The sequence below is a fragment of the Misgurnus anguillicaudatus genome, chromosome 11 (genome assembly GCF_027580225.2).
Source record: "Misgurnus anguillicaudatus chromosome 11, ASM2758022v2, whole genome shotgun sequence".
Classification (NCBI taxonomy): domain Eukaryota; kingdom Metazoa; phylum Chordata; class Actinopteri; order Cypriniformes; family Cobitidae; genus Misgurnus; species Misgurnus anguillicaudatus.
In genome coordinates, this window is record NC_073347.2 from 30,164,741 (window position 1) to 30,308,919 (window position 144,179).

Below are 144,179 nucleotides of genomic sequence, written 5' to 3' on the forward strand. Positions count from 1 at the left end.
CCAGAAATAAAAACAATCAACATGAATGTTATGGCTCCGGTGAATGGCTCATTTCTGGGTGAACTGTTCCTTTAAGACAATGGTTCTCAAACTTTTAAGCATGCCCCTTGTGTAGGGTTCATCCCACTTTTTTTGAAAAAAAAAAGCTAATTTTCTAGCTCCCCTTGAGTTAAACATTTGATTTTTACCGTTTTGGAATCCATTCAGCCGATCCCCGGGTCCGGCGCCAGCACCTTCAGCACAGCCCAGCACAATCCACTAAATCTGACCAGACCATTAGCATCATGCTCAAAAACAACCAAAGCGTGTCAATATTTTTCCAATTTACTTGACTCTTCTGTAGTTACATTGTGCACCGAGACCGAAGGAAAACTAAAAGTTGCGATTTACTAGACAGACATGACCAGGAACTACACTCTCATTCTGGCGCAATAATCAAGGACTCCGCTGCCGCAACATGGCTGCAGGAGGCGCAATGATATTACACAGAGCCCGAAACAGTCCCCTGCTATTGAAAGTTACCAAGGGGTCTACTTTCAGGCTCTGCGCAATATCCTTGCACCTGCTGCAGCCACGCCACGGCAGCAAAGTCCTTGATTATTACGCCATATCTGTCTAGAAAATCGCAACTTTTAATTTTCCGTCAGTCATAGTACACGATGTAAATACAGAGGAGTCAACTTTTAAATAGGAAAAATATCAAAACTTTTGGCATTTTTTTGCGCGATGCTAATTGTCTAATCAGATTCAATGGATTATGCTAAGCTATGCTAAAAGTGCCAGCGCCAGACCCGGCGATCAGCCGAATGGATTCCAAACTGGTAAAAATCAAATATTCAACTCTATGGGAGCTGGAAAATTAGCATCAAAAAAGTGGAGTGTCCCTTTAATTTAAACAAAACCTATTAAAAGATACAATGTAGTGATATTGATTAGTAGCCTTATTTTTCTGAGGTTTAATTACACAGATTAATCCCCCCGGCACCATCACGTGCCCCCCAAGTTTGAGAACGACTGCTTTAAGACCTCTGTGTATAACAGATCAACACAACTCAAACCAGTCAATATTGGGAAACATGACAGTCCAACAAATATTATGTGCCATAACCTCAAGAAACTTTAAACAATAACTGAACATAAGATTCTCATCCAGATAAACTGCAATCCACACAAACACAAAGACATAAATTGAAAACAGAACATCCACCTCAACTGGAATGCGGTGGACACATTGAACATATAAAAGTTTGATATCAGTAGATGAATGAGCGCAGTACATTAGCACTGTAACTGTGTCTACAGCAAACTTCACTCATTTATAAACATTTCTGCCAAATGCAGCCTGGGAAAATGTGAAGATAAAAGAAACACTTCACTCGAAAATAAACTTTGTCATCATTTACGCGCCCTCATGTTGTTCCAAAGCCGACTTCTTATACACCACATGAGATTTCTCACACTCTTCATTTCATATAATGAGAGCAAATGAAGACAAACTCATCCAAACTCCAATCAAAAGTAGGTCATTGAGATCAGTGGTAGATAGATACAGTACATCAGTGAGGTGTAAGGTTAGTAAATCACTTAAATCTGGGTTTATTTTTCATAACACACCAAACATGAGCTACTTCTGTGACATTTTATGGGTAAACCATGACAGAAATTATATTGTTACTTTATTACTTTACAGGCGCATGGACTGGGAAAAATGTAACACGAAAGCAACACACGAAAATACAAAATCTCATTAAAAAACAAAACAAATAATGGTTCTCGCCATTTGATCCATAAATATATGTAAGAAAAAGCCTTTTCAAGAAGCTTTATCTTGTGTGTCCTGCACATGACAGTCAAGAGTTTGTTTCGGCCTACAGCGAGCCGAATAAAGCTTTAGTCACTCCTTTATCCCAAAGAACTTCCTGAAGACGGATTTGTTACGTGGTCGCGGAAGGCTCATGTAACTCCGCAGAGGAAGTTCAGAGGAGGAATCTTGTCCGGTGCCAATTGGCTCAGCTATCGCAAGGCTTTTATGCGCTGACGCCGTCTCTCGATCTCCGATGAACAGAGTCACAGAATAGCTGGAGTTGTTGTCCTGGTCTCGTCCTGTAGGTGGCGCCAACACGGGCTTTATTCTCTGGTATGTGGCTGAAGAAAAAGAAATAGGTGTTTATTACTTTGCTCGTTGGAATGTTTGATTCTGATTGGGCAGTCGTGACATTTGCAGCTTTGTTATTCCAAGATAACAACCGCTCAAAACGAATAAAACACACACTGCAAAAAATGATTTTCAAGAAAAAAAATCTAGTATTTTTGTCTTGTTTTCAGTAAAAAAATATCTAGAAAATTCTTAAATTAAGATGCTTTTCTTGATGAGCAAAACGACCCAAGAAAATAAGTCTAAAATATCAAATTTAAGTGATTTTGTGCATAAAACAAGCACAACAAAAAATCTGCCAATGGGGTAAGCTAATTTTTATTGAATTTAATGTTTAAGAAAAATGTTCCTGATTTTTAATCACTTAAATTTGATATTTTTGGTCTATAAACTAGACGTATTTTCTGGGGTCGTTTTGCTCAATAAGAAAAAGCATCTTAATTTAAGAATATTTAGATATTTTTACTGAAAACAAGACAAAAATACTAAGAAAATGTTTTCTTGAAAATAATTTTTGGCAGTGCAGTAACACGGATGCTGCAAATCATTTTGCAGAAAAATGACTTAGTATTTTTGTCTCGTTTTCAGTAAAAATATAAAAAAATTCTTAAATTAAGATGGTTTTACTTGATGAGCAACACAACCCAACAAAATAAGTCTAGTTTTTAGACCAAAAATATAAAATTTAAGTGATTTTTTGGATAAAACAAGCAAAAAAAAATCTGCCAAATTTTCTTGAATTTAGTGTTTAAGAAAAAAATTCAAGATTTTTTGTTTTGCTAATTCAGAAAAAACACCTTAATTTAAGAGTTTTTAGATATTTTTACTGAAAACAAGACAAAAATACTAAGACATTTTTTTCTTGAAAATCATTTTTTTGCAGTGCAGTTTAATATTACATAAAAATTAAATATAAATATGTCTTTACATAACATATATGACATTATATTTATAAATGATTAAACCAAAAAGTGTTTCCGTGACATTTGAACGTCTTGTCATATCTTAAAACTGAAAGTAAATGGGTTTTCCTCGCGGAAGGTCTGCACTCGTTACAAAAGAGGGAATAAAATATTTCAAATCAATATTTGATGTTTCATACCTTACTCATAGGTAGCTGTGCAATAAGCAAAAATAATATACAGGCAGCCGGTTGTTATTGTGAAATAAGCACCCATCGGGGTTTAAATCTGCAATAACAACCAGCTGCCTATATATTATCCCTTAATTACAGCTCATATACCAGTGGCAGCCGGTGACTTCTTTTTTCGAGGGCGCTTGATGCGAAGTTCATCACAACATGTATGTAGCCCGTCATGTGTGTGGTTCGTAATTTCAAAATATGTCTTTGCGCGTCGAGAGTGTGCATCACGTGTCTTGTCAAAATAAGTGCCTGCTGCAGACGCGTCTAAAGGGTTTATAATAAAAGAGACAGATACTCCCATAATCTCATGCGTAATCAGAGTTTACTGTTAATGGAGTGTCTTGCGTGTATTTTGTAAACGTGAGCGTCTCTTTTATCATAGACGGTTTTGATGCGTGTGCAGCAGGCACTTATTTTGACAAAAGACATGATGCACATGGTTTACATGACGCAACAAACACATATTTTGAAACACAAGCAACACACATGACACTCCGAACACTTATTTTGAATAAGCGCCCCTTGGATGAGCAGTCACGAGCCGCCACTGTCATATACACTGAATGCATTAGTTTGTATCATTTTTTTAAACATCATACCGGAGGTAAATGAGTGAGAGCGTCTCTTTTCACCGGTCCAGCCCTGAATGATGGATGATGAAGGAACATCACTGAGATTCTGCTGGTGAAGATTTTGTCCAAACTTATCCTCTACAGAAAGAAAACCAAAACATGTTCAGCCTTTACAGCACAGGACAGATTAGTATTAGATGTTACAAATACACCATGGTATGAAAAAAAAGTAGATATGTAAATGTTTCTCCAGAAACAGAAGCCAGATGACAACAAACAGATGTGCTTCATGATGTTTTTGTAAAGCTCAGCTTAAGTCAAATGTAAACCCTTCTTACACGAGAGTCCTCTACTGCCCTCTTGTGGCTCATCAGTATATTACTACGCTGCTATGGCAAGCATCTCACTTTTCACACAGAGAAAAATACACTGATAAAATATCCTGAGATTTTGATTTTGGGATTTCATATCAATGTGCCGTTTTTGGGTGTGTCCTTAAAAATGCAAATTAGTTGATCTCTGCACTAAACGGCAATGCCTTGGTTGGATAGTGCAGATTAAGAGGTGCCATTATCCCCTTCTGACATCACAGGGGGAGCCAATGACCTATTTTTTCACATGCTTGCAGAGAATGGTTTACCAAAACTAAGTTACTGGGTGGTTCTTATTCACATTTTCTAGCACTGAGGACCCAATTACAGCACTTAAAAAAGTCAGATGTTTATGATTTGTCCACTTTAAGGTACTCACTTAAATTTCAGTATTAGACTTACAATGTTCTTGGTGGAATGATGTCATAAATGTTGGAATTCATGACATAAACCATACATCTTGAACTTTTTGGAGGAACCTGCTTAAATCTAGATAGCAGAATATCAGACCAGTAAGCTACCATGCGGGACACCCTAGAAAAGCCTCTGCAACCACCCAGTACATCTCGCCAACCACACAACAATACACACACAACAACCCCTAAAACTCATCAAATCATCTTTCTTCTCTATAAAATACCAGGAAATCAATGTGTCTAGTTTGGATGGACAATCTCTTACCACAATGACCTGCATGTGAAGTTGATCTACTCAACAGGTCCTGATGTTTCTGATGGACCTGCAGATCTTCACCGGTGTGGATGATGATTTCTTTGCTTCTGTCTGAGGTTGGATGACTTTGTGTTAGTACAGCAGATGTGATATAATTCCTCATAGAGCAGTGACATTCATCTGTACATTGACAGCTGATTGAACATCTGCGCAGTCCAGCGTCTGCTGAAGGTCTGTGACACGCTGATATATTCACTTCAGATTCATTAGATGCTGTGGAGAAAATGCGGCGGTCACAAACATTGAAGTACAGACGCATACAACACATTAATAGTTCAAATAACAAATACACAGGAATAAATATGACTGTATAATACCAGTGTGCTCTTGGATTGCAAGGATCCATTTTCTCATCATGAATCTTGATGAAGCACTAAGGAGATACTCGGATCCATCACGCAATCTGTGACAGTCAGTAAAACATTAAACTTATGAACAATTCTGTCAAAGAAAGCTTCCGATTGATTTTTATATAACAGATGAACATGCATGAAGGTTATTTACCTCAAACAGAAACAGTTGGGTTTTTTGGTGTACTCTGGTGAGGGCTCACATACAGCTCCAATCAGATTTAAAGGGAGACTGGTCAGACAACTCTGAAAAAATACAGTCATATACATTACAGCTAGCGACAAAATGTAATTCAATCATACTTTAATCACAATTCACTTTGTAATATAATAAATTGATGATGAGAAAGATTGCGTCCGAAAGCTCCAAGGCATGAAGGCATCGAGGCACGTACGCCTGCTGAGATGTTAGCAGAAGTATGTCATCGCCTAAGTGTCCGAACGCCTATGAAGGCTGTCCGAATGCATTTCTCGGAGCTGCCTTCATGCATAAAGGCTCATAAGCCAACCACCTAAGCTTTCGGACGCAGACAAAATCTCCCAGCAAAGCCTGAACAATTTGAAGTCATTTGTAGTAATGTTCTCAAGCTTACCTTGAGTGTATCTTTTCTGTCCTGATAGAAACACATTGTTTGTTTGTAAAGTACAGTATGATAAGAGCTCCATCCTCTGCATGATGCCTGCAATAACAAATCTCATTTGATAAGTTATAGGATGGAGAGGACAATATCACACACTGTAAAAAAAATCCGTAGAAATTTCAATGTTATTGCAGCTGGGTTGCCGGTAATTTACCATGGATTTAAATTTATGTTATTTACTAGCAAGAGTTTGTTCAAAGTTAAATCTTTACAGAATAAAACTATACAATAACAGCCTCATGCAAAGCATTCTGGGAACCAAAAATCATCATCAACCTTTTTCTGTTTTTTGCTTCAGATTTTGTCTCCCAGAATGTTTTGCTTAATGCTGTTTTTTTAGTTTTACTCTGTAAAGACAAAGACTTGTAAATGTTTAATGTTCATATAACTTTGAACAAAATGTTGCCAGCAAATAACATAAATTCAAATCCACTGCAAATTACCGGCAACCCAGCTGCAATTTCTACTGATTTTTTTTACAGTGCAGGTAGTGCCAGCAATCGAAAATCAATTTCAATTCTGGAATCTGATCCTCAAAAGCCAAGAATCAGACCTTTACTATTTAAAACTTCATTTTCTTTCATTATTTTCCTGCACTGCAGAAATTATTTTCAAGAAAAATTTTATTAAAAAGTATTTTTGTCTTGTTTTCAGTAAAAATATCTAAAAATGTTTAAATTAAGATGCTTTTTCTTTATGAGCAAAACGATCCAAGAAAATAAGTCTATTTTTTAGACCAAAAATATCAAATTTAAGTGATTTGGTGCATAAAACAAGCAAAAAAATCTGCCATTGGGGTAAGCACATTTTTTTATTTTAGTGTTTAAGAAAAATTTTCACGATTTTTTTGCTTACCCCATTGGCAGATTCTTTTGCTTGTTTTATGCACAAAATCACTTAAATTTGATATTTTTGGTCTAAAAACTAGAGGGTCGTCTTGCTCATCAAGAAAAAGCATCTTAATTTAAATTTTTTTTAGATATTTCTACTGAAAACAAGACAAAAATACTAAGTTAGAAAGTCATTTTTTGCAGTGTAGATGACATCTTATTTGATAAAATAACGATTGTTTATACTACAGGTACACTGCAAAAAATGACCTTCTTACGTCTTGTTTTTAATAGCAATATCTAAAAATTCTTAAATTAAGATGCCTTTCTTGATAAGCAAAATTATCTAAGAAAATAAGTCTAGTTTATAGACAAGAAATATACAATTTAACTAAATTTTAAACTTAAAACAAGCAAAAATATCTGCCAATGGGGTGAGAAAAAAAATCTAAAAATATTATTTTTTCTTATTAACACTTAATTTAAGCAAACTTTTCTCACCCCATTGGCAGATAATTTTGCTTGTTTTAAGCACAAATTCCATAAATTGCATAGTTTTGTCCAGCCATTTTGCTAATCAAGAAAATTCATCTTGATTTAAGAACATCCGGATATTTCTACCAAAAACAAGAAAAAAATCCTAATTAAGAAAGTCATTTTTTGCAGTGTATGACTGCTAAATATAATCGTTTTTATAATGCATCGCAATGCTAATGTGAACTGCATAGATGCATAATTGATCATTAAAAAAGCCTCCATTTCTCTCTGTCCCAAACGAGAGAGTGTGAGTGCGACAGACTTACCCATGCAGTAATATGAAAAATTGAAGATAGTATTGATATCGTAATCAAATCGAATAGTGAGACCAGTGATGATTTCCACCCCTAGTTTATACTACAGTAAACATCGTTTTACTATGGTACTTGTAGTAAAACAAAAATTCACAAATTTACAATTGTCTCACTATAGTAACCGCAGTTTAACCATGATATTTGTAATAAAACTATGGCAATACAAATGGTAACAAATCTGACTGGCTACCACAGTTTTAATATCACGTATTTACCTATTATTTTGCATACATTTTGGCAATGAGTAGACTAAATAACCATATGGTTAAAAATCTAAATACTGACTTCCTTTTTACCACATTGGAATTGAAACTGGGAATCAAAATGCAGAATTGCTACTACTGGAACGCGAAGATAAAGCAAACTGTTGTATGTAAATACAGTAGCTGTAAGTGTGATATTTACTCTTTTTCCTCCCAGCTGCAGTTTCTGTTTTCTCTCTAGTGTTCCCTCCATAGATGGCAGTTCCTGCCTCCCGTTCTATTAAAAGGAAAGCAAAAGGAAAAATATATTCAGAAAGAATAAATGAGATTGAATTGACCACTTTTCTAAAAAAAAATGCATCAATAATATCTTGAAAAACAATGTACCTGAATATCGGAGTCATTTGCAGGTCTCTCTAATCCCATATCAACAGACAGACGATTTATTAGCTGCTCCTGTTCAGGACAAATATCAAGACATGAATAAATAATAGTGGATGTATGTGATACGTAACAACAGTGTTCAAATTATGTCAAAGATTACAGGGTCCCTTAGCTAAGCTCCCCCCGGCCAAGCCCCCCGTCATTATAGGGGCACCGTGATTTCACAAAGTAAGATGTTTTAATCAAAGAAACCCCAAATTACTCTTAACTCAATCCCTCAAACCATTTTTACCCCTCAAATAAGTGTAAAATAATAGTTTTTTTAAAAGCCCCTAACCCAATTCTAAATCTAACAATCTGTCAATTTCTTCCAGAAAACAGCGTGAGGTGCACTTGAGAGTTTACATTTATTTCATACCGAAAACTTTTAGATTTGTTTATTGTGAAATTGGGACAAATAATGGACTGTATCGCTTTGTGGCAGTGCAGCACAAGAAGAACTTTAAATTCATGTAGTATTTTAATTTGAATAAAAACCAGGGGACCCCTCAATGCTTATAGGAGCTACGGGACCACCCCAATCCCCCACCCCTCAATTCAAAAACTGGTAATATATGAAAAGCTCAGATGCAAAACCATCTAACTGTGTCTGACATTTTCTTGTGTTTGAGCATTTTTTTTTTCAAACTCTTAACGTAATCTGCCAACAAAGCGGTATTTCTGAATGACCTGAGGCCAGGAATAAGAGGATTTGAAGCTAAAGTATTCGAAGTACGTATAGTACGTGTCGGTTTATATCATTAACTCATTTTTGAAACCGATGGCATTTGCATCTGAGCTCCTTGTATACCTTGAAGAATGCTAGAAAATGTAGTTTTATAACCATCTTGCCCGAATACGAGTCGTACTTTCTGGAAAAATCTGTTGCTATACTTCACCAACAATGCACTAAATTGTAGACTAAACATTTACAATTAAGACTTAATTATTACCAATACCCATTTGCTTTTGCCTTAAGTCCAGTAAACAGTCTAAACCAGTGTTTCCCAATCCAGTTCCTGGAGGCACTACACGTTTTTCTGTTCATACACACCTGAATCCACTTATCAGCTCATTATTAGAGACTCCAACATGGGAAACAAGGGGGTCAGATCATCCAAAATGTGCATTGTTGGTGTGCCTCCAGGAACAGGGTTTGGAAACACTACTCAAAACAACACCACTAACACCTGCTAACATGTAGACCTCACCTTTGGAAACCCTGTCTCCTCCTCCTCTTCCTCCTCCTCTTTATAATGATAAATATACTTTTGCTGGTCCTCCATTTCGGGTAGTTTCACATGATCTGAGGCTGTTTCATTGATGGCCACCTGTCTGTAAACCTGTTCTTGTTGGGTAAATGCAGCCCATGACCTCCTCTCCCGTTTACCCAGAATGCAAATAGCTTCCTTTGAGACTTGCTGCATCCCACAACCCACCGCGTCTGGGTTAGAGGATGGCAATCTGAACTCCGCCACAAGAAGATTGGGCGCAGAGGCAGTGACCAGTTTTCTAAATAGTACTGCTTGCTCTTTGGATGAAGGTTCCTTTTGTTGGTCTGGAGAGGAGATGGCAGGTAAAGCCTGGTAGCCGTTGTACATGATATCAGAACAAACGCTTTGACGGTAGCTGTTAGTGTTATTCCAGATGTCCTCAAGCTCCTCTTCTTCTTGCTCAAACTGTTGGTGGTCAGGATGGACCGGATCACATCTCTTGTCCTTGTTGGAGACACCTGCCTCTATGGATGGCACCTTCACCATCGTCCTCTTAGACACCTGACAGTCCGAGGTATCTGTGTATGAACCCTCAGCGCAAAACTTGAAGCTTCCAGAGCTGGAGTGCCCAGAGTCCACCGAATCTTCCCTTCCATTAGTCTTGAAGGTCAGCACTACGTGAGATGTATGGGCTTGAGGTGGGATGGGACTCTCTCTTGACGGTTGAGAACCGTCGGTCTTGGTCGGTATGTGAAACACACGTCCATTAAGACTGTGAACTGAAGTGTTGCCACTGGGAGACACGTGAATCTCTGCCGTAGTTAATCTTTCTTGTCCTGCCTCTCTTGAAGGACTAACATTGTGGTCTTCTTTATCGTTAAGATGAGTTGCATTTGGATCCCAATTAAAATGCTCATTTATACTGATCCTAGAAAGGCATTTTGGCTGGATATCGGTCAGATCAGTGGACAGTGAGGTTTGATTCCCCTCAAAAGAAATGTCTTCAATGACCGGAGAAGGTGGAGGAGGAAATTCATCTTCAGAAAGCACAATGTCCATGGTGTTTTTAGCATCTTTCGAGTCAATTATGAGAGTTATTTCACCTGTAGTAGTGCGGTTGGGTTCATCTTTAGGTGTTGGGGGTGAACGGACTGTTTTAAAGGTGCTCAGAGCTGTGTGCCGGTCTGACAGAGACTCATCTGTCTTTTTGGGTTCAGCAGGACCAATTGTGATGACATCTTGAATGCTAGGGATGAGGCTCATATCCTTGGGAAGGTCAAAGCTTAAAACCGAGCCTAAGGAGAGGAATCTGCAATGGTTCTTCACATGTCCTTGAGTACTAACTTTGAGATCTTCATCTATTGTGGAGTGAAGTGGTGATCCAGGCTCTCTAGAAGATTCTGCATCAATGTCTTTCACCAAAGGATTCTTCATGTAGTCAAAGACTTGGACCACGTCACTGTTTGGTTTCCTTGCGTTTTTCCGCTTCTTTCTTTCCTTCAGAGGCCAAGTGTGTGTGTCGTACACCATTGGTTCATAAACAGGCATGATACCGGCCTCCTCCGATGGTTCCTCTCCCATGATCTTTTGAATGGTGTGCCGGCGATCGTCTTTCTTCTTCCTCTTCTTGCTCTTTCTTTTTAAGCTACTGAAGATTGAGATGTTGCCGTTCTTCGGCAGCAGGTGAATAGAGGAGTTGTTTGCACACTTAAGGGTGTCTTCATTGGAGGACAAGGAGTATGGGGTGGTACAAGGGGAAGAGGAGGAGGAAGGCTTCGGGGCTTTGTCTCTGGGCAGCGTCATAATCTCATATACTGGAGCTACTGCCTTGTTGTTGTCTGTAACATGCAAGTAGGTACTTACCTAAAACATAAAGAGAAAATGGAAGAGATTTAATCACTTTTCTATTTAATATATTAAGCTGTGGTGATGCATGCATAAACAAGTAAAAGGGATGGCATCCTTTGAAGTCTGTTCTTAAAGGAATAGTCTACTCATTTTCAATATTAAAATATGTTATTACCTTAACTAAGAATTGTTGATACATCCCTCTATCATCTGTGTGGGTGCACGTAAGCGCTGGAGCACGCTGCGACGCTTCGATAGCATTTAGCTTAGCCCCATTCATTCAATGGTACCATTTAGAGATAAAGTTAGAAGTGACCAAACACATCAACATTTTTCCTATTTAAGACGAGTAGTTATACGAGCAAGTTTGGTGGTACAAAATAAAACGTAGCGCTTTTCTAAGCGGATTTAAAAGAGGAACTATATTTTATGGCGTAATAGCACTTTTGGGAGTACTTCGACTCGCCTGAAAAGTCCGCTCCCCTTCTCACTCTCATAATGGGAGAGGGAGGGTGTTACTGCGCCAAGTCAAAGTACTCCCAAAAGTGCTATTACGCCATAAAATATAGTTCCTCTTTTAAATCCGCTTAGAAAAGCGCTACGTTTTATTTTGTACCACCAAACTTGCTCGTATAACTACTCGTCTTAAATAGGAAAAACGTTGATGTGTTTGGTCACTTCTAACTTTATCTCTAAATGGTACCATTGAATGAATGGGGCTAAGCTAAATGCTATTGAAGCGTCGCAGCACGCTCCAGCGCTTACGTGCACGCACACAGATGATAGAGGGATGTATCAACAATTCTTAGTTAAGGTAATAACATATTTTAATATTGAAAATGAGTAGACTATTCCTTTAAGAAAAACAGCAAGAGTTTTACTCTTTCAGAGCAATTGACGAGTTATCTCGTCAATTAAGAGAAAATGCTTCCTTGCCAATGACGACTTTTTACGGCAATCCATATTTCCGCTAATATTCACTAGGTGGTGGTTATAAAACACTGAAGCATCCACTAATCCAAAAACATTAAACTCTGTGTATGTTTTGATCATCCCTTGAATCTGATCTCTAACAAAAGTACTTTATAAAAAATGCAATTATCTCAGCCTGTTGCTCAAAATTTGGTATTTTTGAAGAAACCTATCCATATATTTTTAAGAGAGCATGATAAAAAGAGAACAAATGAAGGAAGGATGAAACACTTTTTTTGTTTAAAAGCAGAGGGTCTGTTCTTTCATTTGATTTATTGTATGTTTATATATTTAAAGAAGAAAATTTCCTGGAAGGCATTACACTTTTGTGAAATCATAAAAAATGCTGGCGCTGGCTGGCAACTTTTTTTAAAATGCTAACGGGGAAAGGGTTAAAGTCACTAAAAATGTCATTGCATTGGTAATAAATTATCAAATGAAGTCACATTACCAAACAAATGATGCTGAATTTACTACACGTTTTTAAAAATGTTGACCGTGCCAACTTTTTATACGATTTTTAGTAGAAATATGAGGTAAAATCCACTCAAGTTCACATATAGTAGTTACCCTGGATTTGGTTTACCACATTAATACAGTACCACAAACACTACAATGTTAAAGTCATAATGCGTTTGTCTTAACCCTGCATCCACTGGAATGGACATCACATGGGGTTCAAACCAATAAAACCCTGCTAAAAAAACAATAGACACATCACATAAATTCTAATGGTTTTATTGGGAATTGTATTGGTTCTAATGGAATATGGCCCAAAACACACTACAGTGTATTGATCCTTGTTGGTCTCTAATGGTATGTATTGGTTCTATGTATTGGTTCTAATGGAATATGGCCCAAAACACACTACAGTGCAGTGCAGTGATTTTAATGGTAAAAGCTAATTGTTCTTATTGGTATTTTAATGGAAACCATTAGAATTTTCTGTAATGGTTTTATTGTTTTTTTCAGCAGGGAAATGCTGATCAACCAATCAAAACAAGGCACACTGATTAAACACCTGAAAAATCAGGTCTGAATGGGTTAATTTTTTAATTTTCAAACATTTAAAAGTCTTTCAGTGAAATGCTTTCCATCATTTTTTTCTACCCAATTCTTGTACAAGGTTTGATATTTTGATATCTACTAGCTTAAGTGTCCAAATACGTTTAGGAGCCACTGTAACTCATAGCTTAAAAACACAATATTTAAACAAAATGAATATTTGTTATCATTGTCTTTGTTTTGAAACATCTGAACACAGCACTTTTGTGTGTTGGCTGGAAATACAGTCTCAGGCATTCTTAAGCAAAAGCAGACATATGTTGCTTCACATTTGTTACTGATAAATGTTGACATCAGATTGCAATGATACAAACCATCAAGCGTAAAATGCTCGATCGTTCCCTCACTGCTTACATCAGGCAGTTGGAATCCACGTTTGTGCAATTTAATATAAAAATGAAAAGCTTATAAATAAACATATCTGGACCCAACATTTTATCTTACCACTAAATAGCAGTAAAGTCTCATAACTACATACATTTTTTTGCTGCCTCAAATTTTTTTGTTTAATCAACTTACTATTATTTATCTTGACAGGAGATTGACATATTTCAACTATATTTTATAAGTTATAACAACTCATCTCTAGTCATACAAACATAAACCACATTCACATAGCACTTTGTGTTCACACAGAATTTTCCAAACACGTCCTGTAAATGTTCTGGGATCGCTCCCGTAAAAAGGACCTGTCGTAACATTCACGGAAAGCATTCTGTGTGAATATACGCAGAAACAATGCCGTAAGGGGTGTGCCGTAGTGCGTGTCAAAATTATGGTTCAGCTTTTTAACACAGGGACTTAAACACAGATCAACATTCACAACAAGAAACGGCGCTTGTACGAGCTTGCACTATTTACTAAGACCATTTACCAGCATGACAGAACAGTGCATCAAGCGCTCCTTCCTTATGATCTTGTCATAAACAAAAATGCAGTGGCGGCTCGGGACTGCTCATCCAAGGGGCGCAAATTCAAAATATGTGTTCGGAGTGTCATGTGTGTTGCTTGAGTTTTCAAAATTTTTGTGTTTGTTGCATCATGTGACCCATGTGCATCACGTGTTTTGTCAAAATAAGTGTCTGCTGCACACAGTGTTGGGGGTAACGCATTACAAGTATTGCGCATTGCGTAATAATATTACTTTTATTACTAGCATTACTTTATAAATGTACACTTTAATATTTGAGTTACTTTTTAAAAAAAACACTTTTACTTTTCAGTTTAATTAATTCCATTTAAAAATTAAATAATGTACTGAATTAAACTGAACACATTAACATAGAATTACGCACTCTGTGCGCCTGAGAGGGAACCGTTTGAGTCAGAAACGGAGATGGCAGGCCAGAGCTTGACATTTTTGCGATCATAAAAAACACCTGCAAGGCCTGAAATCAGCCAAGTAAAAAAGTAATGCAAAAGTAACATAATCATTACTTTCCATGAAAAGTAACTATGTAACACAATAAGTTACTTTTTTGGAGAGTAACTTAATTTTGTAAAGCATTACTTTTTAAAGTAACTTTCCCCAACACTGGCTGCACACGCGTCAAAATCATTTATGATAAAAGAGATGCTGACGTTCACACGTTTTCATATTTTGAAATTACGAACCCCACACATGACGGGCTACATACATGTTGTGACGAACTTCGCATCGAGCGTCATTAAAAAAAGAAGTCACCGGCTGTCGATGCAAAAATGTTTCTCTTTCTAGAAACCACGGATAATTAGCAAACTTCAGACGCTGTAGAAGTCAACATTTAGTTCAGGACTTTGGCACGTACAGGATCTTTACGGTATGTGTGTGAAAGTAGGCACAGATTCCGGAACATCACTGGCAGTGTGAATGAACCAAAAATCAAACGATCCCGGACAAATCCCGGTTGCATTTTCCGTAATGTCTGTGTAAAAAGGGCTATAAAAGAAAACCAAAATGGATATAAGAACGGCTGTTACTTCTTGCCCAACTTATACATGAAAAGGCGGCAACAGCCATTTTAGTATCGTTTGTGATATGGTCTTAGTGACTTGGGAGGCCTCTTTCTTGACTACCCCTAACTTTCACAGATTAAGAAGCTTGTTTTAGCACTAAAACACTTTTAGAGCAAAAATGTAGGAGTCCCAAAATTAGGACTGGCACGGCCATTATTTTTAAGGGTTTCTCCTAAATCAGCAAGTTGCGTTTTACTGTGTTGATGTTCTGAATGGTTACTAGGGCGCTGCTACAGTATGTGGTTGTTTTCTATTCTAAGAGCCCATCCTTAAGTCTCTCTGATATTTTGGTTCTCATGGTGTGGGGTACATGCCAAACTTTAAAGCTTAGGGTTATGGGTTTGTTCAAATAATTACGATCTGCCTTAAGCAAACACCTCTAATAAAATCAAAAGCATTGGAGTTACATGTGAACAACACTAGGATATTTTCTTTGTGTTTAATAAGAATCATATGCTCTTAAACATCTCGTCACACACAGCTGTAATGGTTTGACCTTTCACCCTATGACTAATCTTGTGTTGCCCCAGATCATAAATCACACAGTTCAGTCATGAACAACAAACTTCTTCAGTCCTCCGCTCCTGCTGGGAGTCATTTCAAAACTTAGCTGTCATGGGAAGTGAAAGGGGCGAGGCCGAATCTCAAAGCTGAACCCATGTAATTATGTTAACCAGTGGCCGCTTGTGACTGCTCATCCGAGGGGCGCAAATTTAAAATAAGTGTTCGGAGTGTCATGTGTGTTGCTTGCCTTTCAAAATATGTGTTTGTTGCGTCATGTGAACCATGTGCATCACGTGTTTGGTCAAAATAAGTGCCTGCTGCACACGCGTCAAAACCGTTTATGATAAAAGAAACGCTCACGTTCACAAAATACACGCAAGACACTCCCTTAACATTAAACTCGAGTTTATGCGAGTATCTGGCTCTTTTATCATAAACCCTTTAGACGCGTCTGCAGCAGGCACTTATTTTAACATGACAAATTATACAAGCTTATCTCTCTGTGATGCTTTTGAAAGTTTGCAAGGGCACAAAATAACTAATCTTGGTGACAGATATAAAAATGTGAAGCCTTAATCCTCCTGCCATTATCCAGAAAATCATTCAAAGCTCCTTTGAGAATTTCCAAAATGAATGACATGAGCGCGCCAACCTACAGAATTGGATCAATTTCCAAAATAATTTTTACTACAGACCAAAGTTTACATTTCACAGGTCCTTACAGCATAATAAAAGACCCGAGCGTACTGAAAATCCATTTAAGGCCTCTATACTTTAAAACTTCCTTTAACTGTTCCAAGAAACACACCGATTTTATTATTGTTGCAATTACTTTAAAAATCCTCCCGAATATAGTTTTGTAAACAATCTGAATGTTTGAAATAAGCCTTTTATACGTGTCTTGGACGAATGTCTCGTCTTGGTTTCTAATATTTCTCATATAGTGGCTGTTCAGAATGAGATCATCTGAAGTGGTCATTTCCTTAGACATCCATTGCTGCTGTTACCTGTTTGCAATCTCTCATAAACCGTAGCGAGTCCTCCTCCATCAAAGTCAACTCATACACTTTGTTGTGTTTCCAAACCCTGAACAAGCCAAAGGGAATGTTGGGAACAGTGTACTATAACACGACTCTGACTATTTGGGCCGTACCCTATACCTAAAGGAATGACTAGAGTTACACACTATTTGATCAAGCTGCCAAATTTTTTTTTTTATAGTAAATTGGATAGAAATACTAAAACTGCATTCATTCAGTCTATTTTGTGGAGCATTATGATTTTGCATTGTACACTGCAAAAAATGATTTTCAAGAAAAAAAGCTTAGTATTTGTCTTGTTTTCAGTAAAAATATCAAAAAATTCTTAAATTAAAATGCTTTTTCTTGATGAGCAAAACGACCCAAGAAAATAAGTCTAGTTTTCAGATCAAAAATATCAAATTGAAGTGATTTTGTGCATAAATCAAGCAAAAAAAATCTGCCAGTGGGGTAAGAAAAAAAATCTTAAATATTGTCTTAAGTCTGGAATACACTGCAGGATTTTTGCACTCCTATAAGATCATTACCTTATCACACTGTGCAACATGAATCGTTTAAACTCTGGTACGACAGGCGCGTAGACTGTGCGATAATGACACGGAAGCTTCGACGGTTGCGTCATAAGTTAGCGTAACGTCAACAGCATGCGCTTGTGGTAAACAAATACCAGTACGCAGGTCATAGCAGCAAACACACTGTGTGGTGATCATGCTGAATTTCTGACACTGTCAGAAAACTAGCGTAGGCTATCTTTGGATGCAAGACCAGGAAAACGGCCGTCTTTGAATCTCTCTCACTGTACGACATAGGGCCACCGATGAAGAGCCACGATCACAGAAATCGCGACGATTGTTTCAAGATGTCAATCTTTCGTCTGGGACAGACAAAAAAAATTGCTTACCCCATTGGCAGATTTTTTTGCTTGTTTTATGCACAAAAACTAGACTTATTTTCTTGGGTCGTTTTGCTCATCAAGAAAAAGCATCTTGATTTAAGAATTTTTTTTATATTTTTCCTGAAAGCAGGACAAAATACTAAGAGTTTTTTTTTCTTGAAAATCATTTTTTGCAGTGTACATTTACGCATTTAAATCTTTATTCAGAAAGATTTAAATCAGGCGCTTTAATCCAAGGTTTTCTTGTCTAAAAACGCAACATGCTGCTTTCGACGCGACATTCTGAAAAGTTAAAGCATCCAACTTGCTGCAGCGCCAACACGCCTGGAAAAAAAAGAGTGCGTCACACCGAATTTCAGCTCTCTATTTGAGCATCTACATTCAAAATAATAAATTTAATGTGAACCGCCCATTACAGTGCATTACAAGGTAGCAGGCATGGGCCTGTTACCAGTTTTAAGGTATACCGAAGTTTTAAAAAGTCAAGGTTTCAAAGCCACTAATGTCATTTTATGTAAAAAAAAACTTTTCAAGCACAAAATTAATTAAATCAATAAGTAATGTAATTAATATATATTACATTTTGAAAAGAATATTATAATTCAAAGGCTTTATTTTTTACCTTGCACACATGCTGTGTGTTGTTTAAAAATAAAATGTATTGTGTCCGGTTGAAAAATTGTTGTTTGTATACGCAGCCATTTGAAAATAACACATTTTAGTGTTGCAATGGCAGTAACGCAACACGGTGAAACTGTGGTATTTTTGCTCAAGGTTACCATGCCGCCAAAATCTCATACCGGCCCATGGCTACAAGGTAGACATATATAATCAGTATGTGTGTTCTCTGGGTTTGAACCCATGACCATTTTGCGCAGCGATTGCAATGCTCCACCGCTGAGCTATACAGGAGCACAATGTGACATAATTTAAAAAAAGTTAAAAATAAAATATTTTCAGGCCAAAGTCTTATTACTTTAATGTCTACAGTTAGGAATAAAGATATTGTAATGATGTGAATAAAGACAAACAATGTTTTTGTTTTGTATTTTGGTGCAGGAGGGTTTAACTTATAAAATAATATAAAAAGCTTAGAAACACTTAAAGGGGACATATGATAAAAAACAGACTTTTTCCATGTTTAACGCTACGTTCACACGAGGCATAAGCGTTAACGCTTTCCATTCACTTTTAATGGGTGACGTCGTCATGCGTTGCTGAACTGAATTGTGGATCTGTCGGCAACGCATCACTGCCGTTGAAATTGAACAATTCTCAACTTTTCAGATCGCCTTATGCAAATAACGTAGGCAGAGCCAGCCAATCACGTTTATGAAAACCAGAGCATGTGTTGGGGCCACTGTGATTGGCTGTTGGCTACGCTTCAGACAAGACTTCCATCAAGCGTTAATGCTTCTGTCCCCTGTGAATGTACCGTAAGTGCTATAATTGGGTCCCCAGTGCTTCTATCAACCTAGAAAATGTGAAAGAGATCAACCCAGTAACTTAGTTTTGGTAATCCATTCTTTGCAAGCATGGGAAAAATAGCTAATTGAAATCCGTCTCCCCTTGTGATGTCAGAAGGGGATAATACCGCCCCTTAATCTGCAATATACAACCACGACACTGCCATTTAGTGCAGAGATTAACTCATTTGCATTTTAAAGGACACACCCAAAAACTACACATTTTTGCTCACACCTACAAAGTGGCAATTTTAACATGCTATAATAAATTATCTATATATTTTGAGCTAAAACTACTCTGGGGACACCAAATATTTATTTAACATCTTAAAAAGTCTTGTGAAATGTCCCCTTTAAAGGGATAATTCACAAAAAAAAAATTAAAATTCTGTCATCATTTACAGCTTTGTAACAACTGAAAAGTTGGTGAATAATGACAGAATTTTCATTTTTGGCTGAACCATCACTTTAATCTATTTTTTCAAAATAAGATAAAAATGGTAATAAAATGAGACGCAGATGTTGTAATGTATGATAATTCAGTCTTAAACATCACACTGTTAGTCCATCACACTGCAATAATCATGCAAAAACAGATCACAGGTTTCTGTCGACTCATGCAGGACCACCGATCATCACTGTTATTTACCTCTTCTGCATTGTGTCCATAAATCTTTTTCTTTCGCTTTAAACTACCAAAAAGCCCCTGGCAGCGTTTCCAAAAGCTTTTACAGGGAGAAGAGTGAGACTCAGCAGGCTGAAGGAGAGGGTGAGAGAAATAAATCTGATACATATAGTCAAGAAAAGAGAAGGGGAAAAAATCAAGAGAAATCTGAAGATTTGGTCATGGTTTACTCAACCTCATGTCTGTCAAACCCAAACTCATTGTATGGTTTTAATTTGCTTTAAGTAGCATCTTTGTGTCTTCATACTGGTTTAGAATGACATGAATGTGAGTAACTGATACCAGAACTGTTTCTTTAACAAGGACACCAAGTAGGATATAAGCAGGTCAAAATTGAACTCCTGTTCAATGTTGACTTCTGTATATTTCACAAAATCACACGTCAATGCTTCACATGTATGTGTGTGTTTGATCATTCTTACCCTGTGCACAGGTTCGGGCTCCATCGCGGCCCCCTCACTGCCAGGTGTCTGTACCTGTAGATGGGGGTCTCCAGAGTTAGTGAAGCTGAGGATCAGGTTAACAGTGCCCCCTAAAGCCGGAGGACTAGATCCCTTCAGCAGCAGATAGGGTGAATCGGGCCTCTCTGAGTTACTGATGACATCACTTCCTCTGACACTTTTCATTACTTCATATCCATCACTGGGCTGTGATTTGTCCTCCAGTTCAGCAGGGGGCGCACATGTCATGTGCTCGAGTCTGTTCTGAGAGTGCTCAGGTGATGTTTCAAGCTGAAATGACAGATTTAATACATCTTATTAGGAGATTACTGTATCTGTGAAATCCAGACTAACGTCTCATAATCCAAAAATGAGATTTGGAGCTTGAAGTTTGATTTCAAGCATTGATTTCAATCTATCATTTTTTGCTGTTTTAAGGTATAGACTGTTACCTCTGAATATATGGCATCTGTCTGGGCTTCTTCGGCTTTCTTTCTGGTTAACAGCTGATCCTTCTGAGCCCTCCAGTGGACCAAAATCCATCCCAGCATGCTCCTCAGCTCCTCCATCCTCTCACCGATCTGCAAAAAAGTGCAAGTAAGAAACTCCTGACCTACAATAAGAATATAAACCTGGTCTTGAAGAAAGTAAGCCAATATAAAAATGCATATTTTATAACAACATATGAAACACTGCTGAGATTGAATTGAGCAACTGATCTGAGGAATACGCTATGTTCTAGTTTAAATTCTCATATACTGCTAAAAATGAATTTCAAGGGAAATATTTCTTGTATTTTTGTCTTGTTTACAGTAAAAATATCAGAATTTCTTAAATTAAAATGCTTTTTCTTGATGAGAAAAATGAATTTTTTTGAAATTTCAAATTTAGATGATTTTGTGCATAAAACAAGCCAAAAAAAATCTGCCAAATGGGGTAAGCAAATTTTACTTGAATTTTTCTTGAATTTAGTGTTTAAGAAAAATATTCAAGATTGTTTGGCTAACCCCATTGGCAGATTTTTTTTTTTTGCTTGTTTTATGCACAAAATCACTTAAATTTGATATTTTATTTTCTTGGGTCGTTTTGCTCATCAAAAAAGCATCATAATTTAAGAATTTTTAGATATTTTTTATTTTTTCTTGAAAATAATTTTTTGCAGTGTAGGTCCGTAGGATGTGTTCTGTAAGACGAACCATTTTGTTAAGATGATGCTCTTCATCAAACAGCTTCTTTCCAGCCACGACGAGCTGATCAAACTCTTCAAACTTCTGTTCGATCTGCCGATCCAAAACCTCCACCAGAGGCTCCCGGTTCTCTCGGCTCTGCCGCCGAGCGCTCTCTGAGAAAATACAGGAGCGAGTGTCTTCTGTCCAAGAGCTGTGAGAGAGAAGATGAAGAACAGAAGGCTGAAGAGCAGCGCTGCAGGCCAACACATGATACCAGACAGACGTTTGATCCAAACACAGAGAGAACACAATGTGAACAGAGTTTACAGAGCTAACAAACACAGACATCCTCCATCAATAAACAAACGTTAGATGTGCAAATGGTAGCCATACTTTCTGTGTGAATTTTGTAAAAGCACTTCCAGGTCACAATTTACCCCAAAAATAGACCAAAAAGATTCTGTATTAGGAAAAAGAAGATTTTTGTCAAATTATTTTATGATACACTGCAAAAAAAAATTATTTTCTTACTTAGTATTTTTGTCTTGTTTTTAGTAAAAATATCTAAAAATTCTTAAATTAAGATGCATTTTCTTGATGCGCAAAATGACCTAGGAAAATAAGTCTAGTTTTTAAACAAAAAAAATATACACTTTAAGTAAATTAGTGCTTAAAACAAGCAAAAAAAAAAATTGCCAATGGAATAAGACAATTTTTCTTGAAATAAATTAACTTTTTTTGTTGCTTTAATACTTAGTAAGAAAGTCATTTTTGGGATTGTAGTTTAGCACCCTTCCATATTTTCTTTACCATAAAGTATCCATGTATTTTACTTTTGCATGCTCTTTACTTTCAATGTTTTGCCTGTGTATGAAGTTTTAGCTCAAAATACCATATAGATAATTTATTATCATTATTAACATGTTAAAATTGCCACTTTTTTAAAGGTGTCTTTGCACTCTGCCGTGGTTGGATAGTGCAGATTAAGGGGCTGTATTATCCCCTTCTGACATCACAAGGGGAGCCAAATTTCAATGAGTTATTTTTTCACATGCTTGCAGAGAATGGTTTACCAAAACTGTCCCCTGCAATGTGGGACTTTTAGAAAGATTTCTTGACAGAAATGCAATATATACATAACTATATTATCATGGTATATATAAACCTTACGTTATGAACTGTATTGTTTTTTTTTTACCTTAGCTTGAGGCGTTTTTATCTACATATACCGCGGTCTCCTTACATGGAAGTCACCTTCATGTTTCTATAGTAGCCCTAAATGGACAAACTGCTCTATAGAGCATTTTTCATCCCTCAAACGACGACATGTTTGTCCTGTGGCAGTTACGTGTTTCGAAATTGAGGGGTGGGTCAATGGTGTGACGTTAATTATTTTGTGTCCGTATGGATAACTGAAATGTTAAATTTCAAAATAAATTTGCAAATTACTTTCAAACATTCTCTTTTTTGAAGACCAAGTCTAAAATTTCTGATTTTATATCATTTTGAAAGAATATTTGGGGGATAATTGCAAAAATGTCAATGTGGTGTAACCGGTCTGTGTCAATTGGTGTAACTAGTTTTTTTAATGAAATATAAATATATTCATAAAAAATGTGGAATAAAATATAATCATCTAGTTTAATGTAATATGATTTTTTTTACATACATTTTTACATAATTTGTCAAATATTATTTAGAAAACAGAGCTGTTTTCAGCATATGTCAAGACAAATATTACAAAAACGCATTAAAATTTATATTTAGAAATAACTAACTATCAAAATGATATTTTAAAATGATTTTTTTGGATGATTACACTTACATGCCATCAAGGTGGATAAAATATTTAATATTTCTCATTCTTTGGCTCAATTGGCGGTTACACCATTTGACATTTTCAGGTCCATTCAGTCTTAACTTTCATAAAAATGGTTCAAATGTAATTTTTTATAGCATAAAATTAACATAAAATAGTGTGCATTGAAATAAACCTGATGCATGCTTTTAAATCAAGTAAAAAAAAAATATGAAGCCATTTTTGTTACTGACCAGGATAAGCTGTGAACTGAGCTGTTGTTTGCAATTCGCAATCTCGCTGCTCCTGTAGATGCCGGTAAAAACCCCACACTGGACTTTAAATTAAATATTTTTGAATTTGTGTTCTTGTAACTCCTTTGGAAGACCATTGCATTAAATTTGGGTTTGACTCCCAGGGAATAATCATACTGATAAAATGAACACCCTTGCAGTCATTCGCCTGCCAAATGTAAATGGAAGTGATTTCGAGGGAATCTGACCTGGACGTACTTGTTTATCACCATAACATAACACACGTTAAAGATTGACATACATCATGGCCAGGTAGTTCCTGAAGAACTTGCGCAGATGTTCAAACTGCAGAAGTCTCTTTCTGTTTTCTGCCACGCTCTTGCCGAGTTCATCCCAGACCTGCAAACTGGACTGGATCTCAGTTCCCGCAGCGTTCATTCTCTCCGGGCAAACATCTGTCAGATGAGTAGCCTGGCTCTCCAAATCCTCAACCTGCTCCCTCAAGATCTCATATTCAGCCTAGAGAAATAAAAAGCCAATGGTTAACACAGCTCAGCATTTATAAGACACGACCGAATGCATACTGTTGAAAAAAAATAAGTACTTTTTTGCTGTATTTTCAGCACTGCATGCAAATATTGTGCATGCACAAAATAAACAGAGGACCTACAATGGCCAAAAACCATAACCATAACATTTAATAACCCTAGGCAATATGCATTACATATTGCAAACACAGCATGCAGTACTTCTGTCTCCTTCAAACAGCTTCACACACGCCATTTACACTTTCAATGCTTCGACTCTGTAAAAGAAACCATATGTGTTTCTGAGTATAATTAATACAGTTAGAGGCTTAAACGAATCAAGACGCTCAAAGTTTTTATGCTCTTGTGAGACTGTCAGATGCCTTGTGCATGAGACCCAAACTATTTTAGTATAAGCGATTAGGTCATTTCTTGGGCTTTGGGCTTTTAGATTCAGACAGCTGTGTGCGTTCACGCTACGCACGCCATTGAATCATGCATCATATCTTAACACACTTCACCGTGCTCGATCCTGCGGCCGCAAATGAATCAATCGGCACATGTGCACGCCGAAACACGCGTTAGAAATGCACATTCTCGCAAACAATGGTGTCCGGTGTGGGTGATAAAGTCTTGTGTGGGCTCACACATTGAGGCTGACTTCATTAACATTTACAGAACAAAACATGGGCCCGGCGGAGCCCTCGGTGGACGTGAGACTTCAACTGCAAAACGAAACAATGTGCTAAAACTAATTCACTATGAGCAATGGGAGAGAGCCATTTCCATTCGATCAACAATGAGAGAGAGGTCAAAGTCTCACGACAAACAAGATGCTGTGTGTGTGTGTGTGTTAACTTGAAAAAAAAAACATGGACCCCGTACCACAAAACTTTAAAAGGACAGTTCACCCAAAATTGAAAATAATGTCATTAATGACTCACCCTCATGTCGTTCTAAATTTGTAAGACCTCCGTTCATCTTAAGAACACAGTTTAGGATGTTTTATATTTAGTCCGAAAGCTTTCTGAACCTCCATTAAAAATCTAGTAACGGTATACTGTAAATGACCAGAAAGGTAATAAAAACATCATCAAAGTAGTCCATGTGACACCAGTGGGTCAGCCAGAATGTGCCGAAACATCGAAAATACATTTTGGTCCAAAAATAACAAAAATTACTTTATTCAGCATTGTCTTCTCTTCCGCGTGAAGCGCATGTGCGAGACTAAAGTCACGTGACTGCAGCGACGCGACTGACGTGTTATTTGGTGCGCCCCAGCATCGTTTTTTTTTTTTTTTGTGCGCCCGGGCTTTGTTTACAGTCTGAGGGAGACGCACGCTGTAAGTTTGAAAAAAAAACTTTGCAAATATGTCTGAGGACAACATGTCATCTGCGTCACTGCAGTCACGTGACTTTAGTAGACAATGCTGAATAAAGTCTTAATTTTTGTTATTTTTGGACCAAAATGTATTTTCGATGCTTCAACACATTCTAACTGACCCACTGATATCACATTGACTACTTTGATGATGTTTTTATTACCTTTCTGGACATGGACAGTAAACCATACATAGATTTTCAATGAACGGTCAACAAGCTCTCGGAGTAAATATAAAACATCTTAAACTGTGTTACGAAGATGAACGGAGGTCTTACGAGTTTGGAACGACATGAGGGTGAGTCATTAATGACATTATTTTCATTTTTGGGTAGACTGTCCCTTTAAGTAGCACGGGTATATTTGTAGCAATAACCAAAATATATTGTATGGGTTAAAATTGTCAATTTTTCTTTTATGCCAAAGATCATTAGGATATTATGTAAAGGTTATTTCAATTAAGATATTTTGAAAATTTCCTAAATAATTTTTTTTATGAGTTGAAGCCCTTGTTAAGGACTTCATGTGGGCAACTTCAATTGCGATTTTTTCAAAATTTTGATTTTTTTTGCACCTTTAAATTCCAGATTTACAAATAGTTCAATATTTGCCAAATATTGTCCTATTCTAACAAACTATACATCAAAAGCTTATTTATTTAGCTTTCAGATGAATCATCGATTTAAAAAAAATTACCCTTAAGACTGGTCCAGAGTCACATTTTTATTGGGATAAGCACTATTTAGTGTTTCTTATTTAAACAACACTAACCTCATTCAAACGTTCTGGCCAATGCATAAATCCTTTTTATATTTTTATTTAAAGTATTATATAATTTCTTTCTGAAGGACAACATAGGGTGGTATTTCAGCCCAATAGATGATAAAGTTTTTGGTGGGATTTACGTGAAAATCCTCTCTACATGTTGCAGTGACGATCAGTGTACCCGTACCTCCAGCTGGTCCTGGTACTCCTGCAGACTATCGAGACCACAGCGATCCGGCTCACATCTGACAGCCATCTCACTCTCCATTTCTAGTACATCGACAGACAGTTCTGCACAGCGCTGAAGACATTGCTCAGCACGAGCTGAAAACGTGGAATACTAGGAAAGAGTAACAAATAAATCACTAATTTTTATTAAAAGTTAAATAACAACTTTCACACTTCTTCTGTACTGCCTGAAATTTTTCTTGAGCTTTATATTTTAAAGGAACATTTTATTGCTCTATCATAGTTCAGAAGATTCAATTAGAGTTCCCAGTTATGCTTTATATAATGGAAAACTGCACACATTTGTTTATCCCAAAACTGCCTCATCTTATTCTGCGTACACATCAAACGCAAAGCATCGCGTTCCTCGCTCTAGTTTACTCACGGTATTTAATTTATTATATTCAACATGCGCAAAGACGCGTTTGAGCGCGTGTTTTCGCAGTCCAATTTGTGTCATTAGCATTGCCCATTCGCATCTATTTGTGTCTTTGCTTTGACTTTGTAAGTAATCTACTCATGCAAATCGTTGATTTCGCAATTGGTGAACATTTGCTCTCCCTGTAATAATTTTTCTGTATAGATGAAATACTTGCTCTTGTTTATTCTCAAATTCAATTTACGTTTCATTCAAATATGGCACTTGCATTATTTCCAAGCAAATCAAAGTAAATCTGATGTATTTACCCTACAGAGGAGTTCATGGATACTCTGGTCATGTGACTGCGAGCGACCTCTCTCCCGTGCCGTGTCGTTGAGCATCTCCACAGCTTCTCTGAGTTCCTCCACAGGGTTTCCGATGGTTTCGATCAAGGGTCGCTCATGCGCATTCACCGGCAAACCCAGAGGAGAGGATCCAGGATCAAGATCACTACACAGGGGCTGGTGGACCGTGATAAAGACTTGTCATTTAAAGGATTGGTCAATTTTCTTAAGAAAAAAAAATCATGTCATCCGGGGTGTTGATGTCTGTCTTTGTTCAGTCGAGAAGAAATTGTGTTTTTTTAGGAAGACATTCCAGGATTTTTCTCATTTTAATGGACTTTAATGGACCCCAACGCTTAACAGTTTTAATGTAGTTTAAAATCGCGATTTCAAAGGACTCTAAACGATCCCAAACGAGGCATAAGGGTCTTATCTCGCGAAACGATTGTCATTTTTGGCAAGAAAATAAAAAATATGCACTTTTAAACCACAACTTCTTTTCTTCCTCCGGCTGTATGACGAGCCAGCGCGACCTCACATAATTGCGCAATGACGTGGAAAGGTCACGTGTTACATATATGAAATGCACATTTGCGGACCGTTTTAAACAATAAACTGACACAAAGATATTAATTAGTATCATTCCACATACAAGAACGTCGGAAGGGTCCTCTTTCTCCACACTTGTAAACACTGGGGCGTAGTTTCGATACTATGACGTATTACGTGAGGTTGCGATGCCGCGTCACATGACCGAGAAGACAAGAAGTTGTGGTTTAAAAGTGCATATTTTTATTTTTCTTGCCAAAAATGACAATTGTTTCGCTAGATAAGACCCTTATGCCTCGTATGAGATCGTTTAGAGTCCTTTGAAACTGCAATTTTATACTACATTAAAACTGTTAAGTTTTGGGGTCCATTAAAGTCCATTAAAATGCGAAAAATCCTGGAATGTTTTCCTCAGGAAGCGTGGTTTCTTCTCGACTGAGCAGGGAGGGACATCAGCGTTTTGGATGAGATGGTGGTGAGTAAATATCTGGATTTTTTTAAGAAAATGGACTAATCCTTTAAATCGAAGACCACTCCAACGTCAATTTAATTTTCTGACATAATCTGACATGTGATAGAAAGAGCACTAAATATAGTAAAGTTTCATTGAGTCTGACCTGTCCAAGTGTGCTGTATTGGCTTTCTTCCAGTTCCACTTTCTCTAGAAACTCTGTGAGCATGCGTGTGTCCTTCAGTTTTGAGCTCTGTTGGGTTAGTGCAGTCTGCACACTGCTGAATCTGAGAGAGAATAACAAATACTAATCTTCATACAAACATTCATCGCACATAACAACTTATCAAATGTGTAATTTTTCTTGAAACTTTTAAGCTGAACGGGCGGCACGTACTTTCTCTCCACCTCTTTTAGCCGTGCGGGGAGTAGTTGTGTGTGAAGATGTTTTTGACTGCTCAGATGATCAACCTCCTGTCTGAGGTTGTGCAGCTCCAAACCTCTGACCTCCAGCTCCTCCTCCAGCTGAAAGCTCTCTTGCTCAGCCACGCTCACAGATTCGGGGTCTCCTGCCAATGACGCCTGCCTGATGGACAACTCCACAGCCTCCAACCACGCCTCCAGACTACACAAAGACTGAAGAACACGTACCACCTGGAGAACAAAATCCTTTAAGTCTTTCATTCTAATCTCTTTTCCAGCACCTCTATAGTACATCTCTAAGTTAACCAGGTGTTAAAGGAATATTCCATTTTCTTAAAAGAAAAATCCAGATAATTTACTCACCACCATGTCATCCAAAATGTTGATGTCTTTCTTTGTTCAGTCGAGAAGAAATTATGTTTTTTGAGGAAAACATTGCACGATTTTTCTCATTTTAATGGACTTTATTAGAGCCCAACATTTAATACTTAACTCAACACTTAACAGTTTTTTTCAGCGGAGTTTTAAATGACTATAAACGATCCCAAACGAGGCATAAGGGTCTTATCTAGCGAAACGATTGTCATTTTTGACAATAAAAATAAAAATATCCACTTTTAAAGCACAACTTCTCGTCTAGATCCAGTCGTGATGCGCTAGCGTGAACCCACGCAATACGTCATGACGTCAAGAGGTCACAGAGGACAAACGCGAAACTCCGCCCCAGTGTTTACAAGTGTGTTGAAAGAGGACCGTTCCTACGTTGTTGTATGTCAACTGATACTAATTAATGTTTTTGTCAGTTTATTGTTTACAATGGTCCGCAAATGTGCGTTTTATATATGTAACACGTGACCTCCCTACGTCACTACGCATTTACGTTAGGTTGTGCTGGACCGGACCTAGACGAAAAGTTGTGGTTTAAAAGAGCATATTTTAAATTTTTCTTGTAAGAGTTACAGTCGTTTCGCTAGATGAGACCCTTATGCCTCGTTTGGGATCGTTTGGAGTCCTTTGAAGCTCCGTTGAAGAGAACTGTTATGTGTTGAGTTAAGTATTAAGTGTTGGGCTTTATTAAAGTCCATTAAAATGAGAAAAATCCTGCAATGTTTTCCTCAAAAAACATAATATCTTCTCGACTGAACAAAGAAAGACATCAACATTTTGGATGACATGGTGGTGAGTAAATTATCTGGATTTTTCTTTTAAGAAAATTGAATATTCCTTTAATGTACCTTGCAGTTGAGCTCCTCCGAGACCTGCAGAACCAGTCCGTTTCTCTCATGTCTTCTCTTTAGCTCGTCCCACAGTACCTCCAGTTCACTCAGAAACTCCTGGATCTTTGTACTGCCTAGATGTTGAGCTTTCACCAGACTGTGACCCTCCTGGAGTAAAACATGCATGCATTTTAACTCTTTCCCTGCCAGCGTTTTTTTTTCAGCATTTTTATGATTTTCACAAAAGTTTAATGACTTCCAGAAAATGTAAATATAAACATACACTATATATATCAAGTGAAAAAAGGTCATGCTTCCAAACAAAACAAAAAAACATTTCACCCTATCTTTATTTGTTCTCTTTTGATCACATCTCACATATGTGCAGGTTTCTTCAAAAATACCAAATTTTGAGCAAAAAGCTGAGACAATTGCATTTTCTGTAAAGGACTTTTGTTAGAGATCAGATTCAGAGCGATGATCAAAACATAAACAGAGTTTTTACTGTTTTTGGATCAGTGGATGCTTCAGTGTTTCATATGTTGGGTAAGAGCACCACCTAGTGGATAATAGCGGAAATATGGATTGCCGGGAAAACTCGTCATTGGCAGGGAAGCGTTTTCTCTTAAATGACGAATTAAATGCTGTAGGTTATTGTTAAATTCATTCTTAGTAGCTACAAGCTACTAATAATGTCAATCAGTTCAAGCAAAACAAAGTTCATTTAGGGATTTTCCAATCCCTGGTGGTTTGTGGGGGAATAGCAGGGGGTTTGAGTTGATGGAAAATTAATCACATTAATTACAATTTAAGAAATGCAATATAATAGACATAACTATATTATCAGTGGTGTATAGACCCCTTCAAGGTTTGTAAACATTGAATGACTATCGGGTGCGCGCGCAGCATGGGGTCAAACTGTTCATACCATTTAGGCTTTATAATTTAATCTAACAGGGCTGAAAAATGATGACTTACCTCAAATGAAGTGAGCACAACAAACACAAGCCTCTTTGATATTTGCATTGTTCCAGTCTGCACGTTAATTGCTTGCAGCCGCAGATGTTGTATTTTTTTTGTTTTTGAGATTCTGCATGAATCGCGAAAACTTAACGGAAGACCTGGTGCGATTTTCACAGCCCACGATGCAAGTAGGCCTTTTTGACGATACCAAATAATATGCAACTCAATCTGCTGTAGGCCTAATGGCTTTTCTGACCCCGACATGCGCAGTGGGAACCGCCTGTGACGTGAACCGTAAAGGGGTCTATAAAGACCTTACATATTGAACTGTATTGTTTTTATTTAATTAGAGTAGGGCGCATTTATCTACATAGACCGCGGGTGTCCTTACATGAAGGTTACCATTTCGTGCCGCCATGTTTCTACAGTAGCCCTAAACGGACAAACTGCTCTACAGTGTTTCCTCACTTCATTGTCTCAGACGATGAGAAGTTTGTCCTGTGGCGGCTACTATGCGCTTCGAAAGGGGGGGCTGAGCAGTGGACTGAGCTGTTGGTTGCAATTCACAATCTCACCACTAGATGCCGCTAAAATCTACACACTTGACCTTTAAACCTTAAAATGTAAATCATTTAAAAATAAAACAAACACTGCACTGGGGACTTCTGGCAACGCGGTTGATCACAGAGCCAGACCAATTTTTGGTCAGTTTCTGTTGTCTGACTCATTACACAATACAATGTAATAATAAACTACATTTAGTTAAAATGAGCTAAATATGAAAACCTATCAAGGGTTTGTGGCCAGTGTTGGGGGTAACGCATTACAAGTAATGTGCTTTACGTAATATTATTACTTTTCTGAAGTAACGAGTAAAGTAATGCATTACTTTTTAAATGTACACATTAATATTTGAGTTACTTTTAAAAAAAAGTAATGCAAGTTACTTTTTTAGTTTAATTAATTAGATTTTTTTTAAATGATGTACTGAATTAAACGGAACGTAGTTATATAACATTATGCACTTTATGCTTACATGCCTGTGTGGAAACAGTTTGAGTCAGAAACTGAGATGGCAGGCCAGAGCTCAACATTTTTGTAATGAAATATGCAATTTCTGAAAACAGAACTTTTCAATCATAAAAAACACCTGCAAGGCCTGAAAGCGATCAAGTCTCACCCAAGAAAAAGTAAAGTAAAAGTAACTAAAAAGTAACGCAAGCATTTATTCCATGAAAAGTAACTAAGTAATGAAATAAGTTACTTTTTTGGGAGTAAAGGGGTGCCGTGTAGCGCCGTGCCGTTCTAAAAAAAAAACGAACACATTGTTTTCTATGAATATATGCACACCGGCGCCGACAGGTGGCGCCTGTCCGTGGCGCCCAGCTTTGACTCAGAAAGTTGCTCCAATCGCTGTCGAGCCACTCACATAGTTTACCATTAAATAACATCATATTTGTCCCAAATCATTAACGATTAACATTGGCTACTAACATATATTTTGCATTTTGAAGTAGACGCTATCTGACTAAGCTCGCGCTATTTAATGTGCATTTCCGGTTTACGATACCTACGAGTTGTCCTAGACGCGACTCGGCGCTGCGCTGAGCTGCACGTCTAGTGTGCGACCCCCTTAACTTAATATTGTAATGCATTACTTTTAAGAGTAACTTTCCCCAACACTGATTGTGGGTAATTCGGATGTTTCTAATAGAACAACAAGCGAACGCATCGCATGTGCCTCATACGTCTTGAAAAGCCTCTGGCTCTTTGATCGCCATCTGGTGGCTTGCTGCAGTACAACCCTGCCGTCTCCATGCAAACGAATGGAACTCTGCTCTGAATAAAAAAATTATTCGCACTTCCAATAAAATTTGCTGAAAAATGGTTTTGGTCCTTTAAGGTAGCTGTTATCAAGCTAATATATGCTCAATTGTTCATTTTTATGATAAGTTTCATTTTAGCTAGTAATTTGATGCTATAGGAACGGGGCGTGTTTTTATGATTGGCGTGGTTGAACTGGGCGTGCGAGAATTTGAGCAGAAGTTTGATACCGCGGCTCTGCCTCTGGCTCCACAGATGATTTCTTCTGTGCATGCCTTGGCGTTTTTACGTAACATTGCGTTGGACATTTTTGGCTTCTATTCATTACAATTAAAGGAGGCGACATTGCATCGTCCATCTTTTTTTACAGTCTATGGAACGCATGTGTTCAAAACAATGAAAGGGATCATACAGTCATCAGAGGATGTAACCATGCACACGTGTAAATCCAGTTAGCATTAAAGCACTAACACAATCTATCAGTTTTCGTTCTTTACCCTTTTGACCAGTTCTATTCTGGCTCTGTTGGACTGGATGTCCTGGTCGAGTGACGCCTGACGCCTCTTGGCTGCTTCGAAACCACTTGGACCAGACAAGTTGCAGATTTGAGTGGCCATAGCTATGCTGTCTTTAAGCCAGGAGAGAGTCTGTTGAATACAGAAGAGTCACATGAGATGAGGAATCACAGAATAGGTGCACATTGGCTCCGGTTCAAAACCGCCTTGCTCTTCACTTAACAGCGACTGAATCTCAAACGCGACTGATTTAATGCACTACGTAGACAGGCACCTCGTACGTCTCATAAACAGCACACCTCATTTAAAGCACACAAGAGACGCCACTCACAATTTATTTTCGTAAGCGTGTCTATGATGATTTGCAAAGTTGTCTAGGGTTTGAAACCGAGCCGGGGCATCACATTCCATTAAAAAAAGGAAGAGAGTATTTCCCAAGAGAAAGAGAGAAGACATTCCTATTTAGACTTGGCTGGCCTTCTGCTAAGCGGGCCAGACCGAGTTCAGAACCCGTCGGCTGGGTTTTCAATCCTGAACAATTCCTGGAAGTCACATACTGTACATAGGCTGAGGCTGACACTGGTGTCAAACAAACATGTAATCCTCAAGCACTTAGCACAGAGTTATCTATCAACCTTTCATGAGTTTATTTTGGAGGAATCCAAACTGTTGGCTAAGCTGAGAGTAAGTCAGCTGAAGCACAGGAAGACGAGGTCGCTGATGTTCGCTGGAAGATCTTCTTAATTTTCCCTGTAACGGTTGGCTTTTAAAGCATAAATGATTGTGTAAGAGTTGTGTAATGGTGAAGTAATAAATGGGCACCTTGTCTGCAGACACTGTGAACTTCTGGAGCTGTGTTTGGAGAAGTGGGTGGCCTCGGGATTCAGACCTCACCGCGTTTCTGCTGTAAAGCATAACGAGGACTTTATTTAACATGCTTGGTTTCATTCATTTACATGTGTGAAAGAAGTATCCAGAATAGAAAAACACAAATTTAATGATTCTGGGTCCAATTCCATTCCTAATGAATCCGTTAAGGATTCTTTCAGTATTTCAAGAATAATTGGTCCCAACTGATATAGTAAAACAAAAACACTACTAATATATTTTTTTAAAGGGTACCTCGATTATGAAGTCTTGTATTATTTAATTCTTTATATTTGCCCTCTACTATTAAAATCTATTGATAGAAACACTTTAACCCTCCTGTTATGTTCATGTTTAGCAATACATTTAATGTATTTAATAATAGTTTAATATATCCTAAATAACTTCTCCTAAATTACTTTTTATATACATAAATTGTTTATTATTTTATAGCACATAAACTTAGTGTATATTTAGTTAGTTTGCATAGTAATAGTAAAAACTCTCATTAGATCAGTTTTACAGGAACACTGTGTGAACTTTATGTACATTTATATACTTGGCGGACATTTTTATTTGGAAACACTTTACAATAAGGTTCATTAGTTAACATTAGTTAACTACATTAGTTAACATGAACTAATAATGCAATTATACAGCATTTATTAACCTTTGTTTATGTTAATTTCAACAATTAGTAATACTTTATTAAACTCTTGTTAATGTTAGTTAATGCACTGTGAACTAACACGAACAAACAATTAAAAGCTTTATTTCTATTAACTAACATTAACACAGATGAATAAATACTGTAACAAATGTATTGATCATGATTTGTTCATGTTAGGTAATACATTAACTAATGTTAACTAATGAACCTTATTGTAAAGTGTTACCTTTTATTTTAAATGACTACACTGCAAAAAAATTATTTTCAAGAAAAAAAATTCTTAGTATTTTTGTCTTGTTTTTTAGTAAAAATATCTTAAAAATTCTTAAATTAAAAAGCTTTTTCTTGATGAGCAAAACGACCCAAGAAAATAAGTCTAGTTTTTAGACCAAAAATATCAAATTTAAGTGATTTTGTGCTTAAAACAAGTAAAAAAAATCTGCCAATGGGGTAAGTAAAAAAAATCTTGAACATTTTTCTTAAACACTTAATTCAAGACAAATTCAAGAAAAATTTGCTTAACCCATTGGCAGATTTCTTTGCTTGTTTTATGCACAAAATCACTTAAATTTAAAACTAGACTTATTATCTTGGGTTGTTTTGCCCATCAAGAAAAAGCATCTTAATTTAAGAAATTTTAAGAATTTTTTTCTTGAAAGTCATTTTTTGCAGTGTAAAAGCAACTTCAAGTCAAAACGTATCAAGGAAAAGTCAAAAAGTAGGTTTGAAGGTTTAAAAATAAAATTAGCATATTTTTCAGAGATGTCAAAGTAGCTTTGGGGTCAATTTGACCCCAAACAAAATAGGAGGGTTAAATGTTTTCATAAAATCCCCCTCATTTTAGGTTGTGGAGGCCGCCGTTATGTTTAACGCATAGTGGGTCGATGACGTGAAATGGTTGTCTTAAAATATTACTACTAACTATAGCTTTCATGTGAAACGTTTTACTCCCACCTTCTTACCTCTGAAATCATCTTTATTACTTTATTATGTGTTGTTCATCATTTATGTTACTCTCCAGTTCATATTATAAGGGCTGAAGACGTTGATCAGGGTTGCCAGGTTTTCACAGCAAAATTGCTATACTCAAAACTAGCCCAATCTTGTTTCGAGGGGGGCTCTTCTGGTAAAAATCATTAAAATCATACAAATGACTGTTGCAGGGGTAAACTTTGCATTTTTGGCAGGGTTTATCTGCTAAAATTCGCATTCCAAGAGCTAAATATCAAATTATTGATGTTGCTTCAATAATCCTGCGGCAACAGTGTGAAAGTAGCCCGATTCCATGTCAAAAATGCAGACTTGGCAACCCTGATGTTTATGTTCTTGTGTTTTTAAAGGGATAGTTCACTTTAAAATGAAAAAGCTGTCATGATTTACTCATCTTCATTTTGTTCTAAACCTGTATGAATTTCTTCTTTCTGATGAACACAAAATAAGATATTTTGAGAAATTATGGTAAACACACACAGCAGATAGTGACCATTGACTTTCATAGTAGGAATAAAAAATATGATGGAACTTAATAGGTACCGTCAACTGTGTGCTAACCATCATTTATCAAAATATTTTCTTTATCATTTATCACAATAATTCCAAAATATTATTTTCCTACTATGGAAGTCAATGGTCACTGTCTGCTGTGTTTACCATCATTTCTCAAAATATCTTCTTTTGTGTTCATCAGATAAAAGAAAATCATACAGGTTTAAAACAACATAAGGATGAGTAAATTATGACAGAATTTTCATTTTAAAGTGAACTATCCCTTTAATGACTTGCAGATGTCAAGACCATATAGCGCCACCTACTGTCTGTGTGCATTTATAACTCTCATCTTCTGTTCCACATCATTTTACAATTTACTCATTGAAGACTTGTCTACTATGTTTACGTTGTAGCGTTAACAGAGCAGGTTTGGATTGTGACCTTTTGACGTCATGTATTTATCTAAACAAAATGGCGGCCTAAGATTTAATAAACTTTTTTAATAAACTAATCTTTTGACTCTATGACATTTGGACTGTTTTTAATTTCACATTTCTATAGCCAATCCCAGTGTTTATCTATAACGTCACACATATGTTTATAGTCAGGGTACCCTTTAAAGAATATTTCTTGAGCTCCATCACCTCTCAGTGGATGTCTGAAATCTGACGATAATATCGCTGGCACATGTACGAGGCGAGTGCTCATCTGCAGTCTGTTGTTGGTCATCTTGGCTATCCGAAGGCTTTCTGCAGCGCTCCACGTCTTTCCTACCCTGTGGAGGAAAATATAAATTGCAGATTTACAAGCCCATGAACTTTTTTACTGGAAAGTTACAGTAAGATGCTCTCCTAAACTTGGTTCAGTGCCACAAAAGAAAGCCAGCACAGGAAAATAATTATCTTGTTCACCATCGTGTCTTAAACAAAAGGTCACTAACTCTGGCTGCAATGCATTTAATGGACATGACATCAACAATGTAGAAATAAATGAAGCTTTTCTGAGTCAGGACACGGCATATTCAAATATCCTTTACACAGCGAGGAGAGACTGCTGTGTTAATGACCCGGGTAAGTGGACAATTATGGTTTACAGAATCTAAATGTTTTATTCATCCAAAACAGAACCTTCTGTCATCATTTACCTTCCTTAATGTCAATTCAAACCTGGATTGTAAGAGGAGAGTTTTAATGCTGTACTGTCTGTTTGATGGATGGAATAGTGAAAACACAATAAATCTTATACTCATTTAACTCTTTCCCCGCCATTGACGAGTTAGTCAATTAAGAGAAAATGCTTTCCTGCGTTTGACGAGTTTTTCCAGCAATCTGTATTTTCGCTATTATCCACCAAGTGGCGCTAATATATCCAACTTATATTATAAAACCTGGAATCAACCCCTTAGGGCAAACAGTAAGAACTCGGAGTGTGTTTTGATGATGGCTCTGAATTTGATCTCCATCAAAAGTCCTTAACTTTTGCTCAAAAATGTGTCTTTTTAAAGAAACCTACCCATATTTGAGAGGTGATAAAAAGTGAAAAAAAATGAAGGTAGGATGAATTTTTTTTTAAAGCAGAGGGTCTGCTTGGGGGGCATCTATTGGCAAACAAGGGTACTGCAATACTTTGAGATTAGCGAGGGAGTGCAGCTTCATGTTTTTTAAATATGGTTTAAATGAATGAAAACAAAAAAGGAAAAAGTTAGTCAGTCTACATATTAAAATATTAAGATTAGAAAAATAAAATATAAATTCGTATATTTCTATTTCATCAAAAGCTCAGACAAAATCCTAATTGGCTCTGGTCTTGGAAGGCAATGCCAACTGAGGTAATATGAGGTGATTTTTTTAAATAGAAAAAGCCTATTCACCTTTTCACTGCTGTAAAACAATGGATCAGGGCCAGGTTTCCCAAAAGCATCGTAAGGCTAAGTTGATCGTAAAAAACGATCGTACGAATCATCTTAAAATTACGGGCCATTTCCCAAAAGCTTCGTAGCTTAAGTAGCACTTGAAAATCATCGTAGATCTACGAGTGCTCGAATAATCGTTCATTCATAAGTGCATCGTAAGACAACAGAGATACAAGGTCACCTGCAGGACAACCAGCAAATTACACTTCTGCAATGATGATAATGTAATGTTTTTAATGTATATTTATTTATTGGGTTCTTCTTTGTTTATTTGTTTAAATTACTTTAATATAATATATTTAAAATTAAAATGAGAAATTTAAATTACTAAACATAAATTAATAAAGAAGGAAAACATATTTGGTAAATTTTGGTAAAAGTTGGTACTAGCAAATTGATAAATGGTTCATACAAATTGCTTCAATAATTAATCTACAGTAAAAATAATTGTTTTGAAGTGAAATGGCATCTGATTAAGGAAACCAAATAAATATGTACGGTACAATGCAATAATCCCTAATAATAAATAAACATAGATAATAAAAACAAATAATAATAATAATAATCTAAAAAACTATTACATAAAATGCAGAAGGCATTTCGGATAGCGACTCGTAAGTAGCACTTAAAACCCAGCTGCGAGCGATCGTTTAACGTGCATCTTTAGGAAACGCACGTAAATGAACAACGAATGTTCGTTAAGTGGCTCGTAGAAAGCGCTCTTAAGAGCTAAGTTCAATCATTATCGGGAAACCCGGCCCTGTTTAGTGAAAACCCAGCCGATTCGGTAACACTTTACTTGAAGTGGTGTTCATAGGACTGACATGACACCTTCAAAATCATGACATGACATGTGTCGTAAACATGAAGGAGATGCACATTTATGACAACTGTTATTAAGTGTCATTTGTTCAATTATGTCACTTTTAATGCAAAGATGACATTGTTTGAAATGTCTTTGTTTTGACAACATGACATAAACCAAAACATCATAACTTGTCCTAAATCTGTCATAAACATGACATAGCAGAATAATTATAAAACTTAACAACTGGATTACAATTTTATGACTCCTATAAATCATATGATGCTTTGTGTGTGCGCTTAATGGAATCCCGAAAGTCTAAGCTTTCAAACGATGTGCCGCATGACCGTATATTTTGAAGATTTAATGCTTCAAAGTTACAATGACGTTGATGCAGCCTCACGTGCCCCTGCCATGTACGGCACAGTGTTCCTTAGCAGGTTAACAAAAAGCAACAGAGACGTGAAAAGATTGTACTTAACTTTATGTATGTGCACAATACAAAAAAAAAACTGACAACTAACACGACATATTCTTCCTCACACAGAAGGTTCTGAAATTTTCTGACAGAAGAAAAAACTAACAAAATATTTAATCAATTTAATTGAATGTAATTAACTTTGCAGCGATATGGACTCAACGCTGCATGGCTTAACTGTTTTCATTTAATTTTAGGTGAATTGGTCTCTAAATGCAATAAAATACAACTTTATAAATTTTAATTATTATTATTGATTGAATTATTTTATTTGTTAAACACATGGAGGAAACTTATAAATAATATTAATTGTTATAAAACTATATTACAGAGTATTAACACTTAATGACATTTTAATGACAGATTATATGTGTACCACTGTAGTTGAGGTCAAGAAAAATATTTATGACGCTGTTACAAAACTATATGACAGAGTATTAACACTTAATTACAAATTCAATTTGTATCACTGGTAAGAAGTGGTCAGTTATGTTGTCTTGGTAATGTCAAGTTACAAGTTATTGGTTAATGTCAAGTTGTCATTACAAAGACATCTCAAATAATGTCATCTTAGCATTAAAAATGACATAATTGAACAAATTACACTTAATGATAGTTGTCATAAACTACCCAGTCTCACAAGGTTTTGTGAGGTAGTCACATAATTTTTTAATTCTTTTTTTGTGATATTGTCACAAATTTTCGTGTTTTTTCGTGATCGTATAACGAATTCCTGTTTTCGTGTGATTATCACGTATTGGTTACTCAACTGCTTTTTCCTATTTTCAAACATTTGTCGCTTCAGTTTAGGGTTAGATTTGGTGCTTGCATTAGAATGTCACTTTATGTATTGGTTTATACAATTTTTTTCTGATTTATTTGTTATATGTCGACTGGCGTTAGGATTAGAGTTGGGTTTGGGTAGGGATGTCATTTTATGTAAATCTAACCCTAAACCGAAGCGACAATGGTAAGAAAATAGAAAAAACAGTTGAGTAACCAATACGTGATAATCACACGAAAACAGGAATTCATTATAAGTTCACGAAAAAACGCGACAATTTGTGATAATATCACGAAAAAAGAATAAAAAAATTTCGTGAGACTGGACTGTCATAAACGTGCATAAGATCTCCTTCATGTTCATAGTACGTGTCATGTCTTGATTATGAAGGTGTCATGTCAGTCTTATGAACACCCCTTCAAGTAAAGTGTTTCCAAATCTTCATAGTCTACAATATATATCAATCCATTGATGTATTGCATATTAAAGAATCAACCAACAATTTAAGCAGACACATGAATAAAGTCTTTTGATAAAGTTAAAACTTACAACTCTGGCTGAGAAACGAAGTAAAACTGGCTGACTGCAGGCGTTTATACCACTGCTTTATGACAGCATATGAATCTAAGGATGGCATTCTCTAAATATGAGCTCAGGAGAAATGAGTCAGATTTTAGAAGAAAGAGACGTCTGACGCCTGGGAGCAAGAAAGAAAGGGTTGCCTGAGAAAGTCCCATTTGGAGAGAGCGGCACATTTATGGGGCTTAATAACATTTATAAACATGCCACTCAAAAAATGAGTTTAATCACTTAGCGGCACGTTATCAGACTGTTAGTGAGTGTGAACGGTTAGATAAGAACAAATGATGTGATGAGATGTGTCGATTAAAACACCCATCACTGACAATCATTTAGAATCAGTACAAAAAAAACTCACTGTTTTTTGAGGGAGCTACTGTAATACTGAAGATTGACAAATAGTTCAGCAGTCATGTTACACTAAAAGCTGTGTTGTCTTTAACCAGTGGTTGGGTAAAATATGGACAAACACAAACAGCTGCAAAGATATTGGATATAGCAAGAGTGTGTAGTAAGAGAGTCCTCTTACTAGGGGTGCTTCTCAATTCTTATTTGTGCATCCTTGTTTCCTTTCCTTGCAAGGATGGATGAGAATTATCAAGTGCAAAAAAAAAAAACTAAACAGTTAACAAGAAAAATAACATTAAATACATACTCGAATTAGAGTTCATACATTAAAATAAACACATTCATAAAAGTGCTGTTAAATTAATATGAAGAGTTTAGTTCCAAAACGCAATAAATGCCTTTTGTATCAGTTTCCGCTAAAATCTGTATTGTATCAGGTCAGTGTTAAAAAGTCAATTTTTCATTTTACACAAAATCTGATTATTCTGTCATATTTCTCCCTTTTTTCCAAACCCCAATAAATACATTTAACCAATCACAGCGCACCATTCCACGCATTGTAAACAATAATGGCGGCGCTCTGAATACACAAGGAATCCTAGTTTTTCTCATCTACTTTGTACTTTGTTATCAACAAACAAACAAAATAGTAATTTTGATTGCTTTGATAAACCTGTTGTGGTTTTCTGTGGCGGGGAAGAAACGTAAGCCATAAAATCGAATAATTTACATGGGAGGCATTCGGCCGAAGGAAAAATGCTGGCTGTTGCTTGTTCTCACACGACAGCATCAAGCTTCTGTCATGCTAACACATCGACCCCAGGGGATCTTATAAAAAACGTTTCATTATTTTATTCAAAGTCAACGAAAATCGAGCTGGACCAAAACATTTTAAAGCAGATAGCAGTCAAAAAAGTTCAGCGACGACTTCCGAAGGATGACAGCAGCAATGACAGTGTTATTAATATGGCAAAGTAAGTGTTTTGATTAATGCCATTAATGTTGTTTTATCAGTGTATACAAGTAGTCAACTAAATAAATATAACATGGCAAAGATGAACGCACATTTATATATTGATTCAATAGATTTATAGCATTTTGAAAAAAAAAAACTTGTAATGGATTTATTGCATTTTGCGGGAAAAAATATTCCGTTTTATAATAAATTTTGGAAATTAACCTGATAAGGAGCACTGTGCCGTACACGGTTCACCCCCTCCCTTGCACGTGAGGCTGCATTACCTCATTGTAACTTTGAAGCATTAAATCTTCAAAATATGCGGCACATCGTTGTAAAGCTTAGATTTTCGGTATTCTATTGAGCGCACACACAAAGCATAATATGATTTTTAGCAGTCATAAAAATGTAATCTAGTTGTTAGTTACCAGAACCGGGCGGCGCCGATTTAGGATATTTACTTACGTTCAAAATCTTCCCTTTATCCGCTTCGGTGAAATTGTCCAAAACAAATTGTTCATAAATCCCCAAAAGTCCAAGGAAATGGAATAGACAAGCCATTTAATCCAAAACGATTTGTTCATCTCACAATCTTGACGTTTCTGACCGAATTACGATATAAATAGTGTATACAATTAGTTCACTAACAGAAATTCGTTCTAATCTCACTTTTCATTCACGATTTATAATAAACATATTCGGATGCCACGTTTATTGTGCAACGTCTGAGAAACAATACGCCCACTTGTGGAATTTCAGCCGTTCCGTAAGGGGCTACATAATGGATTTACATTTTTTACGTTACTATAACCTAACAATGCTATATAAAAGTTTGTAACAAAAAATAGTGGTTTTTATCTTGCCACTTTCTTGGTATAGAAAAAACATTTTTACCGAAATTCTCTTCATGTGTGACAAGATAAAACTTCAACTCTTCATATGTGTTTATACCACTGATCATTTATATAGATTGGTGGTTTATACATAAATATTAAATATTCTGTCTGAAACGAGTCTACATTTACAATAATTTAATGATTAATACCAACATTTATTGGTGTTTAAAGACGTGAGGATTTATACGTGCGTCAGGTTTAAACAATCCATAACACTTCCGCATAGGATACATTTGTGTATCATCGCTCATGACTCCTCAGAAAGCCTCCTAACTCCTCGTTCCTCGCCTCCACGCGGTGAAATTAAAGAATTGAGATGTCCTACAAGATGGCAGAGTGCGATCGGTTTCCGGGTCATAGGATGTAGGACGTAGAAGCGAGAAGACAAGGAAGCATATTGTGAAGCACCATAGGAATAGGGGACAATGCAACGCTCAAAATGGTCGCTCTCGTGACAGAAGTCCAGCCTTTAAGTTAAAACAACAATCCTTTTGTCACGTCAAAAGTAGTTGCAGCTTTCCAGCTCTACTAGGGCTGAAAAAAGACGCTTGTTACTTGGAAAGTGATTACTTTTTAAAATCGAGTATTCTTAAGAGCCATTAAATAATTTTAGTTAGTCATTCCAGACCGCTGTTTCCTGTGCCCTTTCTGTTCCCAGCGCTGATATCAATTAACACTTGAGATTTGTTCTGTATTCCATCACCTCTCTTTCTCTCTCTCGTTCAAGACTTTTGTTTTAGTGTAAAGTTGTGGAGTGATGTCAGCCAAGAGCTCCATATGGAGTGTGTGTCTGACACATCTGGGATCCATTAGCAGGAGAAACGGCCCTCACGTCACTGGACAAGAGGCCTGGCTACACACCCTCATCCAAACACACATCATAAGCAACATGCTGGCCCTCACTATGTGTATAAATATCAGGGCAAGTACACGATTGGGCACCCGTTAAGAAAGAAACTGATGAATCTGGTGGTTAAAAGGTTTGACTATGCAAGCTTTATATACATATAATATACAGATATTGCTATAGCAGATATTAACTCTCTTCTTCTAGGTTTTGAGGGGAATCTGGCTAAGCAACTTAGCTACTTGCACAACAACACGTTTTACTGACACAGACATTTGAAGGTAACTCTATCGCCCCCTTGACACATTAAGTCAAGATTTGCACGCTGGTCATCCAATGGCATCTGTGTAATTGTGTATAGCATGTTTCTGGCCTAAGCTGAGTCAGGCTATTGTGTGAACGAGGACACATCCATCATCATGTTCGTCTGAGTGTCATTTCCAGGGATGTCCATCTCCGACAGCTGCTGCCTGTACATCTCGACCTTAAAATACCATTATTATGTCAACACCCCTGTGGGTGGAGTCTGGGCTGATGGCAGAATCTGGCATTCTTCTAGTCTTGGAGATTTGTGGGTTCACTGTATCCCAGTAAAAGTCTGTATAAAGTGTAATGAGCACAGCTCACATAGACGCTGCACCTAGGTGACCCAGGCTACCGCTGCAGATATAAGCAGCCTTTGTTTAAATCTGATATGACGCTCACAGATGTACCAACAATACAAAGCCTGGGAAACACTTGATATAAAGACTACATTTGAAGTTAAGCTACAGTTAGCTTCTGTTTTCCAACCAAGAAGTAAACTAGAAATGATATGACACACATGGCTGAAACAGTAAGGCGTAATGCTGCGTTCACACCAGTTATGGTAGAGGCATCAAACTCGAGTGATTTCAATGTTAAGTCAATGTAAAGATGCGCTGACGCACGCCTGGAGGTCTCGCGGTGCGAATGAGGCGTTTAGCGCAACGCGGTAGATGGGATTCCGCCTCATTCGTACGTCTAGTTCGCGCGAATTGAGCGTTGTCGCGGAAAACATGCGAGTTGAAAAATGTGAACTTTGGTGGAAAAACACGCCGCGTTAACCAATCAGGAGCTTGCTCTAATAATGACGTGATTACAGGATGCGGGTGGAGTCGCAGTAGCCCCTCCCATGACGCAATTTTCCGCATTAATGTCTCGATGACTAGAATTTCACCCGCGGCTTTAACGCGCGAATGAAGTAAGTAAACTCAAAATGTTCAAGCGGCAAACTAGACAAGGTAGACGTGAATTTGATGCCTCAAACACGGCTGGTGTGAACCCACGGCAAGTCAAGTTCACTTTTTAGGCGTAATGCAAATTTCATTATCAGAATAAGTCACACATGCGCATTTTTTTTTATCCAAAATTCGATTCACAAGCTAGTCGATGAAAAACTGCATAAACAAAACGAACCGGAAAAAATATTTGAGAGATTGTGCGAAGAGGTCAGGAAGTACCCTCATTTATACAACTGTACCATGAAAGAGTACAAAGATATTTACATGAGTTTTAACTTGTGGCATCACTCCTTTTGACCCACTTAACTCATTCCCCGCCAGCCTTTTTTTTAAAGTTACCCGCCAGCATTTTTTGTTATTTTCAAAAAAGTTTCACAAAATGCCTAAAAATATATAACCATACAAATATATCAAATGAAAAAACCACCCTCTGCTTTCAAACAAACAATAAACAAACAAAAAGTGGAAAAAAACTGTTTCATCATATCTTTATTTTTTTTCTTTGTTTATAAACACTTAAATATGGGTATTTTTCTTTAAAAATAAAATTTTTTGAACAAAAAGCTAAAATAATTACATTTTTGTGAAGGAATTTTTTTAGAAATCAGATTCAGAACGATTATCAAACTAACTATTGTAAAACTAACAAATAATTTTTGCTTCAGTTTTATTTTTAATAAATTGGGTAGGTGCGCAATCTAGTGGATAACCGCCATATTACAGATTACCATAAAAAGTCATCAGGAATACGTTTTTTCAGGCAAATGAGATAACTCGTCAATGGTGGGGAAAGAGTTAACTGCTTCTTAGGGAATCCTGTAGGCCATGAGAGGTACTGCATGCGTTCAACGTCTACATACTGTATGAGTTTGAGTCAAATAAAGTATGCTTTGCGAAGCAGTGCATTCGACTGTGTGCGTATGCTGGCTTCCCCCCAAACAGTTTGGCAATTACAATATTTGAAATACTGAACAAATACTGTAATTTTTTTCCTTATTTTAGAATAATAAACTAATCAAACCTATGGCATAACAGAAATATAACTATATGAATTATGCTGGTTTCAGCAGCATTAATTTCTGAAAGTCCATGTAATGTAAAGTAACTGAGAACATGTATGTTTAATAATGTCCAGAAATAAATCCAGGATAAACACGCGGACGGCACACACTGAAACTTCTCTTCAATGTTAATTGACCATAATATGGTTTACGTTACTGCTTTATTAATCCAATGAGCGCTTTCTGCCGCTATGGTAAGTCCAAAAGATGTTATTTCAGCCATAATGCCAGCGGATATGAAAACTTTTGAGATTTGGGAGTATTAAGAGAGAATAATGTTTGTTCTGGCTCCTCATTCTGCGCTCACCACACAATCCCAGCACGCCGCGCCCCGTGAAAACGTCTGGATCTGTCCTGCCAGGGTCAATAAAACCGTAAGAGTGCCATATCAGAGACAACAGGGCTTTGTTGGATAGAAAGGATGTCATAAAATAAAGTAAATAAAAGAAATCAACTCGTCTGCATCGTATCCAGACCAACCAGCAGAAACAGAGGAGCCATGTTTTGCTGTCGAGATCGTAGTGAGAAAATCAATCAAAATTAATGAAGAAAATTACACCATCAGCTTTGGACTGCAGCGAGTGTTTATGTGTGGCCATATTCTTATAAGCCGCTTTGGCTTTTTAATTGTATGAATGTTTACTTGAATCGTATATGGACAGGGTCTTTATGTCAGTTTGACTTGACAAGAAAAACCAGGTAGAAGAAAGACTTTGTGCAAGGTAACATTTGACCATAAAGCAAAGCTACATACCGTAAACCCCTTCAGGCGATTGTGTTCTTCTTTCACTTCTTTTCCCATAATTCGGCCTGGGTCTGTTCCCACGCTGCCGGGCGACTCTTGGCTTGGGGTTTGGGGGTCACTGCCTTCCCTGGTTAATGAGGAGTTTGAGGCCAACTGAGTCGCCTTTTCATTCCTACAAACACAAACACCATCAAAACCCCGCCAGCTGTTTTAAAGACTGAAGCCACGAACACAGAAGCTTGATCACTGATTCTGAATACGTGGATGATACGCATTCGTTGTTTGTTATATATAACAGTATAATTGATGATTGCACATCTGCTGTTGCACATCTGCTGCTCGCAACTTCTGGAATTAGCCAACTTTTCAGTTCAAAGCTACGAAGATCAATGGCGAAATGCATAACGTCATGTTTTAAAATAAATATACACGTGGGAATAACCAGATTCCAGGGAGGACTGACTGTACTGGACTGCATGATCTGATGTATTTACATCCATAGAACAAACTAGCACTTAAAACATGTGTTTAAACTTCTTTCCCAAAGTGAGAACAATAGGGATGCACCGATACAAAATTTCGATTGCAGATGCCAATATATGATTACTTAGAATGACATCTACTGATACCGATAGTTATTATTTCTTGTTTTAAAGTATTATGTCATAAAATTCTAGAAGAGCAAAGCGTACAAACTGCAATTTTGTTGTCGTCACCAATACAAAAATGTTATGCCGATACCGATATTTGATTAAATAGAATAACATCTACTGATACCGATAGATACCAATAGTTTTGCTTTTTACTTCTTGTTTTAAAATATTATGCCATAAAATCCTAGAAGGGCAAAGCGTACAAACTGCAATTTTGTTGTCGTCACCAATACAAAAAATTTATGCCGATACGATATTTGATTAAATAGAATAACATCTACTGATACTGATAGATACCGATAGTTTTGATTTTTACTTCTTGTTTTAAAGTATTATGCCATAAAATTCTAGAAGAGCAAAGCGTACAAACTGCAATTTTGTTGTCGTCACCAATACAAAATTTTTATGCCGATACCGATATTTGATTAAATAGAATAACATCTACTGATACCGATAGATACCGATAGGTTTGCTTTTTACTTCTTGTTTTAAAATATTATGCCATAAAATCCTAGAAGAGCAAAGCGTACAAACTGCAATTTTGTTGTCGTCACCAATACAAAAATTTTATGCCGATACGATATTTGATTAAATAGAATAACATCTACTGATACCGATAGATACCGATAGTTTTGCTTTTTACTTCTTGTTTTAAAATATTATGCCATAAAATCCTAGAAGGGCAAAGCGTACAAACTGCAATTTTGTTGTCGTCACCAATAAAAAAAATTATGCCGATACCGATATTTGATTAAATAGAATAACATCTACTGATACCGATAGATACCGATAGTTTTGCTTTTTACTTATTGTTTCAAAGTATTATGTTGTGAAATCCTAAAAGTACAAATTGTTGTCATTGAAATCCAATTCAAAATAAGTTCTGATGCATTTTTTCCATCCCTTTTGACTGACAGGATATAATCTGTCCATATCATTGGCTGTTTTATGTCCAAAAAATGCTTTTATCTGCCAATACCGATTATAGGATATCGGTGCATCCATACGAATTAGTAATGCCCTACTGTAGCAAAACTATGAAATTAAAGCTTAACTTCAGTAATGTTCTGTAGGAATTTCCTTTATTGACTTTATTAAAAACCTGTGCCGTGTCATTCGAGTTTATACCAAGTGATATTGTGTCAATAATTAATAGTGCTCTGAAAAATGGAAATTACACTAGGCATGTTTACATCCAAAAAATGTTATGCACATTTCGGGGTATGCATAAAAAAGCTGGATGGAAACGCTAAGATGTGCATTAATTTTAGCAATGCACATAAAAAACTGATTCGGATAAATAGGCATAAGTTGCGATGTAAACACATTTACCGAATAAACGTATTAATGCGCATCAAAAGTCGATTTGGTAATTCTGAAATGTCTTATCCAAAGAGTGTCATCAAAGTTGCAACTATGTTCCCAAACAGCAGGCTTCCATCTTTGAATGCAAGATTACATAATCGCGTTTATTGCGTTTCGTCTGCGCGTCTGGTACGCAAGCTAGCAATTTATTATAGACGAATAATAACATTTTTCTTTTTGACATTTGGCGCAAGTTTATGAGGAAGTTACATATTTGTGCTTTTTGATGCAGTTGACGGTGCTTTATTCGCAAATGTTTTATGCGATATTCCAGTTTTGCGCATAAGTTTAATCCGCAACTTTGGATGGCGACTGTATAAAAGAGTTGACAACCTGACTTTAGTCATAAATATTCTATAAACCTAAAACCCACCTATGACCTTTGACCATGTCTGCTTGAAATACAACACATCTTAAAAGTGCTCTCAAATACAGAAGTTTTTAAATTATGATGAACTTGTTATGAGTGAACATACCATGATGTCATTAAATTACCCCTGATTCAGCTTGGCTGTGATCTTTTATTAGATTTTCATCAAACAAAGCACGCTGCTTGTGTTCAACACATGTTCTGCATTGTTTAAATAAACGCTTATACATTTAAGAAAAGAAATAAATTCCTGTGATTGCAGCAGTAAACATATGCAGTAGCTTTAGATGGTGCTAAACTAGCCTAAAGTCATATTTAGTGACTTCAATGAATTAGAGCAAACATAACAAAAGCGTCTATTACCAACAAAATCAAAAAGCACATTTGGAGTCTTGTATTTCAAAGCATTACAATCATCGGAAAATATTTCGATTAGTAATTGCTGACATTATGAAACTAAACACAAATCTTTTATATGCATCTAATTGTCATTTGGAAGCGGTTTCCCTGGCTGTGCCTCGTGCGGTTGGTGGTGAGAAACACAAATACAACAAAAACAAAGCAGTGGAAAGAGCCTCGAGTCCTGTAGAAAACCCGCTGTTTGCCCATTAAGGAGGTAAATGGCTTGTGACCCCACAAGGACACCGTAGGGGTTTATGCGGTATATAATTCTAGAAACTTGAAGTACCTGACAGTCTTCTGGAGGACGGCCCAGCACTCTTTCATCTCGCTCTGCTTCTGTGTGACCCTGGCCGCCAGCGCCGGGTGTAAGTTTGAGAGCTGAGACACGGTTACATCCAGCATCTGAGACAAAAACAGGACGGACAGGAAAACAAACAGTGGTCAGGAGGGTGTTTGACGGAGATTTGGACTGCGAGAGGTCAGAGGCTGTGTTCAAAACTGTAATGGGATATGAATCACACACCATGATTTGGCTGGCAATGTCCCGAATCTCGCCGGCTCGGCTGTTTTCCGGACCATTGCTTCGGGAGAGGCTTTTACTCTGAATGAAAAGGACAGCACCCAATAAATAATATTTTTAGATTACAACAGCATATAAGCATACATGGATGTGGTATAAACTCATGCACAATGGTGTAGTTTCTGAACATAAATAGCAATGTTTATGTAACTATGGAAGAAAAATAAATAAGTACCATGGTGTTGATGGAACAGATAACGTTATCGGCCTGCTGGTAGAAGGAGGAAACTTCAAGAGCCAGCTGAAGATTCGCATGATAGTCCTTCAAGTGGGACTGAGCTTTCAGCCACCTGGGAAGTTGACAAAGACAAGTGTCATGAATGAATAGCATGTGTATATATAGGGTGTGTTCATGTTTAGGTTGTTTTATTAAATGTACTTACATTTTATTGATGTGTTTTCTTCGCGTGGAGATGGTCTTTGCGTCCGTCTTCCCCTGTTTTTCAAGCCTGAGGGCCATATGATTGATCTCCTCATGTAGATTACGATACAGCTGTTCATCCTGAGAGACAGTCAAAGCAAACATTTTTTTTTTTTTTGAGCTGCAGTGATCTTAACTTTAACTCAACCGTAGTTTATCTGCTTATAGAATCACATTTTTTGGCATCAGTCTATTATTCATTATACTAAAAGTACAACTGGTTTCCATAGCAAGAGAAAACCTGAAGATCTTTATACAAATTCAGTACATAATGTCCACTTAGCGATACCTGTAAATAAGTCTTGATGTTCAATTTGTTGACTATATCTGTTTTTTATGACCCGCTTATCTTTTAAAAAGCAACTCGTATCCGATATCTGCATTTGAATAGTTGAGAAATAAACCATATCTGTCATATGGTGTGACATGGCAAAAATTGAGAAAAGAAAAAAAACGTAGTACGGAGTATCAAGCGAGAGTGATTTACATGTTAAGTTAATGCAAAGACTCAATAGACCTCCTGTGACGCGATTCGTGAATGAGGCGGCGCGAATGGTGCATTTCATGCAAATGACGCAGTGCAAATTTAGCGTTTTGGCCATTTGACGGGCATTGCGCGTGATACGTGCAAATTGAAATATCTATACTTTGGCAGATATTTGCGCCACATCAACCAATCACAAGCTTGCTCTAGTAGTGAAGTGATTATGACATAGCAAGCTGAGGCAAAAATATGAAACAACAATGGAGGACAAAATCATTGTGGATGTATGTGGACACCAGGAGCGGTACAAACAGAAATAATAAGAATCTTCCTTGAAATAAAGTGAGCAAAGAGGTCGGACAATCTGGTAAGTTTTAAAAAAGCTCTTTACTCAATTTTAGCTATATAAACCAGAAAAAACGAGATTATGCAACGCATGATTTAACGCATAATCAGCCAAAGTCCGGATATTTTCAAATTTGTCGCACATTAGCAGCATAAATTGCAGATTTCTGTGCGCAAAATATGCGGGGCTTGCATGATTTCATAATCCCCAAATTTTCGTAGCAAAAATCACATATATCTTAGCAGAAAGTTGAAAAATGTTGCATTTACTTCACACAAGCGCAGCCATGTCCCCTGTTTCCATGGAAATGTTAAGTGACGTGTACATCAATCAAAAGCTGCAAAAGCTGCAAACAGTTTTTGCAAGTTCCTGCAATTTCATTGCATAAACAATCACAAAAAAACTCAGTGTTTTTCTGGAAGGACATGCAAATGATTCGAATATCATGTGCAAATGACGTGAATTTCACAATCAAATTACGGGAATTTTAAGTGCAAATTTCCTACTGTAAATATATAAAATATATATTTATATATGATGATAATATAAGTTTGTGTGAATATAATGTGTTTTGCTAAGGACTATATCTGGACAACTTTAAAGGTGATTTTCTCAATTTTTCAGATTCCAAATTTTCAAATAGTTGTATCCCGGCCAAATATTGTCCTAATCTAACAAACCATACATTAATGGTAAGCTTTTTTTAATTGACCATTATAACTGGTTTTGTGCTCCAGGGTCACATAAAACGATAGACTGTAAGTCAAGAACTGATTTTGTTCAATCAATGGAAACATCTATTTTCTATTATCAGAAAGGTAGTGAGAATTAAGACCTGCTGAGAAGTGTTGTTTAAAAGCACGCACCTGTTTCAAATCTAAGATCTTCCTGGTAAGCTGCATCTTGTCAATGTTTTCCCCAAGGATGTTAGCCAACGATTGTTCCTCTTCCTGTTGACACGTATAAAAGCTTTACGGCTACGAATTGTTGTAGATTGTTTTCTTTGAATATTGCTACTGTTGTTGTAAATGAGTCTGGCTACCATGGTGAGATTTAAAACAGAACAGACTTCTTACATAACACAGAGTCAATACAGTCTGAGATTAATGAGAGAATGAAAACAAGCAATATTATTCAGGTTAGCATTTTAAAATGTGTCACTGTGTGTCCAAAACACACATTTAAAAATATTATTTGATAAACAAAATTAAAATATAAAGTTGATGGTAAGGTATTTTATAACCTATTTTCTGACATCTATCTGAGAATAAATCAAGAATAAATATAACCACTTCATTAAAAACATACTGTATGTCTGGAGGATTTACATTAAAGGTGCCAAAGAATGCATTAAAATAATATGTAAATTGTTCTCTGATATCTACATAGAAGGTATGAGGCTTTATCAAGTGCAAAAAATGATCTAGAGACAGTTTTACATGTCCATTTATAACCCTAAGATTTGCCTTTAAAAAGAAATGGTTTATTATTATGGACTTGCAAAATGTTAAAGGACAAATTCGGTATTTTACACTTAAAGCCCTGTTTTCAGATTGTTTATTATGAAAGAGAACGGTTTTGACTGAAATTTCGACATATGCGGCTGCCCCGAGAATTTGTGGGATGGGTTGAGATCTGGTGACTGTGGGGGCCATTTTAGTACAGTGAACTCATTGTCATGTGCAAGAAACCAATTTGAAATGATTCGAGCTTTGTGACATGGTGCATTATACTGCTGGAAGTAGCCATCAGAGAATGCGTACATGGTGGTCATAAAGGGATGGACATGGTCAGAAACAATGCTCAGTTAGGCCATGGCATTTATGTTCTCATTTTGTTTACACCAAATTCCGACTCTACCATCTGAATGTCTCAACAGAAATCGAGACCCATCAGACCAGGCAACATTTTTCTTCAACTGTCCAATTTTGGTGAGCTTGTGCAAATTGTAGCCTCTTTTTCCTATTTGTAGTGGAGATGAGTGGTACCAGGTGGGGTCTTCTGCTGTTGTAGCCCATTCGCCTCAAGGTTGTGCGTGTTGTGGCTTCACAAATGCTTTGCTGCATACCTCGGTTGTAACGAGTGGTTATTTCAGTCAAAGTTGCTCTTCTATCAGCTTGAATCAGTCGGGCCATTCTCCTCTAACCTCTAGCATCAACAAGGCATTATTGCACACAGGACTGCCACATACTGGATGTTTTTTTCTTTTCACACCATTCTTTGTAAACCCTAGAAATGGTTGTGCCTGAAAATCCCAGTAACTGAGCAGATCCATGAACCATACCACACTCGAAATTGCTTAAATCACCTTTCTTTACCATTCTGACATTCAGTTTGGAGTTCAGGAGATTGTCTTAACCAAGACCACACCCCTAAATGCATTGAAGCAACTGCCATGTGATTGGTTGATTAGATAATTGCATTAATGAGAAATTGAACAGGTGTTCCTAATAATCCTTTAAGTGAGTGTATATCTATGCCTAGGTAAATATGGTTTTACATTCTACGGCACCTTTAATTTAAACCTTAAAATAACAGTGACCCATCATCACTTGATTTTTAACCTTCTCTTTGATCCAAGCCTCCAGACGGTCCACCTTCATATTAAACTCCTGCAGACTCTTAGCTCCGCCCATCGCCTTGATTTGATTGGCAGTTGTCTGCTTGAGCGCGCTCCACTGGTCGTGGAGATGAGCCAGTCTCTTCTTAACCAAGTCGGAGGTCGGGTTAACCTTGCACATCAATGGCTCGCCCATCTGCGTAAACATTCAGAAGCAGATGAGCGTGTGGAGCTACCAAAAACAGCCTGGCCATTTACGTTCCACTATAACAACATCTTAATCGTATTATCGGAGACTTGAAACGCACCCAGCGCCTCATTCTCACTGTCAGAAAATGACTGGAATTCCGGTTCGGCAAACCACCAGAGAGAGAGAGTCATGTCAGGAGAGGCTAATTATCTGCTATTTTCAAATGACCCCATTCAAGAAGGCCAAAAGACAAATTTAGCATTTGTGCTGGGAAAAACATGGCATGGGAAAGGATTTGTGACTCGCTAAAAGCTTTCTTGTCTTGTTGAAACGTTGATTTTGATAACTGTTTTGATTATTCAGCATTAAAAAGACGTTACCATAACAATTTGTAAATGTTTTGCCATTTATTTGCAATAGGAATGAAGTCCTTAATTTTTGCCAGACGAACTCTGCATGTTCAAACCTGTTAAAGTTCAAATATGATTCATGAATCTTTTAATATCCTAATGAAGATGATTCCTCTCTTGTGTCAGTCTCACCTGGTTAAGCCGTATGAGTGTGTTCTCAAAGTCTTTTAAATCTCTCTGGAGGGTTTGATGTGCTTCGTCCCAGTCCTTCAGAAGACATCTCTGGACATTACCGCTGTCTCTCAGGTCTCGTAATCGTCCTCTGATCCATGTTTCAGCCTGTAGGACACAACAGATGATGATTCCTTTAATATCTTTCAAATCATAAAACATCACAACCTTCACAACTGAACGTGGCCTTAGGAGATTGTAGTACAGATTTATTTGTCACTTAGCAGCGGGACTGTTAAAGTAATACTAAAAACATACTTACTTGTGTACCTGAAAAAATCATTATGGGAGAAATGATCCAAAACCAATGGCAGAAAATTACAAATCAGGATGTTAGTAAATGAGTTTCATCCTTTTACTGTTTGCTTTGGATTTTATTGTTCATTCAGAAGCATGAACGCACATTGAGACACTTAAGGACCATTTTACGCTCACTTAGGTACTCTCTGGAAACACAATATTGAGCAAACAGATTGTAAAGGCACTTTATGGTGTAAAGCGAACGTCCTTCTCTACATCAAGTGAATCTCGGCTGTTATTACGTGAATTTCAAAGAATACAGCAATTACGTGCTCGCTTGACTTACAGCAATACTTCAGAAATATCATAAGGAGACTGCTCACTGTTTCTCGAATATCAATGTTATGCACAAAAGTTTATTTTGGCCGGAGCACGAAAAAAGCATTTCTGGCTACGCTCACATTGTGTGAATAGGAAACAGGTGGCCAAGTCGAAATAGATCTAGGACATGTTTATTTGGTATGAACACAATGTATAACCACTGGCAATCTTCAAAAAGCCCACCCACATCACAACGTTTGCAAAGACCGCTAAGTGAAGTTGTCATTTCTTCTAGAATAAAGACTAATCACATGGTTCGGATACAATCTCCAAACCCAATAAAACTAACATACGTCTTAGAATACTGGGCGAAATGTAAGGAGACAGCCTAGGAAAATTAGACATGCTTTTTATGGCAGGCATCATTAGTACTGTAACCTGTACTCGCGGTTAGGAAAGTGAACAAATATTTTACTCCGTCCCATAATGTTTGTGATCAAAAACAAATTATTCTGAAATATTGTGACTTGTTGAGATGCACCAATATAAAATTTTTCCACCGATACAAATAGCCGATTATTTGAAGAGTTTGGTTCCAAAACGCGATAAACGTCTTTTTTTATAGTTTCCGCCAAAATCAGTATTGTATCAGGTCAGTATTAAAAAGTCAATTCTTAAATTTACGCAAAATCAAATATCCGCCGTGTTATTCTGTCATCTTTTCTCCCTTTTTTCCCAAAACGCGATAAACGACACTACTTCTTTTCTGCAGAATGCAATAAATCCGCTCAAAAAATCAAGGCGCACCATTCCAAGCATTGTAAACAATAATGGCGGCACTCTGAATACAAACAAAATCCTAGTTTTCCTCATCTACTTTGTACTTCATGATCAACAAACAAACAAAAACAAAATAATACTTTTGATGGCATTCCCTACTGAAAAATCCAGCTAAGACCAGCATAAGCTGGTTGGCTGGTTTTAGCTGGTCCCCAGCTTGGTTTTAACTGGTTTTGCTGGTGTAGGAAGCTGGTTTTGCTGGTGTAGTAAGCTGGTCTAGGTGTGTTTTGGTCACATTTTAAGCTGGTCTAGCTGGAGTTAGCTGGTCATGCTGGAATACCAGCTGGCTCACCAGCATGACCAGCTTTGTCAGGCTGGGAGGACCAGCATAAACCACCTTAAACCATCTAAAACCAACTAAAACCAGCTACCAGCTTATGCTGGTTTTAGCTGGATTTTTCAGTAGGGTTGATAAACCTGTGGTGGTTTTCTGTGGCGGTGAAGAAACTTAAGCCATTAAAATCGAATAATTTACATGAGAGGCACTCGGACGAAGGAAAATGTCGGCTGTTGCTTGTTCTCCCCACAGCATTAAGCTTCTGTCATGCTAACACATTGACCCCAGGGGATCTTATGAAAAACTTTCCATTATTTTAATCGAAGCCAACGAAAATCGAGCAGGAACAAAACATTTTACAGCTGATCGCTGTAAAAAAAAAATCAGCAACAACGTCCCAAGTATAACAGCAGCAATGACAGTGTTCTTAATATGACAAGAAAGTGTTTTGGTTAATGCCATTAATGTTTATTTTTTATCAGTGTATACCACTAGTTAACTAAATGAATAAAAGGTTATATCAGCCATGACTATCGGCTGAAAATTGCTTTTATCGTCCAATTCGATTATTGACTGATATATCGATGCATTTCTAATTCAGACCTTTTCGATTTTCTGGGGCTTTAAGGAAGTTAAGGAAGGACAAGAATATCATGAAATTTTGGGATTTGACACTTTTGACAGTGGTGGTCTATGACTGCTCATCCGAGGGGCGCAAATTCAAAATAAGTGTTCGGAGTGTCATGTGTGTTGCTTGTGTTTTCAAAATATGTGTTTTGCGCGTCGAGTGATCCTATGTGCATAACGTGTTGTGTCCAAATAAGTGCCTGCTGCACATGCGTCAAAACCGTTTATGATAAAAGAGACGCTCACGTTCACAAAATACACGCAAGACACTCCCTTAAAAGTAAACTATAATTACGCATTAGATTATCTCTTTTATCATAAACCTTTTAGACGTGTCTGGAGCATGTACTTATTTTTACAAAAAAACGTTATGCACATAGGATCGCTCGACGCGCAGAACACGTATTTTGAAATGACTAACCACACACATGACGGCTACATACATGTTGTGACGAACTTCGCATCGAGCGCCCTCAAAAAAAGAAGTCACTGGCCGCTAGGGCTGAACAATAATTCAATATCAATATATGTCACGGTATATATTTTTTCAATAACGGTGATATGGCTTCTAAACACATTTCTGATATTTCGATATACATTACAGCGTCCCGTGGCCATTCACATGTCATGTCTAAAAACAAGTGTTAAGCGCCAGTCAACGCGCTTCTTCCTTCAGTGCGCGTGGCGTCTTTCGCAGCTAAGCAACCATGAGCCGCGCATTCCAAAAAACATAATGCCTGATCGGATTTAAATCGCTCATCTGTGCCTCGCGTCAAATCATATCATTATTATAATGCGATCGGATCAATGAATCTGGTGTTCGCCCAGAGAAGAGCTGACACTCAGAATACGAGAAGGAGGTGCGGGGGTTAGTTCGCGTCAAGTCACAGCTTTCAATGGTGACACCATAGAGGGAGAACAGGAGATGTAATGCAACGCAAACTGAACTATACGGATGAGAAAAATCAGGTTCACGTGTTAAAAAGTCGGAAAGAAACGTGCAAGAGATGAAAGTATGTAGTCAGATATTGGTCTCGTTATTAGTATATATGATGTAGTTTGCTAGTATATTCAACACAGTATGATTATGTAGCTTGCTATTCAATTACAAATAAAGCTTTTAAAATAAATGTTTCTGTCCAACTATCTTATTTATCATTAAATAGGCTACTACCATTCAAAAGTTTAAGGGTCACTTTCATTTAGACTATTTATTAATATTTTTCCACATATTACTATAATAGCAAATTGTTCAAAATGATGGTACTATGAAAGTTAATACTGTGACTGAAGAATTTGTTATTAAAATGATCCATTAGTTTGAGACCCCTGCATTACAACATTAATCACTTAATGTCATTCAGATGAACCTTATTAATATTAAAGGTGAGCCCTAAAGTCTGATTATTTTGACAGTGAGTTTACATTTAATTTTGTATGAAGGCTAAATACAAATAAAAAATGAACATCAATTTATTTATACAATTTTTATTTTTGTAAATATTATAGTATAGTTTTATAAGAGAAGGCTTCGTAGACTTGATAAATTCATTTGTATAGCAGTTTTTTATGTACGGACATTCATTTTGGGCATTCTTTGCAGTTTATCCCAAGGCTTTTTTTAACATTCCGTTATCGGATTTCTACCGCATCGACCGAAATTTATAAGTATTCCGGCGATAAAAAATTTGGCCATATCGTTCAGCCCTACTGGCCGCCACTGCTTTATGAATCTTTTGACTTAAGCAAATCAATTTTATTTTATATAGCGCATTGTTAGAAAACAGAAAAATCATAGATCACGTAAGTGAGGCAAAAATCTAGATAACAAGATATCATGAATCCTCATACCCAAGTACCTCTCGCTTCAAAGCGCACTTGTATTTGCTGGACCAGACTAGAGAGACACACATCACATAAAATAACAAACCGCCACACTGTTGGCAAGATTTTAGAGTGGCGATAAAAATAATATGATGTCATTTCTAATAAAAGATCTGTCATTATTTTCAATGGTTTTCCCACAGCCTCAAAGGTATTTCTATTTTCAAGGACTGTGTAAACAGCTCTATCGCCTCCCTCCTACCCCACAGTGATGATTTCGGAGAAAACGATGACTTCATATGGGAAGTCGAATGCCTCTGTGTCTTCCGTTTCCTTTTAAAACAATAGTCTTTGAATTATACCGAATGCATTGATGAAATAATACACCTATAAATGCTTTGAGTGCAACTGAGGTCTGTAGGTTTTCCATTGGGAATTCTGACTTCCTGATTTGAACACAACTCAAGAGCAGGCTTATGAATTCACCTGGCGAACAATAAATCAAGCAAAACTTTCCAAAAGACCTTCTTTCAAAGAGCCATATCTGGAATGTCTCAGAGAATTTGGTTGGCATCTGTTATTGGACCTGTAAATAACCATTTAAAAACCACCCAAAATGTCCTAACTGCTGTCTCATAGGAAACCACTTATAAAAATGTAAGAAAGTTGGAGTGTACAATAACTTTCACCTCTTCAATTTAACTTTGTACTTCAAATGATTTAAACCAATGCCAATTTCCACTTTCCTGAACTCTGTAATGCTGAACAAACTCGATTCAGGAGTGCTTTTAGTCGGTGCTTTTATCACCATAAACACACAGAAGCTTTTCCCAACACGTCACTAGACATTTAAAGGACATGTAAAATAAAGGTCATTTCTGTAAAAACACTCATATGGCATTATAAACCTCAGCAGTTTTTCAACCTATTAACATTAACAATGCATCCTGCTGGCCACTTTACTTTGCAAAGTAAATCTCACTAGTAGATAAACTGTTGACGGTCAGAGCCGAATACAGCAGCTGTGTCCAGTGGTCATGAAGCAAATACCCCCCAAAAATGCCCCTGTCAGAGCAAGCGTGGCGATGAGATAACGCGAGCGCTTGTGCGGCTCGGTTTAGTCTCAGAAGGCCTAAGGCGTGAACAGGCAGGGCCAAACAATGATCTCATCTGAAAATAATTGCTCCTCTTGTGGCCCTCCCCTCCTCTCCCGCTCCCCTGTGCTGCCCGCCCTCCAACTTCAGACAGAAAGATTGAGCTAAACGCTCAGGACCGGGTCATAGGGCCAGAACGCTCTGTTTCCACTGTTATCTCTATTGCTTTCATTTCTGTCAACCGCGGGTGTGATTTTCCACATTAGCGATATAAGCGCTGAATCAATTCTCTACTTTTGACATCAGAGGTCGATCTGGAAAAGATCAAAGTCGTCTAAAGCAGGTCCACCACTCCGGAGAGAGACAGAAATGTTATTGTTTATAGCAATGACGAAACTAAATCCTAAAGATAGATATTAAGGACGAGTAGTAATTTGTATTTTCGATTGAATTACAAGAACACGTTTAGAAAATATAAATAAAAAGAATGCATTTTTAGGACCTGATTTTTGGCATTGTAGGATTATTTACATGATAATGAAGCACATTTCCCCAAAATGTAATGCAATATTTGCATTACATTACAATACATTGCATTACAAAATTTGCTCTAATCTGACGTTAGCACAATTTTCTTATTTTCTGGCTTGAAAAGTAATCAAATTGCACTTTACATTTTATGCAATACAACTTTGTTAGGTATGAATGTTAAAAATTATTATTTTGCACAAAATAGAGGAGACAATAACGTGTCTTTTGATACTTTACAACCCTGTATCACTAAATTATGTACCTATTGTCACGTAAATTTGTGAGTCTTTTCCGTGACACTGGCACGTTTTTCCGCCTTTTTACGTGAACATATCACGTATTTCTGTTTATGTGTCATTATCACATATTTGTTACTCAACTGTTTTGTCCTATTTTCAAAAAATTGTCACTTTGGTTTAGGGTTAGATTTGGTGTTTGCATAAGGATGACTTTAAATATTGGTTTATACCTTTTATTCATGACTTATTTTTTTTATATTTTTTGATTTTTAATCCACTGTCACTTGGCATTACAGTTGGGTTTGGGTAAGGATGTCATTTTATGTCAATCTAACCCTAAAACAAAGCAACAATGGTAAGAAAATAGGAAAAGAAAGTATTTGTTACTGTTGAGTAACAAATACTTGACAATGACACGTAAACAGAAATATGTGATACGTTCACGTAAAAAGGCGGAAAAATGTGTCAGTGTCACGGAAAAGACTTACAAATTTATGTGACTATAGGTACGTAATTTCGTGATACTGGGTTGCACTTTAGCTAACTTGCTATGTTGAGCTAACCCTGAGATTTAGCATTAGCAGACATGTCAGTTTGGGGCAAGTTGTCTTAATGACTTTGGGGCAAGTCGTCACATGCTTTTCACACCGGAAATAGTTATCCCCGGGTTATTCTAAACCCAGGGTTAACGGAATCCTGCATTATCTGTTTCACACTGTTTGTACTTAACCAGGGGTTAAGAGATAACCCTGGCTATTAATAATCTGACGTTTCACACTGTGCTTTCCTAAACCCTAGGTTAGGTGTCTGAAACCCTGCTTCAGCTGTGTTTAATCGTGGTCATAACATTCTAACCCTGCTTTGTTTCAAGGATAACCCCGCTTCTAAATTACAAGCAGGGTTTTATATCCCTGGGTTAATTTCAGGGATAACCCCGCTTCTAAATAACAAGCAGGGTTTTATAACCCTGGGTTAATTTCAAGGATAACCCCGCTTCTAAATTACAAGCAGGGTTTTATATCCCTGGGTTAATTTCAGGGATAACCCCGCTTCTAAATAACAAGCAGGGTTTTATAACCCTGGGTTAATTTCAAGGATAACCCCGCTTCTAAATTACAAGCAGGGTTTTATAACCTTGGGTTAATTTCAGGGATAACCCCGCTTCTAAATTACAAGCAGGGTTTTATAACCCTGGGTTAATTTCAGGGATAACCCCGCTTCTAAATCACAAGCAGGGTTTTATAACCCTGGGTTAATTTCAGGGATAAATCCGCTTCTAAATTACAAGCAGGGTTTTATAACCCTGGGTTAATTTCAAGGATAACCCCGTTCTAAATTACAAGCATGGTTTCATAACCCTGGGCTAATTTCAGGGAAAACCCCGCTTATAAATTACAAGCAGGGTTTTATAACCCTGGGTTAATTTCAGGGATAAACCCACTTCTAAATTACAAGCAGGGTTTTATAACCCTGGGTTAATTTCAGGAATAACCCCACTTCTAAATTACAAGCAGGGTTTTATAACCCTGGGTTAATTTCAGGGATAAACCCGCTTCTAAATTACAAGCAGGGTTTTATAACCCTGGGTTAATTTCAAGGATAACCCCGTTCTAAATTACAAGCAGGGTTTCATAACCCTGGGCTAATTTCAGGAAAAACCCCGCTTATAAATTACAAGCAGGGTTTTATAACCCTGGGTTAATTTCGGGGATAACCCAGCTTCTAAATCACACGCAGGGTTTTATAACCCTGGGTTAGTTTCAGGGATAACCCCGCTTCTAAATCACAACCAGGGTTTTATAACCCTGGGTTAGTTTCAGGGATAACCCCGCTTCTAAATTACAAGCAGAGTTTTATAACCCTGGGTTAATTTCAGGGATAACCCTGCTTATAAATTACAAGCAGGGTTTTATAACCCTGGGTTAATTTCGGGGATAACCCAGCTTCTAAATCACACGCAGGGTTTTATAACCCTGGGTTAGTTTCAGGGATAACCCCGCTTCTAAATCACAAGCAGGGTTTTATAACCCTGGGTTAGTTTCAGGGATAACCCCGCTTCTAAATTACAAGCAGGGTTTTATAACCCTGGGTTAATTTCAGGGATAACCCCGCTTCTAAATTACAAGCAGAGTTTTATAACCCTGTGTTAATTTCAGGGATAACCCCGCTTCTAAATAACAAGTGTAAAACGATCTTTAACTTAGGTTTAAAAGCAGGGTTTAGAACAAAGATAACCCAGGGTTAAGTGCAGCATGAAAATCCCTAGAGTTAATTTTTCCAGTTCTGGTTTGAATTTAAAAATTTAAATCAATAATTACAATTAAGTTGTGTTCTTCTTTTTAGATAATACAGTGTGACTTACTGGATAAGGCAAATTGTCACAAGTCTACAACTCCGTAATGAGATAAAATATGAAAATGTAATGAATACAACATATGTGCCCAAGAATTTCTTCTTTCATTTGGTATGAGATTTATACCATTGTCATGTATGGTGCTCAGTAAATGTTAGACAGTGTGAAAACTGTAACAACTTACCCCGCTCTCCCCTAATGCATGCTGATTTGAATAAAGAAAAGTCTAAGTAAAAACAATGTAATAATTTAATAAGAATACAAAATGAAGAAAAACAAATGCAAAATGATAATAGGAATGATCTTGTCAGTTAACAATGTCACAATGCTAATATGCAAAATATCTTTGCGATTTATGGGGTCAAATGTGCCTGGCAGGCACAGGTATGACAAGGTGGTGAAAGATTGCAAACACATTTGTGACCCTGCACCACAAAACCAGTCACAAGGGTAATCTTTTTAATTAAGATTTATACTGTACATCATATGAAAGTTTTCCTTGATGTATGGTTTGTTAGCATAGGGCAATATTTGGCCGATGTACAACTATTTGAAAATCTGGAGGGTGCTAAAAATCAAAATATTGAGAAAATCACATTTAAAGTTGTCCAATCAAAATCCTTGCAACACATAGGCCTATATTACTAATAATAATTACATTTTTAATATATTTACGGTAGGACATTTACAAAATATCATTATGGAAGATGATTTTTGGCATATAAAATCACAAATTTTGACCCATACAAAATTGCTACAAATACACCCGTGCGACTTATGACTGGTTTTGGGGTCCAGGGTCACAGTTTTCTTCTAAATAATGGCAAGCAATGAAATATTTTAAGACATCTATTCACTACGAAGTGTATTTAAAAGCAAAGTACACATTTGATTTCACTACTTGACAACTATAAACTGTCTGTTGTTTATAAAATCATCGGATCATTGATGAAGTCCAGGCATCATACCTGAGTGATCTCTCTGTCAAAGAGGACGCTCGGTTGAGTTAAGCTGTGATCAATCTCCTCTGCTGAGACCTTTGAAACCAAACACACGTCTTCGTGCTCATATGATGGACTGCCTGTCTTCAGCGCGTCCTGTCGTGTTTGGGTTTTGAGTAACTGGGTCTGTGTGTGAGCAAATATCATCTTATTACAGCACTATACAGTAACGTGTAACACTTCAGACAAAGTAAAAACGCAATGATTGCTTTTAAAGTTTGCACCACTTTGCTTCATGACATCATGTGTTGAGCGTTAATGACTATTTGTAGACTTTTGTATAGTGCAGTGAAATCAAAATATAAAAAAGTTATTTGTTTGCCTGTTACAAAAATTAACCATGGTATTACTACATTTAAAACCAACTATCCATGGTTACTATAGTTAAGTGGATGTGCACACGTGCTGAAGAAGGTATCTGCTGGTGGTCCTGAGACGAATGTGATGTCATGAGTTTATATATGAGAATAAAAAGCTTACAGAACAGAAGATCTGCTAAACAAGTCCAGGCAAGAAACAGGGTCATTTAAGACCAGTGGGACATGAGACCACAAAACCACAGTAAATTCCCACAGTGATTATGTCATCGATGACTATGTGTTAGAAAATACAGCTGGTACTAAATCATCCACAGAATTAATATTAAGAAATGACAAAACACAAGCCGTACTAATGCTTCTAGATTAAAAATCTCTGAACACAGCCCTGGCCCACTTTGAACATTTAAAGGGTTTATCTTTCCTGAAACTCTTCTTTATTCAAAGGCGGGGTGCATGATCTCTGAAAGCCAATGTTGACATTTGAAATCACTGGTTTGTAGACACGCCCCTTACTGCTGATTGACTACAAGTGTGTTTTGGTAGTCGGTCTGACTCCCTTTTCCAAAGTGTTTTTCAAAAATCATGCACCCTGCGTTTAAGCCCATCCAAAAATGGGAACCAAGCACAGACAGTCTTCCTACAAATCAGCACTTTTGTGATGAAACGAGGCATTGATTACTTGTAAAGTGTGCATCAAGGGCGCATATCCAAGAAAAAGGGGGCCGCCGAGCACCTTTCTGACACCTAAAATGACAAAGGGACGCCCTACGGCCTTGTGTCCGAATTTGCAAGGTTACATGAAGTGCGCCATTTGGGACTGGGCCTAAATCTATAGAATTTCATCAAACAAATTATTGTTTTTAACTGGGGTAATGGTTAATCTCCCAGTTATTGCATTAACTGGTAGGATGTATACAGCCCAGTCTCACGAAATTACGTACCGTAGTCACAAACATTTTTTATTCTTTTTGGTGATACTGTGTCACAACTTTCCGCGTTTTTTCGTGATCGTATCACAAATATCTGTTTACGTGTTATTGTCATGTATTGCTTACTTAACTGTTTTGTCCTATTTTCCTGCTATTGTCGCTTCGGTTTAGGGTTAGATTTACAGAAAATGACATTTTTACCCAAACCCAATCCCTAAAGCCAGGCGACAATGGTTTAAAAAATATCAGAAAAAATAGTATAAACCAATACGTAAAGTGACATCCTAACGCAAACACCAAATCTAACCCTAAACCGAAGCGACAATGGTTTGAATATAGAAAAAAGCAGTTGAGTAACCAATACGTGACAATGACATGTAAACAGAAATCCGTGATACAGTCACGAATAAAACACAGAAATCGAAAAAGAATAAAAAAATGTATGGTACGTAATTTCGTGAGACTGTGTTAATTACTAGTTGCATTCCAATGTATAGGGGTTTGTTTAAATCAGTAACACCAAGTTTGTGCAATGGTAATTAGTGATGTGTGCTTTGTGATTGGGGTGTGGTCTATGACTCCGCCCACCCCAAAAGTCCCTGAACTGACTGAAGCTACAAACATTTGCTGTACAAAATATTAATATACAGATAATCACCTCAGTAAGAAGAGAACATGACACTAGCTGCGTTTGCGATTTGTGCAAAAACTGTCTAAATGTTGATAAAAAACGACTGCGAAAATGTCTGCGTTTCAATTAACCAGTGTTATGCGACTAAAACATTATTTTTTGTCTCGTGATTATCCAAGTCATCCAAAAAAGTAGTCGACTCACAAATCGTTTTCACGGTATTTTGATGTCATGCGCTTGTCAGATCTTGAAACGCCACATGAAGTCAAACACACCTCGGCTGCGTCCGAAATCTCATACTGTGACAGTAGGCACTGAATTCGATGACCATTAAAACAGCATGATCTATATAGTACGAATATGGATAGTATGAATGAATTCGGACGTACTACATTCGCCATGTTGAAACATCACGTGACATACATTATCATAACAACAAGTTAGTCGTTAACTGGAATGACATTAAACTACTGCAATTTAACCACAAGGGACAGCTGTTTGATATATGTTTTTGCATTTGAATAGAGCTGCGTTTCCGCTTTTAGGCACTTTTGAATAAAACAACGCCCCTCTTTCGTCTACTTCGTTGAATAACTCCTCTCTCGGTGATCACGGGATAGGAAGCGTCCATTGAATGAACACTTCGGGATATTGCCGGAAGTAGTAGGTCATCCGGGTACTTTTCGTCTACTGTTTTTCGAATACTATGAATTTGGACATACTACTCGCCTCGCCTACTGCTTTTCACCTACTATATAATATGAAAGTAGACGGTTTCGGCCCTTCAGCCCTTTTCTTTCTTGTCCTCCAAGCAAACACGCAGCGGCATTCAAAATAATGATCATATGACTTTTACGCACGTCAAGTGACCTGTATATGCCATATTGCCGTGTTTCCATTGGGTGCATATTCAATTGGCCATTTCAATTTGAAGGGTAATGGAAATGCTGCTACTGGCAATTTTAAGAGTTCATTATACAACTTGCAAAACAGTAACCAATCAAACATGTGTGAGACGGATGGCAGATTGTCTGACAATGGTGGCGAGAAGAAATTAAACTTGCTGAAAAAGTCAGGAAACATCTGTGGGAAAGGGTGGACCATTACATCACACGTCATCATAATTACTCTATCACAAATAAACATATCATCGTGTGTGTGTTACAAAAACAATACACTGCAAAAATATATCAGCATGTTCGCCTTGTTTTCACCTATAAATATGAAACCATCCTCTGAACAACTGCTACATTTTGCATTAAAGGTTATCTTGCCATATTTGTGAAAGAAAATCTTTGTTTTGAGAAGAAATCAAATCAAACTTTGTAAGGTTTTAAACGACGACAAAATAATTAATGTACAAATGTTGCAAGAAAGATTTTAAACTTCATTTAAGATAAAGTTTATAATCGCACATAACTTTGTTTCTTGCTTTAAAGATACTTTTACTCCAAGTCAAGAATACTTATAAAGTAATCTGTAAACATCCACAGGTCTCAGTAACTCATCTCATGCCGTGTTCATGTCCACTTCTTCCGAGTGTCTTCCCATCCTGTAATGACCTCATGTTTTCCACATGGCTGCAGTGAGGAAAGATTCCCGACCCGCTCGGTTTTGGTGGTGATCGTGGGATGACTCAAGTCTTGGCCTATGGGCGTGTGACTCAGGGTTGTTTGTTTTGAGTGGAGTATTCCCTTAATGTTGCGAGTAAACATTTGTTTTAAGTGCATTACGGCATGCAGACAACAGCGTCGTTCGCAGGTGGCCCAAGACCACAGCCGCAAGCCTATCAATGACCGGCCGGCGTTTTAAAGGCCTCTGTTCGCGTTAACCCCAAACGTCTGTAAAAGTTTCTTTTTCCTCTTCTAAACCCAACTGAACACTTAAAATAAGAAGCCATTTAGGCTTGGCCACTGCACCACTTACATCACTTCCTAAATTCCAAGAGCCTATTATCTTATATACATCTGGTTATGGTTGAACACACACCGCTGAAGAGGTAAATCCTGGACAAAATAAAATTCTGCTGCATACTGAGGTCTGCAGTTGTGTGATTTCCACATTTTTACAACAAAATGGAAATTATATTTGAAGAGTTTGGTTCCAAAACGCGATAAACACCATTTAAAAAAAAGAGTTACCGCCAAAATCTGTATTGTATCAGGTCAGTATTAAAAAGTAAATTCTTAATTTTATGCAATATCCAATATCCGCCGTGTTATTCTGTCATCTTCTTTCCCAAAACTCGATAAGCGCCAGTCCTCCTTCTCTGCAGAATGCAATAAATCCGCTCAACCAATCACAGCGCACCATTCCACGCATTGTATACTACAATGGTAGCACGTTAAATACACACATAATCCTAGTTTTCCTCATCTACTTTGTAGTAATTTTGATGGCATTGATAAACCTGTGGTGGTTTTCGTGACGGGGAAGAAACATAAGCCATCAAAATCGAATAATTTAAGTGAAAGGCACTCAGGCGAAGGAAAAATGCCGGCCGTTGCTTGTTCTCACATAACCGCATCAAGCTTCTGTCCTGCTAACACATTGACCTCAGGGGATCTCATGAAAAACGTTCCATTATTTTACTCGAAGTCAACGAAAATCAAGCAGGACCAAAATATTTTATAGCTGATCGCTGTCAAAAAAGTTCAGCGACGACTTCTCAATGATGACAGCAGCAATGACAGTGTTCTTAATATGACAAAGTAAGTGTTTTGATTAATGCCATTAATGTTTATTTTTTATCAGTGTATACCACTAGTCAACTTAATGAAATACAATACAATGGCAAAGATGAATGCACATTTATATATTGATTCAATAGATTTATTGCATTTTGAAAAAAAACTTGTAATGGATTTATTGCATTTTGTGGGAAAAATCATCAGTTTTTATAATAAATCTTTGAAAATCAAATTATGGATTTGAATTTTTATTGTTATAATAACCTAAAGATGCTATGTTAAAATTTGTAACAGAAAATAGTGGTTTTCATCTTGTCACTTTCTTGGTATAGAAAACACGTTTTTACCTAAATTAGTCAAAATGGATTTATTGCGTTTTGTAACCAAACTCTTCATTTATACATTTATTAATTTGACAGATACTTTCATCCAAAGCAAGCAACTTACAAATGAGGAAACATCACAGGCTATTCTCATAAAAAGAGTAAAAAGCTTCAAGACCTTCATGATAAATTGCTCGTGTTTGCCGCATAGCATTTTTATTTTGATTAATTAAAATTTTAATTCTGTCATTATTTACTCATCCTCATGTTGTTCCAAACCTGTATGAATTTCTTTGTTCTGCTGAAAACAAATTGAGATATCTGAAGCAATGTTTATATCCAAACTGTTTTTAAACACAATTCACTTCCATAGTAGTATTTATTCCTATTATGGAAGTTAATGGTGCTTCTGTTTCCAGCTTCATACACATCTTCCTTTGCATTCAGCAAAACAAAGAAACCAATACAGGTTTTGAACAACATAAGGAAGAGTAAATTGTTTTCTGGTGAACTATCCCAAACTAAGCAGAATAACATGTAATGCATTCAGCTGTCAAGAAATATTGTCAATAAAGTCATATTCACCTGTGGAAAGCTGGAGAACTTCTCACGGTCACGAATGCGCTGCTTTTCTGCATCTTTACAAAGCAACACCTGTCACACGAACAATGAGCCGTCATTCAAATTCATGATCAGAGATTAAAAGTCTAAATTGCAAAAACAACAAATCAAATATAAGACTTTATCTGTGAACACCATTATGTATATAATATTATGCAGAGGATCAGGGGTCTTCAACCTTTTTGTGAGCAAGGGCTACCACAATGGATAAAACAGCCTGAATGGCTACTTTTTTTTAATATAGTCTACTCAAAACTTTTTTGTTTTACTTGATTTTATTTGTTGATATGTTTTATCATTGTTTAAAATGTTATCATACTTAAAGGGGCCATGGCATGAAAATCTGACTTTTTCCATGTTTAAGTGCTATGATTGGGTCTCCAGTGCTTCTATCAACCCAGAAAATGTGAAAAAGATCAACCCAGTAACTTAGTTTTGGCTAACCATTCTCTACAAGCACATGAAAAAATAGGTCGTTGAAATTTGCTATAATAAAATTATTTATACGGTATTTTGAGCTAAAACTTTATGTGCTCTAGGGACACCAAAGATTTATTTGACATCTTAAAAAAGTATTGTGCCATGGCCCCTTTAAAAAAGCCAAGCTAATATAACATATGTAATAAATAAACATGCACCATGTTGGAGACCACTGCTTTAGATGAATCCAGTGCCTGATATATACTAAGATATTTTTTAGTGCAAAATGTTTTTAAATTAAGGCAGCTCAAACATGCATTTCGTCTGGGACTAAGCCCTGTCTGGGAAACCACCCATATAATTTAAACTTGTATATTGAAGTACTGAGTTATTAAACTGCTGTCATTAAAACAAAATTGTTACATAACTTAATGCTAATATAATTAGCATTATATTAGCATTAATAACTTGAACTGAAGATAATAAATTACACTCAAAATGCATTAAAATTGCTGCTGTTGAACAGCATCGTCACAAGTGATCTCAGACCTTTAAACCCCACAGTAGTATATTTATATAGATCATACAAATATACAGTATATATTTTTAAATGCCTCTCCTGTTAAGCCATTGACATTTACTCAAAATGTTACTAAACAAACCGAATCCTGTAGGTGGTTTTTAACAGAAAGGCCTCTTTCAGCCGAAGCCCTGACATCATCGAGACTCGAACAGTGATTCCAGGAAGAGCAGAGTTACATAATAAATACATCATCTAAATGCTGAACCACACACTCATCATCACACTCGCATGACATTTATTATCAGATCTGTCAGATCGGTTCATGTGACGCCGCATAAACTAATATTAAATTAAAACTGAAAAGACCAATTCCCACATCAAGCATCGCTGGATGAGATCAGCATACGGTTTTGATGACATCTCAGTATGTTTTGATGATCACAACTTACTGGCTAAACAACAGCAACGCTCCAAAACAAGATTCCACGCTATGGTTTATCCTAATATTATACTGGATTATAAAATGATATCAGCTGTGATTGTTCATGATTGATCCTTCCGATTGATGTATTTACAAAATCTATAAGAATACAAAATGAGCAAGATATTAGTGTATTTTTTAAATTCAGTTTGATAAATTAATCTCTAGTTTCCACTTTGAATTTCAATTAAACAAATACAGTTCAAACTACTGTTTTTTATCTAAAAGGCTTATGTGGTGTAAACACATTTTAAAGGGATATTTCACCAAAAAATAAAAATTCTGTCAACATTTTATCATCCTCATGTGGTTTTAAATCTGTATGAATTTCGTTCTTCTGATGAACACAAAAGAAGATATTTTGATAAATGATGGTAAGCACACATCTGATTAACCATTTACTTCCATAGTAGGAAAACAAATATTATGGAGGTAATGTGATAAATGATGAAGATGATATTTTGAAAAATTATGGTTAGCACACAGCTGATTGAATTCCATCGTATGGGTGATTCTCACGAAATCCAGATTTTTAAAGTGTCCAGCATCAGAAGCCCTGGAAGCCAATTTATTTATTTTTTTTGCAGATATAAGATTAAGGTCTGAACTTCCTATAACCAATATTTTTAGAGGATTTAAAAAAAAATTCTTATAGAATTATTTACATTATCATTATCAAAAATTATAATTACCGCAACATGATATTACATTAAATATATGCATTTACAAACTCATGTTTGGTAATGAGATCTAAAAAGTTGTCTAGGTACTACGACAAACAAAATTTCAACTCCCCCCTCCCCTTTTTTTTAGTTGAAAATGTTAGTTCCTTGAGGGCTTAAACAATGATTGAAAATTGGTGCGGAGGATGAGAAAATTGGTCTTGGACACATTTATTTTCCTTATTATTGTCTCTACATTTACCAATGATCACCAAATACCACATGTTTCTTTACTGTAAATGTTTATAGTATAACATGCACTGAACCTTTTTATTTTTTAGATTTTTTGTTATCCATGTCAAAGAACCCAAATCCAGTCATGGACACGTTGCGGTAATGAAAAAATTCCCATTAAACGTGTAAAAAACAACAAAATTGGTTTGTATGATGTCATTTGAAATCATGTGCAAAATAGTACATGAAGAGATGTTTGTAACTGTATGCTTCTTATTTTGATAGCATTTACTTTTATTATCAAAATGTTTCATTACACTACATAAATCTAATTTCACGAGAATCACTCATATTTGTTTTTTCTACTATGGAAGTCAATGGTTACAATCAGATGTGTGCTTAAATAATGTGAGAAAATAATAACAGATTTTTCATTTTTGTGTGAACTATCCCTTTAAACTTACCCTCCTATCCTAATGAATATTGTATAAAATATCTAAAAATATTATTTTGATTGTGAAAGTCATTACATTAAAACACTGACTTTGGAAAATATTTGTTTTTAGATGCATAAAGCCTGAACAATCTCCTTTGCCTTAAATAAATATAATAACCCACAATAAAAGCAACCATTGCATTAGAAAAGAAACCCTTTTAACTTTTATCACTATAAGTCATATATACAATTTTATGCATAACTTAAATTTGTATTCATTCTTTTTATTATTGCATTGTGATTGTGAATTATCAGTGCTTAGATCGAACAAAATAAATGCACAAAAATCAATGACTTACCTTCAAATGTGAGTTAGGTTTATTCTCATAGCTGACTCCGACTATTTTAGGCAGTGCTGTTTTGGAGGTTGCGATGTTATTGTTGTTGTTATTATTCTCTATGTTCGGGTTAATCTTCAGTTGCATCTCTGGTTTCGATCTGGCCTCCATGCTGCTAGAGATGGTGATCTTACGGATAGATCTGGACACGGTGTTCGGAGAGACTCTGTGGTCTTCATCAGACATCTCCTCCTGGTGATGCTCGGCAGGTCCACAGCGTCGATCAAACACCTGAGAGCGTCCGAGATAAAGAGACACCTGCTCGTTCAGTCGGCGCTGAAGTTTGCAGTCATCCGAGAAAGAAGTCCGACCGGACAAATAAGCATCTGTGAAGCCTGAGCACTTTGGCACAGCTGGCGCGGAGAGTTTAGTCCCGATTGTGAAAGGTTGAATTTTCCTCACGATGCTCTCTGACATGATTCCAAGTAAGAGACAAAAAACTGAATTTGAGTCCAAAAGAAAAAAATTCCCCCCCCTCCCACTTCACCCGAATGCTTTGGAATTTAGTTGTCCACCCTCTTGTGCATGTTGAGAATGCACAGCACGCAGCCCAGGATGGCTTCCTTGGACTCCTGGGAACGCAGCCTGTCCCAGACGTTGCGCAGCACGGTGCCGATTTGGGTAACGGCAGCCGTGAGGATTCTGCGAAGGAGCTGCGCGGCCGACGCTGCGAGTCTGCTACTGAGGAGACTAACAACCAGAGAGCGCAGCAAGATGAAAACGGCTGGCATGCTGCCTGAGAGAGAGAGAGAAAGAGAGAGCTTGGAAAGGGAGGGGAAAAGGATTCGTGAATGAGGGATGAGGTCACTAGACTTGATTTCTGTCAGAGCATGTGCACACCGCAGGCAGGGTGAGAGGAGGTTGTAAAGTCTGGCTGTCAAAACTTCCTCTCTGACTGAGAGCAGAAAAGCTCGGGTGATAAGAGCAGGGCGGTGGAGACGGCTGGAGACCCCTACGTGACCCGCTCGATCCAAGATGCTTAGGTGTGAGGTAATGCTACAAAGCAAACAGCACACACATACCAGTCCGACAGCTTACCGCGGATGCTTCTGAATGTAAATATTTAAATATAGTACATCAGCATTTTTCGAAATCTTTCCTCCTCCTGTAAAGAGAACAGATCCACATTCCAGAAATCAAAGCGGTGCTTCCAAAAATGTTTCCTCCTCTAAATGAAAAAGCAAAAGTATGTTGTATTTATGCTGCTAAAAAATGAAATCTTCTGTTTCTTAGTAAAGAAAAAAATTGGAGAAACTTACAAACAGATGCCGAGTCTACCAGCGTTGTGTTCGCTTCGCTGTCCCCTCTCAAATAAAAGTTCTTCAGACCTTCTCAAGCCTTTGTGTGCCACATGTGCTGGACTGAAAACAGTTGTTTCGACAGGTTTGCCGCCTAATGAAAGTTCTCACTTGTGTCTCGAGCTAATTTAAGAAGAGGAATGCGATGAGGACATGTGTTTTGAACAAATGATGCCTGCAGGACTCACCCATGACCCCTTGACAGCAGTGATATAAGGGCACGTGTGGAGCTGACAGGTCGAATTTACACAGCAAAAGGCTGTAGCGCAAAGACAGCAGCGGGAGAGAGTGAAAAAACAGAGAGAAAGCTAGCTAGTGATGCTCAGGGTTAGAGAATAAAAGTTTAGCATTTCACACATATTTCAGGCTTATCGTTTAGCAGATTTGTCACTCGGCAGCGAGCCATACGGTTGGGTTAGTACTGGTTATGACATAGTTAATAGCTGCTGTAAAAAGCTCGGGTTTCACTATGAAGTCATCCACATAGTGCTCTCTTAATATGTTACAGCTTGAAGATCAGACATAAATTCTATAGAAGAAAGAGAAATGGGTGGAGTCTTGAAAATGCTGGATCTTCATTTCACGTGATATCTAACCCATGATGTAACAGAGATTAGTTCTTGTATAAGTTTGCTGAGAACTTCATTATAAGTACCATAAAGTTAGCAATTCACTCAAAGATCCTTTAAAGTCTGCAAGTTTTGACAGATAACAGATTAGAGATTCATGACGTTTAATAACCTGCAGAGGCAAAAATAAAACCCAAAGACATGGACATCGTTTGAACACATTACTCATGCTTAGCGTTATGGGTTTGTTCACCACCTTAAAGAGATCCTCCAGCCAAACATCAAAATTACCCCATGATTTAGCAATCAGAGATACATATGTCCATTATCTTTTAAACAAACACATTTGGAGTTATTTTAGTAAATGTCCTTGCTCTTCCAAGCTTTATAATGGTATCAGGGATCAGGGAACAACTTCTAACTTTGAAGCCCAAAAAGTGCATCCATTCTTCACAGAAATAATCAACACAGCTCCAAAGGGTTAATAAAGGTCTTCTGCAGATAATCGATGCGATATTGCAGAAAAATAGCTTCCGGTAATGACGGCATCTTGGACTCACTGCGCAACGTACCCAACCGATGTTTGCTACATACACATCAAACGCGAGGCATCGCGTTATGCTGCGTTCACACCAGCCGCGGTAGAGGTGTCAAGCGCGGGTGATTTCCATGTTAAGTCAATGCGTTGACGCGCGTCTGCAGGTCTCCTGTGCAAATGAGGCGTTAAGCGGGTGCGATAGACGCAATTCCGCCTTGTTTGTGCGAATGGCGCGAATTGAGCATTGTCACGGGAAACACGCAAGTTGAAAAATCTGAACTTTGGCAGAAAAACACGCCACGTTAACCAATCAAGAGCTTGCTCTAGTAGGAACATGATTACAGGAAGCAAGTGGAGTTGCAGAAGCCCCTCCCATGACGCAAATTTCCGCGTGAATGTTTCAATGACTAGAATTTCACGTGCGGCTTTCACGTGCGAATGAAGCGAGTACACTCAAAATGTTCAAGTGTCCAACTATGTGCACCTCAAACGCATCTTTACACAAGACACCACTTCAGCGATTTGCACGAGTAGATTACATACAAAGTCAATACAAAAACGCGATTAGACGCTTCGTTAAATCGCTTCGTGCGAAGTTAAATCCTGCGAGTAATCTAGAGCAGGTAACGCGATGCCCTGCATTTCGTGTGTACGTATCATTACTCGCTCTAAATTACTCGCGGCATTTAACTTCGTGCCATGCAAATTTTATGTTTGAGTTAAATATTTGCATTTGATGCATATCGCGTATTCACATCCCCGCGCGAGGATGCGTCTGATAGTGTCTTTGCATTGACTTTGTATGTAATCTACTCGCGGAAATTGTTGAACTCGCGGTTGGTGTGTATGCCCCATAAAACGGTCTCGTGAATCGCATGAGTCCAAGATGCCGTCATTACCGCAAGTAACTTTATAGCATTTTTGTGGGGTTTAAAGTCAGAAGTTGTTCCCTGATCCGATCTCCCGCAAATTATTGGAAATGTATGTTTTTCCAGAGAATTATTGATGAACGAGTGTTTTGGTGGCATGTAAGTAAATTTTTTTATCATATGTTTTTTTCAGTTTCTAAGTTGGGTGTGTAAAATACCAAATCCAGAGCTATATCATATTAATCAGTGTCTTGTTGACTAAAACATCGTTTTGAAATATGTCTGCAGCTCTTAGCAACTTTTTTGGTGGGCTTGAAAATATTTTGACCCAGCGGGGTTAATTGTAACGCTGTGTTACAACTTTTTTTTATTGCTCAAAGAACCATACAAAAAACCTAACAATATTCAAGATACAAATCTTAAAAGTTTATAAAAAAAGTCCAAATAGCAGCATAAAATAAACGCTGTGTTACAACTAATCCCTCAGCACTTATGATATGAAAACAGCTAACGTTAGCGTAATTCTTGCCGTTGTTTTAAATAGGCTAGACACGAATGATTGCTGGCTGCCAACAAAATAAATGTGGCTGTCTTATCAAAAATCGTATGTCAAATGTATTTTTGTTCATATCTTTAATATTGATTGAATAAGGTCACGTCAAAGATTAAAATTATAATGAAATGAATGGCTTAAATCAGACTTTGATGCTCATTATCTCAGAATTTGATTTTGAAACTGTAGTATGATTATTACAGACTGGGTCACATATAACAAATGTTTTGTCATAATTGTGCTGCTTTTTCTCACATATTTAGACATTTGTATCATTTATAATTGAACTATTGTTAGAAAAGGGCGAATGAATGAATACAGTGTGGATACCTGTCTATTATAGACAGACATATAAACAATATCCACTTCAAGTATATAAACAAAATTGTATTGAAATATTTGCCTGCAAACTTAATTTTTAGCAAGTGTTACAACTAACCCCCTGCCTGTTACAATTAACCCCACCTATGGGGTAAGTTGTAACGTTTGCACTTCTGTCATGTTTGGTGTAACTGTCCAAGAGTGGTAAGTACTAGAAACAAACTTCAAATGTTCATTTGGAACAGAGATGTGTGTGTTGCTTGTGTCAAAATATAATTAATCAAACTCAAATATTTTTTGACTGATTGAGCCAAAACCAAAAGCGTTAGTTTGTGCCCCGCTTTCCACTACTGTATATCTCGGATTATTTGAGGGTGAGTAAATCATGGGGTAATTTTGATATTTGGCTGGAGTATCCCCTTATAAAGGAGTAAATGTCCATGTTTAAAATCATCCTGCACGGTCTTGATACAAATGACACATTAAATTCCTATAGAGCATTGCGTTAGCAGGGCAAAAGGTTATGGGTTCGAACATAGTGAACACACAAAATAAAAATGTATACCTAGTAATCTACTTTAGATAAAAGCGTCTGCCAAATGCATAAATGTAAATGATTATTATTCTAAGCTACCTGCTTTGGATATAAATATCAACAAAACGCTCCAAATTACTTGGAAAAAGAAGAACCTGGGAAGAAAAATCCAGTAACATCGTAAAAACAGAGCTTTGCAGCTTACAACATAAAAACATGATGGCCAGACTTAAATAAGAGAAAATAGCCAGCATTTAACTTCTGACAATAAAAGCACCGTCTCTAACATATCAAATAACCGAGCTGTGTGAATGTTTCTGGTTTAAAGAAATCTCTTGCTGGTTGTTGGACGGTGTAAGATCCCGCTGTGAATGTGAGCGAGATGAAATCATGCCCTCCCAAGATGATGATAAAAGACATCCAGCTGAAACCCCAGGCCTGGCTGGCAGAAGGTGGGCTTACATGAACTTTACTGGAGTCAATAAATGCGACCATCTTCTTGAAGATGAACGATGATGTCATGGGGTGACTGTACTCATGAAAATGTGTGGTTGGATGTATTTTTCTCTTTGCTTTGATTGCACTCCACCGTTCTCGTGTTTCAGGCTTTGATTTGGGCTTAATGATTACGGTAAATAAATGCGTCGCTTGAATGTATTGAAACATTTCTCATTTACTTCAGATAAAAGCATCTTCTAAATAGATTAACGTAAATGTATGTAATGCATATGTTGCCAATGCATTGTGAAAAACACTGGAAGTAATTTGAGGAACACAATTTCCAAGGATGCGACCGGGTGAATTTGATCAAAATCCTAAAAAACAAAAGAGAGAATAAGTCTAAAATATTTTGCTGAAAGAAATTAATGAATTATGCTAAATATTTTGCTTTACGGTAATTAAAATGTTTTAAAATGTTTTTGTGAGGCTAAACATTTAAAGCAAGCTATTTTTTATGCAAAATCTGTAAATAACCATAACACAAAAACTTAAATATGCCTCCAAAACTGGTTTCCCATTTGTAAAGCTGAAACGGAGGGATGATGTGTATTTGTCTCATTTTAGTATAATCAACAAATGCCTTTTATTTACATAAAGGAGTAGAAACCACATGTGCCCCCTGCATGAATGAATATGTCTGGCCACATCCGTGCCACACACACAGTGATGATATCAAGGGTCTCATTAGAGAAAATTATAACCCTGTATGGAGACAATGGACCTATTTAGTTTGACAGAATGCAAGCATCACATCACTATGACCTCTTTACTTGGACGCTTAAAATAAACAGTAAATCTTAATACAGATGATCTAGATATATAGAGAAAACCCACTTGCTCATTTCAAAGAGTCCCTATAAAAATAACAGCATTAACTAGATTTTTACATTACATTTAATGAAGAAAGTTTATGATGTGTTTGCCTGTATTGTGGGTGATGGTCAAGGTGTTGCATAGCATGTGATTGCTCGGGTGTTTTGTGTGGTTAAAGTTAATGAAAGGCTACAATCCATACTAAAGTTTCCTGTCTTTAGATGTGGTTGAGATCTCTTTAATGTAAACCTGTGGGATTTTAACCCATTTTGAAAACTGTGCGTCTACACAAGACAGCACAACTCAAGACTTTCAGAAGAGATTTCAGCTAACAGATTTGCCATTTACACTTTCAGAAAAAAAGTTAGTAGCTGTCACTTGGGCGTTTCCCTTTAAAAAAAAGTACACATTGCACCTGAAGAGTTCCTATTAGTACCTCAAAGGTACCAAATCTGTACCTAAATGGTACATATTAGGACCTTTTTAAAGGGTGGCTGCTATGGGACATTTTTTTTTACTTTGGAGATTTATCTAAAGACATACAGTGCATTATAAGCTATACATTTGATCAGTTTGTGTGTTCCCTGGGATCAAACCCATGACCTTTTGTGGTTTTTATGCAATGCTTCGACATTTGAGCTGTAGCTACACTTGCCATCATGAAAAGAAATCCCCAAAATTAAAAATTATATTCTTTCAAAATCAAATTACCTGATATTTTTGTAGCACCTGACAGACTGAAGACTCATTTAAATCCCCTGAACTTAGAAAGAGCAAACTATGAGCAATATAATTCTTCTGGATCAACTTTAACAAACAGGAGTGCTGTTAGAAATCTGGTCATAGTTTTGAACCCATACAGCACATAAACAAATTTCTCTGGCCAAAATGTTTGTATGTAGAAGGTAATGATTATTTACAGTAAATGTTTTCGGAAAAAAATATTTAGTTTTATCATTTATATATCAATATTTCAAAATGTATTTTAGGGGCAAGCAACTATATTTCTAGTATTACAATAGCCATACATAGGCTAAAAAAAAAGCAAATTTGTTACATAATGCTTTTTATATGATGTACTGTTTTTAGGAAGTTTTATTATAACACATTCTGTTAAAAAAAATTGGTTTGCAAGACAACAAGTTTTTCTGGAAATCATGTAAATGTATTTCTTTGGATTTAAATATATTTTAAATTGCTTTAAAAATATTTTGCTAACACTTAAAACAATAAGGTTGTATTAGTAAACATTAGTAGCCTAAATGACATATCATGAAAATCTGACTTTTTTCATGTTTATGTGCTTTAATTGGGTCCCCAATGCCTCTATCAATCTAGAAAATGTGAAAAAGATCAACCCAGTAACTTAGTTTTGGTAAACCATTCTCTGCAAGCATGTAAAAATAGGTAGCTGAAATTTGGCTCCCCCTGTGATGTCAGAAGGGGATACTGCCCTTAAATCTACACTACAGTGGTGGCTCGTGACTGCTCATCCGAGGATGCGCTAATTCCAAATAAGTGTTCAGATTGTCACGTGTGTGGTTCTCTTTTCCAAAATATGTGTTCTGCGCTTTGAGAGATCGTGTGTGCATTACGTGTCATGCCAAAATAAGTGCCTGCTGCAGACGCGTCAAAACCGTTTATGATAAAAGAGACGCTCACGTTCCCAAAATACACTTTAGACACTTCCTTAACAGTAAACTCTGATTACGGATGAGATTATTTGAGTATCTGGCAAACGCAAGCATCTCTTTTATCATAAACCCTTTAGATGCGTCTGCAGCAGGCACTTATTTTGGCATGACACATGATGCACACACGATCTCTCAAAGTGCAGAACACATATTTTAAAATTATGAACCACACACATGACAAGCTACATACATGTTGTGACGAACTTCGCATTGTGAACTTAAAAAAAGAAGAAGTCACCAGCCGCCACTGCTACACTATCCAACCACGGCACTGATAATTAGTGCAGAGATCAACTCATTTGCATTTTAAAGGACACACCCAAAAACAGCACATTTTAACATGCAATAAATTATCTATATGATATTTCACATACGTACAATATAGTTTTTTCAGCATGTATTAATTTGTATTAATGTTAGTTAATGTCAGTACAGTTATTCATGTTAGTTCAGTGTGCATTAAATAATGTTAACAGTTTCAATGCTTGATTTTATCAATTTTGTCTGGTAAATGTCGAAATTAACACAACAAAAGAAATGCTGTAGAAGTAGTGTGCATTGTTAGTTCATGTTAGCTAATGCATCTTAACAAAAAATGGTCAAAAAATAAATTGGTAGAAAATATATTTATGTAAATACTTTCTGAAATATATTTAAAGCAACACTAAAGAGTGTTTGCTCTTTGCTTCCCCTACAGGTTAGAAGCGGAACTGTCATTACCACTGTCGTAAATTATTTAGCCTACTGCAGCAAAGCTGGCTCTGACTGGATTGTAGGTCTGCCGTAAAGCAAGTTTTTGTAGTTTTCACTCAAACTACAGGACCGCGACCCGACGGTTGGATACTTCTATAGTGCGGTTTTGGTCGATAGAGGGCTGCAAAGCGAATGTGAAAGTGCCGTTCACCCTGTTTCGAGTGGATGAACGACTGAAACTTTTTTGGAAACGTTATTTTAAGGTAAAAAAACTCTTTAGTGTTGCTTAAAAAATATGTTTGCAATTATGGAGAGTACAATTCATAAATAAGGGTAAATATATGTATGCATGATGCACAGTAATGTCCTGTGCTTGCTTTTGGCCGTTCTCTTTTACTAATAAAGCACGATAAACAACCAGCTATATTCATATTCACCCACTCACTTCATTGTTTAACACGACTGAAGAAAACAATGGCTGCCAACAGCATGTGCTAACACAACTGAGCGAAAGAGAAGACTTGTTTGACTTGTCGAGCCGACGAATGACTTGAGTCAGAGAAAGTTTGGAAAAACAAAGACCAGAACAAACTAAGAGGCAAAGCAATGGTGAAGTCATAAATGTGTGGCGCAAGTATCTTGTTTGTCTTAAATTCCAGAGCTGTTAGCTAAACTTCTCATGTTTTGCCATGACAGCCGATGGGACGCCTAGACGTACGACCTTCAGTGAATGCCTTTATTCTTTATCTTTTAGGTTCCGGCAAATGCGCATTCATTCATTCATGCCCCAAGCATGCATAATAACAGGCAAAACAAAATATGATAAATGTTCATGGCTCCAACGCTCTTTCTCAAGTTTTCAGAAACATAAAACCGTCTGGCATGCGAAATTTATGACCTCATCTCTTTATCATTGATTTAATATGTTGAGAAATGTGCCAGAGATATGTACATACACACAGGATCTGAGAGGAGCGCGTGCCTGACGCCTTACGTCTTCGTACACCTGGAGCAGCGCGCCCTCGATCGTGTTTCACGGACCCTCATGAACATCCTGTCTTATCGATGCAAAGAAACGACAATGACAAAAGACACAGACAACCTCATTCACCACAAAAATAACACCGCCATTACTCAGTTACTGTATTCAGTGACAGCTGCAGTGCCAGTTATCTGGACTGGAAAACATGCAAAACAACATGGACAAATTACAAAGAACAGCACAGATCCCGGTTAAAGCCTAGACATCTCCCAGCTGAACTCTGTATAGCTTCAGCCATGTGCTCAAACAGTGAGATCAGCCATATACTGAAGCCAAGCGGAAGCATACAGTATAGCTCAGTGTTGGATGTATATCAAAGGCTGTGTGTGTAACATCTATATCTGGATAATCTTCATACCTCTCTCTTGTTAGATTAAACTTGCAGCCACTGGTTTATTACACCAATGACCCGTTGTTAGACCTGTCTGAGCGAGAAACGGGAAGATGAATGATCAGAGAAGGTTTACAGAACAGCAATGAGGTTTCTCAATACGTTTTCGTTTGATTTAAATAGTTAAATTATGCAACGTGAATAACATCATTGGAAACTGTGGAAACTTTGAATCAGAATATGTGTCAAACACTGAAATGAGAAAAAGCCTCATTTGATAGCGATTACAACTGAAAACAATGGTGTAAATAAACAGAAGTGTTGACAGTATGACAATGTGACCTATATTCTTTGAACTCAGTGAATTTAAGTTACTGTCACCGCATACTCATACAAAATGAACTGACATTAATTTAAGACCAGAGGTGTAAAGTACTCAAGTATTTTTACTAGTGCTGGGCAAAGATTAATCGCGATTAATCGCATACAAAATAAAAGTGATTATTGGTATAATATATGAGTGTGTGCTGTATCTAATTATTATGCATAAATATATACACACACATTCATGTATGTAATTAAGAAACATTTACATGTTTATATATATTTATTTATATTTTTATATAATCTATATTAAATATAAATAAAAAAATGATATAGAAATAAAACAATTCTGAAATGAATATATGAATGTGTGTGTGGTTAAATATACATAATAATTAGACACAGTACACGCACATATATTATGCAAAAAATCACTTTTATTTTGTATGCGATTAATCGCGATTAATCTTTGCCCAGCACTAATTTTTACTTTATTCAGGTACTTGTACTTTATCAGTGTGTTTTTCTTTTACGTCACTACATTCCAATGCAGAATAGTTTTTATTTGACTACATTTAATAAAAACAAGTTGTTTTAAATACATCAAAATCTAGTACTATATTATGTATACTTTTACTTTTATATACACTGTAAAAAAGTAAAAGTAGTAAGTAGTCAACTGGTAACACCTAAAAAACGTTGTTTCAACTTATATGTTTAAAGACATTTTAAATGAAAAATTTGAATTTCGAAGGTGAATTTACTTAAAAAAGTGGATTTTTGTAGGTGTTACCAACTGAAGTATTTTTTTTAGTTGTTTCAATTTTCCACTTTTTACAGTGTAAACTTTTACTTTTGTAAAAGTGCTTAGTTAAATAAAAATTTAGTACTTGAGTATTTAAAGATATTTAATGTAGTGGAATAAAAATGTAAAGCAAGGGAGAGAGACTCATATATGGAGAAAGAAAAATGACTTAATATACATTTACATACACAAATAAATAAATTAATAAATGCATAAATACATAAATGTAGAAATAAATAAATGCATACATAAATAAATAAGTGTAAAAATAAATACATTTAGAAATACATAAATACATGTAAAAATACATTAATAAATGTAGAAATAAATGTAGTCGTGCAAAAATAATACAATTAAAAGTTGATTCTTTTGACAAAACAATATGTTTACTAATTAATTTCTGCATTTATGTATTTATTCATTTATTTATTTCTGTATATTCTACATTTATTTATTTCTGCATTTATTCATTTTTTATTTATTTATGTATTTCTACATTTATTTATTTATGCATTTATTAATTTATTTATTTATTTCAGTATTTCTACATTTATTTATTTATGCATTTATTAATTTTTTCTGTATTTATTTATTTATACATTTTTATATTTATGCATTTATTTATTTTATTTCTGTATTTCTACATTTATTTATTTCGGCATTTATATATATTTTTATTTATTTCTACATTTATTTATTTATGTATTTCTACATTTATTCATTTCTGCATTTATATATTTATTTATTTCAGTATTTCCACGTTTATTTCTTTATTTATTCATTCATTCATTTATTTATATACAATTTTGTCCACCACCCTCATAATATTTCTAAACCTAAAATGCCTTTTTTTCTGCCCTGTTTGCATTTGTATTCTTTTACTACTTACACGATTATTTAAAAAATATATCCTTGTATTATATATAATACACATGGTTTTTAATGATCATTTTAGGGAAGAGAACCCTCAGATGGGGACCCACCGCCCACCCTGGGATTTCCCCCTATGCCGTCCAAATAGGGCTACATTAAGGAAGACGTCCTTTATGTTATGTTTGTTCATTTGAAATGGAGGGCAGACACAAACATGGTGTGCACAGTGCATATGTGAATGTAATTTTATCACCGCCTTAAACAATGATGTCTGTTGCAGTCATCTAATGGAGAAACCCATGTTATGAGCAATGACGGACTAATCAAGCATTAGCATCTCTGTAAAATATGTTTCCAGTCTAAAACACCGTTGACAAACACCTGTGCCAATGCCTCCCAAAATAATCTGACATCTACACGTATTAGTAGATCAAATCTGTCAAGGTCTTACCACTAAATTCCGACAAAGGACTTTAAAAGTTCATAATCCGTCTAACTAGCCCAGCCAACCGACCTTTGTTTCATTTCTTAAAATTATAAACCAGGGACAGCGTTAATAGGACCACTCTATTATAACAATAATAATTAGAAAATACTTCAAACATACAGGCCACGCTGATAGCCATCTTAAACCACTGAACTAAAACATCTGCGAATCGCAGGCTTGCCAAATGACGAAATGCTCTACTTTTGATTTGTGGTCAGACGTTTTTCAAGATCAATCCCCCAGATCCAAATTTAAAACAAGAACAATGTGTCCATTTACAATCAGCAGAGCCGGAGGGGAAGAGGCCAGACAACGGGACTGCAGTTGAACTGAAATAATGCACCACTCAGGTCATTCGCTTTAGCTATGCAAGAACAGTCAATGAAACACTGTGTCGCAAGAGTAGCGCTTTTGTGTAACTTCGCTGAATTGAACCGTAATATTCATCTCAATCGGAAGTTAATTGGTCACAGGGTTGAGTCACGTTCTGCGCTGATCCGACGTAATGCTTTCAGGTTACCGTATAAGCCGGCTTTCATTTTCACCTCATTCATTCACTTTGATAGATAGTTTAACCCTTGAACTATGAAGTCATTGTTGAGGAAAGGTTTAAGCTACTGGACTTCCCAATCTGATAAAAACTGCTAAACTAAACAGACATACAAGGGTGATTCTCACGAAATCCAGATTTAGAAAGTGTCCAGAATTTTTAAAAAGCCCTTGAAGCCAATTTTTTTGCACATATAAGATTAAGGTCTGAACTTATAACCGTTATTTTTAGAGGATTTGAAAAATATTTCCTATAGAATTATTTACATTTTTTTAAATTATCATTATCAAAAATTATCATTACCACAAGATGATATTACATAAAATATATGCATTTACAAACTCATGTTTCGGTAATGAGAACTAAAAAGTTGTCTAGGTACTATGACAAACAAAATTTCTACTTTTATCTGGAGAGAAAAATAAGAACTGCTTACCTGGTAGCCATCTTAAGTGTCACAGTCAATTATGTCCCTTCCAACATTTTTTTTAGTTAGTTAGTTCCTTGAGGGCTTAAACAATGATTGAAAATTGTTGCGGAGGATGAGAAAATTGGTCTTGGACACATTTATATTCCTTATTATTGTCTCTACATTTACCAATGATCACCAAATACCACATGTTTCTTTACTGTAAATATTTATAGTTTAACATGCACTGAAGCTTTTTATTTTTTAGATTTTTTAATTATAAATATTTTCATGTCAAAGAACCCAAATTCAGTCATGGACACGTTGCGGTAATGAAAATGTTCCTCTTAAATGTGGAAAAAAAAAATTGGTTTGTATGATGTCATTTGAAATCATGTGCAAAATAGTACATGAAGAAATGTTTCTAACTGTATGCTTCTTATTTTGATACTCTTACTTTGCATTAACTTTTTTTATCAAAATGTTTCATGACACCTCGTGGGTCTAGTTTTGCGAGAATCACCCACAATGTGGACTTTTGTGACTTTGGTCAAAGCAACCAGCAAGAGTTTCTAGGAACTAAATAGAAACAGGTTAAAATCCACACGCACACAAAATCTATTTTTGTTACAATCATAAATCCGCCCCAGGTGGCAATCAGACGGGGAGGAAATTGGCTAGCATGAGGTCACTTCATATTGTGACAACATTGAATGGCATTTTGGTTGCAATGTTTCCCAACGTACTGTTAGCCAGGCTTTATTTTTACTCCCTTTGATAGAGAGTTTAACCCTTGACCTATGATGTCATCAGTGTGGTGAATCAGGTCCTCATGCGGTGATGTAGCTCAGGACATAGTTGTCGGCCCAGTCATGGGCAGTCCTGCGATTTCAAACGCTTACAGGTAAATGTTTACAGCCTGTTAACTTTAATCAGGGAACCAAATACATCAGACGTTCTGTTAATGTAATAGGTCATGATGATGTGACAGCCCGCTGTCTGACTGTAAACTCGCCCCTCTCTGTTTTTTATTGCACAAAGGTGTTTGATAAGAGATAAATAATTGTGGATAAACAACCACACGAATGACAAACCTCTTCCAGCTGTGCATTCATTTTTCTCCAACATCGAAGAGTCTGTTATTCTCTTCCAGGCACCATCTGAATCTTCAAACCATCATCTAGCATTGAAAGGACAACAGATGATCTAATGTTTTCACCATGAATTTGGTCATTGCACTGGTTTGTATATATTGTGTGTGTGTGTTTGAGGCTTACGTAAGGCGGCTGTCCATCAGAGCTACACTGAGTCATGACTGCTGATCCATATGTACAGATGTGACTCTGAAGGCCAGACACCCTAAACCAAAGTTCTTATTACTGTTTACAGTCAAGTCAAAGTTCATTCATAAAATACACAACAATATAGCAACGAGGTACTGTTAAAGCATACAATGACCTTTTTGAAGTGTCGATGTGAGCGTCAGGTTAGTATTCATGGTGGGAAGTTTTGCATGACTATTAAGTACCACACTCACATTTTGTTTGAAAAATGTACAAATCTAGATTTAAATTACTGTAACATATGCATAAATTAATTGTAAGATAGAAAGTAAAGCCATATGGGTGATTCTCGTCTGATTGCCACCTGGGGCGGATTTATGATTGTAACAAAAATAGATTTTGTGTGCGTGTGGATTTTAACCTGTTTCTATTTAGTTCCTAGAAACTCTTGCTGGTTGCTTTGGCCAAAGTCACAAAAGTCCACCTTGTGGGTGATTCTCGCGAAATTAGACTTATGAGGTGTCATGAAACATTTTGATAAAAAAAGTAAATGCAAAGTAAGAGTAACAAAATAAGAAGCATAGTTACAAACATCTCTTCATGTACTATTTGGCACGTGATTTCAAATGACATCATACAAACCAATTTTGTTGTTTTTTCCACATTTTAAGGGGAAAATTTTCATTACCGCAACGTGTCCATAACTGGATTTGGGTTCTTTGACATGGAAAATTTATAATTAAAAAAATCTAAAAAATAAAAAGCTTCAGTGCATGTTATACTATAAACATTTACAGTAAAGAAACATGTGGTATTTGGTGATCATTAGTAAATTTAGAGACAATAATAAGGAATATAAATGTGCCCAAGACCAATTTTCTCATCCTCTGCTACAAATTTCAATCATTGCCCTCAAGGAACTAACATTTAAAAATGTTTTTGAAAGGGACATAATTGACTGTGACACTCAAGATGGCCACCAGGTAAGCAGTTCTTATTTTTTCTCTCCAGATTAAAGTTGAAATTTTGTTTGTAATAGTACCTAGACAGCTTTTTAGTTCTCATTACCGAAACGAGTTTGTAAATGCATATATTTAATGTAATATCATGTTGCGGTAATGATAATTTTTTATAGATGGTTTCATCGGACGCACGTGATACACGTCTGGATCCGAACCTTACTTCCGGTTTCGTTTTTTTAATGGTCTAACTAGTTGCTAAACTGATCTCTTGAACAAATGCCTTGTCAAAAATTACAAATGTTTTGGTTTCCTAGGTAATCTATGTGTTGTTGTTTTGCTTGTTATATAAATAAACTACGTTTAAAGTACTTTGTTGTTATTTATTATTAGCGGCGTTTACCGGAAGTTACTGCGGACCGCGACAGCCGCTTGTTTATGTTGTTACTGCTGAAACCGTCTATAATAATAATCTAAAAAATGTAAATAATTCTATAGGAAATATTTTTAAATCCTCTATAAATAATGGTTATAGTAAGTTTAGACCTTAATTTTATATGTGCAAAAAATAATAAAAATTCTGATGCTGGACACCTTCTAAATCTGGATTTCGTGAGAATCACCCTTATGCATTACAGGATAAAGCCCTTAAGAAAGATCATATTTGCTTTTATACACTGATGGATTTGTTTTATATTACATACACTTTCAGAAAAAGTTGTCAATGGGGTGGTACCTTTTCATACCTAAAAGTAAAAGTACATTTTTATACCTAAAACGCGCATAATGGTTCCTCAAAGGTACATACTGTACCTGTATAAAAACTATACATATTAGGATCTTTTTATAATGAACCGTCCCAGTGACAACTTTTGTACCCTTTTCTGAGAATGTAGGGTCTTTTACAGTCAAGTTTTGAGACAGGCGGTGGCAGAAGTGTACACCCAAACAACAGTTGGCGATGTGGAGAACGATAGCTGAGAGAATACAGTAGAATGACAATCTAAGCATCTGCTGTCTTCCTGAAGTCAGTGCGACAGGTGCAAACGTCAGATGTTTAAATGTCTCAAGCACACATGACGTGTGGTTGCTCAGAAACATGTGATGTGTCTAATATCTTTTTTACAATTATGTTTAAAGATGCAGATGAAGTAATTTTAATGATATTACAGTGGGTTTTTAGATTTTAGACTGTAGATAGATATTGATACAACATTACATAACATCAACAACATTCGCAATATAAACAGATTCAACAATACTTCTCATATCTTTAAAAAAGTATAAGTAAATGCCTGAATTACTTCTATTATGCTTACCTTTCCATAGGTTCCTGTAGCTCAACTTGTAGAGCATTGCATTAGCAGAACAAAAGTTGTGGGTTCGATCCTAAAAGAACACAGAGACTATATTAAATTGCTTTGGATATCTGCCAAATGCATAAAATTAAATATATGTTACTTAGTGCACACTTAAAGTACAACATTTTACATTTGTTTTAGTTGTAAACAAAGACAGAATTGAACATGACATGCAGAAGATGTGATAGACAGGAAAAGACTGCGGTCAGAGGATAATGAAGGGTCAGCCACAGGGATCCATTCAGAATTACAGTGTATAGAAAAGCAGCACTGTTCATTTAATTACCCCTAAATTAGAGAAAATTTATGATCCAATCATCTATCCTTAGAATTAGATCATGTGTTATGACATCATCTTGGCCCACTTCCTGTCTTTCTCTAACATCACTGTCTTCCTCGCTGTCTGTCTGACCAAAGTTAAATTAATATAATAAATCATACAGTATTGCTCATGGCGCCGTTTAGTAATGATGAAACTAGTTTACTGTTGTGTAAGTGACAGGAAAACCAAAATCCAAAAATGACTGAAGACCGCAAAACATTCAGAGGATAAAACAACAGAGGCCGTTTCTCAATCTGAAGGCTGCAGCCTCTGGAGGTCGCATATGCAGGCTTTGGTGTCCCCAGAGTATACGTGAAGTATAAGCTCAAAATACCATATAGATAATTTATTATAACATGTTAAAATTGTGTCCTATAAAATGCAAATGAGTTGACCTCTGCACTAAAGGCAGTGCAGTGGTTGAATAGTGCAGATTAATGGGCTGTATTATCCCCTTCTGACATCACAAGGGGAGCCAAATTTCAATGACCTATTTTTTCATATGCAATGGTTTACCAAAACTAAGTTAATCTTTTTCACATTTTCTAGGTTTATAGAAGCACTGAGGACCCAATTATAGCACTTAAACATGAAAAAAGTAATATGTCCACTTTAAAATAAGGTAGCCCCCCTCACCTGTGCACAATGTACTGTGTCATTTGTGGGGTGTGCCGGTAACATGTATAAATAAAACATAGTTAAAATTAACTAAACATTACATAGTTAAAAGATAGATTGCGAAAACACAACGTTTCAAAATGACGGTTTAGATGCAAATGGATGCAAGACTCACCTTTCGGCACATGTCCCGCATTATAATATCAAAACTTGTAATGTGACTCAGTCAGATCTGATTAGTTTTTACATCCTTAAACTTTAAGCAATTTACGCTTGATTCAATACACATTTTCTGGGAAATTTGGATTTTGCTCGTTCAATCCCACGTTGGCATTGGCAACAGCGCGAGCGCGCATGCGCAGCAGATCAGAATTTCAACAGTTCAAGCTAACATTAAAACTCTCATCATTGATGCATTATCAACGGTGAAAACACATCCACTAAAAAGATTAGCTACAAATGGATCAAATCAAAGAAAGAATTAAAAACAACAACATGGAAAACGGAAACGTATCTGCTCACATCAAATTGTTGACTATATGCAACGCCTCAAGAACTGACGTTAAAGTACCGCGAGAGCGAGTCTTAATTAGACTTTTCTGTATGATTTCCCAAATCGCTCCCGCGGTATTTTGACGTCATCCGAATCTCGTTTTTTGCGACGCCGCATGAAGTCGAACAAGCCTAATATCACATGACATGAAATGATTTAGCCTTGCGTACGAGACAAAGAAAACATGTAATAATTCAGCAAATGTAATGTTTTACATTTTATATGACAAATGACTAACATGCTGACATGTAAACTGTACATTTCTCTTACTCTTTCGAAGTCTCTGAAAATGTTAAGTACTTTATTGAATTATGTTTACTGCTTTATTGAATGTAAGATTGTACATTGTGAAATTGGTAATGGAATGTGTTAAATACACTAGTATCATGATTTACTAAGTTATAGTAGTAAAAGCCTTTACTTTTACAGTGTGTAACAGGGCGTTTTACCCCGTCATAAAAACACACAACAGCACACATGAAAGCACCTGCTGCTTTCTGCAGTTGTTATTTACTCACATTCTTTCAACAGTGCCCGCATGTGTGCGTGCGTGTGCGTGCGTGCGTGCGTGCGTGCGTGTGTGTGTGTGTGTGTGTGTGTGTGTGTGTAGGATGGTCAATCATGACACACAGGGTCAGATGCTGAATTCTTTGTGGGCAAATACTGGCAGATGTCTCTCGCTCAAACCCAACATGACCTCAGCTGCTCATAGTCCCAAAAACATTTAGCCAATGAAACATCAAACCAACAAACCAACATGTATGCTATTCATCTCAAGTTTTTGCGCTTAAAGACCTTAATAAAGTCTAACACTAATAAAGACATTAATTATCTTTTACAATATCTGGTAATTATGTTATTTTAATTAAATAATTGTAATGATTAATAATTGTAATGAAACATTATTGGGTGTATTATAATAATGTAATTATTATTAGAATTTTTAATAGTTCGAACTTCCATAAAGAAGAACACTAGCCGATATAAGGTAGGTTTTACAGTTAGTATAAAAGTAAATTATAATGCATTTAAAAACCTAATGCCATAAATACGTTTTAAAGTACAGTTTTGTGTTTTAACTTCAAATTTGTTTCGACACTTGCTTAAAACCTGACCTCAACATTTCAATAAATTTTGGTTTTCAAAAAAGCACAAGTTTGTAGAGTAACCACTAAATACAGAGTGATGAGACCAGAAGATGATGTATTTATTTATTATGTATAAGATTTTAAAGGGCACTTATTTTTAAAAAAATTTAAAAGGTGTTTGGACATAAATGTGTGCTGGCAGTGTGTGAAAACAACGATGGAAAAATTTTACCCACTTCTTTTTTAATCTGCATTAAACCAAAGCGGCCTTATTAGACATGCCGTTTTCATTCTTTTATCAATGTAATGTCACACTGATAAAGCCCCGCCCATGGCCACTGATTGACAGTCCTGCATTACCATAGTTTCCGCCTTAAGCGAGTTTCTGCCATAACTCAACAGTGAGATACTTTTGTCACAGACTGTGTTTACAGGAATCGGATCTATTTGAACTGAAAGCACTCACTGTCTCTTTTGGCAAGGGAGTGAGGAGCAGATCCTCATTTGCATTTAAAGGTACAGACACAAAAACAGAGCGTTTTTGCTCCAATTCAAATGGGGGCATTTAGGACATGCAGTAATAAATGATCTGTGGGATATTTTAGCTGAAACCTCAAAGAAAATTCTGGGCACACCTGAGACTAATATTACATCTTGTAAAAATGGGCATAATAGGTGTCCTTTAAGTTTTGAGGGATTGTGCTAATATAGTTTGGTTAAATATGCATGTTTACGAATGCTCATTCTGAAGAGATCAAACACTGTACATACAGTTTAAAGTTACGTATAGTTAATCAAAATGGTTCCTCTTAACCAGTCTATTTATATAAATGTAAATTTATTTAGTTAGAATAATGTTTATGTAAAGAATAATTGACGACGGCCGTTGAATGATTAAAAAATAATACACACCCAAGGTGGCAATGTCGCGTTGTGCCTTTACACTGCGGGTGTGCATTATTTTCTAATAATTCACAAGACCGGAGTCAGTTATTCACCTTATACCACGGTTACCACAAACATTTTCTCTGGTGCCTATTTTTAAGACAAGGTTTGGTGTGCGGTTTACAGAAAAATAATCAACACCCATGGAACATTTCTTAACCAATCAGAATAAAGCATTCAACAGGCCCGTGGTATAAATAATTATAATGTTACCCTTATAAATAATTATAAGGGTTTATAATCACAGGCAGTCAGCAGTGAATGCGACTGATGTGTCTTCATAGTCATGTTTTGGTCTGGGACAGCTGTCTCAAATACTAAAGCCCCACACAAACCCTCCATTGTGTTCCTCCTCTGCAGTTGGCACCAAACTTTAGTAGGTTTGTAAAAGTCGGAGCCGTGCTCAGACACGCCCAATCCACCTGATGCAGGGCTTTAAAAAGCTTATTGGACAGCTGAACACAAACCTCATCTGATTGTGCTGTCAATCAAACCCATCAGCTGTTCAGGGTCACGATCTGACCAAACACAAACAGGAAAATGAAGGGAAAGATTTATCCAAAGTGTCCCATGATTTGCCATTATTAATCTTTTATTGAACATTATTTATATAGTATGGATTTACATGATACTTCATAGTACTTTAAAGAAGTATGGCATTGTATCATCAAATATTTTAATAGTTTTGTTTGAAGTCAAAATTTGTCTCGGGTAAATGAGGACAAATGCTGGCAAACTGAACAAAATCTGAGATTACAAAAGTGAGATTACATTAAAATTAGAAAACCTGGTTCTTTTCAAATAAAATAAATCCAATATTTACACTGTAAAAAATTAGCTGTAATTATGCAGCTGGTTGCCAGTAACTTACTGTAGAAGATAAAAACTGAAAATGTTTCATGTTCATTTAACTTGAAACAAACTGTTTCCAGTAAATAACATAAATGTAAAATCTACAGTAAGTTACTGGCAGCTAGTTGCCAGTAATACCCAGTAATACTGTAATTTCTACAGAAATATTTTACAGTGTATGTTAAGTATAAATTATGGTATTTTATTATAAACCTGCTTGTAACTTTCAACTTTAACCTTTTAGTCATACAACAGTACAATAATGACAATGAATTCATATTATTACTTTGTTCTGCAATACACAATATCTCAAATGTGCAAATATACATTATGCCAATTAACATGGTCACATAAGCAGATCAGTTCATGCATATTCGATCATTATAAAAATATAATTTTGTCTTGAGTAGGCACTTATTTGAACCAGTATTAAAGTTGGGGTGCATGATTTTTGAGTCGGGCCGAATATCAAAACACACTTGTAGCCAATCAGCATTAAGGGGCATGTCTACTAACCAACATCATTGCCTGGGTTGCATATGTGTGGGGCGGGTCTATCAAAAGAAGGTCCAGATTCTATTTGGGTAGGGGTGTGTTTGTTTAGGTGATTTCAAGTGTTAACATTGAGATCATGCACCCCGCCTTTAAAGGGATAGTTCACCTAAAAATTAAAAGTCGGTCATCATTTACTCACTCTCATTTTGTTACAAACCTGTATAATTATCTCTGTTCTGCTGAACACAAGGTAAGATATTTGTAATGAAGCACGAAACAAAAGCACCATTGACTTCCAAAGAAGAACAAATACTATGGAACTCAATGGTACTTAAAAATGGTTTGGTTACAGATATTAGTCAAAATAACTTCCTTTGCATTCATCATCAGAACATAGAAATGTATACAGGTTTGTAACAACATATGAGTAAATGATAATGAAGTAAATTCCATTGAATGCCCACTTTAGTATATACCTGAAGGTAGTAGGTCATCTAGGTACTTTTTGCCTACTCTTTAATGAGTACTGCGGATTCGGACATACTTATTTTGTTACATACTGTTTCTCGCCTATATAGTATGAAATTATGCAGTCTCGGGCAAAGCTTTGGTTTAATAAAGAGGCAATTTTGAAAAGCATCATTGGTTTGAGCAAACAGCGCCCTCTAGTGAACCTGTCAAAAAAAAACAGGAGAATGACAGAAATACAACAATGGATAACATGAATAGGGTGCTAGGATAACAGACACTTCAGTTGATGGAAAAGAAAGGAACAATGTGAGAAAGCGATGATGACATTTAGTGGTGGTGAAGTTGATGGAGGAGATTAGTAGTGAAAAAATGGGGTAAATATTAAGTATGTAAATAAATCGGTCTCATGTTTGTCCTTTTCACCAAAGATATGAGAGTTAGATGTACTCATATCAAATGCCTTTAAAATATCATACACAAAAACAAAACAAAAAAATATAAAAAAGAAGAAAAACATAAAAAATATAACACCAATATCACAGTACTGTAAATGAAAACATTTTCTTAGTATTTCTGTCTTGTTTTCGGTAAAAATATCAAAATTCTCAAATTAAGATGCTTTTTCCCGATGAGCAAAATGACTCAAGAAAACAAGTCCAGTTCTAGACCAAAAATATTACATTTAAGTGATTTTGTGAACAAAACAAGCAAAAAAATCTGCCAATGGGGCATGCAAAAAAATCTTGAACATTTTTCCTAAACACTAAATTTAAGAAAAATTAGCTTACCCCATTGGCAGATTTTTTTGCTTGTTTTATGCACAAAATCTCTTAAATTTTATATTTTTGGTCTAAAAACTAGACTGACTTATTTTCTTTCTACTAAGAATTTTTTTTATTTTTTATTTTTTTTGCAGTGTTAATGTTAGTTAATGTCAAAACAATTGTTCATGTTAGTTCATCATGGTGCAGTAATATTAACAGTTTTAATGTTTGATTTTAAAAATATATTAGTAAATGCTAAAATTAACATGAACTAAGATTATTAAATGTATTGTTCATTGATAGTTCATGCATTAACTAATTGTTAACAAATACGAGCTTATAGTAAAGTGTTACCGATTAAATCTGTGCTAACAGAAACACAAATGCAAAGCTTTATATTTATTATCATGCATCCTCTCAAGGATTTCTCAAACACAATAGTCCATGCCTGGAGGCTTAAATTCTGTCTGGTTGCTAAGCAACTGTTGGCGTGGTGTGGTTGCCACAGAAGCTCTTTAGAAAGGGGGATGCTGTAATTTCTGGTTGAGTTCAAGTGAATGAGACACTATGCAAATTATCAATGGAGTCAGAGTCTATTCCGATAGCCGTTTATCTCCAACCAGCGAGTAAAAGATTTACTGGACAAATCTACGAGAATAAGGATGGCCTCATCGTTCTTAATGTTTCTTTCAAGAGTACACAAAAACTACTTGTGTCTGTTCACTGATAACATGGCTTATAAAGCACTGAGCTGTTGTTAAGACAGGAACTTCATTAGATTTACACAACCAAAAGACAGCAAGAGGAGGGTCAATAAATCACCAAAGGACCTCAGGCAATAGTATTTGTCACCAGCAGGTGGAGTTATTTGACTAAACCAGGGGTTCTCAAACTTTTGATAGCAGCCAGGGACCCCCAAATATGATGAACCTTTTTCTAAAATATATATCCACTTTATTTATAAAGAAATGTTTAAACTGTGTTAGATAAATAACTGTGAATAATAAAGACAGCACATTGCTTACAAACTCAAATATTTGGCTACACGTAGATTTTTTTGCATTGTCTTTTTTCTTAAATCCGGGGTCCCCCATAAGATTCCAAGACTGTTATAAAGAAAAAAATATTTTTTTTGCCAGTTTTTGCTCATGTGTAAGTTGTTAAAGGAAAACACCACCATCTTTCAATCCTTTCCCATGTTATCACCTCAACCTAAATGAATTAATACATACCTATATTTATTCAATGCGTGCACTTAATCTTTGTATAACGCGTCGTGAATGTGTTAGCATTTAGTCTAGCCCCACTCATACCCCAGGATCCAAACAGGGATAAATTTAAAAGCCACCAAACACTTCCATGTTTTCCCTATTTAAAGACTGTTACATGAGTAGTTACAAGAGTAAGTATGGTGGCACAAAATAAAACTTTTGTTTGGAGCCATAGAAATGATTGGGGCAAGGCTAAATGCTAACACATTCACTACACGCTGTACAAAGAAAAAATTGAAAAAAGATAGGTAAGTATTAATTCATCTAAGTTGAGGTAAGAACATAGTAAAATATTAAAAAACGATGGTGTTTTTCTTTAAAGTAAATAAAGTAGATACCCTAAATGTGGGTAAGTATGATAAATTATACACATCTAAAATTAAAAACGACAAGTAAAACAACATCTTTTATTAAGTAATACCATATATAATGCAATTGCATATCTTTGGCGAAAATAAATTTTATAAACATTTTATTAACAGAGGTTAGCGTACAAAAAATGAGGGGTTTGTCTGTCTAACAGACGGGCAGACAGTGACAAACATATACTGAGGTGGCAGCTTGGGTTGGCAGAAAATGTTCAGCAGTCGAATTTATTTACATCATTCAATGCAGTCTCAACACCCTCGATATTACACGGTGAACTCTAAATAATTAAGAAAATATAATAAAACATTAAACATAATCGGTGCGGTCACACAGTCGCACACCATCATTAACCCGCACACCCGGTCGTCAAAAACATATGGGTCCAAATCATTCACAATATGAGATGTTTTTATACTTGAACCCTACGTCACAGGCCTCCCATATCTAATATTCACAGTTGGCACAGAAAACTGAAAACGCCCATTTGAATACTTAAAGCTCCCTGGGATGTTAACAGTAGTTTGTGTGGCAGTGTCGATAAATAACAGAAGTTATTCAAAACTTATCTTATCAATTGCAATTTAAATGCATTGTAATGTGATCGAGTATATCGAGAATAATTCTTTACCCATAATTCTTCACAACAAAGGTTTTGTTTCTTTATGAGTGAATCTCAAGTCCAGGTTACATTTCACACCCATCCAAAAAATAAATAAAACATAAAAAAGTTAAATTGTAAAATTTTCATGACTATCAAGCACATTTCCTACCAAATTATTATTATTACGGTAATGCATCCAGATTTTATTTTAACATTCTTTTATTTCTTGTATTCGTCATTTTCTGAGATTCAGTAAAACAATAAAGGGGTACACTGCAAAAAATGATTTAAGAAAAAAATTCTTAGTATTTTTGTCTTGTTTTTTCAGTAAAAATATCCAAACATTCTCAAGTTAAGATGCTTTTCCCTGATGAGCAAAACGACCCAAGAAAACAAGTCTAGTTTTTAGAACAAAAATATCAAATGTAAGTGATTTTGTGCATAAAACAAGCAAAAAAATCTGCCAATGGGGTAAGCAAAAAAATCGTAAACATTTTTCGTACATATTAAATTCAAGAACAATTCAAGAAAAAATCACTTGAATTTGATATTTTTGGTTAAAAAAAGACTTATTTTCTTGGGTCGTTCCGCTCATCAAGAAAAAGCATCCCAATCCAAAAAACCTTAGATTTTTTCTACTGAAAACAAGACAAAAATACTAAGACTTTTTTTCTTGAAAATAATTTTTTGCAGTGTAGTTTCCCAGACAGGGGTTATGATTAGTCTCAGACTAACTTAAATGTTAGTGTTGTCTTGATTGAAAACAACTTGCTCTTAAATATCTTAAAATATATCAGTGTGAGTCTCAAGATGCATACCAGTAATGTTTATTTATAAATTATGTTTTAAAAAATAACTTAAATAACCCAAGGTCTATTCCAGGTTTAAATTAATCCCTGTACGGGAAACTAACCGAAAAAGTTCAAATGAAACCAGCATAATGAACAAATACTTTACGATATATTTGTCTTTTTGATTTGGGGTAAAATACAACACCGGCTTTCATGAGACTCATTCTTACAAGCTTGTTAACTTGGCAGTATTATCAGTTAGCAGTCAAATAACTGAGATTAAAACAGATTAGCACATTAGTCCTGGCAGTGATATCATGGCACAACTGCAGATACTGACATTGTTTTCTACAGATGAGACTCGACACAATCTGGGGTCTAAATTAAATTTAAAAAATTGGCAGTTCGTTAAAAGCGGCCCAGGGTCTTTACGAACCTGTTTTCTGTCTATGATGCGGTCACGTACATGTTTTGGCACAGGTCATGCATTTCAAATGAGCTAAAATGAGCTACTTCTGCTTTCTTTCTGGCAGGGTCACATCAGGTACTTCAATTCTGTTTGCATTATACTGCATGGTATTACCACCGTTTACCACTTTTTGAATGGCACAACAGGCAAAAAAGCAGATTGACCACAGCAACAACACTGCAAAAACACTTTCTAACTTAGTATTTTTGTCTTGTTTTAATATCTAAAAATTCTTTAATTAAGATGTATTTTCCTGATGAGCAAAATGACCTAAAAAAAGAAGTTTCGTTTTTAAACAAACAAACAAAAAAACAATTTAAGTGAATTTGTGCTTGAAACAAGCAAAAATATCTCCCAATGGGGTGAGTAAAATTTGCTTGAATTATTTCAAGATTTTTTCACTTCATTGGCAGATATTTTCGCTTGTTGTATATTTTTTAAAAACTAGACTTATTTTCTAAGGTCATTTTGCTAATCAAGAAAAATCTTTTAGATATAAATTTTTAGATATTTCTACAAAGAACAAGACAAAAATGCTAAGAAAGTAATTTTTGCAGTGAACCTTGTTAAGTTAACAACATTGCAAAATAAAACCTGTTTTCATAATTAACACAAAAGGTTACTTAAAATCCATGACAATAAGACAATGTGTAAATATTATGGGAATGTGTCCGGGTCACATTTCATCCAAAAATCAAAAGATGAAAATTGTGTATTTTTTCCTCATTATTCTCAATGTTGATTTTGATTAAGGAAATATAAAGATAAAATGAATAACAAAATAAGCACAAATGCTACCATGATGAGTAGATGCAGAATGAAGAATAAATACAGAATTTAGGAGGTGTTTTCATCAATTTGTTTCTTTTGATTTTGGTGTGAAATATAAGCCATGTGCATTTGTATCTACAGCCGCAGCTCCATGAATTTTGAATAGAGATAAACTCTATAAAGGCTGTCTACAGGAGCACATGCATACATCACATGTGCACACATACCAAGAGGAAATACAGAGCTACCACATCTTGTGTTTTTGCATAGGCTTTGAACAGAGGGGATACTAAACAAGTTCAACCTGTTATAGTGTGCATGTAAAAAACTGATGAAGCACACAAAGACCAAAGAAACGAATCAACAGAGATGTGAGTGTCCGTGTCAATCGTCTGTTCTTAATTCAGTTTGTTGTAAAATAATCAATTCAGTGAAGGTTCTGGATCTTCTGTGTCGATATCCATCATGACCCCCTAGTTTCCAACTTTTCAAGAACGCATGACATTTCACAGCAAATGAAGAAAATATATTTTGCTACTACGCAAACGTCGCACATTTTAGGAGCATTAAAGGAATATTCCACATTTATAAAAAAAAAAGTTTTTTGAGGAAAATATTCCAGGATTTTCCTCATAAAGTGGACCTCAAAACAGTTTACAGTTTCAATACAGCTTCAAAGGGCTCCAAACTATTTCAACCGAGGCACAAGGGTCCCATCCAGCGAAAAGATTATCATTTTCGCAAAAAAGTACTTTTTACGTTCTCGTTTTGCACTAGCCGTGTGACGCGCCAGCGCGACCCCACGCATTACGTAATTACATCGAAAAGTCATGTGTGACGTATGCGAAACTACCCCTGTGGAGACAGAGGACTGTTCAGACGTTGTTGTATGTGGAATGATACTAGTTAATGTTTTTGTGTCAGTTCATTGTTTAAAATGGTCCGCAAGTGTGCATGATTACGTAATATGTAAGGTCGCGCTGGCGCATCACACGGCTAGTGCAAGACGAGAAGTTTTGGTTTAAACGTTTTTTTTTTTTTGCGAAAATGACGATCGTCTCGCCAGACAAGACCCCCATGCCTCGGCCGGGACCGTCCAGTGCCCTTTGAAGCTGCATTGAAACTGTTTTCCTTAAAAAACTTAATTTCTCTTCGACTGAACAAAGAAAAACATAAACATCTTGGATGACGGGGGGGGCGAGTAAATTATCTGGATTTTTTTATAAAAAGTGGAATAATCATTTTTCGCTAAAATTATTTTATGACAATTAAACCTCGCACACAATCTGTAATGAGAATTACTACACTGCAAAAAATGACTTTCTTTCTTAGTATTTTTGTCTTGTTTTCAGAAGAAATATCCAAAAATTCCCAAATATTAAGATGCTTTTCCTTGATGAGCAAAATGACCCAAGAAAACAAGTATAGTCTACAGACAAAAAATATACAATTCAAGTAAATTTAAACTTAAAAAAACCACAAATATATGCCAATGGGGTGAGAAAAAAAATCTAAAAATAAGTTTTCTTTTTTTTAAACACTTAATTTAAGCAAAATTGTCTGACACCATTAGCAGATAATTTTGTTGTTTTAAGCACAAATTCACTTAAATTGTATATTTTCTGTCTAAAAACTAGACCCACTTTCCCAGGGCATTTTGCTCATCAAGAAAATCTTAATTTAATAATTTTTAGACATTTTTACTCAAAACCAGACAAAAATACCAAGCAAGAAAGTATTTTCTTTGCAGTGTAAAAATAACTTTAAGTGTTTAAGTGTCATGAAAATATCATCATAGTGCAAAACTATCCTGATGCTGAAATTTCGTTTAATTTTGCTGCAAAATGTGACCTGCCCGCTTCATCACCAGTGACTGATCCTAATAATCATCGTCATCATCATCATCATCAGTAGACCACGACCATCCAAACGGCACCCAGCTCCTCTAAAGAAACTAAACAAACCTGATGGCAGCCGCCAGATGAGAATTATTGCATTTCTTTGTGATGTTCTTTAAAACAACAGTGTCCTGTACATGTGACTCTCTTGTGAAGCGTATGGACAGATTTAGTGCTTCAAATATCACAGACATGCACTCCATTTTCTGTAGAAATAACACAGATTCACTTGGAAGAGTAGAGCACTCGGTTAAAGAGGAAGCATGCAAATGTTTCGTTGAAAATAACATCGATCTTGCCCTGTAAAGCCCCTCCGTATGTTTTCATCTGAGAAGAATCCTGAAGCACGTGTAGTTCTGAAGTTATTCTTCATATTCGCTTTAAATTATGGCTTCGTTCTCCTCCGTGAGAGAGGTTCTATTGCCGTGGTTTGAATCGAGGAGGGAAATTCAGGCTTTAAATGATCCGAAACAAGGAGGCACAGTCATCCAAGGTCACTGAGGGTTACTCGCCGCTTTATTTTGATGCTTTTCCAGTTTTTTGCTCTTGGCCGCTCGCTTCGAGAGATCCAGACCGGGACGGATCCCGGCCAGGTGTAGGAGCGATCCGGCCGCTTCCTTTAGCTCCTCGTCCAACTCCGGTTTGGATTCGCGACGCGCCCGCTTACCCGGAACGGGGCACTTGATGGTGAGCGGGCGGCGTACGGGAAGCGAAGGCGGTCGCGAGCTCCTCTCCTCCTCCGAATCTTCATCGCTATGGAAACCCTCGCTGCCTGCGCGCCGTCCCTGGCTGGAGTCGCAGGCCGCCTCGTCCAGGGAGGACAGAGAGGAAGAGGAGGACGAGGAAGAGCGAGACGAGCAGCGCTGGAAGGTGGAGCTGCTGTAGTTGTGGTCCTGCTTTGGATCGCTGCTTACCAGGACCGAGTCGGGACGCGAGAGGTCTATGGGGCTGTCCGGGTCACCTGCGGGAAAGAGTCAGACAGTTTTATGAGCAAAGTTACAATCATAACAACCGTAACACAATAGTGCTCGATCCAAGTGAAGTGTTTTCACACCAAAATTTTGCATGTTAAAAATAACTAGACCTAATTTTGTCAATTCAGAGCCTTGCTTAAGGTTATCTCAGCCGCAACCTGCCGGCCGTAAGACTCGAACCGACGACTTTTTCTAACCATTAGGCCACGACTGCCCCCTTGTGGCAGATGATCGTGAAACAGCTTGGAAAACAGGATGGTAGGTTCCAATTTCAAAACAAAGGGTGAACGAAGATTATGGGTCGTTAATTATTTTGTGTCCGTATGGATAAATTTAATGTAAAAGAGTTAAAATTTCAAAATAAATTTGCAGATTATTTGCATATATCTCTTTTTTGAGGACCAAGTCTAAAATATCTGGTTTTATTTCATTTTGAAAGAATATTTGGGGGATAAATGCAAAAATGTCAATGTGGTATAACCCGTCTGTGTCAATTGGTGTAACTAGTATTTTTTTATTTAAATATAAATATATTCATAAAAAATGTGTAATGAAATATAATCATCTAGTTTAGTGCAATATGATTTTTCTTCATACATTTTTGCCAAAGATTATTTAGAAAACAGAGCTGTTTTCAGCATATATCAGGACACATATAACAAATATGCATTAAAATTTACATTTAGAAATAACAAATAAAATTATATTTTAGAATGATTTTTTTCTTTTTGATGATTACGCTTACATGCCATCAAGGTGGATAAAATATTTCATATTTCTAATTTTTTGGCACAATTAGCGGTTATACCATTTGACATTTTTCAGGTCCATTCAGTCTTAACTTTTTTTAAAAATGGTGCAAATAAAATATTTTATTGCATAAAATTAACATAAATACACTATGCATTGAAATAAACCTGATGCATGCTTTTAAAACAAGTTTTTTTTTTTTTTAATTAATTTCTCATCTTGCCAAACCGTTTTTGCCACTGACCCTTATACAGTATTGTGCTCAAGTTAGCTAAATGATAGCTTGTCGCTAATATCATTCATCCATTCGTAATAGTGGTTATGTTAGGAAGACTCCATTTTGACAAATACAAAACTTTCGCACTTCAGCGTGCAAGGATCTTGAGTGATATTTATGAAGCAGAGTCGCTGATAGGCCAATAGATCTTAGAGAAAATAATATAAATGATAAAATTTGAGTTTTAAGAAATAATGTCAATGCAAAGCAACCATAGTGGGTCAATATATATAAAACATTGTCTTTGTGATGTGGGTGTGAAATATGACCTGAATGTTTCTCGAAAGTCACACGCTGAACAAATATAAAGGAAGTGCAATGCTACTTCAATTAGCTGACATTATTTTAAACATTACACAGACAAATCATCAGGAAAAATATAGATACACAGGCCGAAATGACACAGTAGCCCTGGACATAACCTATAACACTAGACCCAAGCATCTGATGTCAGTCTGCCAGTATTTATGTTATGATGTTAACAAACAACACTTCACAGATATAAGAGTAAATGCAAATATAACTTTGAATCATATAATATTTAGCCAAGTAACAGATGACCACACATCAGAGTGCTTTATAAACTGATCTCCAAATACTGTCAGTGAGTATTTAACCCATTATAGTCAAGCACAAATTTTCATATCATTCAATTGAATAAGAAAGCGCGAGTGAAGGGAGAGGTGTTGTCTTACACGGGTCACTGTGATGTCCAGGGGCCGAGTTCAACAGCATCATGGTTGTGGCGGCATCAATGTCCGACTCTAGAAAAGGACATGAGAAGATATCACAGCGGTCAGACTGCGTGGATGGTGAGTTTCTGTTTCCACGCAACCCTTCAAGAGGACTGAATTATTCATTATAGACCAGACAGAAAAGAAAGTAAAAATAACTGAGACTACAGTGAAGGTGACAGAGAGATGAATCTGCTCAGTGTTAGAATAAACTAAATCTAAGTATTTAAATATTGCATGTGTGTTTATGTCATACATATAGTCATTTAAGACTATACATTTAAGATTTCTACATGATAATGCGTGACTAACGGTGCTTTTAGTATAGCAATAAAACAGATTTACAGCTCACCTTTAAGAGAGCAGGTCTGGAGGAAGAGGTGTCGTGCAGGTGAAAAGGCACTAGACAGACAGACAGACAGACAGAGAGATGTAAGACAGACAGTAGGACCATGGATCGATTCCTTGTTTTTATCAATTCTGGCTGAAATGGAGCACAATGCACAAAAGTGTACGTCTGTATTTTTACCGTAGTAAATGTATGTGTGTGGTTAGTTACCTGGGTGGGGAGGCAGGGGGGGTGCAGAAGGAGTGGGCTGTAGGAAAGTGCTGTTTCCTCAGGGCTTGGATCAGATTGGGCCTGTATTCAGGGTCCACACACCACAGAGAACCCTTCCCATTTACCTAGAAGAAACAACAACAACATACACAAATTTAATCACCTCACTATTTCAACACTACTGGGAACTTTAGTTTAAATTATTAGATGCCCATGCCTTACGTAAGGAATAATGCACAATGGCCATTTGAAATTAGTTATTTGAAAATAATGCACACCTGTGGTGGTAATGCGGCACGAGGAGAACTCGTTACAACGCCGGTGTGCATTATTTTCAAATAATTCAAAGGACCGGAGTCTTTTTTTCACTACAATTATTTTACTTATACCACGGTAACCACAAACATTACTCTGGTGGTTATTTTTAAGACATTTGACAGATTAGGTGTGCGTTTTACAGAAAAATACTCAACACTCCTGGATAGAGGTGGAAAAAGTAATAAAATATTGTACTCAAGTAAAAGTAAAGTTACTTTAATAATATTTTACTTAGGTAAAAGTAAAGTTACTTGTCTAAAAATCTACTCAAGTAAAAGTAAAAAGTAAATCATTTTAACTTTACTCAGAGTAAAAGTTACTTTTTTTTTACAGCGGGGAGAGGTGGAGGATTTTAATATAGTTCAAAAACGACAAGGGAATATACATCTCAAACTAGTTGTTTTTAATTGTAGGAACGTCTTTACAATTAAAGTGCAATAACAAAAAGTTAATAAAATAAAAAGCTTTTTTAAACTAAGAAACATTTATGGAATTGTTTAATGATTTTTACATGTGAATTATGCACTTTTGAAGGTGGTCAGCAGCTTGTAAATACAATCACTATAGTAAGGTTGTAATTGATGTATTGCTGGTAACATACATTATTTTATTAAACTATATATAGTTTAAATGAGCATATGAGATGAGTGCCATGTCTATATACATTTGACACGTTTATTATCTTCTTACTTCCCTGACCTGGGGACCTGATGACCTTTATTCTTCTCTCTCTCTCTCTCTCTCTCTCTCTCTCTCTCTCTCCAATGTCTAATGACCCGCGCATTCGAGGACGTTTTGAAGTTGTGTTTGACTTGACGCGAAGCTGCTAGACCTTGGAAGATAATGCGCATGGTATTAACGACGCGTCGTGCAATTTCGTACTTAAAGGATAATTCCGGTATTTAACACTTTGAGTCTCATTTCTGGTTTGTTTTGGATGAACTACAGTGATGGACACAGAAATTTTGACAATAGGTCGTGTCTTGACTTTTCGACTCATTTAGAAGCGTCTCTTGACTGCTTCAGAATGGAAGTCAATGGCCATGCACAAAATGTCATTAAAACAACACTTAACGTTCATTTTCAAAACTGTACTACTCACCGAGTGGTTCATGGTGTTCGTTGATGATTAAAAACAAATATATTGGCGCAATGTATGATTTCAATCCATGTTATTTGCTATAGTGGAACTATTTTTTCAGATACCTCACAACCGCGTATATACTTCCGCTCTATATTTGAGTCTGAAGCATGAATGAACGTAGTCCAACAAACTGTAATAAAACGGTAGCATACTTTCAAAATCAAGTTTATTTATAACACTTACACCATCCAATATGTTTTTTTCATCAGCAGAACAATAAAGAAGATATTTTGCAGAAACCCCAGTGCTCCGTCATGCAAGTCAACCGATCCGCACACTTTAAGAGCTAAAGCATATATATCCAATACAACAGTAAATCGCCCATAACTCCGTGTGACATATTGACATCTTGTGAAGCAAATCAATCAGTTTTTGCAAGAAACTGAATGTTATTTACAACATTATTAGCATGAATGTCAAAGCAGGAAGCGCGTTTTCCGTTTGAGGCGATCTCTTCCACTGGTGCGGTTTGGTGGCTGTTGGCTATGGATGTTGGTCTCTCTGCGCCACCTATAGAGCGGGAGCGTGAAGCGCACTTCCTGCTTGGCAAAAGCTCTGCATTAACGCTGAAAAATATTTATATATATATTCGAATCCCAAAACTGAAATACGGAACGAATATTCGAATATTCTGGTCCAGTCCTACAAATATGGGAAAATTTATTCTGAGAGAAACCGAGCGAAAAAACAACAACCACATGTAAACAGTCCCTTTTCCTTTTCCGGCGGCGGAGTGATATATCAGCGAGCAATGAGTCTTCCAGAGAAGTCAATGGAATTTTACAAAATGCCAAATAAAACACGACAGAAACTGTATTTCGCTACACAACTTGTTTTTTAATCATCAACGAACACCACGAACCACTCGGTGAGTAGCACAGTTTTGAAAATGAACGTTAAGTGTTGTTTTAATGACATGTTTGTGCATGGCCATTGACTTCCATTCTGAAGCAGTCAAGAGACGCTTCTAAACGAGTCAAAAACTCAAGACACGACCCATTGTCAAAATTTCTGTGTCCATCACTGTAGTTCATCCAAAACAAACCAGAAATGAGACTCAAAGTGTTAAATACCGGAATTATCCTTTAAGAGCATGAATTTTACCTTTCATAGAAATGAAACACTCGCTCCGCGTCAGTGGAAAGTGGTCGCTTAAATATGACCAGGGGTTTCTTTCATAAGATTTGAACTGAGGCGGGTCTGCATTAGCGTGCGCCTGTCTCGTCCGTCTCCATGGTTCTTTTTGCGCGTTGCCCCGGGCCCTGCCCATTTACATGCGTTGCGCGTCTTTATCACCTTGCTTTTTAAAATATTTTTTTACTCAGTAACGGATATGATTTAAAATGTAGCGAAGTACAATACTTTAAATAAAACATACTTAAGTAAAAGTAAAAGTACAGATTTTAAAAACTACTCAAAAAAGTAAAAATACACAAAAAAACTACTCAATTACAGTAACGTGAGTAAATGTAATTCGTTACTTTCCACCTCTGCTCCTGGAACATTTCTCAACCAATCAGAATAAAGTATTCAACAGCCCGTGGTTTAAACACTTGTAAATAATCACTTTTTATTACATGTAAAACATGTAAATAGATCAGTGACATGACGTTAATTATTTTGTGTCCGTATGGTTCATTTAAAGGAACAGAATGTAAGAAATGTATATCAATTAATCATAAAATGGCCCTGATATGTCACTAGACATTAAGAAATCATTTTCATTTTAAATACTTATATCACTGATAACAGTGGTCCAGCCAGGATATTGTCACTTAAAAAGTGGAGTTGCAGCCCTCAACTGATGTTTATGTTGTCATGTTGTGTATTGGCCACCAGTTTTGTGATTTCAGTACCAGTTTTGGCCACAATCCTACATATTGTTCCTTTAATGTAAAAGGGTTAAAATTTCAAAATAAATTTGCAGATTACTTGCATACATTCTCTTTTTTGAGGGCCAAGTCTAAAAAATTTTTTTTAGACTTTTTTTATTTCATTTTGAAAGAATATTTGGGGGATAATTGCAAAAGTGTCAATGTGGTATAACCGGTCTGTGTCAATTCGTTGTAAGTATTTTTACAATAAAAATATAAATATATTCATAAAAAATGTGGAACAAAACAAAATCATCTAGCTCATTTTTACATCATTTGTCAAAGATTATTTTGAAAACAGAGCTGTTTTAAGCATATGTCAGGACAAATATTACAAAAATGCATTAAAATTTACATTTAGAAATAACTAATATTCTTCTAAAGAGACAGCCATTCATTTGTTTTGGTATTGTAATGTAGTTGCAGTTTTCTGGCAACATATACTTGACTTCATTGTTAAAAATATTGACAAAAATTTTGCTTTACTTTGGAAAAATGTATTATTAGGTCTATTTGTAAATCAGAAGGACAAACAAATTCACACATACATGATTAATTTTATCATCTTAATGGCAAAATTCCATATACATAAATGTACATTTTCTGGGCGAAAACCATGCTTTAAAGTATTTAAAGAAGAAATTGTACACTATGTTGATCTAATATTACCCTCAAAAAACCAGAAAGCCTGTCAGATTCTTAAGGCATGTTATTATTTTCATATTTAGGGCCCGAGCACACCAGGGTGTGAGGACCCTATTGTTTTTGCTCCGTTTATTATTAGGGCCCGAGCACACCAGGGTGTGAGGACCCTATTGTTTTTGCTCCGTTTATTATTATTATTATTTTTCTTCTTCTTCTTCTTCTTCTTCTTCTTCTTCTTCTTCTTCTTCTTCTTCTCCGAAATGGATTGCATTTTTGAGGGCCTAAACATACCCGAAAACTCATGAAAATTTGCACACACGTCAGAAGTGGCGAAAATTTACATGTAGTATAGGCGACATAAGTGGGCGTGTAAAAATGGCTCGATAGCGCCACCTGCAAAATTTCAAGAGAACAGCCCCCCCACTACGAAAAACGTACAGATACGAAATTTGGTAGGGTCATCTATGACCCCAAGACCTTCAAAAAAGTCTATTGGAGCTTAGCTCTAAACCCCACAGGAAGTCAGCCATTTTGACTTATCTCTGTCATTTTTTGTCATTTCCAAGCGTCGTACTTTAACGAACTCCTCCTAGAGATTTTATCAGATCGTCATCATATTTGGTCAATCTCATCTAAAGGCCTTTGCAATGTTAAATTGCGGAGCTTTTGACTTTTCGTTGGAGGGTGTGTCTGTGGCGGCCTGACAAAGTTCAGCGTTTTCGCCATAAACAGGAAGTTGTTCTAACTAAGGCATACAATGTCCAATCTGCCCCACACTTCACAAGTTTGATAAGGGTCTTGGCCTGAACACATTTCAATGCCAATATTCAGCTTCAGTCAAAGCGCCACCTAGCGGTAGCAGGAAATGCCATGTTTTACGCTGTGATTTACTGCTCTTTGAGATTTAATCAAATCATCATCATATTTGGTCAGACTGATGTTAAGCCCTTTTTGATGATAAATTGCGAAGATCTTGACTTTTCGTTGAAGGGCGTGTCCGTGGCAGCCTGGCAAATTGTGATATTTCGCCATGAAACAGGAAGCTGTTGTAATTCAGACATACATTATCCGATCTGCCCCCGACTTCACAAGTTTGATAAGGGTCCCGGCCTGAACACGTCTATATAACAATAATCAGGTACAATCATAGCGCCACCTTCTGCACACAGGCGGTGTGGCACATTTTTTGTCCTTTGAATATCCACCTATATTTACCCACTTTAATTCATATCCCCCTGGTTCACTGCTTAACTAATGCCATAGGGTGGCGGTGCACATGCGTGCGAGGGCCCTTCCATCGCTGCTTGCAGCTTTAATTAGGGCCCGAGCACCGAGGAGCAGGCCAGAATGGCCTGCACCGTGGGTGCAAAGCCCTATTGTTTTTGCTCCGTTTATTATTATTTTTCTTCTTCTTCTTCTTCTTCTTCTTCTTCTTCTCCGAAATGGATCGCATTTTTGAGGGCCTAAACATACCCGAAAACTCATGAAAATTTACACACGCGTCAGAAGTGGCGAAAATGTACATGTAGTATAGGTGTCAGAAGTGGGCGTGTAAAAATGGCTCGATAGCGCCACCTGCAAAATTTCAAGAGAACAGCCCCCCCACTACGAAAAACGTACAGATACGAAATTTGGTAGGGTCATCTATGACCCCAAGACCTTCAAAAAAGTCTCTTGGAGCTAAGCTCTAAACCCCACAGGAAGTCAGCCATTTTGAATTTTCTCTGTCATTTTTTTACATTTCCAAGCGTCGTACTTTAACGAACTCTTTAACGAACTCCTCCTAGAGATTTGGTCAATCTCATCTAAAGGCCTTTGCGATGTTAAATTGCGGAGCTTTTGACTTTTCGTTGGAGGGTGTGTCCGTGGCGGCCTGACAAATTTCAGCGTTTTCGCCATGAAACAGGAAGTTGTTATAACTAAGGCATACAATGTCAAATTTGGCACACACTTCAAATGTTTGATAAGAGTCTTGGCCTGAACACATTTCAATGCCAATATTCAGCTTCAGTCATAGCGCCACCTAGAGGTAGCAGGAAATGCCATGTTTTACGCTGTGATTTACTGCTCTTAGAGATTTAATAAAATCATCATCATATTTGGTCAGACAGATTTTAAGCCCTTTGCGATGATAAATTGCGAAGATCTTGACTTTTCGTTAAAGGGCGTGTCCGTGGCAGCCTGGCAAAGTGTGATGTTTCACCATGAAACAGGAAGCTGTTGTAATTCAGGCATACATTGTTTGATCTACTCCAGACTTCACACGTTTGATAAGGGTCCCGGCCTGAACACGTCAATATAACAATAATCAGGTACCGTCATAGCGCCACCTGCTGCACACAGGCGGTGTGGCACATCAGTTTCCCTTTGAATATTCACCTGTATTTACCCAATTTAATTCATACCCCCCGGTTTACTGCTTTACTAATGCCATAGGGTAGCGGTGCACATGCGTGCGAGGGCCCTTCCATCGCTGCTTGCAGCTTTAATTATTATTATTTTTCTTCTTCTTCTTCTTCTTCTTCTTCTTCTTCTTCTTCTTCTCCGAAATGGATCGCATTTTTGAGGGCCTAAACATACCCGAAAACTCATGAAAATTTGCACACGCGTCAGAAGTGGCGAAAATTTACATGTAGTATAGGCGTCAGAAGTGGGCGTGTAAAAATGGCTCGATAGCGCCACCTGCAAAATTTCAAGAGAACAGCCCCCCCACTACGAAAAACGTACAGATACGAAATTTGGTAGGATCATCTATCACTCCAAGACCTACAAAAAAGTCTCTTGGAGCGAACCTCTAAACCCCACAGGAAGTCGGCCATTTTGAATTTTCTCTGTCATTTTTGGATATTTCCAAGCGTCGTACTTTAACGAACTCCTCCTAGAGATTTACTCTGATCATCATCATATTTGGTCAGTATCATCTAAAGGCCTTTGCGATGCTAAATTGCGGAGCTTTTGACTTTTCGTTGGAGGGCGTGTCCTTGGCGGCCTGGGAAAGTTTGATGTTTCGCCATGAAACAGGAAGCTGATGTAATTCAGGCATACGTTGTCTGATCTGCCCCTGACTTCACACGTTTGATAAGGGTCCAGGCCTGAACACATCAACATGGCATAATTCAGTAACACTCATAGCGCCACCTAGAGGCAGCAGGAAATACCATGTTTTATGCTGTGTCTTACTGCTCTTAGAGATTTAAACATATCAACATCATATTTCACCAGTGTAATCTCAAGACCTTGTGTGATGATAAAGAGCAACGGCCTTGACTTTTCATTAAAGGGCGTGTCCGTGGCAGCCTCGCAAAGTATCGCTAAATGAATCACATTTTTGAGGGCCTAAACATACCCGAAAACTCATGAAAATTTGCACACGCGTCAGAAGTGGCGAAAATTTACATGTAGTATAGGCGTCAGAAGTGGGCGTATAAAAATGGCTCGATAGCGCCACCTGCAAAATTTCAAGAGAACAGCCCCCCCACTACGAAAAATTTACAGATACGAAATTTGGTAGGATCATCTAGCACCCCAAGACCTACAAAAAAGTCTCTTGGAGCTAAGCTCTAAACCCCACAGGAAGTCGGCCATTTTGAATTTTCTGTGTCATTTTTTGACATTTCCAAGGGTCGTACTTTAACGAACTCCTCCTAGCGATTTAATCCGATCATTATCATATTTGGTCAGTCTCATCTAAAGGCTTTTGCGATGTTAAATTGCGGAGATCTTGACTTTTCGTTGGAGGGTGTGTCTGTGGCGGCCTGACAAAGTTTAGCATTTTCGCCATGAAACAGGAAGTTGTTATAACTCAGGCATACAATGTCCAATCTGCCCCACGCTTCACATGTTTGATAAGGGTCTTGACCTGAACACATTTTAATGCCAATATTCAACTTCAGTCATAGCGCCACCTAGAGGTAGCAGGAAATGCCATGTTTTACGCTGTGATTTACTGCTCTTAGAGATTTAATCAAATCATCATCATATTTGGTCAGATTGATGTTAAGCCCTTTGCCGTGATAAATTGCGGAGATCTTGACTTTTCGTTGAAGGGCGTGTCCATGGCAGCCTGGCAAATTGTGATATTTCGCCATGAAACAGGAAGCTGTTGTAATTCAGGCATACATTGTCCGATCTGCCCTATACTTTACACTTTTGATAAGGGTCACGGCCTGAACACATCAATATAACAACAATCAGTTACAGTCACAGCGCCACCTGCTGCACACATGCGGTGTGGCACATCAAAGTTCCTTTAAATATCCACCTATATTTACCCATTTTAATTCATATCCCCCTGGTTCACTGCTTTACTAATGCCATAGGGTGGCGGTGCACATGCGTGCGAGGGCCCTTCCATCGCTGCTTGCAGCTTTAATTTTATATAATATTTTGTTTCCCCCCTAGCAACAATGTCTTTATTTTAATTTTAAATTATTTAATTTTGTGTTATTTTTGTTCATTTTCATACAATTTATATTTGGATACATTGATGTAATATCTTTATTACTGTCAAGTGATTAATAAAAAAAAAATAAAAAAAATAAATAAATAATAACTAATAAAATAATATTTTAAAATGATTTTTTTATGATTACGCTTACATGCCATCAAGGTGGATAAAATATGTAATATTTCTCATTCTTTGACGCAATTAGCAGTTACACCATTTGACATATTTAGGTCCATTCAGTCTTAACTTTTATAAAAATGGTGCAAATGTCATTTTTTTTAATGCATAAAATTAACAAATACTAGGGTTGCTCCGATCGATCGGCCGCTGATCGGAATTCGGTACTCGCTAAATTTGCCGATCTCATGAGCCGATCTTTACGTTTACTTTTGTCATCATAAGGGATCCTGAATGCGGCTGCAATTAGAGACTACTTTTTACGTAGTGCAAGCATTTTTATGACCTGTTGCTCATGTGTGACGTGTAGATTTGGATTTCTCTCTCTGCCTTTACAGAGATTTGTGTCAACAGCGTGACCCGTCTTCACATCCCCATCAAACAGCGTATACAAATATCTATTGCGGACAAGTGCATCTTTATGGCAAAAGTTTATTTTTCATGCATTTTAAAGTTTTGATTGTTCACACTTTTATTTTCCTCAAAGCTGCTCTTGTGCTTGCATATCAGCTAAAAAAAATAATCGGTATCGGAATTGGCATCGGAGCATCCCTAATAAAAACACTATGTGCATTGAAATAAACCTGTTCCATGCTTTTAAAACAAGGTTTTTTTTTATTTATTTCTCATCTTGCCAAACCGTTTTTGTCACTGACCCATATACAAAGTCTAAATACAATCTGTGTTGTCTATACCAGGGGTTTTCAAACTGGGGTCCAGGGAAAATTTCAGAAAAAAAGCCAAAGAAAACTTTTAACATTTGAAGAGTTTCGTTGCAAAACCAGATATCCACCGTTTTGTTAATTGTTTAGAAATTACGTTTTTTGGTTGTGCATTCCAATTAATTTCAATGCAACTGCAGTTGCTTTGTTTTGATTTAAACCTTCATAACTTAAAAAATACAGCTAAGTAGCACCATAAAACAAAATAATAACATGATAACATAATAATAAACATGTTTTGACAAAAATGTAAAAAAATGGATTTATCTCGTTTTGCAACGAAACTCTTCATTTATTTATTAGGTGTTTATCTCTCATTTCTTAGTCCTTATAAGCTGCTAGGAAACAAGATTTACTGTCAAAGTTGCTGCAGTACAAATACATTTGAATTGAAAATCTATGTCTTCAGGTTTTTACATCTAACATCACTCTAAGCGTAGCCAATTATATATCCGTTATAAATAAAAGTACGGCATATAAATTGCTATATATTTTAGGCAGGTGGTCCCTCACAAAAGGTTCATCATATTTGGGGGTCCTTGTTGACATTATAAAGTTTGAAAACCCCTGGTCTACATGACTGTTTGCAGATGGAGTCTGCTGCGCTGTTTTATGAATGGGATGTTTTCATTGTAAAAAAATGACCTCTGGTCATTTTCCTGTTTGATCAAATGACAGGTGAGGAAGATCAATCATTTTAATCCAGTGACCCATTTCACTCGAAAAATAGAAACAGACCCGAGCGACTGCAGTCTAGTGGGAGGTTCGAGCTTCCTAACGTGATCATCGAAGCATGTGATTGGCAATACAGACCCTGCTGGGAGTTTACAAGTTGTGGTTGAAAGAAGTCAATAAACCTCATCATAAACATTTGCTTGTCACAGCACAAAAGACAGCGTCTGTGTGTTTATGACAGGATGTGTTTCACGACTCATAATTACTGTATCACTTCATTACTGTTGGACTCAATGGATGAGTGGATTGAACCCAGAATCAATCCGGGTCACTTTCAATCTCTCAGAGATTCATTACAATGGAAAAGACTGGACTATAAAAAGGCTAGTGATCAGAATAAACAGATCTTATAGCATTGAGATTTTGGGGGAAAACATGTTTGTCAAATACATAATGCAACAATGGAAGCAAGGCTAATGGTAGATAAAAGGTTGGTAGGTAGACAGGCAGACAGACATGTAGAGAGAAAAAGCGATATAACCTTGACTCAGATTACCAGTCTGCTCATAAACAGGAAGGAGGAAATGTTGTCATGGCAACTGAAACCAGGCAGTGTCATCTGACACCAGCTCAGTTTGACTCTGCATGTGTGTCTGATGGAGGAGATCTTACTGAACGTCTCAATCTGCTGACCTCTCACAATATTATAGCATTACAGTTGTGGGTCCTAATGTGAGACCTACTGTCCATCCTAAAAATACCATTATTGAGACGTTGATATGAATCATTGCTCGTAAAATATCGATATCCACGTGTTTACGTAACGTTCGTCTACACAATTCCACGAAAGTGCGCATTTGCTTGGAAATTCATTTTCATTAACTCTGTCTGTGTGTCAGATTTCGATGCAACAATAAAGCGGTTATAGCAGCAAAAAGACATATCCGGAAAACTGTGTCTGCTGTCAAACGCTGCGTAAATACAGATGAACAGATCGATATACCCCTGAATCGAATTGCAACCGTATCACAGTATTTTCGAGGTACAAACTGCAATTCTGTTGTCATTGTCACCCAATCACACAGTATGAGTTCAGATGTGTTTTTCTGCCCCTTGTGATCGCTAGCTGATGTCTAATGGCTTTTATCTGTCGATACGATTATAGGCCGGTGCATCCCAACTTAAAACTATTAAACAATAGTTTTGGAATCCATTCAGTTGATCTCCAGGTCTGGCGCTACCACTTTTAGCATAGCTTAGCATAGTCCATTGAATGTGATTAGTCCATTAGCATCGCGCCTAAAAAACATGGCTAGTAACTATACTCTCATTCCGGTGTAATAATCAAAGACTTTGCTGCTGTAACATGGCTGTAGAAGGTGTAATGATATCACGTAGTGCCTGAAAATAGTCCTCTGCTATTGAAAGATACTAAGGGGACTATTTTCGGCTGCTGCGTAATATCATTGCGCCTCCTACAGCCATGTTACGGCAGCAAAGTCTTTGATTACTACGCCAGAATGAGAGTAGAGTGTCCCTTTAAACGTTACTGTAATGTGTCCATAGAGTATTATGTCAATGATTCGATTAAATCTGATATCTTAAAACATTGCAACATGCTGCATCCTTAATTTTTTATGAAGTTTATTTAACTAAGTTCTGGAGAAGCCTGGTCATGTAATCCAACCAATCAGCACAAAAAGGTCTCTATATAAAGCCATCCCTCACCTCTGTCCCGTTTTTCATTTGTATCAGATGTCGCTTGTTTTGATGCTTTACTATCTAATGCAACAACATCCAAATCCAATTATTTATAAGTGTAAAGCACTAAAACAGACTGGCCTGCATCTGCCTCTATTTGAACCTGTTGGAGCCGAGACAAGTGTCTATTGTTGTGTTTTCTACTCCTCACAGGGAAATGTAGTGACCTTGACCAGCAGGTTTCTCGCCTCCTTTCACACAGGAGTGGATAAGGGCCTTGCCAAAACCCCACCATGACACATACACTCACCCTGACAAAGTCAACACCATACAGTTACACTGCAGGTCTTAATGCTTTTTGATGAAGTTTTGCTGTTGTTCACATTATTATTTAAATGTGACTGCCATCAGCCCCATGTGTGACCATTGTTTAATGGTCTGACTAATGGCTGAAACTATACTCTTAAACAAATACCTCGTCGAAAATAACAAATGTCTCGGTTTCCTAGGTAATCTACTTTTTGTTTATTTTGTTTGTTATATAAATAAACTACTTTAAAAGGATTTTGTTGTTATTTTTCCTTAGCAGATTTTACCGAAAGTTACGTGTTGACCACGAAAGCCGCTTGTTTATGTTGTTACTGCTGAAACCATCTATACAGCCCTGAAGTGACCCGCATGTGCAGAAGAAGATGTGACATTATCTTTCCGCCTCCTCCAGTGCAGAATTGTGACGACCGTCGCATTTCAATGACGTTAAAGTCGAATGAAATGCAACATGGCCACTCAGACTCAAGTCGCATTGCAATACATCAAATATGTATTGGATTTAGAACCACATAAAGTTTGGGCTAGAGGTCTTCTCAGGTCCAAAGAGATGTACCCGACACGAAATGACCCGATCACTTTTTACCTGAACCCGAGGTGCATAAATAGTTATTTTTTGTAAAGAAAGACCCGAGTCCGACCAGAACCAGTAGCGATTTTTTTAACCCGACTGGAAGCAAATGTAAACAGCACCGACGTGTGTGCAGTCTAGGGCTGTCAATTTTTATTCGATATTCGAATATGCATTTGAACATGACGTAAAATATCCGTATTTGAACTATAAATAAATTATCCGGTTTTTAAAATTCCATGAGTAGCGCATTTACTTTACAGTCTAAGGGGCCAGTCACACCAAAAGCACTTTAAACGCTTGCAAACGCAAGGCGTGACGCACTGCCTTTTAAAAAAAAAAAACAGCAGTGCAACGCGGCTTTTCATATTGCTAAGCAACCACCGAGTCAGCTGTCTTGTCAATCAAATATTGAAGCTTGAGCGCTCTTTTGCTGTTAACTGTCATATTAGCAGAAACTTTAAAAAGAGGGCGCTTGCTCTGACCTTGTTTGAGGGTGAGAGGTGCACAAACACGCAGGAGAGAGTGAGCGAGTGGAGTCTGGTTCTTCAAAGCAACTGTAAACTTCCCTCACCACAACGTAAGGCCCGCCTCTCCCCTCATTCGATTGGACAATAGAAAGACGCGAATGACGTCGGGCGCTTCTCCGCTCTCAGCGTTCCTTCAAAAACGTGTGCGCGGCGGGCGGCAAAAAAACGCAAGGCGTTCAACGCGCATAAACAGCGCGCAAACGCGCCCTGCCCATAGAATATCATTCAAAAAAGGCGCCTGCAACTGCCATAAACGCTTTTGGTGTGACTAGCCCCTAACACCTCGTAATAGGAAGGAAGCTGAAATGAGACCGACGGACAACTGGTGCGGGATATGTGTTTTCCGCCGAAAATCTGCGGGCGCGGATTCCGTTTAGGCCTGGCTGTATGCCTTACTCCTGCTGCTGTTTAAGTTGTCACGTTATTGTTTGTGCCTGTTCTGTTGTTATTCATAAGTTGATAACCTGCTGTTTCAAACATTAAGTAAAAAATTATCCAGACAGTCCTGTTTATGACTGTCACTGTTAATAAATTTGTGATTGAATCTCCATTACGGTATTTTTTATTTTTTTTGATGCACGCGGGGGACACCTAGATACTCGAATACATTACATGATATTCGATATCCATTCTAATTAGATTTTTCTCAAAAGTGGCCTAAGGCATTCTAAGGTCTCGTATGCATCAGTCAGACAGAAAAAAAACAGGTGACCTTGCAACCAATTTGGCTGCTGCTCTATTTATTTTCATTTGTTATCTGATGACGATACCAAGGTAAGCGCTTAAATGTACATTTACAATTGATTGACAACAAAAATTAACCTACCACCAGCCGCACAATGTCGCAGGCGCTCTCGGCAAACAGAGGAGGGGTTGGAAAAGGATTTGATGGACACGCAAGATAGTCTCTCGGATTTGTTCGGGAAAAGCACATTCCTTTTAAATTACATGAGACCCGATGCTGCTAATATTATACCAGGCCTGTATCCAAGGCGCACATGGAACTTTTAGACCTGAACCTGCTTGGGTCTTGTGTCGGACCTCGGGTTTTTCGGATCTAAGTGGTTCCGTGAAGACCTCTAGTTTGGGCCCATATGAAAGTTTGCACAAACATATTTGATTTTCTTATGACAGTCTGAACACCACAAATTAGATTTTTTCAAATTAGACCCACGACACTTTCATATTCGGTCCTAAATCAGATATCTGATGTATTGCAATGAGACTTAAGAATGTATGGCTTTGCTGTGGCTTTTATGATACTTCTTTTTCTTGGTACTGATTCCTGCTAAAAAAGTCATGCTGCTAAAAATTGCACAGAAGAAAGAATTTCATATCAGTTTAAGACAACCTAAGGGTGATGATGGGATGATAATGTTGACAGAATTAAATGTCTGTGTTAACTAAACCTGTAACCTCATGATAATACAGAAAAGATTAACAAAAATACTTATTTGCTCCAGGAAACAACCAGGAAAGACAGCAACACTGGGATTGCCTAAAGGACACTCACCTTCCCAAGACTCTTCTCCACCTTGCGGAAGCACTTGTTGAGGGACAGGTTGTGCCGCACCGAGTTCTTCCAGCCAGTGGGGGCGCTGGAGAAATACGGAAAGTGCTCCAAAATCCAGCCGTAGATGTCTTTCACTGGCAGAGATTTGCTTGGTGATTGTTCGATGGCCATGTATATGAGCAGGGAAAAGGAAAACGGCGGTTTGGACTTTACAGAGTCTCCGTTTGAGCCTGCTGAGGAAATTCCGTGGTTTTCATTGTTGCCCTCGATGTCAAAAAGTGGGCCTTGGCTTGACTGCGCCTCAGGTCCTCCTAGCGTGAAGTTCTGTAGGAGGTTTTCGTGAAGCCAGTTGAGGTTGGTCAGTTCTTCATCTCCTGAGCTGGAGGTGCAGTCCAGACTGGTGGCCAGTGGGCTGGCGGCACATTCGGCTTCGGGCAGCGTCCCGCAAACTCCGCGCAGGCCGGCCTGCTCCTCCAGCAGGCCTGGGGATTCGGCTTTCTTATCCGGTGACATCCCAATGATTGGACCCATTAAACCAGAAACTGCTAAAAGGAAACATAACAAACAACTCATTTTATAACTCTTTTATTACAAACAAAAAGTATGATTGTGAAGAAAAGTGCTTCTTTATTAGGGGTGTAAGAAAATATCGATGCATGCGAGTATCGTGATATTTTTGTTTGGCATTACTATTCTAATAAAAAGCAATATGCCAATTTTACGGAAATTTTATGGGAATAAAGTGACGTGTGAATGAGGTTTAGTAAACCATTGCGTTAGCAACTAAAAAGATCATGGTTTTGCCAAATGCCTAAATGTAAAAGTATTAAAATCCATTAACAAATAGGGCTGTCACGATTATGAAATTTGAAAGATTATGACGATTAATTGCCTGTTTTATTGCTTTGACATTTAATTCTCATAATTTTTTGTTTGTTCGTGAAATAATTTTCACACATTGTTGCAAGTATAAAAAAATTAATCTTTTGAAAATGTATGTTTTAGCTGGCAGTTCATACTGCTTATCAAAGTTTTGCAGCATTTCTTTAAAAGTAGTTTTTTCCACCTTACTGAATGGCTTTGCAATGTATCGCGTTACACTGTCAGTTAAGAAGCAGCATCTGATACGGTCTCATTTACAGGCGCTGCAGCTCCCCCTTGTGTTTTTTAGAGAGAGGTGCAATCATTGGGGTGATCTGAAATCATCGCGATGAGGTCAAACAATCGCGATGAGATGATTATATAATCATTGTAACAGCTCTATTAACAAACATAAGGTTTAAGTCCACCCAGTCAAATCTGAATGATAAACAATGCCAGGTAAATAAGTTACATCTTGGAAAAACAGGCAAGTTCCTCTGCTCTCAATAGCTGGGGCCGTGTCTGTTCAGCCCTGAAACCACAGCCACTCGCGGGAAAGCAGCCATCTCTTTTAACTCTTAAATACCACTACAACCTGAATAGATGCTCATGATGACTGTGTTAGAGGTGGGGTCATACTCCGTGTTCTCGTCCAAAAAATCCTGAACTCAGAAAATGGAGAAACTGTTAAATGAGCTAACTACATAATTCAGTACTACAGACAACTGTCCAAAAATCTTTCCTTATCGACCATTCTGGAAAACAAGCTTTCAGATTAACTACTCAAGCGATTTCCTCTCTGCTGTCAGTTCTTCATCCTCCCCTTCAATAATCTCCCTTTCCTAAAAAAAAAAAACTCAGAGGAACGGCCCTCTTCTAGCACTCATATGCTGTATTTCTCACGAACGTTTAGCAGAAGGAGACTCTCTTGTATCTGAGAGCTGTTGATGTCTCTTGAGAGCGTCTCAGATGACCTGGTCTCCTTCTCATTCCCGCCCATCTCTTACCACTCGCACTCAGCTTCCAGTTAGCCATCATCAGCCACAGTACCAACCGGCCACGAGAACCTGAAGACCAAATGGGCTGCTTGGAAAGAGAAATAGCTACAAATATCTAGAAAGCACAACATCTCTTATGATCCATAACCATAGAACGAGAGTCGACAGTGTTGCTAGGGCAAACCTATTGCTTATACAGGATGACATCTGCATTTTTATGATGGCAATACTGTATAAGCATGTTCTAGTTTGTATAATGTGCATTATTAAACTTCAAAACAATCATATAGACTTTTGTTTTGCTGAACTGTTCAATAAATACAACAGTTAATACGATTAAGTCAATGAGCACAAATATTTTTTGTAAAAATGGCAGACGCGTCCCAGCTGTGGTATTAAGGCAAAAAGCAGGTCACTGGCGTCGAGCGAATTGGCAAGTCCCTACTGTCTATTCACACCACGCTCAAAACCGTACCCCAATGTCACCATGACAACCATGCTGTCAGTTCAATTAGGGAGGAGGATTAGACAGTGGATTGAATAAGAGGAGGGAAAGTCCATCCAGTTAAGCCATCAGTCAGCATCCGTCTCTCCTGTATCACTGGCAGATCAGACACCCCAGATGGAAGAGCGTCTACTGTTTTAACATTGAACTAGGTCAATCATAGTCAGTACGCCTGTCTGTGGTCAAAGCAGACATAATAGAAAACATTTAGGAATCACAAAACTAATCAAACAAAGACTAATGACCTTGTGTTTCATATTATAAGTCTGGTAGTCTATGGGGCGGTTTCCCGGACAGGGATTAGACTAGTCCTAGACTTAAACACTTTTAAGAGCTCTCCAAACTGAAAACAACTTGCACTGACATATCTTAAAATACATTTGCCTCAAAATGCACACAGGTAATGTTTTTAGTAAGGCATGTTTGTTAAAACTAGTTATATTTCCTAATTAAACTAAGGCCTAGTCTTGGATTAAGCTAATCCTGGTCCGGGAAACAGCCCCTATGAGTATTAATACAGCAAGTATAGTGTGCATGATATAAAAGATTTTGGATACATGATACATCTAAATGACCAACAACAACACAACTAGATGTACTATGTAATAATATATATATACAACACAATGCAATGTCCGGTGCAAAACTTGACATCTTTTTCTTTTTGATTACATTTTTTTAGTAATCAGTTACTCAGAATTTAAAAGTCAGGTCATGTGAAACAGTTTGCAACATATGTGGCAACACTTAACAAGTACAATTTGCATTAAAAAGTAGGCTAGCATTTCAAAAGTTTACTCATTTTTTTATTTTTTAATAATTTATGACAAGCCACTTGAATGGTGGCATTAATAAAGCACAGGCGCTATGAAATTTTCTTTGTGCCAGGAATCGGGAACAACACACTAGCGGTTTTAAACCCCTGCATACCTAACCTCTCTAGTGCAAGGAAATGTCAGAGCCGCGCATATTACAAGCTGAGAAAGAGTCCAACTTATGCGCATTACAAGTTCAGGTGCTAGAAGTAGTCCATGGGATGCCGCACGCGTTTAGGTCTGAGCAAGAATCCAAGACGCGCATTACAAGTCCAGGTACGAGCACGAAGGAATCTGCACACGTTACAACCTCTGTCGCCCAAAGTGAAGCCCAGAAACCCTTTCATGCGAGAAAAAGCATGCAATGTCCATGGTAATGTGAAACTATCATGATAAAAATAACAACTATCGCTAAAATCGTCATGAAAGCCCCCTATCGGCCATATGTCTGACTATCATCGATACACGATAGTATCGTCTATTGGCATAACCCTAGTCTAAAGGCTCAATCAGAGAAAATTCATGCTAAAAGAAAAATACAATAATGTGAGACAAGAATTTACAGAAACAGTGTAAAATATCAGAGAACAAACACCCCGATAAAAGGTTGAATGGAGCACCATGGAAACAGTAAAATTATTAAATAAGTAATAAGCAGTAAATGATAAATCTCAGAAAAGTGGAGCGATCAGACATTAATGTAAAGCATCCTACTCAATGCTCAAAACACAGAAAAAAATACATGTTTAACTTAAAAAAGGTGCTACAGAGGGCTGAGCTCACACTCCTCAGTCTCTAATTGTCCTTATTTTCAACAAATTTACAAAATTATCTGATAAGTTATCATCATTGTATTGTTTATTACACTGCTGGTGTGCATTATTTTCAAATAATTAAAAAGGACCGAAGTCATTTATTTCACGGTTACCACAAATATTGCTCTGGTGCTCATTTTTAAGACATTTTTAAGGTTAGGTGTGCGGTTTACAGAAAAATAATTAATACCCATTAAAAATAGGCACCAGGGCAATATTTTTGGTAACTGTGGTAGAAGCGGAATAATTGACTCTGGTCCTTTGAATTATTAGAAAATAATGCACACCCGCGGTTTAACGGCACGACGCAACCACCTTGGGTGTGCATTATTTTCTTATAATTCAACGGCCCGTCGTCAATTATTCCTTACTTGTAATATGCTACATTTACTAAGTGCCGCATTAAGATCGCCCTGGAAAGCCTCATGTCAATACAACGCGCGTATATATGCGCAAATAAGTTTTTTTTGCACTTTTTTCAAAATGATCTCAAAGTGCTACCATTACTTTGTAAAAATAGTCAGTTATGTCTTAAGCAAATGTGAACAGTTCAGAAATAAGACACATTACCTGTCTTTAACAATATTTGAAATTGATGAGGTTGGCTAGAAGTAGTGCTGCCACTAACGACTAATTTTCTAACGACTAATCTTTCGACTAATTTTTCGAATAGTCGACTATTCTAAACGACTAATTAAAAAAAAGTCAAGTGTTTGTTATTTCATTGTGTCCATTTTATTTTGAACCCACCGGTGTCATAAACAATATGAATAACTTAAATGTTACCAAATAAAAAATTACAATGTAAACAATATAAATAATAATAAAAACTTCCAGTGCAAAGTAGATGCTTAACAGAAATATGAAATGTTTCACTTCTACTCTTTGATCTTATATTGCATTTTAACACAACTGAATGCTATTTTACATCTGTTCTGTTGTAGCCTATAAAATAGTGACTAAACATGACCCATCACCTCGTTTTTTATCCAACCAGCTGTTCCTTTAACTGCTGCTAAAATCCTGATTTAGATATGCAAAAATCACCATACATTTACATTGTAGCTTTACTGCTGTTGCTCTTCTCATAATTTGTTTTGAGCCATTTCTTGATTTTAAATGCGAGTGATATAGCGCAAACAATTCGGTGCAAATTCAGAAATATAAGAGAATACACTGTTGTTGTTACATAGACTACAGAACACGGCATACAGCATCATAGGGAGGAAGAAAGCTCGCACACAGACTCACACTACTGCTAATCTTTCTTCAAGTCATGTTAACTCAATCAGTCGTCTTTGTCAGAGACATCTGTGAATGTTGACGTTTACGCAAAAAAGAAAGTACATTAAAAACACTGCCACCTTTTCACTGTCACGTAAGAGAGAGGCGCGCGCGGTCGAGGCGCTGCAAGCAACATGAGTGATAGAGAGAGAGAGAGAGAGAGACGCGCTGAACACTCGCAACAATGAATTGAGCCGTTTAAAATAGTAAAATAAAAATGTAAATGGGAATCATGAAAAATCTATTTGTTGCGTCCAGTGTTGATTCCGTGGCGGAATCACGAGCAAACAATGATAGCCTTTAACATCCAAAGACAGAGTCATTGTACTTCTCAAAAGAGTTAATAAAACAGTACTGACTAGCTCGCCGTTTCATTAATAATCATATAACAGTTACTTACGTTGTCGTATTCTCTGTGGGTGTATCGTCAATAACTCCCGAGTGTTTTCGTTTGAGATGCTCGTGCATTGTCGTTGTGCTCCCGTGATAAGCCAGCGATGTTTGGCACGGTGTAACAGACCACTCTTTTATCACAACTTAGCTTAAAATACTTTCATACTTCGGAAGCTTTCCGACTCATAATTCCATAGACTCACCTGCCACCGCCAATTTTTCAAAATTAAAGCAGTGAAGGCAGGGGGATAGGGAAGAAAGATGATAGCGTAGCAGATTAACCAGCAGGGCGCGCACAGCGCACAGACTGATGTGGAGGTGAATTACATTGAGCCATTTGAGACATGAGACAGGATTACAGTGGGCCGTTTGAGACGGAAAAAAATAAATATGCGACTCCTCGACTAAAAAAATTGCCGTTGACAAATTTTCATCGTCGATTACGTCGACTACGTCGACTATTCGCGGCAGCACTAGCTAGAAGTTTTTAGTGTTATAATCTAATTTATTAAAGCTACATGGGTCCAGAGCATTATTCTAAAGCTTTTTATTGAGGCCAGTCATAATTTTGGCAGGGCCAGTAAAAATCTGACCTGGGCCAGTAGAAAATCTTTCATGTTGAGTCTTGCACTTTTTACAGCTCCACAATAACAGCATGAGGTCTTTCACCCTTTAGACAGTCACACAAGCGGTTTAATAGACGTGTTCACTCGTAATGCCTCCCGGCTTTATGGTGTTGTAATTGGGTAGGTACTTTTAACTCAGAGGTCATTATCATACACACAAGACTGTTCCAGTTAACCTATTAACTTTAACTCATTCTGCTCTATAGCCTCTGGGTAGTTCATTTACCCCTATTAGCAACACAAACTGTGACCTGAAGTGAACAGCGTAGCCCTAATAATTCCCAGGTGCTGATGTGAAAGTCATCTGGCCTTCCTCTATGGTCTGAGATGTCCTCTGCACTACAAGCATTGCTGTCGAGCAAGAAAGGGAAGTGGTTTTTATGTGATTAACTCATAGACGATTATCATTATCATAATTATCACTGCTCTTATCAGACGACATCAAAGGGCCAGCCGGTAATGGCACACTTGTGAGGGAGAGAGAGAGCGCACTAATGAGGAATGGCCAAGACGACACCAGGGCCTAATCACAGAGAGACAACACCAGCTCATCTGCAAGTTAAAAGAACGCTCAGCCTTTCATTCATTCATTCAGATCGAGCGAGCGAGCGAGAGAAAGAGAGAGAGCAAGTGAGCGAGCAAGAGAGAGACAGGTGCCAGGGACAGCTTCCCTTTCAATCTTGTTTATCCTTAAAGTAAAAGATCAGCCAAAAATGAACATCCGTCTCTATTTACTCACTCTTATGTCATTCATGACTTTAATTTAATAGCACACAGGTTGAGAAGTCACACAAATGCAACATGTGACTGCTTTTAAAGATATAGCAAAATAATGTGATGACCATAAATGTTGATCTTAATGTGATATTATACGAAAAGGACTGCATTATCCTTCAACAACCAACCATTAGATGATTTGTGTTTGGGCTGGTTGTTCACTAGAAAGTCTGATGAAGAGAAATCAATAGGCTTTTAAAGTGCTGAGGCTAGCAGTATGAGATACCACCACACCTCCATCTCAGTCCTCAAAAACAGCAAACACCAAAACACAGAGACCCAAAGAAAAATAATGAGAAAGTGTGAATAGTGTAATGCAATGTTTTTTCTAGGGCGAATCCCCTACATTTTTTACTTGAAGTACCCCCTGAGATTTTAAAGCGGAATTGAACCCTAGAGATTTTAGCCTTTTATAACGGGTAATTTATGTCCATTTTGCATTTTACATGAGAAAAAAAAAGAAATTTGCACGATTTCGATTATTAGATTGATTGAAATTTTCGTAACGGTCTTTGATGGACTCAATTAACCAGAATGCACTGCGAGAAACTGAGTCATTAGCTCCACCCACTAACTGATGCAGCCTTCAGGTTTGTTCAACTTCATGCAGTGCCGCAAGAACCGAAGCCGGATGACTTCAAGGTTCTGCGAGAACGATTTAAAAGCAAACTCCTCCGTACGATTTCGTGAAACGTTCTCACAGTACTTTGACGTCATCCGGCTGTCGATTCTTGCGTCGCCGCATGAAGTTGCGACTTTTGATGCTTCTCGTAGTCTAGCTGTAGCGAGCATTGTAGGAGTAGCTATTAGGGGTGTCACGATTCTCCAAATCCTCGATTCGATTACATTTTCGATTCTGATGTCACGATTCAATTCGATTCTCGATTTTTAAATGATTTTTTAAGACAAAAAATTATATGCCATTATTATTATTATTATTATTATTATTATTATAGTTTCACATTAACATGCACATTGCGTGCTTTTCCTCGCATGGGGGTTTGTGGGCTTTACTTTACGCGAGAGAGCTTGAAGAGAGAGAATTCCTTCTTGCACGCAGACCTGCGCGCGTCTTGGACTCCTATTATCTGAACTAAAACCGGTGCGTCATAAGCAGCTGCGCTTCTCTCTGTCTCACGTGCATGCGCATCTCGCATCTGTCCAAAGTCTAAACATAAACTAAAGTAATAATCCTTACGTATTTGTTCAGTTTTATGCGTTTCATGCGAGCTGAGGCAAACTATACCTTTTGTTTAAAAGTAAACCCGCTGCATCTTGGCGGCTCTCTCGTGCACGTGCAGAGAGCTGCGCTCTGTCCGAAGGCAGATCACTAGGTAGTAATCCTGTTTATGATATGCATTTCAAGGAACAATAAATCCCTCGTGTTTAAAATATAAATCGCGTTCCGCTGGATGGATGTTTTTAAGGGCACTTCTGAGAGTTTATTTTCCCCCGCTTGGCAAGCCGACCGGACGTGACATGGGGGCGTGGCAGCATCGACGATCCAATTTTTAAATTCGAAGTTCGAGGTTGTGACTTAATTTCGATCGATTTCGATTTAAAATCGAAATCGTGACACCCTTAGTAGCTATGGATGAAGTAAAAGTAAAGTTGGCCAGAGGAGTATATAAATTGTTGACGAGTCTTTAAAGGCAAAATTGGATGTGTGCAAGCGAGCCAAATGTCAAACGACATTTAGATGTTGCAGTGGTGCTGACGTGATGGGTCAAATGTCATATCGTTGTTGCGTATGTGTAATGGTAATTTAGACACACAAATATTGCATATATTTTTATCCGCGCTACTACCCACCCACAAGGAGATAATTATCCGCCTGCATCCCCGCCTGTGAATTTTGGGAATGTCACAATCCACCCATTTCAGCCAATTTTTATGTGGGAACCTCACCTGTTGCAGGACTCTGGCCCAGTTTAGGAAACACTGGTCAGGTGTAATAGTTAAATATGATTAATGACAAAATATAAAAGACATAAAATGTTACAAGTTTACACTGTAAAATGCTGGGTTGTTTCAACCCATGGTGGGGTCAATTGGATGTTTTCTAGGTTCATATAAACAAATAATTGTGTTTGTCCATATTGGATGTTTTCTAGGCTCATATAAACAAATAATTGTGTTCGTCCATATTTTACCCAACCATGGGTCTACCAACCCAGTGTAAAACTAAAAAGCTCTGTTACAACTGTACGGTCGGTAATTTAAAAAATACTGAGATAAAGACACCTTGGCCCGTGCTAAACTAAGCACACTGATAGGATGTTAAATAGCCATGTTATGCAGCTGGTAATGTGTGGAGTTGTTAGCACATTGCCAAATGTTTTGAACCATAACCAAATGTCTACACGTAGTTGTCATTGCTTTTATCAACCGTCAGATAGACATTATAATTGTTGTTAACCTGATATACAACTGCATTATTTTCATTAATCAAGACCACAGTTACACAGTGTGAATACTTGGGTTTTAAACAACAATAACAGGGACAATTGCTAAAGTAAACACCACTATACAAACTTAAATGCAGATTTGTGCCGTTGTGCCCTAGAGGATGTCACCCCACCCTTCGTCAACCCAGGAGTTTGACGTGTTTAACCGTGTCTTGATCACACCCCAAACTTTCCGGCTCGTCTACTGTTGTCGGTTAACCTGATTACATGCAGTCCAAAACGTTTCACCTGAAGAAAAGACGTCCTACCCAACATCAAATACACACAGGTGTGTCTTAAACCCTTGTGCAAACACAAGCAGCAAATACGTAACTTTCCTTCAATACAATGAAGGTCATGACGGCTTTTCATAAAGAATAATAGTCTAATACTCCAGGTATTATGACAGGACTTTCTGCCCTTCACCACTGGGAACAGATAGTCTTTTACAAAAGTAGGCTAATAAGTTCAGAGCGATAGAAGTGCTACAGAGTTACATCTAAAAATACAGCTGGCACCTGATGAACAGAAGTCTGACACACGTTTAACAACAGCGTGAAAGCTCTCGTATGAGGTCAGGTGACGCTTATTTAAAAACTTCTCAGAGGACAGACCATCCAACATGAAAATGAGATGATGTCCCACCCCAACGATGTCACGGCCAGATCTTAATATAGCAGCAGCCACTGGGATGAGTTTACACTGATATCAAGGTGAAGATTTCCAGGATTTCCACTGCTAGAGCAGTGTTCACAGATTTGGCTATTTAAGTTTCACTGCTTAGATTTTGTGGTTAAAACAAAATAACAACTATTAATCGAAAAACTAATTCGGATTACAATTCAATTACATAATTGCCAAAAGCCTCAATTACAACTGTCCATTTGTGCTCATTTCTGTGCGTTTCAGCAATATGTTTGGGCACCAAATGATTTTAAAATTGAGAAGTTGTGTAACCTTTAAAAATTTTATTCTCAGGCTAACTGCTTCTTCCACACCACTAGTAGGTGCCAACCTTATGCCTATTGCCGTCTCTAAAAGTCCACAGTTTTCAAGATGATGGATGAAGCGGGGTCAAGTGCAGCACTATGCAGTTCGGGCGGCCCACCTAAGCTGGGAAACCCTACCACCCTAACTAGGTCGTCCAAAAAATAAATAATAAATTTCGCTGCACAAAATGCTGTCATGTGCATCTCAGAGAATAGCGTGGACGCGTTTCACACCGCGAGTGGGCACACGCGCCACACACGGCTTGATTACATATGCGAACTCCGGAGGCTACAATAGACACGCACATTAGAAGTCGACCGATATGGCTTTTTCTCTGGCCGATGCCGATATTTAGAAATCAGGGCAGCCGATGGCCGATATGTTTGGCCGATTTTCTATATGTACATAATAATCCAAATGTTCTCATCATTAGCAGATATTTTAAATGTAAAAATGTCACTATTTAAGTCAAAGTATTTAAAAAAAGTATGACTGGTCTTTCTGAAGAGTTTTACAACCTCCTCTGCACCATGCATTTATCAGACACAGATATTACCTGACACTCTGCTGTCATCATCTTTGATTAGTTTTTTAGCATGGCTTTTATTGCTTTGTAGGATAAAATCCTTATTTGGTAGACCTGATAAATTATTTATTCATCATAAAGTTAACATAGTAAATGTCTATGTTTTTTAGTTGAGACTGTTATTTCTAAACACATTTACATTCTCATTTCTGAGGCGCTATAAGTGACTGATTGTGCTGACAGTGACGTCTTTTGAGTTTAGTGTTGGGACAGATCTGTTGTTTCAACCGTTCATTCAAACGAATCCGTTCAATGGAATCAGTTTGCGAATCGGACGCGTTATGTTCTAATCCAGGCTGAGCAGCGCAAAACTGAAAACAAAGTGTTAATGTAACAACACGAAAAACATTTCCTCGGTGGATATGATTTGGTCTTCCGACCTTTCGCCATCGAGTCAGTTTTGTTTTGAGTAATAAAAGCAGGGAGACAGTTTAAAGACAGAAAGCGTGCACGCACGGCTCTACTTTCTCTGTCACGCAAACAAAGATCATCATCATTCATTAATCACATGAAATGAGCCTAATCTTTCCACGGACAGTGCACCGCGAGACATAAGCCCGTTGCGCTGTTGTACTGGCTGCTTAATTCGCGCGATCCCGCCATCCTTTACTAAAGCTGTTTGTGAACAAGGCACGGCTGCACACACGGGAGATCTGCTTGCAGCAAGAGGCAGCGTCACGAGTTCTACAACAACGCTAGGTGCCCGCAGATGCACCTGGCTATTAATCGGCCTAATTTTTCAGCAAAATCGGCCAAAGTCGATTTTTTTAAATATGGCAAAAATCGGCCCGGCCGATAAATCGGTCGACCTCTAACGCACATAGGTGTCAATCCCGTGGGTGCTCCGGGGCTCGGCTCGAGCACCCACTGCAATGTCCAAGCACATATGCACAGTTGCTTCACATTTACTTCACAACGCGTCTAAAACCACACGAAAAACGTGACCGCGCAGCTTTTGACATTAAGCACCCACCGACAGTGGGTAAAACCTTGTGATGTAAAACACTGTGTTTGGTACATCACATTTGATCATTGGGCGAAAAGTCAGCGGTCATTTGTGGTTGTTCGAACACATTTGTCCACTTGTGGCCCTAGTGACTGGCAAAATCAAAGAGAAATGTTTGGTTTTGCAGTGACAAACTAATCATTATTGGCTACTGGTTATAAAAAAATTCAAGCTCTTTGATACTTAACTGCTTGTCACTAAAGTGTCAACACAAGAAAATACATTTTCACCAATATTTTGGACAAGGTGCAGAAAACCTAAAGGTTGCACAACCAAGACAACCTCAATGCAATATACTGTTAAAGGAGGAAGAGATGGTATCTCTCAACCATTTCAGAAAAAACAAAAAAATCACACTTTGACAGGGAAAAGAGCTGCCACAACAACAGTGTGAACTGCTAACATCCTCTGAACTACAAAATGAACAAGAAGACCCCGTGATGACCCCAGAAGACAAGCAAGCATTGAACACATTCACTTTAAATAAGGCAGATAGATATCTTTAGAGGCAGAGCTGTATGATGGTTCCCATTAAGCACATGGTGTTTTGTTTGGTGTGGTTTTGTGATTGAAAGTAGCCTTCTGTTGAAACAAATAATTTTATTAAGTTACCAATGAAGTCAACTCAACTACAAATTAGCACTATGTAACCCCTTGAACTGTTACATAGAAAAACTGTTATACATCCATCCGGTAGTTCTGGTTTATTGGTTTGTGTGATGGAGGCCTGACTGCCAAATTTGTTGTCCTACCGCTATAATAAACAAAACCCATTTATTTAGCAATGAGTGACCTGCACAAAGCACTATTGTTGCCAGTGACACAAGGCGCATCTAGATCCACTTTCCCTCTCGTAATCAGGCCAACGGTCACATTAGCATCACTTTCAATGGGACAATGACCGCTAATGGAAACATGTCTCAAATCCCTCGTGCGGACCCACGACAGACGTAGAGATCGAAGTGGGTGGGGGTGAACGATGAGGGGCGGCCACAAGGGAGACTTCACAAACAACACTGTTTGACCAACCGACGGACACGAGACTACGAGGGTGTCTCTTATCCCAGATAAACAGCCTTAGGAAAGTAATGAGCCATTCGCCCTAAATTCTCCTAAACCTGCTGGTTAATCCATCAAGCACACTTAAAGGCAGCATAAGCGTGGATGGGATTTATAAAATTAGCGCATGCGAATGCCATTACAACTAGTAAATTTTGGATGCACTTTGCCAAAAATGTAAATTACTTTAATTTTATTTATTGCATTTATATTCAGATGTTTTTCTTTCACCAGAAAACCGATAATGCTGAAATCTTCGATGCATACCTACTTTAATCCCTGAGTTTTAGAGCTGGGGCGTGTTAATTTTAAAGAGCACAAATTGTCCGATTCATGATTTTACATTTCCTTAGGTGTAAGTGTGTATTAGTACATCTTAACGATATACAAAAGGTAAATACCCCAAAGTAAACAATGACACGAGTTATCGTCTCAAACGTAAATCTCTTTTCTTGGACTACAACAAACACACGGATTGTAGGCAACAGTTTACTTCCTGGGATTGGTGATGTAGACAAGACCGACATTATCATAATTCCTCCCACTTTGGACTCACAGCCTGTAAGTTAACTCTAGTTAGCAATGCATTGTGAGCGAATCTTTCAAACTTGGTAAAGAGCGTCACATTTCCGGCTGACGTCAGAGGTATTCAGGCCAATCACAACATACAGATTAGTTGGACAATCAGGAACACAGCGCTTTTCAAATCTGTGCTTTCAGGAAGAGAGTGAAATCTGGAGCTACAAAAACGTACGGTATGTAAAAAATAATGTGTTTTTTAACCATAAACCACGCGAACACATTGTATTATACCAAATACACAAAATAACGTGAAATAGGTGCTCTTTAAAAAATTATGGTGGAAACAAACGCTTGTACGATTTTAAATTGTTGCAAGGGTACTAAAAAAAAGCTTCATGTCTTCGTCAGAGAGAAAGTAAAAAATCAGAGGAAGGAATATCTGTCCGACAACACATCGCAATTGCAATTTCTGACTCGTGACCCTTCAATACGAACTTCCTAGGAGGACTTGAAAGCAGCGTAATAAATGGATGTGTCTTTCTAATGGAGCTTAAGGAAGAGTGCAGGAAGGGCTTTAGCATTAAAGGAAAAAGCTATTTTTACATTTGCAACCCAAATTCAGTACAAGCACCAATATTGAATTAGCGTGCGGCGGTGTCACGTAACCAAGACAACTGCGGCCTCTGGAGCTCTTGGGGTTGTCCGTCCGTCTTCCTGGTAGGGTGGAAAGAATATACTAAATAATAGTGAGGGGTGTGAGGAGGGAGGAGACGTCTAGCTGATGAGAGATGTGCAGCTGCAGCCACAGAAAACAATCACCTACAAACAAAGGCCAGATAGCATCAACAGACACTGGCAATTCAGCCAATGACTGATTCAGAAATCCGACCGGTTCCACTTAATGATTCTATTGACGTAAATTAAAAACACCTCACTAAATACTTAACCAAATGAAAATTGCTGGATCATAACTAGCTTTAATTAGCACAATAAATTCCATGAATAACCAATATGAAGGACGGCAATGTGCATCATTTCGGGCATCCTTAACTTAACCTTAAAAGTCACTACTTACTATAAATGCAACTATTGTACGTAATTTGCATTATTTGTTATTGTAGTGTAAATTTCCAACATGCATGACCTATTTTGCCTGTAGTTAAACATGAGAAACATAATATATTTCCTCCTCTGTGTTTAAGACAGGACATCCCTAAATATCTGCAACACCCATCCTGAGAAAAATGCATTCAGCCAATCCACATCCTCATCAGCGAACACTTCCGTCCTTCACGTGTAAAAGCATTTTCGAATGCTTTCAACACTTTCCAGAAGCATTTAGCATCAGTGTCGTTGAAGGCCGAATAAAAAGGGAAAAGACTCTGGACTTGAGAGGTCCTTCAAAAAAAGCACATCAGCGAGGGAGGGGGAATCACCATTCACTGGAGTAAAAGGCTCTCACTGGAACGGTAGCATCCTGCTAAGTGACATCCCAGAAGTCCCCCAAAAATTCCCACAAATCATAGACACTCCAATGGTGGACTTTCATTTTACTCTGTGTTTGCAGCTTTAAAAAGTTTGATGACTGAATACTCAAGATATTTCAGCGCGTTTAAAAGCTCTAAAGCTACTTACATGACAGTTTTTTACATCACCGTATTGGTTTCCTCAGAACTACCAAATGAAATGTTATTTAGGGAAGTTCTTTAATGGCATCAAGCCATCAACAGTATACTAACACTGCGCACACACAAACTATTGTGAGTCTGTTCACAGTTAAATAACACCCGGTTGAGGCGTTCTCTCTCTCTTTTATCTTTTTTGCCTTCTTTGTGTGCTGTTTATCTTGGGTCTTGCTGTCAGCAAACAACATCTGTTGAACGAAGAGATCTGACCGCCACCCACTCCAGTGCACAATTAAACAGACTTATTTGATCTCAATTAACAATCCATTTGACATCAATGGGGGACCAACAAAAAGTCTTTATCATAAGGAACAGCGTTTAAAACGCATACACACCTAGTGCATCAACACAAACCATTTGCGTTCACTTGTTTCCTGTGTAAGTGTTGTTGTCTGCTCAGGGTGTACCCTAATTAGCCTATTGTCTAACTTTGTTTATACAGTACATTGAAAAATAAACTATCTCCATGTTGTTCATCTTTCTCTAGCTTCAACCGTACTTGTAAAGATTGCTTTATTGACAACGTTAAAGGCTGATTTATACTTTTGCATCGGACCTATGCCATAAGCTGTACGTAGCTCAGAGTAGACTGGTGGGAATGTAACAATGTGTTAATTCTACAGGAAACGCAAGCGCTGTGATTGGTCTACTAGAACCCCTCTCTCAGGTTTCATTTCCGCTTGCGACTGTAAAAACAAAGATGGACGAAGTTAAGGAGTGACATTAAACAACTCAAGCTTCATTAAAAGTTGCTGTCTATTTACAGCCATCACTGCTGATGCTTCTACAAAAACGTACACAACAAGCTGCTAATTCTTTTCTGGCTTTACACCAATAAGACTCCCATCGACACGCCTACTAGCGATCTAAATGTATAATTGTACTTTGATGCGGACAACAACTAAAAAGTATAAATAAAACGGATGTGTAAGTATATCCGTTTTTATAGTCATGACATAAAGAACAATTTCCAGGTCCAAGCTTCTACTTTAATTTTTGTTATTTAAACAGCCGTTAAAAATGAGCACTATTTATTCATATCACCCATTTAAGCGAAAATATTATAGTGTTACGTCGTAGCGACCGGAAAAGTGAAATTCCTGGATTTGTCACCTTAACGTAGCTTTACAATGTAATCTGCCTGTCGATGTCACGTTGTGACAATGTAATGGATTTCATGTTTTGTGTTATTAAGTTTTGTGTTTGGGTCTCAGTTTAGAGAAACGACCGGTCCTGTCAAATGCCACGCTCTGACTAAGCTGAAGGTGGGAGGCATGTGCTGTATTTTGTTTCCCATGTAAATAGCAGCTCGGTTAAATATCTATTCTGTTTTGGCTTATTTAAGGGAAATTTTGAGACTGAAAAGTTTTAACAAGCTAACCTAAATAGAAACATTAATGTTTATATAATTGTAATGGTAATGGAATTACCTCCCTGGGACGTAACAGGTACATTGCCAGTAAGTTATGAAATTACCAAAATAGTATAAATGTATTACTGAACTGGAACGTACTTGGTTATCTCGCGACGTTAGGAGACTGTACTGGCGACGTAGTGATTTGGTACTGTAATGGTAATGAAATTACCTCTATAGGATGTAACAGTTATGTTGCCAGCTGGTATGTCAGGAAATTACCAAAAATGAACAATAAATTACATAACAAGGACATCGTGTCTTAGCGTGACTTTTTTATTTCCCTATTGGCATTTGAGATTTGTTGCACCCGCAAGCAGTGCATGTCAGACTTAACAAGCGGATGGTGTAGAGACTACATCTCAGAAGTATAAATAAGCAGTTCGGGCGGCCCGCCTAAGCTGGGAAACCCTACCGCCTTAACTAGGTCGCCCAAAAAAAGAAAATAAAAATTTTCGGCGCCACACGGCGAAATAAGAAAGACCGGGTGCGGACCGTCACTGTCTGGAGGATAACTAGCCAGTTGATAAAACATTTCGGAGAATAGCGCGGACGCGCTTCATACCGCGAGCGTCCACGCGCGCCACACGGCCGAAGGTTTCACGAACCTGTTGATTAGATATAATTGTTGAGCGCTTTGCTCACGTTATTCATGTGCATTATTTACATGCTACCGTAGTTACACTCCTTTAAGATAATTTAATTAATAGAGGGAAAAAATCAGTTTTTACAATTTTTGCGCTATCTATCATCGTTCGCCAGACGTTCTACAACATCTCCTTTAGTTTGTGTTTATTAATTAGTTTCACTTTATCACGCAGCTATTCCCGTTAGAGGTAAAAACATTTAATTCATTAATAATCTAGTAAGTGTTCATTTTCTGTCATAGTTTCTTAAAATTACGTTTTATTTGAGTGTTTTAAATAAAAATATTTTAATTTTCATCATGACACGTACACCCCGCCCCTTTAATTGCCACGCCTCCCGGCAACACCCACCCGCCCAACACTATCACCTTAACTAACAAATTTTTTGCAGGAAACCCTGAGTAAGGCTTTTTTGTTGGCTCCTTTGACAAAACGCAAAATGCTCTCAAATTTGTGAGTCAATTTAGATAAAAGCCTCTGATAAATGAATAAATATATTTCTGTTTCATTTGTTTAAGCCTTTTTCAAATCCATTTTCCATCTCATTCAGCACCTTATCTAGTGATAATCTACTGCATCGAGTGTTTAACTGACGTCAAACATGAAGCCCAGAGCATCGTGAGGCAGATGTGAACTTTTCGCTCATGTCATGCCAAGACAAACTTGACATACAAATACGCTTCATGGCAATGCAGGACAAACTGGGTTTCAACTCTGACATATGATAGTTGGTATAATCTAAGTTGTTGTGATTTGAGCCTTGAGGGATCACAGCAGAGACGATTCAATCAATAGGCAGACTTGCTCTCAAAGTCATTATACCATGAACAGATTGCAACAGGTCAATGAGGGCAGCAACGGGGTTCATATGTAACCCACAGCAGACCACAGCCAAACAGATAGACTTCTCTAAAATCTGCTATGTTCACAGGAAGCAAGTTATTGGCATAGACGAATAAACTTTGGTGTTTCCTGTCAAAAAATGTCCCTGAGACAGGTACGACAAACATGCATATCAACTAAGATTTCTGACAGCGTAGGTGTGATGACTCAAAGATCCCATGATAGCTACTTTCAGTAAGTTCTGTTGTTTGTGCTTTACTTTCATAACCCTAAAATGGTCAAAAACTGGCATTAACTGATTAATTGAAAACCCAACTACATTGTTTATCCCATAACAACATGTTAGGGACAGTGATGGTAACATTTATTCTTTATCAATTAAGAAGCTTTAGTGGCAAATATCAATAATTCATAGTTTATATGGGCAGATGACATGCTGAGTAACTGCAACATACTACATTGCCTCTAAAACTATTTGTAAAAAGATGTATTAATTTCTTTTATTAAACTAAACGTATATCAAATGACAGGATGTAAGAGTGATTCAAACGGTAAACACAATAAAAATATAAAGTTTAACCTAAAATCTTTCTGTCAATTAAATGTCTACTGCTTAACTTACATATATGTGCGTTTAAGAAACGTTTAAGAAATGTTAAAGCAACGTTGTTAATAAATTCGATTTGTTCACACAGTTCATACATCGCTATTCAGCGCGTGAACTCGATTCAGGCAGACAGAAGAATGACACAACCGACTCAATGATATCAACACCAACGACTGAAGTGCAAAATTCAAGAAGAAAGCATCGATTATCCACTCAGAAGTGCCCCAAAAACCTTAGAAATCCCCCGTGTTACTAAATGAAGTGTTCTCCGAAACAAAAGGGGAACTTTACTGGACCTCAAGCACACAGAGGAATGTTCGCGCTGAGATTATTCTGACTGAAATCCGCGACAAACACGAGCAGTTGAGAAACAAATACAGGAACAGAAGACCAGCCTGATATCCGCCTCGCGCTTTTCACGTGAACTTGCCTCGAGGCTGTTAACTTTTCGCGCGCAGCTCACACAAAGTCCATCGATCGGACAAAATATGGCGAAACTTCATTTGGTTACTCACATTCATGCGGAGCGGTCCGATCTCCGACGAGGCGCTTCAGTGAGTGAGAGTCTGATCAGCAGCTGCTCGCGCTGCGCACACATCACGCCGCACGGCAACGCTACCAAGCCCATTGGCGTTGCCACAGCAACAGACCCACTTCAGCCAATCATAACTCCTCCCATTCGACGTCCCCCTGGCAACTGCTGCAGCGCACACTTGTGCTAAAGCTTCCGCTCGGTTTCATGGGTTTCACGTGTTTTTTCATACATGATATGAAGTTAGCAGGACTCCCTGTAGAATCAACGTATGTATTTTTCTTACATTATTATAAAATAACACCTATCACCAAGTAATATCTATTATTATTTATTCTGCATTTTGATATTAAACCCAATTTTATTACGAAGGAGGACAGTAAGTTGAATAGACTGTTTCAGCAGCAATAACATAAACAAACGGCTTTTGTGGACTAAACGCAACTTCCGGTAGACTTTAACATGGAATCAATAACAATTAAATTATTTATTTTTCACAAAAAGCGAAATAAATGACAAGTAAATTACTTTCTTTCATATATTACATCTAACGTGTATCAACTATTACACTTAGCTAACGTTACTCTGTTAAGTAAAACAAATGTTAACTAGATTCCTTAAATTCTTGCCTGGCTGCCAAACCTCTCCGCAACAAATCTGATCCATGCTCGTCATCTTCCCTCGTATTTAGCAAACCAAAACAATTTTATTTTTGACAAGGTATTTGTTTCAGAGATCAGTTTGTCCACTAGCCAACTAGATTAATAAATAGAGCAGAAGTTCACTTCTGTTTAGGCACGTAACCAAGACAATGCACGTGTGTCTGATGAAACCGCTTATACATTTCTAACATTTGATTTTAGGCTTTAAACAAGATTTTAAAGTTATTTTATTATATTTTACATTCAGTAACCTACATTGGAGAACGTTTTGGGAAACTCTTAACCTGCAACTATCAAGCTGTATGTAGGCTGAAGAAGATCCGAAAATCTAGTGCTAGAAACCAAAACAACTGTACTGTTAATCTCACCAAACTGCTGTTCTCACACATGGTTGCAAAGACGGTAGCACCAAACTTCTGGCTCATGGCATGGTGTGAGCGAGCACGTTTTACTCAACACTGCCTAAAAACAGTGGCAAGACATAATGTCAGGCTGGGTTTCCTCTATTTGCACTACAGGAAATAATGAAACACTATCGTTGATGAGAGGACTGATGATATGGTTTCAAGCACCACTAGCAGAGTACTTACATGCTATGAAACCCATCATTTAGTGATAATCCCACCAAGAGGAATTCAGGTCATTGTATTAGTCTGCCCTTATGAAATACGACACTTATCTGGTTGTTCAACAAGACAAACGGGATTTCTTGAGCTATTTGCTAGCACAGTGGAAAACGTATAAATCAAAGAAATAAGCTGTATTGTTGGATAGTCAGGTTAACAGCTATTCAGAATCACAGGGATCTTATTCGAATGCTGTTTAATCAAATGCTTGGGGCAATTTAATCTCAAAATCTATTCGAACCCACAACCTTTAATGCTTCTGCAACACTCTTCCACTGAGCTACAGAAACACTAATGCTAATATCCTTAATATCTGATGGAAATTAGGGGCTGCAAAACGATTAATCGCAACTAATCGTTTGCAGAATAAAAGTTTTTGTTTACATCATCAATTATGTATATAGAAATACTCACAAATACATGTATAATTTTAAGAAAAAAATATTAATATGCACTAGTCAACATTTTAAGTGGATCAACAAAGTTTATCAAAGTTGTCATGAACGGGTATCGGCTATTGGTTTAAGACCACTTTTATGAAAGGATTGATCCACTTCAAATGTTGACTAGTTTATTAAGTATTTATAATTATATATAATACAAATTACCAACATGATCTCACAAACTTCTGTGGGATAGTCACAATATTTTTTGCTAATTTTTCCGTGGCATTCTCACGGATCTCTGCATTTTTCCGTGGCCCTGCTACGGACTGTCTTTTTCCGTGGCATTCTCACGGTTGGTTGATCATCTGCTTTTTACTATTTTCAAACCATTTTCGCTTCGGTTTAGGGTTAGATTTGGTGTTTGCGTTAGGATGTCACTTTAACTATTGGTTTATACTATTTTTTCTGATTTATTCTTTTATATTTTTTAAACTTTAAACAATTGTCACCTGTCGTTGGGGTTAGAGTTGGGTTTGTGTAAGGATGTCATTTTATGTAAATCTAACCCTAAACCGAAGCGAAAATGGTAAGAAAATAGGAAAAAACTGTTAAGTTACCAATACGTGACAATGCAACGGAAAAAGACAGTCCGTAGCAGGGCCACGGAAAAAACGGAAAAAAATTCCGTGACTATCCCACGGAAATGCGTGAGATCAGGCTGCAAATTACATATATATTTATAAATAAAAATACATATACACATGTAAATATTTCTTAAATATATACTTGCATCTGTGTGTATTTATATATACATAATATTATACACAGTACAACAAAAACGTTTATTGTGCGTTCACACCAGACGCTACCCTGGGTGCCAGCTGAATTTAGCCCCGCCCACAACATTGTAGGCTGGGCAAATTTCGGTCTGGATTCGCTCCGTTGTGCCGCTATGCTCGAACAAAAACTGTCGAACCAATCAAATTGTCCGCGAGGGCTTTATACGATGATGGGCAGATGATCAACAGTAACGTAATCAACCAAGAGCGCTTGTGTTGAATCCGTTTACAACAAAGTCGGCTGCCGCTGGAGAATTGATATATGAATATTCTGCCATCGAGTCTGTTCTAGAAGATATCGACAGCGCATTGATTTTAAAAGAGGAACAGAGAAACGCGATCAATACATTTGTTGATCGGAAAGATGTTTTTGCCGTCCCTCCTCCGGGATTCGGCAAAAGTTTAATTAAACTCCGATAGTCGCTAAGAAGATGGGACACAATGAAAATAGGCAACTCGGCGTGCATGACAACACGGATATAACTAGCGGTCGTTGCCAGGTTTTTACCGTCCCTCCCCCGGGATTCGGCAAAAGTTTAATTAAACTCCAATAGTTGCATCATGGGAGGGGCTTCTGCGACTCCGCTCGCTTCCTGTAATCACGTCACTACTAGAGCAAGCTCCTGATTGGTTAACACAGCCGAATATCCGCCAAAGTCAAGCTTTTTTACCCTATGCCTTTTTCCGCGGCAATGCTCAATTCGCAGGATGCCTATTTGCGTCTTTGCATTAACATGTAAATCAATCGCGCTTGCCGCCGCTTTCGCGTCTGGTGTGAACGCACAGTTATTCTGCAAACGATTAGTCACAATTAACCGTTTGCAGCCCTAATTGAAATTATTGGTTAACAAACTTCCCCTCCAAACATCATATAGATTACAATTTCCACAATCCAATCAATTTAAATGAAATAAATAAAACGAATTTCATGTAAATATCTATCATGTTCAAGCATATGTGAGAATCTCATATCATTAGATATCCAAGACGACAAACACTGAGACTATTGGAAGGATAAAGATGTGAATGGGTGTGTCTGTGGAGGGAGGGGGCGGTCTATATGTGCTGGTGTATTGGTCGGACGCCCTGCTGTTTTAATAGCCCATAAATCTGCGCAGGCTAGCGGCCGCTGTATTCAGCTCAGTGAGACCCTTTCATGCAGAAAAATGAATCGGACTATTTTAAAGTGCGCGCAAATGCCCTGCCAAAAGGCACTCGCAGCACACCCACAGAAACTGCAGTCTATATCAGGCGGCTTAGAGCTAATAAAACACTCCATTAATGACAAGCGGGTTTGTTCACGAGATACTTCACTGCACAACCCCTCTCACTTTCTCTTAGGTACTTCTTTGCTCTTACACATGCATGAAACACACCGGTTGCTGTACTTAATCATAACAAGCCGTGACACTCGTATCTGCCTGTAGAAGATTATTGAATTAAGGAAGCTCTTTAATGTACTCAGGTCTAAAACCCCATCTCTGCGGTCTTCAATATCACATTAAAGCGAGACTCCTTTCTTTAATTCCATCACCTCGCATGCAAACTTGCCTGACCTACACACCGTACATTTACACGCCTCGTCTTTCTGTATACAATGAAGTGAAACATTGCCCTTAAGCACATTGAGCCTTCTCTTATCAAGACATTATGTATCATAATCTGATAGACAACAAGATATGTATGATGCTATCGAGTGCAAAAGTCACCAGGACAATGCTATAAAGTGTTGCACATGGTTACCAGGGTGTTACAATGTTACTAGGGCGTTAGTCGAGTGTGAAGGTGTTGATCCAAGTCAAAAGAGCTCCTGCATTAAATCTCTGATATTTTGCTTTTCTCAGATCTAAAATGATAAAAAAGTTTAAAAGCATTACTAAACATAAATATGAGCAAAAGTTAAGTAAAGTTTCCTTTAAATGACACAAATAACACAAATTATACTCCTAAACTTTTAAAATCTATTAAAGATTCAGATTTAATGTTTGTACAATACTCAATGTCAAATGTAAGGTCTAACCCAAGCAAAGGAAAAATTTTGATGACGGCAAAACCATACAAAACCCAGCCTTCATTGTCTGGCAGTTTGAGAGCATTTACATAGATAAAGGCAGCAGGGCGGCCAAACCGGGTAAACAAGATTTATTTGCATTCACCTAAGGGCAACTACCAGCTAACTGTGGCACTCCCATTGGCCATCTGCTTTGCTTTTAATTCTTAAAATAACCAGATGATGTTAATGTTCATGACGCTGTCGTTAATTGTTGCTATGATTAGTTCTCAAGAAAGTGTGTAATATGACGAATGGAATGTATTTACGTTTTAAAAAGCCTGTTTAGAAATGTCTTGTGTTCAAACGGCGTCCTAATGTTTACTGTCTACATAGCTACAGACTTTG

The 144,179-nt window shown here is 37.2% G+C and overlaps 2 protein-coding genes and 1 long non-coding RNA gene across 7 annotated transcripts; all 3 read right to left on the reverse strand.

The window, feature by feature from the left end:
• Positions 1-1,567: 1,567 nt before the first annotated feature.
• Positions 1,568-73,364, reverse strand: mymx (myomixer). Of its 4 annotated transcripts, none has more exons than XM_055170025.2 (33): positions 72,794-73,364; positions 69,643-69,711; positions 64,132-64,290; positions 54,779-54,925; positions 54,051-54,242; positions 52,353-52,436; positions 50,619-50,737; positions 50,411-50,525; positions 50,179-50,256; positions 49,942-50,057; positions 46,875-47,037; positions 36,835-36,965; positions 33,988-34,066; positions 33,148-33,297; positions 29,882-30,031; positions 28,621-28,877; positions 28,390-28,510; positions 27,206-27,400; positions 26,478-26,630; positions 23,919-24,136; positions 21,593-21,776; positions 20,849-20,977; positions 20,379-20,687; positions 19,921-20,028; positions 9,484-11,349; positions 8,237-8,305; positions 8,052-8,126; positions 5,918-6,004; positions 5,479-5,570; positions 5,292-5,377; positions 4,924-5,187; positions 3,899-4,009; positions 1,568-2,145 (listed from the first exon to the last, which is right to left on the reverse strand). In XM_055170025.2, the coding sequence occupies exons 1-33, from the start codon at positions 73,247-73,249 to the stop codon at positions 1,895-1,897; spliced, it is 6,783 nt and encodes a 2,260-aa protein (XP_055026000.2). In that variant the 5' UTR covers positions 73,250-73,364; the 3' UTR covers positions 1,568-1,894. The 4 variants fall into 4 exon arrangements, with proteins under 4 accessions (XP_055026000.2, XP_055025999.2, XP_055026001.2 ...); XM_055170024.2 differs by having other exon boundaries at positions 33,988-34,069; positions 72,794-73,363; XM_055170026.2 differs by lacking the exon at positions 19,921-20,028 and having other exon boundaries at positions 33,988-34,069; positions 72,794-73,363.
• Positions 73,365-87,120: 13,756 nt separating this feature from the next.
• LOC129415857 (uncharacterized) lies at positions 87,121-91,104 on the reverse strand. The gene is made up of 4 exons (XR_012372211.1): positions 90,756-91,104; positions 89,599-89,668; positions 87,315-87,396; positions 87,121-87,217 (listed from the first exon to the last, which is right to left on the reverse strand). It is a non-coding gene; the product is annotated as an uncharacterized lncRNA (long non-coding RNA).
• A 10,041-nt stretch (positions 91,105-101,145) lies between these two features.
• foxn2a (forkhead box N2a) lies at positions 101,146-139,391 on the reverse strand. 2 transcript variants are annotated; one of them, XM_055169866.2, is made up of 6 exons: positions 139,252-139,391; positions 119,857-120,398; positions 105,213-105,337; positions 105,006-105,055; positions 104,615-104,683; positions 101,146-102,879 (listed from the first exon to the last, which is right to left on the reverse strand). In XM_055169866.2, exons 2-6 carry the CDS (start codon positions 120,385-120,387, stop codon positions 102,413-102,415), a joined length of 1,242 nt encoding a protein of 413 aa, XP_055025841.1. In that variant the 5' UTR covers positions 120,388-120,398; positions 139,252-139,391; the 3' UTR covers positions 101,146-102,412. The 2 variants fall into 2 exon arrangements, with proteins under 2 accessions (XP_055025841.1, XP_055025840.1); XM_055169865.2 differs by having other exon boundaries at positions 119,857-120,401; positions 139,252-139,390.
• Between the last annotated feature and the right edge of the window lie 4,788 nt (positions 139,392-144,179).

Bases quoted from the DNA above. Each gene is read 5' to 3' on its own strand.
- mymx (XM_055170024.2), bottom strand. From the start codon at position 73,249: ATGTCAGAGAGCATCGTGAGGAAAATTCAACCTTTCACAATCGGGACT. The intron at 8,306-9,483 runs GTGAGGTCTACA...TGTCCTGAACAG, and splicing joins AGGAGACAGGGTTTCCAAAG to GAGCAGCTAATAAATCGTCT. The intron at 5,188-5,291 runs GTATTATACAGT...TTTTCTCCACAG, and splicing joins TGCAATCCAAGAGCACACTG to CATCTAATGAATCTGAAGTG.
- foxn2a (XM_055169866.2), bottom strand. From the start codon at position 120,387: ATGGGTCCAATCATTGGGATGTCACCGGATAAGAAAGCCGAATCCCCA. The intron at 105,338-119,856 runs GTGAGTGTCCTT...TGTTTCTTCTAG, and splicing joins TGGAGAAGAGTCTTGGGAAG to GTAAATGGGAAGGGTTCTCT. The intron at 102,880-104,614 runs GTAAGACAACAC...TCTTTCCCGCAG, and splicing joins TGGACATCACAGTGACCCGT to GTGACCCGGACAGCCCCATA.